This window comes from Pinus tabuliformis, chromosome 4_1 (genome assembly GCF_031772625.1).
Source record: "Pinus tabuliformis cultivar Carrire ecotype Pingquan chromosome 4_1, CPIR1, whole genome shotgun sequence".
NCBI lineage: Eukaryota > Viridiplantae > Streptophyta > Pinopsida > Pinales > Pinaceae > Pinus > Pinus tabuliformis.
The window spans coordinates 998,456,647-998,600,825 of NC_142303.1; the positions used below are offsets into that span (position 1 = coordinate 998,456,647).

The window sequence follows — 144,179 nt, forward strand, 5'->3', positions numbered from 1 at the left end:
CTTTCCAAGGCCCACTTTGGTAAGAGTGGTCTCACAAATGGGCTTTTCCCTTCTTATCTCAGGGTAGAAATAATGAAACACTTATTTTGGGATTTTGATTTGACCTTATCATGTTGGGAGCATGTTTAGATGACATATCTATTATACTTTAGCAACGATTACATTGCCACATAGTTTTTTTTGGTTACTTCGAATTGATGAACTACTCTTCTCTTAGTGGTATCAGGTGCTACTCGAGAATTTTCACCTTTTTTGTTCTTTATAAGTCAATGCAAATATGTTTTTGAGAACAAGGTTAACTTTTCATCTATCTTTTTTCTTTTATAGTGAGAATAGATACATATGTAGTTACTCATAGAAGAATTTTTGTTGATCAAGAATGCTAAATTATTAGACTTTTATGCAACCTTAAATTTTATTATTATTCTTATTTCTTTAAAGAAAATGATTTAAAAGACATTACATATGCTTTTCCACTTTTTATTCTCTTAATATAAATAATTTTTATAAATATATACAATAATAAAAAAAACATATATCTTAGAATTGTTTTTATGATATAAATATAGAACAAATCAATCTTCCAATAAAAAAACCTATTTTTATTACAAATTTGATAAAAAAATTGGCATAAAATTTAAGTCTATAATGTGCCTGGAAGATTGTCCTTTTTAAATCAACTCAAATTTTAAATTAATTAATAAACAAACTTATTATCCCTACCACAGGCAAAGGTATAACGTATCCAAAAATACGTTGACCCTTGCATTAGTTTACTGTTGACCATTTTTTTTAAACAATATCTAAAGTAAACATTAGAATGTTAGGTCCCTATACTACCAGTGTAACCCATATTGTTATTAGTGCAACCCCCTTATTATATTATTGGGCCCATATAGTCTCCATATTGTTATTATTGTGCCCCATAGAAGCCCACTATTGTTATTGTTGTTTCCTTATATTATTATTATTATGTCGGCTCTGATTATATTATGACCCCTTAGACTTCTATATATAGAAATGAGGTCTTGTCATTTGTATTATCCAAGAATTGTTCATTTGTGTAATGTAAAAGAGGTTTCCCCCTCGAAGAGGCTGAATTGTAAGGCGTTTATCTCTCTTTTCTATATTTTTGTGAGCTAGTTTCATAACATTTGGTATAAGAGCTTTGGATTCTAGGGTTTCGCTCCTTCAAACAGGTCATCATGGAATTTTCACTATAACTTTTTCGTTACGAAGTTTTAGAAGCAAAAAAAAAACCCCATTTGAGGAGAAATCGGTCTGAACCTCGGGTCCAAATTTCAGATTTTGTATCGCTATATTTTCGGAGATATGATCTGAGGAAGTTAGGGTTTTTGCAAGCTCCATAATTTCATCTCAAACAGGTCATTGTGAAATTTTCGCTATAATTTTTTTCTACGAAGGGTCAGACTCTGCAATTAAAACCCATTTGAGCCAAAATCATGGTGAAGCTCGGTTACGAATTTCAGATCTTGTGTCACTACATTTTTGAAGATATAATCTGAGGAAATTAGGGTTTTTGCAGAATCTCGAATTACATTCTAAACAGGTAACCTTGGGAAAATCATCATAACTTTCTCTCTGAGCATCAGATTGAAATTTCGTAAGAAGTTGCAGAAAGAGGACGGACTGTAGTTTTTTGTGTATATTTTTTAGATCCGAAGGTCGAAATAGTGACACGTGGCATGTCATACAAGTTCGCTCTACTGAAACATTATATAATCAGGTCATCTTAAGATATTGTGAATAACTCTTATTTGGAGAATCCAATTTTGATCAAACTGGTGGCATTGGAAAGAGGACTCAGAGGACTACCATAGGAAGTAATTTCAGATCCTGGAGAGTCGCAATTACAGAGATACAATGGATTCAATATTGACCTCTTACAAAGTGAAAAAAGAGGAAGAAATGCAACATGATATATCCAAATTATGAGACCAAGTGCAACAAAATTCACTCTCATAAAAAGTAACAGAAGCTAAGATGGATGGTTTAAAGAAAGACGTGGAAGATAAAATGGATGGTTTAAAGAAAGACATGGAAGCTAAGATGGAAGGCAAAATGGACTATTTGAAGACAAATTTGATAAAGTTGCTACAAGAAATGTTTACACACGGAGAAAAGGTAGTAAAGGAAACTCATGACGAGAACAAAATAAATGTTAATCATGATTTCATAAACTCTAATGTTGGATTGAAGACCCACCATGTTCCAAAGATCAATATGAGGAAGTTTGATAGCAAGGATCTTGGAACATGGATACTACAGATGGAGCATTTTTTCGATCTCCATAATGTGCAAAACACACAAAAGGTATGTATTGCAATTTTATATTTGGAACCAAATCAGTTTGTATGATGACTTTGCTCTCGTAAACAAATTGTCACTTGGGCAATTTTTACGGAAGAAATGATAATACATTATGAGGATACAAAAAACAACACCTTTTTTAGCCAATTGATAAATCTCAAACAAAAGGGTTAAATGATGGAGCACACTGGGGAATTCCAAAAATTGAACATAAGGGTAAAAGATATTCGAGAGGAGCATAGGATTGATGTGTTCATAGGAGCTTTAAAGGATAACATCCAACATGAGGTTTGCCTTTGGGAACCTGATTCATTGGAGAAGGCATTCAAGTTAGCAAGAAAAATGGAAAGCAAAATTATGGAAACAAGGAAGCCTACCACTCACAACTATGGAAGTGTTGTTGCCCCTAGCCTTCCACAACCTACAAGGTTGACACCACAAAAATTGGAAGAAAAAGGATAAAAATGGATTTGTTACAATTGTGATAGAAAATACACTAAAGGTCATAAGTGTGTTGAGAAGAAATTAATTTACATAAATTGTGAAGAGGAAGAAGAAAAGGAACAAGAAACGTCAAAAGAAGAGGATATACACTAGAAACAAACCCTAGATAAAGAAGAAATGAATCTAACCATATCTTGTAATGCATTGGCCAGAATTACCACTCCTCAAACTATCAAGATAGAAGGACATATCAAAAAGAAAAAGGTAATAGTGTTGATTGATTCAGGCAGTACCCATAATTTTATTCATTGTAAGATAGCCAAGGAATTGAATTGCTTCTTATATCCAACACCAGAGTGTCAAGTGATGGTTGCAAGTGGAGGAACCATAAATTGCTCTGGAAAGTGCCCTAATATCAAGCTATCCATAGGAGAATATGTATTGAATAACCCAATGCTTTCCATTCCAATGGGTGGTGCTAATGTTGTACTAGGAGTCCAATGGCTACAATCCTTGGGTACAATAGCTTTTAATTTTCATGAAATTTTTTTCAGAAGGAAAGGAAGTTGAATTAAGGGGTATCACAGGGAAACCGAGAAAGATAATCAGCTCTAATGGAATTACAAAGCTTCTAAAGAAAGAACAAAAAGACGTAATTGCACAATTATGTTCGCTAGAGGTTCCCACATCGAAATCATCTATTTCTCCAGATCTCCAGAAAGTCTTAAACAACCATTCCAAGGTATTTGAGACTCCTAGAGGCCTCCCACCTATTCGTGATCATGATCATGCTATTCATTTGATTCCAGGAAGTGTTCCTCCAAAAATTAGGCCTTATAGATATCCATATGTCCAAAGGAGTGAAATTGAACGTATGGTCGCAGAAATGCTAGAGGTTGGTATAATTATCCAACCAAATTCGATAAACGAAGCAAGGGATGAATGGAAGAATGACGAAGCATGGTAGGAAGTCATTCAAAAGTTGTAGAAGATCCCAGTTCAAACAATATTTTCAGAACTTGACAAGGAAGGAAAAATCATATTGGAACATGAAGCAATCACAGAACCGAGAAATCAACAACTACAAAATCGATCAATTTCAGAGTATCTTATCAAGTGGAAGAACTTACCCACTGAAGATTCCACATGGATGGATGATAACTTTCTACATAAGAATCTAGAACTACTCAAGCGTTGGGGACAACACTTTTTAAAGGAGAGGGGCATGTTAGGTCTCTATGCTACTAATGTAACCCCTATTGTTATTAGTGCAACCCCCTTATTATGTTGTTGTGCCCATGTAGTCTCCATATTGTTATTATTGTGCCCCATAGAAACCCACTATTGTTATTGTTGTGTCATTATATTATTATTATTATGTCGGCTCTGATTATATTATGACCCTTTAGACTCCTATATATAGAAAGGATGTCTTGTCATTTGTATCATCCAAGAATTGTTCATTTGTGTAATGTAAAGGAGGTTGCCCCCGCGAAGACGTTGAATTCTAAGGCGTTTATCTCTCTTTTCTATCTTTTTGTGAGCCGGTTTCATAACATAGAACATAATTTTATTTTATTTTTGAATTATTAAATTTTATTTATTTAACTTTTGATTGGTGCAGAGAAATTAGAGTCTTATTTGGTAATCATTATTATTACGAACTTGTCACATCCTCATAATTAAAGTACTTGGATCCTCTCTGTGTGATATTACATGCGTCCTTGTCAACTATCAATTATCCTTGAGTCTTATTTCGCCATCATAATTTCCCTGAAAGTTGTGAGACGGATGTCGTATTTATAAAGGTTCTGTCATGTCAAATGAATATCGTATTTATAGGGATTTTGTGGTAATCACAATCCACAGTCGGCCTGACATCGTAGAAAAATGAATGGAATGAGATTGGCAGCATTCGTTTCAGAATATGTCAGCTCTAATAATAACGTGAAATAAAATACACAAAGTTTCCAACACAAGCACATATTTTGTCCTCTGGTTCGTTTGGGTTTTTATTTTATTGTTCAGTCTTACTCTCATATAAATATTTATGGGTATGCTCTCATGGCGTAGAATTACTACCAGCGTCCTCCAATTCTGCTCAGAAGCCAACACCATCCAATTCTACTCAGAAGGGAGCACATAACGAAATGTGACTTTGGCCATATGTTGTGGGCTAGGGACGAGTCACGACATATGAGTTTGAATTTGGAATTTAGGAGTTAGTCAAAATAATAATGTTCTTTTTAAATAGAATTAAAAATAACTATTTGATATTTGATTGAGTGATAGAGTAGTTAAAGGTGAAGATCTTTCACAAATCCAGATTTTAATATTTATTGCTATACACAGATCTCAATTTTACTATTAAAATGGATATGAGGTTCTTTTACATAGTTTTTATTATAAACTAATAAAAACTAGATTAGTAAAAAAAAATTGTATACTAAATTTTAATGTTAGGTTTTTTTTTTATATAGCTATTATTAATAATAATAATAATATCCAGTTTTAAGGTCACATCCAAGCCAGACACCAAATTGGTGTATGAGACTTCCTTGTTTGTGTGACAAGGGACCCACCTATGCGTAGCGATTTGACTGCTAAGTCTATGAAGGCATACATACTCTACCCCCCTTTGGTTTTGAATTTGTGACCTCTTAGGAGGAAACACATGCTCTTAACCATTAGGCCCACTCAAGTTGTATTATAAACCAATAAAAACTAAATTTGTAAAAATAATTTATACACTAAATTATTATGATATAGAAAAAAATGATGGATACATAATATTTTAGTGAATGTTTTGGTCAAATTTCTTAAGTGATATTTTATTTTAATTAACTAATTTATATTCGAGTTGTTTTTAGTGCGACTTTTGGAAGCTTTTCTGGTGGGTTTTTCCGGTCTAATTTCTCTAAAATCCGGCACAAATTTATTGAAATCACAAGTGGATAACCCGTGCACAATGCAAGTGCCCTAGGGGTTTTTGAGGGTGCTGAATCCATATATACAATTAAAAAATCAGTTTAAGTAACACAAATCAAGATTTCACCTCAATTTTTTTCTGCCGGATTTCGGCACCGGAAAGTCCAAAAAGTCGCATTAAAGACAACTCCATTTATATTTGCAAATCGAAATTAAAATATTTATTAAATATTTTGCAACTTTTTAATGATTCCCATTTATTTCTTTAATTAATTCTTGAAACTCAAAAATAGTGTTTTACATTTTATAAAACTACAAGATTTTCAAATATAATATAAAGAATTTTAAATAAAACTTAAATTTTGAGATACTATGTTTTTTTTTTTACAGCAACGGGTATAGATTATATTAACTGATTGGTCTAAATGCTAGATTTCAGATTACAATGAGAGGGAGCAGAGCCCAAATAGTTTCGACAACTAAAAGTGCTATGGAGCTTGTGGTCAGCTTCCAGCTCTTTTTGGCTACAGCTATGGAATCGATTTCTGTGATTTGCCCAGGCTTAAAAGTACAAACGAACTGTTTCAATAGCAAGCAGTAAAACACATCAACTGACTGATTATGAAATTGGATCCCATGTTTCGTCCTCGTCTCTTATCATTGCCCTAGCAGAGAGAAGGGTAGCTTTATTAGCTTCAAGATCTGCTTCTTTGTTGTTGTCTCTCAATACGTGGAAGTATTTTAGGTTTTGGAACAATTTCTGCAAACTTCTGATTCTAGATATCAGTCTTGCCAATCTTAAGTCCTGAGGGGATGAGTTGGTCACCATGATTTTTATTATCACTTGAGAATCCCCAAAAATGTTTGCCTCCTTGATTTCCAAATTCAAGAGCAACTTAAGACCTTGGAAGAGGGCCAAAGCCTCAGCTTGAATGCTGGAGTTGATCCCAAAACCCCAAGCAAAGTTGTGGGTCGATATGCCTTCAGTGTTTTTTACAATTCCTCCTGCCCCAGCCTTCCTAGGATTTCCCTTTGATGCCCCGTCAAAGAAGAGAGAGTGCACCTTTTGATTGGAGATCCAGTCTTGAAAATCTTCATTATTTTTCCCCCTTATTTGCCAGTCTTTAGAAGGGGAGATATTTCTGGTAGCTTGATGAAATTGCAGGTTTAGGGAGGCACCCCAAACAGTATCTAACTGATTTAGATTTGAAGCGTCTTTTTGATCTCCCAAGCATTCTTTTAACTGGAATTTTAACTTAGCCGCTACCACCTTGACGTCATGCTGTGTGTTTTTAAAAATTTGTTGTTTTGTTCTAGCCATATCTGCTAGCAGCAGATTTTAGGAAGGGAAGACCAAGCCGCTTTAATCACTTTGTTTTTGGGAGGAGGGCCGGGATAACTGTTCTTCCAATTTGCAAAAAGATCAATTATGGAGATGGGAAGAACAAAATTGGGGTTCCAATAATCCATCAGCTCACTCCAAACCTGCACAGCGAATTTACAATTTAATATGAGATGTGTGGCACATTCCACATTCTCTTTGCACAGGGGACACCTGGACGGGCCATGAAATCCACGTTTCTGCAATTTATCATCAGTGAGCATTTTCCTGTGGCATAAAAGCCAACAGAACATGTCATGGTCCAGGTGGATGTTGGTGGCCACCCACCTATCCCATTTGGACCCCCACAACTATCTCTTTCAGTCTTTTCAGTTTCCTAAATTGTAGCACAATTTACTATTTTTAGCAGTTTTTCGGGTCCTAAACTTCTGGAGCCGTTTTGAGGCCCTAAACGACGTTTTTTGGGAAATATACTGCTGACAATTTTTTTGTCTAAAAATCTTTATTTTTGTCGTAGTCCTCGGAGAGATCTTTCCAACGGGCTATCATGCGCGTCAAACGGAGATAATACGACCAATTCACGACCTCGGGAAGTTGATGTACCAACTTACCCAAAGACGGGGCCCACAATTTGGCGTTTCATCTTCTAGGGTTAGGTTTTGGAATGTGAAGGGTTTTCCATTGTTTCTCAACAATAAATAGGCATTTGAGCCTCATTGTAACACAGTTCAGAGGCATGTAGCCACACATCTCTTCTCAGAGATAAGCTACCATCGCCCTAGCTGGTTTATTTCCATTTCTGGTTGTAAGCATATTTCAGTATTTCCCATTAATCAAATGAAGTATTATTTCCGCTGCATATCTGTCTTTATGATTATCTTTGTATTTTATTGCGTTCTTGTTTAAATCCAGATCATGTCAATTTTGGGCAGAAAGGAGAGGCGTCAGATCGCATTCCAAGGAGTAGGGTCAGGAGGGACATGCGGTCTCAAAGAGAGTTTTGCGTAGCCTTGAGCTACAGTATAACTCACTGACAGTGAACGCCAACCACGCGAGTCTCTTCTGCGCACATGCATGGGAGCAATACCGTTCAACATAGCACGAAGGCAGCTGCATTCCTGAAGAAGCTCCGGAGGCAAATCTATAAAATTCCAACCTGCCCAGCGCGTCCCAGCCCACGTGGATATATCCCACAAAGTGGATTTTCCTGAAGCGGTCAACCAGCAACACAACGCATTCAAGGAGGAGCATTCACCAATCGGATCTCAGTCCATGATGCGATCAATCCAAATATTTATATTCCTCCCATTTCTAGGAATCCAGTAAGCATTGGAGCGGATCAGGCGTGCGACTTTGGACTAGAGCCCTACAAAGGGAGAGACGCCTTGAGGGAGAGGCCCATCCAGGCATCTAACTCTCTTGCCTTTGAAATATTTCCTCCAAAGCACTAATTGGGCCCAGCCAGGCTTGGGCGCAATAATTTTCCAGAGAAGTTTGGCTCCCATGGCAATGTTCTGAAGGGAAAGGTTCTTGAAGTTTAAACCCCCCTCCATTAGAGGCTTGGAGACAGTCTCCCAGTTAACAAGAGGGATTTTCCTCTCATTTTGTTTGCCTCCCTTCCAAAAGAAATTGCATATGTGCTGGTCCATTTTCTGAAGAATGCCAATTGGAGCAAGGAGTACTGAGAACTGAAATAAGGGGAGACTGCAGAGCACAGCTTTGATGAGAACTAACTTGCCCACAATATTAAGCCAGGTGAATCCCCATGCCTGGAGTTTGTTCTTGAATTTTTCCACTTGGTGGAGCCAATCCCTACTGTAGGCCCGCTTGAGGAAGATAGGGAGCCCAAGATATTTAAAAGAAGTCCAAGCTGAATAGGTTGCGAATACAAAACATCTGACAATGGAACTAAGCAAGTTGGGCATAGTATTCCAACAGTAAATGTGGCATTTCCCCTTGTTGAGACTACTTCCCGACGCCATACAAAACTCATCAAGAGCTTCTTTAAATCTGTTGGCCGAGTGGATCGATGCAGCCCCCAACAACAAAGTATCATTTGCAAAAAGGGCATGATTGATGCTTTTGATTCCTCTTGCAATGCAAAGCCCTGAGATCTCCTGCTCTTGCATTTTATTGTTTAGATGGAAACTAAGAACGGAGGCTTGGAGGACAAACAGAAGAGGAGAAAGAGGACAACCCTGCCTTAGTCCTCTTGAGGCTTTGAAAAAACCAGCAGCTCTGCCATTTACAAGGGGAGCAATCCATGGCTCCGAGATGCAGGCCCGGATCCAGTTTATAAAATTCTCCCCAAATCCAAACTTTTGCAGAACATTCAAGAGAAAACTGTGCCTAACACAATCAAAAGAATTTGCTAAGTCCAGTTTGATAGCCATACCTTTTTCCTTGCGCTGCTGGCTTGAAAGGATTGCCTCTTGAACTAATATGAAGTTGTCCACTAGCTGTCTACCGTGAATAAAGCCCCCTTGATTCTCTGGAATGATTTTGGGAAGAAGATATTTCAGCGTGTTAGCTATTACTTTGGTGATCAATTTGTAACCAGTGTTGCAAAGAGAGATGGGACGAAATCTATTGAAGGAGCTGGCGCCTTTCTCCTTGAGGATGAGTGCAAGGAACGCAGAGTTTGTACTACCTCCAATTTTTTGACAGGCTTGGGATTTTTGGACCATTTTATAGAGATCTTTTTCCACAATATGCCAGCAGGATTGAAGAAATCTGGCGGAGAATCCATCCGGTCTTGGGGCCTTGCCTGGGTCCATGGCAAAGAGAGCATTCTTGACCTCAGCCTTGGTGACTTTAGCTTCTAGTTGGTGGTTCATCTCAGCAGAGATTGAAGGGGGAACCCAGTCTAGAAGACAAGTATTCTGAACCAGATTCACATCCTCACTATACAAATTTTTGAAATGTAGAAATGTTGCTCGTTTGATGCTTGCAAAGTCCTTGTGATTGGTAGTATCTCCCTTGATTTCAACAATGGAATTGAAGCATTTTCTGGCTTAAGCTTGCTTGTGAAAGAAAGAAGAATTTCTGTCTCCCGCTTTGAGCCAAAGGCATCGAGACTTAATCTTCCAAAATTCTTCTTCAGCCAGGCATGCTTTATGAAAGTGCTGTTGGAGTTGGACCTCCTTTTCGAGGATTTCTCTGGTTACATATGCCTCTTCCGAAAGAAAATGATGTGCATCTAGCTGATTTTGGAGATTTTTCCTTTCAGCTGTTGGATTAGGAAGGGTTTTGGCCCAACACTTTAGAGCAGATTTCGTTCTTCTGAGATTTTCTGCCCACACATAGAGTGGTGATCCATTGATTGGCTGAGACCAACTTTCCTTGACTATCTGCAAAAAATTGGGTTCCTTGACCCAGAGGGGGCTAAATCTGAAGGGGATGGGGCTAAATCTAAAGGAGAGGGGGCTAAATCTAAAGGAGTTGGTTGGCTGCCCTGTAACTTATCCTTGTACATTTCCTACTCTCTTTTCTCCCGATCTGTTTTACGGCTTCTTGTGGATCTCCTTACATAGGCTTGGGAGTCACCTATTTCTCCTTCCTCCTTCGAGTCTTCCGACTCTTGGTCCTCTTCCTCGACTTCGACAGGGATTCCTTTTGAGCTTTCTGCAACACTTGCATCCTTGGAAAAGATAGATAGGTTACCTTTATCTGGAGACACTGCCTTTTGGTCCACGACCTCCTGGGTGTCCTCTAGCTGCGAGCTTAGAGGATCAAACTTATTTTTTGGAACAGGCTTGGGCGGGATCTGCTGAGCAGAGGCCTGGTGAGGACCTTTTCCATTAGGGCCTCCCGGCTTTTGTGTCTTGTGAGAAGTTTTGGAGCGCTTGACTTGATTCCAGCCGTCCTCCTTCCCCTGCACAACCTCGTTGTTGGACGGGCAGCCTCTGGCGAAGTGGCCATAGACATGGCATTTCCGACATTTGAAGGGTAGCTGCTCATAGTCCAGTTTCTGCACATGCATCTAGCTTTCGACATTGATTTTGATGGCCTCTGGCAGCCCCACCTCCAGATATACTTCTACGCAGATTCTGGCGCAGTCATATTGGTCCTTATTGTTTGCTCGATCTATGAATTTCCAAGGGCATTTCCAATGTGCATCAAAGAGTCCCAATTCTAGCAATGAACTGGGAGATTTGGGAGCCTAATCCACACCGGGACTGCTTTGGGCACGTACACTGCTGGATCAAAGTCTGGAGTCCATTTATTTAGGTACAAACCCTGAGGGCCCATGAAGTAGGGGCCGTTTTGGAAGATTAGATCTTTACCATCCTTTGAAGAGAATTCGAAGAGGAAGAATCCTCTCCCTAGAAAATAAGAGGTAACACTTTCTTTGATCAATGATGCCCAGTTTTTGTTGACCCAACTCTCAGTGGTTTTGGGGGATGGCCATAGCCTAGTGAACTGGCTGATGAGAGCTCTCTCGGCCAAAGATAATGCAACCTGGATCGGGGTTTCTGGGGGAAGGGAGATCTCAGGTATATCATCCAAATTTTTGACGAATTTCGCAGCTTCTGAGTTCTTCTTCTTTGGAAGCCTTGCCAAGAGTCGATTAAAGGCCTCAACAGACGAGGGTGGCGGAGGAGGAGGGGGAGGCGCTTGGGGAGTGCCCAACACCTCCATAGGCGCGAGCCCTAGATTGGACGCGGACCTGTCACAAGCACAGACGCAGTAGCAGGCAGTCCCAGCGCGGCTCGCAAAAAAACTTGAAAAAAGTTGTTCAATTTTGAGATACTATGTTATCAATTAGGTAGTTTCAATTTATATTTTAAATAAAACTTATATTGATCATCAAATAAGAAATAAACTTATTCTTTATATTCCATCTTAAAATCATATATTCAATGTTAAATAACTATACTTGAGTTGTGCATGGAAAATAAAGTTGTATCCATAACTTAATTTTTGGAAATGTAATAGAATTGAGTTAATCATGATTTTAATTTGAGAGTTCCATGTGTACCAAAAAAAAAATAGCAGACACATAAAGGCTAATGTGATAGGAAACTTAGAAGTTCAAAACAAGATGTTTAATAGATTTAAGAAAATTAAACTCAACAACAATTTAAATGTGACAAATAGTTGATATATTTCAAAGTTTAATAATTAAACTAAGTGACAAAGTTCAATAATTAAACTAAACAACAGGGAAAGAACGCTAACTATACAACCTTATTTTATATTACTAAATTTCAACAAATTTAACTTATATTATTACATTCCATAACTAATAATCTATTAAAAAATTTAACAAGTCTCTAAAATTTTCCACATAACTCTCTAAAATTTTCCACACACTTAAAATATATTCACTTAAAAGTGGTTTGTCCGCTCAAAATTATATTATTACACTCCATAACTAATAATCTATTAGAAAATTTAACAACTCTCTAAAATGTTCCACGCACTTAAAATATATTCACTTAAAAGTGGTTTGTCCACTCAAAATTCTATTATGTAACACATGATAATAAAAGCATGCAGTCCAGGTAAAAGAAAATATAGCTTCCTCTTAATTTTTAAAGAATATCAAACCCTTAAAAAAGCAAGTAGGTACTTATCTTAATTTTTTCGTTTTTGTTTTTTTTAGAACTCCCTCTTAATTTTTTAAAATATTAAACGTTTTCGACATTCCCAAAATAATCGATAAACTAAACATTTTACGACATTCCCAAAAGAATTGCAGTCCATATGTAGTCATACTACATCGGTGCAAGTATACTTTAAGTGCCAAAGTCGCCAAATTCGAAATTGCAGTCCATATCCATACATAGGTGCCAAATTTGTAAGTACTTGAACTCATGTTTTCTGTGCACTCGAAAACCTAAAACCCGTCTTCCCAATTGATACTTGACGAGAAATAACCCTGAGATCAAGATCAGAGCACATTGTTGCACTGTTCATCCAGCCATTATTAATAGAATGAATGATCACCGGGACTACACAGGAGGTGGAGGAGCAATAGAAAATCCCAACTCAGATGGGTGCTCATTGAAAGGCAGGATCTTTGTTGGTGGGTTGGGAGCTTCAGTCACGCCCAATGATTTGGAGGCAACATTTTCCTCACTGGGTCGGGTGCATGGCGTGGAAATCATCCGATCAAATGATCGTAACTTCGGTTATATGGATTTTGAACCATTCTCAGACAAGGCTCTCAGCAAGCTTTTCAGCTCGGTAGGTTTTCATAACTGCTTTGTGGTTTTTGTGTTAGCGGGTTGTATGTACCGACTATCTGTCTATCGGTGTATACCTGCGAAATTGCATTTTTATAATTGATATTGAATTATTCTCAGAATTAAGTAGCAGAAGTTCGTTTTCTTGTAATTAATATTTTGCTCGCATCGTCTGGATAGAGCAGTTTAATAGTTTGAGGTGACATGGGGCTTTGACTCCCTTCACAGCAATATCAGCTGCGCCTAATCGTTTAGAAATATGAAAATTTGGGTTTTGGAATTCAAAATAATAAGCAGCAGGGGGCTGTACTGAATCACCCAATATTGAAAGTCCTGGGCTCCCCAAATTATTAGTTGCCATTTGCCGCACAGTTGGTTGCCCCGAAGGGTATAGAAATTTCTCATTTCCCACTTCGGTTTTCAGTTTCTCCTTATTTCTCCCATATAGTTAAATGCCCTTTCGCATAACCATACATTTAACAAGCTGGAAAAAATAAATTTGCTGAAAACACAAATTCTGGAAATTTTACAGAACGCTGGAAATTGCATAAATAAAAATCAACAGTAATAAATAACCATTAAAACACATTTAAACACTGAGATTTTTGGTCAATGTGACCCTGGAAAAACCCCCTACAACTCTTGGGGAAAACCAGTTTGAGAGCTCTTCTTTATTTCTGGAAAATGCCTTTTTACAGTAAGAGAAATATTCAGCAAAAATCAGCAAGCAAACTTTTACAACTTATCTCAACCTTGCTGAAACTCCGCCCTGCTGAAATTCCGTTGTACAGACTTGCTGAAACTCCGCCCTGCTGAAACTCCGCGCTGTTGAAACTCCGCTGCTGAAACTCCGCAACTCACTGTCCAGAAATCTCCCTTGCTCTCTTGCTCTCCTTCTCTCAATCTGCTCATGAAAGAATTAATGACCTTTTCCTCCTTTAATCTAACCCCAAGTGACTTTTGGGTGATCCCTAAATCCAATGGCTGAAATAGATTGAGATCTAAGGCTGAAATTAAATGCTCATTTAAATCTCACTTTTTATTTTTTAATTCACCCCATTTTAATAAAGACCACTTAATCATTTATTTCCAAAGTTACTTTTCTTTTCTAATTTTTCATTGACTTTATAAAAGTCACTTTAAAATTAGACTTAGTAACTTTATCACTTAAAGTCACTTTTAAATTAGATTTAACTTTATAAAATTATAAAGTCACTTTAAGAGAAAAATTAAATTCTTTTGGACACTTTTCCCTAGGCCAAAGATCAAAGCCTAAGGGAACCACCTGTCCTCCGGTACCAAATTTCAACACTCCCTCTTATCGAGGAAGGTGTTCCTCACCACATCCATCTTGTCTCTGAAGTAGACATGCTTGCCCCGTGGTAAGGCTTTGGTAAGAATATCTGCAACCTGCTCATCAGTGGAAATATACTCAAGCTTCACAGCTCCCTTCTGAATATAGTCCCTAATGAAATGATATCTGATCTCGATATGCTTTGACCTGTCATGAAATACTGGATTCTCCGTGAGTTTAATGCAACTCTGATTATCACAGTAAATCACTGAAGGTCTCAACGTCTGACCAAATAAGCCAAACAACATCTTGCGAAGCCAGATAGCCTCACAACTAGCTAGACTGGCTGCCATATACTCTGCTTCCGCTGAACTCAGTGCTACTGACTGCTGCTTCCGGCTGAACCATGACACTACTGCTGAACCCAACCCAAAACAACACCCTGAAGTGCTCTTCCTATCAGAAGCACAACCTGCTCAATCAGAATCAGTGTATCCTGCCAATCTCACTCCATCTCCCTGCCTGTAGTCCAGACCATAATCCACTGTCCCCTGCAAGTACCGCAAAATGTGTTTTGCAGCCACCCAGTGAACCTTCCTAGGCTCACACATAAACTGACTCATCGTGTTGACTGCAAAACAGATATCTGGTCTAGTGTTGACCAAATACATCAAGGAACCAATCAATTGCCTGTACAATGTGGGATCCACCAACTCGGAATCCGGAGCATGAAGCTTCTTCCAGTTGGTGATCATCGGTGTCGACATAGGTCTACAATCCTCCATGTGGAATCTGCTAAGGATGTCCACAATATACTTCCCCTGCCCCAGGAAGAAATGCCCCTCCTCCTGCCACACCTCCAAGCCCAAAAAGTAATGCATCAAGCCGATGTCCTTCATCTCAAACTCCGTCGCAAGATCTCTCTTGCAGTGCTCTATGAGTCTCTCTGCACCTGTAATGACTAAGTCATCCACATACAGCACCAGAATGAGAGGCTCCTCACCAATCACAATAAAGTAAAGGTTCGGATCTGCCTCACTCTTTGTGAAACCCATCCCCTGCAAATATGTATCTATCCTGGAGTACCAAGCTTTGGGAGCTTGCTTCAGGCCATAAAGGGCCTTCTCCAGTCTGCACACATGGGACTCTTTCCCATGCACCTCAAAGCCCTGTGGCTGCTCAATTTTCACCTCCTCCTGTATGAAGCCATTGAGAAATGCAGTCTTCACATCCATCTGGTGGATCTTCCAACCCATCTCTGCTGCTATCGATATAATGGAGCGGATCGAAGTATATCGAGCCACGGGAGCGAAGGTCTCCTCATAATCAACTCCCTCTACCTTGGGAGAACCCTCTAGCCACAAACCTTGCTTTGAATTTCTCAATGCTGCCATCTGCAGCATGCTTTACCTTGTAAAGCCATCTAGAAGTAACCACGGATTTGCCCTCAGGCCTCGGCACCACCTCCCAAACATCATTCTTCATGATAGAAGAATACTCCTCTTGCATGGCCTCTCTCCAGAACTGCTGGCTAGCTGCCTCCTCATAGCTAGAAGGCTTAGAGTCAAGGATGCTGGTAACCATCGCCATATAGCTACAAAACCTCTCAGGTGGTCTACTCTCTCTGACCGGCCTCTTCGGCTCAGCAACAGATGAGGCATCTCTCAAGGTGTCCTGAAGCCACTTGGGCTTCCTCTTCCCTGAGCGCACTTCTCCCACCGGAGAATGAAACTCCTCCTCATCATCATCAGGAGCCTGAACTCTTGACTGTCTGTCTGTTGTCCTCCTGCCTGCACCTGAACCTGTAGAAGCTGAGGTACCGTGTGAACTTTCCATCAGTGGACTCCCTAGTGAACTGCTCTGCATGCTGCCCGGAGCACTACCCCTCTGGCTCGGTGAGCCACTGCTCACTGGCGGACCCGACATCCTCATAGATGTACCTCCTGATCCTCCTAATCCCTGCCCACTGGATCCCTGCGACTGACTCAACTGTTGCTGAGGGTCTAGCTGATCCAGATACTCTAACTCCCGTGACCTCCTAAAGGCCCTGTCCTCCTCGAACTTCACATCCCGTCTGACAACAACTCTCCTCTGTGCAGGAATGTAAATCCGAAAGGCCTTTGAGGTCTCACTGTAGCCCACAAAGATACCCTTCTCTGCGGTGGGCTCTAGTTTGGTCCTCTTCTCTTTGGGTATATAGGAGTATGTAATGCATCCAAAGATATGAAGATGACCAATATCAGGCTTCTTCCCAGAGAAAGCCTCCTCCGGAGTCATGTGCCCCAAGGCATGATGCGGACTCCTGTTCTGCAAGTAAACAATTGTGTTGCAGGCCTCTGCCCACAAGAACAATGGCAACCCCTGATCATGTAACATGGCTTTGGCAGCCCCTATGATGGATCTGTTCTTCCTCTCTGCAACCCCGTTCTGCTGGGGGTTGTAAGGCACAGTGAACTCCCTCCTAATGCCTGCCTCCGCACAATAGTCAACAAACTCTCCAAGGGTGTACTCTCCTCTATTGTCCGACCTCAGGGACTTGATCTTTCGACCTGTCTGTGTCTCCACAAGAGCTCTGAACTCCTGAAACCGCTTGAAGACCTTAGTCTTGGTCTTCAAAAAATAAATCCAGGTCCTCCTGGAGTGATCATCAATGAATAAAACATAGTACTCATATCCATTCAAGGAAACATGAGACATCCGACCGCTCACATCGGAATGAATCAAATCAAGTATCCCAGTCGCTCTGCTGTCACTGCTGGGAAAAGGGGATTTGAAAAACTTGCCCATCGCACAACCTCTGCAAGTATCAAAGTGATCAGCACTGAAATCTGGCATACCTGTAGTGATCTCCCGCAATGTCCTCAAGGCTCCATGATACATATGTCCCATCCTGCGGTGCCAAATCTCACACAGCTCAGAACTGCTAGCTCTGCTGTCGGTACTACTGCTCAATGCCAAAAGGGGCTGGAATGCAAACTTGTACACCTTTGCATGGCGTACACCTATCACTCTAGCTGAATCAGCAGGAGCGCCCCTGGGATACATCAACACCTGTCCTCCCCTGAACAGTACCTCATATCCTCTGTCCTCCAAAGCTGAGACGGATATGAGGTTCCTCCTCATCCCTGACACATAAAGAACATCTGACACTTTCAAGGGAGGTTTGGACTCCCTCTGAAATGTCAGTGTCACCACCCCGACTGCTCTAACAACTCTGTCATCACCGAGTACTACCTTTATATCAGTGCCACTCTCTGAAAGCTCTGAGAAGTACTCACGGACTCCTGTCATGTGACGTGAAGCTCCACTGTCCACATACCAGATACCTGAAGATGCTCCGTTAATCGAGGGAAAAGCATGCTCCCTCTGAACCTGTGTGGTAGGTGATCTTGCACTAGAGGACTCACACGTAGTGAACGTAAACTCCCGGTCAAAACGACTTGTAAAGTCCTCAATCTCTACTGAAGCTGCCACGTCCTGGTTCTTCCCCTTTTTCTTCTTCTTCTCCGGACACACAACTGCATAGTGTCCCATCTTTTGACAATTCCAACACTTCACCTTGGAATAGTCCTTCTGTGTGTTCCCCTGTTTACCTTTACCTTTACCTTTGCCCCCACCACTGCTTGTGGAAGCCTGCTTCTTTCCTTTGCCTTTTTTGCCTCCTGCCACCAGTGCTACATCCTCATCCTGCTCAACTGGCTTGGCTGCCCCACGCTGACCTTTCCTGATCTCTGTCTGAATGCAATCATCCCAAAACCTCACCCATTCGGGAAGGGTCTCACGTGCACAAACCCCATCAGCAAAGTTCAACCATGAACGGGGGAGGCCATTCACTGCAATCCGCACCAACTCAGTGGGTGGAATGGCCTCTCCAATCGCTGCCAACTCATCTCTCACATTAGTAATATTTGTGAGATATTCAGCTGCACTATCATTACCCATCTTAATGTTCTTCAGCTTCTCCTTCAAGACCATCTTCCGGTTCTCATTAGTACTCTGGTAGAGATTGGACAATGCTCTCCACATCTCATGGGCATTGCTCTTTCCTCTCACATGAGGAATGCAATGGTCTTTGATTTCGTCTAGAATCAGCCTCTTACCCTTGTTGTTCTTTTTATTATAAGCTGTCAACTGAGTAGCATCAGTAGGCACAACAACATGGTTCTGTGTGGTATGCACCATGATATCCCAGACTTCTGCCTCCTCAAAGATACTCTGCATTCTCTCCTTCCAAACGCTGTAATTTGTATGCCCATCCAACTTATCCTCCACCCTCAATCCCAATGACATCCTGCTGTCCTAAAACTGAAAAATACACTGCTGTAGTAAAGATAAAACCGCTGTTTATGAAAAAATCAGCTTGTTGGAATTTTCTGAGTGAAAAATCAGCAGCTGTAATTTTTCCTTTTGCTGTCCCAAACTGTCCTTCAGCACTCAAGCTCCGATACCATGTAGAAATTTCTCATTTCCCACCCCGGTTTTCAGTTTCTTCTTATTTCTTCCATATAGTTAAATGTCCTTTCCCATAACCATACATTTAACAAGCTGGAAAAAATAAATTTGCTGAAAACACAAATTCTGGAAATTTTACAGAATGCTGGAAATTGCAGAAATAAAAATCAGCAGTAATAAACAGCTATTAAAACACATTTAAACACTGAGATTTTTGGTCAATGTGACCCTGGAAAAACCCCCTACAACTCTTGGGGAAAACCAGTTTGAGAGCTCTTCTTTATTTCTGGAAAATGCCTTTTTACAGTAAGAGAAATATTCAGCAAAAATCAGCAAGCAAACTTTTACAACTTATCTCAGCCTTGCTGAAACTCAGTCTTGCTGAAACTCCGCCCTGCTGAAACTCCGCCCTGTTGAAACTCCGCTGCTGAAACTCCGTTCCTGCTGAAACTCCGCAGCTCACTGTCCAGAAATCTCCCTTGCTCTCTTGCTCTCCTTCTCTCAATCTGCTCATGAAAGAATTAATGACCTTTTCCTCCTTTAATCTAACCCCAAGTGACTTTTGAGTGATCCTAGTGACTTTTGGGTGATCCCTAAATCCAATGGCTGAAATAGATTGAGATCTAAGGCTGAGATTAAATGCTCATTTAAATCTCACCTTTTATTTTTTAATTCATCCCACTTTAATAAAGACCCACTTAGTCATTTATTTCCAAAGTCACTTTTCATTTCTAATTTTTCATTGACTTTATAAAAGTCACTTTAAAATTAGACTTAGTAACTTTATCACTTAAAGTCACTTTTAAATTAGATTTAACTTTATAAATTTATAAAGTCACTTTAGGAGAAAAATTAAATTTTTTTGGACACTTTTCCCTAGACCAAAGATCAAAGCCTAAGGGAACCACCTGTCCTCCGGTACCAAATTTCAACAAAGGGCCTTAAATTTGAGTTATGATTCTGGACTTATGACATTTGGGCTTCAGTTCCATGTTTATATGATTTTTCCAAGGGTCAGCTTTGTGTTTAATGTTGACCTTACTCACTGCTAGTTTAGAATTTTGAGTATGAGACTTTCTCTTCAGTTTTGCAGACTTTGCATTTCTCCCTAACTCGGTCCGGGTTGAGGGAGATGATAAAGATTTTCCAAAATGCTAGCATTTTTGATTTTTGGAAGCATCACGATCAATAAAATAAAGAACAATAAGGGAATTTTGAATTGCGCAAATTTGTTCCGTTGAAAACTGTGTTGTACTGTCTCCTGTGAAGGCCAAAAGAAAATTATATTTGGGCATCCTTTGCTGTTGGAAACGTAGATCATTATTTAAAAAGTTAAGAGTTTGGCAGCAAAGATATGGGCAGACCTATTTATTCGAATGCCGGATACTAGAGTAAATTAAGCAACCTTTACTGGTTTAAACGGGATGGTGAGCTTCCTCAGCTTATTTGAAAGAGTGTCCACTGTCTGACATGCACCCAATGTAGACTCTGTAATTTGCTCTTTGGATGTTACGTAAAAGGTAACTGTAAAGGTAGAAATGATTTGGGCTGACATATCCTGTCGGGATAATCAGTAGAGGTGCTCGTGAAACTTACAAGAATTGTATTTCTGTAGACTTACCATGTACAAGTGCAATGTGTCAATACAGGAAAAGGGTAATAATTTGAGAGTTTTTTTCTTGAAATGCAGTATAATGGATGCGTGTGGAAAGGAGGGCGATTGAGACTGGAAAAGGCCAAAGAACATTATCTAGCTCGGTTGCATCAGGAATGGGCTGCAGAAGGTGCACAATCAGCAACCATCACCGCTGAAGCTGATGCAAGCACAACCTCCAATACACCCGATAAGAGAATACCAATGTTAGCAGAGAAAGGTGGATTAAAGATGTTTTTCCCAAGACTGAAGAAGGTAATACACAAAAGGAGTAGATTTTTGAGGAGATTTAAATGAAATTGATTTTAAAACTTGAATCAATTCAGTTCTGCTTGTGGTGTAATTTATTTGATCATTTTAATCTGATCTAGGCTGGTTTTAATCTCACTCAACTCTGTAGAATTCAAAACTCACAACTTACATATATATATATATTATTTTTATTAATTCTTATAAGCATTATATTATTTAAGCCATCACATGATGATGCAAGCATTACCCACATGACAACATATCTATCATCATAGGCTGTAGAAGTACCTTTTGGTGCAGTAATGTTTCCTGGGTCTTGTTGCCTGTCCCCATTAATCACAGGCTGTTAGTCTGTTTTTTTCTTTATGATTTATAAAATCAATTCTTTTGTTGCCAGGGAATTAACCATAGGTGTTTCTCTAATGAGTTTGATGGCAGAGTGCTTGATTTTTAGAGGGGATTGTTCTATAGTGTTAAACAATAGATCATTTCTTTCATTTCAAGTTTGCTAAAATGAGTTCTTGGAATTACATTCCAAATTTTACCTTGAGAAGAGTCTTTCTTTGAGGGAGACAGTGTAACCTTCAGTCCATCTGAAGAAAGTTTGATTCTAGGAAGGTCCTTGAAGGGAAGGAGTGCCGATAAGAAAAAACGAGTTGCCAAACTTCCATAGAGATTCTGTATCCTATAAAACTATGAGAAATGGACTCATCATTTTTCTTCCATAGAATGCACCATGCTAGGTCTCTGTTCCTTTTTTCAAGGTTTAAGATTACCCTTAGAGCTAACGTCCAAAATAAAAAATCAACTTTGATCATCGACTCTTTAACTCTAATTCTTCCTGGATGTCCTGCTGTAAGCCTTGCAGAGGAGTATAGTCCTTTGGTTTTGCCCTGCGAAACAATGTTAGTAGAGTGCTGGTTGAGGGGAGCAACCTCTTGGGGAGCTTCAGTTAAACATATCCAACTATCTTTCAGAGCACAGGGTATGTCTGGAGGGGGAGACTAACCCTACCAAGAGGGGCTGTGGTCCCTCCATGGGCAAATGTCAACTGGAAACCCACTTCTTTTCGAGGTTGACCATCTCTAAAGAGTCTGAACTTGGTAGATGCTCTTTAAGTTGAAGTGGGGCCGAGCCATGATAGGATCCTCCCAGTTTTAACTAGCTTCCTATTTATAGTGGACCAAAAAGTTCTTCATTGAAGGAAAGGCTTGAGCATTGAATTTCCATAATTGAGAACCTCGAAACAAAGGGGTCCAATCTCAGATTAATCTGTGGTGATCACATCTGTTACAGTATGTATTGAATAAAATTTCTTCTCGGCACATCAGTTCCCCCCTGATCAAGTTCTATAGAACTCTAGTTGCCATAGTTTGTGTTCATTAGACTAGGATCTTTAATTTCCAGACCACAAAATGTTGTAGAAAGCTTGACCTTATCCCAGGATACTAGAGGAAATTTGTTTGTTGGACTGCTTTCTTCATTTCCAAAGAAAGGATTTGATAAGTTTTTCGATCTCTGCCACGATTTCTGTGATGGCTGAAAGCATTGAGCACTGGTAAAGGCAGAAGGAAGATAAACCAAACAGAATTAATACTCCCTGAGCTTGGATTAATTAATCAACAGCCTGAGGCAGAAATTTTCCTCTTAAATTGATCCAGAACTGGCATCCAATCAGATTCTCCAAGCTTTTCAGGGGTAAGGGGATGTCCAAATTTTGGATTAACTTCCGAATTTCCTCTATAAAGAAGTCCAGAATATGAGAGATTCTGTCTAATGAAGGATGATCCACGTTTCAGCCAAAAAGCTTGCATTTTCTATCATTTAACTTGCCCCTAGGGCCCAGAGGCAAGTAGATAAAGATCCTGAGTTTTTAAAAATCTGTTTGCAGTGATTGAGAACGCTCCTTCCAAAAGTAGGGTGTCATATGCAAACTGAGAGTGGTTTATTGCTTTTAATCCGCTAATGATCTCAATACTAAAAGTTGTCCATTGACTCTGTTTGCTTCAGGGCCCAGCCCAGAACTTTTTCCATAATGATGTAAAGACACATAGAGAGAGAGCATCCCCAAAGAACTCTCATTGAAGCTCTAAAGAAGCTCGTGGGTCTTCCATTGACAAGGGGAGCAATCCAAGGGCATCAATGCATGCTTTGATCCAATTTACCACATGATCTAATTAACCAGTTTTTTTTAAAACTTCAAATAAAAGTAGATGGTTGGGATGGTCAATGGCATTTGCCATGTCAAGCTTTAGAATCATTTCTTTCCTTTGACTTTTCTTGCTTGAATGTAATACTTCCTGAACTGCTATAATGTTTTCAGAAATGGCTCGATTGGGCATAAAGCTTCCCTGCTCTTCAGAGATACTTTTATCAATTATAGATTTGAGTCTGTTAGCAATTATTTCCGAGCATATCTTGTAGGAAATGTTGTACAGAAAAACAGATCAGAACCTTGATTTTTTAAGGATTTGATTATTTTGGTATAATAAGGGTTAAGGAGGTAGAATTGAGTCCTCCCATCTTTCATAACATTGATACATCCTCCATATATTTGAGCAAAATTAAATTTAATATATGCAAAGCCTTCTTGTAGAAATTTGTTGTAAACTCATCTGGGCTTGGTGCCTTATCAGGGTTTAGAGAGAAGACTGCACATCTCAATTTTCTTTGGTGACAGGTTTCTTAAGATCAACATATTTGGGGGATTGCATTGTAACGTTGCATCAGGCTCTGTCATAATATCTCTATAGTACTTGTAAGTTCAAGCTGTAATCTCATTGAAGTTATGTAATATAGCAAGGGGATTTTACCATAGGTTCCCTTAAATGACTAGGGTTTCCAAATAACAATTTCTTATTTCTGTATACAATAGTTTGATCAAATACAAATCATTTCAATAAACAATGCTGGTGATTAATTTCATAAACCCCAAATAATTTGCAATAAAACAGTGCCAACAGTTAATATCATAAGCTCAGCCAATATAATCCAGCGATACCATAAACCCGTAAAATTCAAGTATAATCCAAATACAACTCTAACAAGTCCCATTAATATCATAAACGGAAATCTACAGACTGGTATGTAAATTCGACCTATTCATGTACCCGAGCTGGCCTCAGGACTATATTCATTCCATCTCTTAAACTATCAGACCTGTTTCTCACTTCTTCAGAATTTGGGCCTGTGGACTGACTTCAGAATCCTAGGATCCACGGTGTTATCCTTATCCTCAGATATATCCAGTCTGTTGCGTGACCAACAAAACGACTCAGGATATCCCACTCAGCCTCAGTAAACATGGATTTACCACCTAAATGGCTTTCTGAATTTTGGTCTGTCACTTCTGGATTTTGGCCTGCCCCAGGACACACATATGTCATGGAGCAAACTATAGAAATCTCGTTCTTCACTTGGCTGCCTCAGGAATAATACGTTCGCATAGCCTCAGATTTTTGTTCTGTCCAGACCACGCCTTAGGACGAGTTCTGTTATTTCGACTAGCTTCATTTTGCCCCGAATATATTTTGGAGAATTTGTCTGTCACAAGGGTTTTTGGCCTGTTTCACAGGGATCCAGCTGTCCATGCAATGAACTGCCCAAAGAAGGTGTAACAGAATAGAAACTTCGCTGCTCCTCCAGATAGTATTCCTGTGCCAAAACAAAAACGAAGAACCAACAGAACTTTGCTGCCTCTGTAATGATATTCTTGTTCCAGAACATAATGAATGGACAGATAGAGACGAGTCAACTAGGTAGGAATCTTTCACCACCGAAATTGATAGAGGAGAAGGGGTCTTAAAACCCCCAGAGCTAATGCTTAAAAGACAAATGAATTGTTCCACAAGATGATGCCTCATTTGATCTCAATCCTCTCCTATTTATAGATTGTCCATGGGCTCCAACAAGGTGAGGAGTTGTGTGTGCAACCCCTATTTTAGCCCCAGTCGACCCAATTTTTACCCAATATTGCCCCAACATAGGAAAAATTGGGTTTTTACCCCCTTTAACAAGACTATAGCCTATGGGGTTGGATAGGCTATTATGTCCTCCATAAGCCCTTAATTTGGAGAGGACATTACAGTCCCCCTTCCTGAAATTGCTTGCCCTCAAGCAATTGTAGACTTGGGTGCTGTAAAATTTGTTCTCCTTCCCAAGTGGCATCCTCCTTTGGTAAATTCTTCCATTTAATAAGGTATTCTGGAATTATTCGTCTTCTTAACTTCTTTTCTTGTACGACCATGATTGTTTTTGGAATCAATTCTAGTTTTCCTTCTTCGACTAATGGAGGCAATTCGATAGAGGTACTACCTACTGTCCCACAGCCTTCTTGAGACATGACACATGGAAGACGTTATGGATTCTGCTGTCGCTTGGCAATTCTAACTCATACGCTATTTCGCCAATCCTTCGGAGAACTTTGTAAGGTCCATAAAACCTTGGTTTCAACTTTTCTGCACCACTTTTCTTGAGTGTAGATTGTCTATAGGGCTGCAATCTCAAGAAAATGAGGTCTCCTACCTCAAAACTGTGTTCTGTTCGATGCTGGTCTGTGTACATATTTTGCCGATTTTGAGCAGCCTGCATGTTTTCCTTGAGTACCTTGAGAATGTCCTGACTCTCCTGTATCCAGTCTTTAGTAATCGTTGCCTTGTGTTGAAGAATCTAGAGCAATTAGGTGTAGTGTGATTCTTCTTGACTTGATAACAATTTGTGAAGCACTTTTACAATTATCTTAGCTTGATCTTCTTCTTCTTATTAGTGTGTGTGTTTCATCAAACTGCTACCAAAAAACATAAAGACAAGAATACAGATGTTGGCTCTCTGCCAGGGCCAAAACCTCTCTCTCTTGGAGAGGAAAACCCTTTGAATCTCTTCTTATAGATGTTTAGTGCATGAATACCAAGATCCTTGACAAATCTTTGACTAAAGATTACCATCAAGATGCTTGTCACTATCCCTTGCACTATCCAACCTTTGTTTCACAGTCTTTAGCCTTTAATGCACTCTTTCAGATTTCGGCCTCCTTATGCATTCATCTTCTTAACACAACTCTCTGCTTTTCGGCTACTACAATCCTTCACTTGACCTTGTGTGGAGACCTTTAGTATGCTGGTAATGACGGAACAAACTAGCACCTAGAGAGCACAGATCATATGTGAGACAGACGTCACTGAGAGACAGTCATTACAGTAAAGATTTCTTTGTTGCATTCACTGTGTTCAACCTTCCACCAAGAGACAGTCCTTACTATTCGAGCCTTTTTTGAGTTACTGCGGTTCTTCCTTTCTTCGTTGCTGCTTTAGAGATATGCGAAGTTCTGGGCTTGTAATGCCACATCATACGTTATATATATGAGTCAGCGTTGACATGATGATAGGCCGACGTGTGAGCCATGAGCTGGGCCGACATAAGGAGCTCACTGTTTTCATTTAGGCCGACTTGCAAGGGATAGTGACACTTATTCATTTGAAGCATAGATTTTTTTGACATGACTTCCATAATATTTATGTTAAGACACAAAATCCTAAAGACATCAAGAAGATGTTCTTGACCTATAGTATACACATCTTTCTCATGAAACCCATGATGCAAGGAATAATAAATATGATGCAAGGAATAATAAATATGATGCAAAGAATAATAAATGTTTCTTTTCATAATATTATATTTACAAGTCATAATGAAAACCGAACCTAGTTACGTTTTCTTCAACACCCTGCTGTCTCCAAAAATCTTGTCGATAAAGGATGGTGCATCATACCCATATAGCACTTTGAAAGGCATCATCCTAATGGATAAATGGTGAGTGGTATTGTAGCAATGCTCCCCAAGGTACAACCATTTGATCCATGCTTTTTGCTGACCCGTCACATAATTACGTAAGTATCCCTTAATCCATTTATTCATGATTTTTGTCTGCCCATCTGTTTGTGGGCGATAACTAGTGCTAGGGGTTAATTCTGTCCCCACTAGCCTGAAGAGCTCCTGCCAGAATGCACCCATAAACTTGTTGTCCTGCTCGCTGACTATATTTTTGGGTAGTGCATGGAGTCTAAAGACTTCTTTGAAGAAGAGTTCAGCTACTTGCTTGGCTGAATAGTTAGCTGAAATTGCAAAGAAGTGCGCGTATTCGTCAATGTATCCACCACGATATAGATACAATCTTTGCCTTGCATTTTAGGTAGCCCTGTGATGAAGTCCGTTGAGATGCTCTCCCATTTTTGTTTTGGAATTGGTAGAGGTTGGAGAAGACCTATTGGATGTGTATGCTTGACCTTATTCTGTTGGCATGTCATGCATTCCCTGATGTATTTCATCACATCGTCCTTGAAATTTGAGACCTTTCCATGAAACCCATGATGTAAGGAATAATAAATGTTTCTTTTCATAATATTGTATTTACAAGTCAAAATGAAAACAGAACCTAGTTACGTTTTCTTCAATACCCTACTATCTCCAAAAATCTTGTCGATAAAGGATGGTGCATCATACCCATATAATGCTCTGAAAGGCGTCATCCTAATGGATAAATGGTGAGTGGTAGTGTAGCAATGCTCCCTAAGGTGCAACAATTTGATCCATGCTTTTTGCTAACCCGTCACATAATTACGTAAGTATCCTTCAATCCATTTATTCATGATTTCTATTTGCCCATCTATTGGTGGGTGATAACTAGTGTTAGGGGTTAATTCTGTTCCCACTAGCCTGAAGAGCTCCTGCCAGAATGCACCCATAAACCTATTGTCCTGAATCTTGACTGCTGACTATATTTTTGGGTAGTGCATGGAGTCTAAAGACTTCTTTGAAGAAGAGTTCTGCTACTTGCTTGGTTGAATATTCAGCTGAAATTGCAAAAGAAGTGTGTGAATTTCATCAATCTATCCACCACGATATAGATACAATCTTTGCCTTGCGTTTTAGGTAACCCTGTGATGAAGTCCATTGAGATGCTCTCCCATTTTTGTTTTGGAATTGGTAGAGGTTGGAGAAGACTTGCTGGATGTGTATGCTTGACCTTATTCTGTTGGCATGTCATGCATTCCTTGATGTATTTCATCATATCGTCCTTGAAAGTTGAGACCTTTCCATGAAAACCGTTCCTAATTTGTCGACAAGGTTTGAAGAACCCCTGGTGTCTAGCTGATGGAATGTCATGTGTACCCTTCAAAATCTTCTCATTGAGTGTGGATTTAGGAACCAAGTATATTATGTCCTTATAATAAATAATATCATCGATTATTTTGTGCTTGTCATCTTGTATAAGTCTGTCGATCAGTGCATAGACAAACTGGTTTTTGGCGTATTCTGTTGAGAGGTGAGTCTTCTAGTCTTTTGCAAACTCCATGAGGGAACATGTTGTCGGTTTCCTAAAGAGTGCATCAGTCACGATATTCTTATTTCGCTTCAGATATTCAATACCAAAGTCATAAGCTTGGGCCTTACTTACCCATTTCTGCTGTCGTTCATTCAGGTCCTTTTTTCCAAGAAATGACGCAGGCTGTTGTGGTTTGTTCTGACTATGAACTTTTTTCCCACCAAATATTATTTGAACTTTGCCAAGACATGCATTATAGCCAACATCTCCTTATCATATATGGAGTAAAGTCTCTCCATATCCCAGAGCTTCCGACTTCAAATGCAATGGGGTGGCCTTTTTGCATTAAGATAACCCCTATTCCTTATCTCGATGCATTACATTCTAATACAAAGAGTTGACTAAAATCAGGGAAGGCCAAGATTGGAGATGATCTCATCACTTCTTTGAGCTTGTTGAATGTCTTGTTTGATTCTTCCGTCCACCTAAATGCTCCTTTATTTATTAAATCTATTAATGGTGCACTTAATTGACAAAACCCTTTGACAAATCACCGGTAATAGCTGCAAATCCCAAAAAATCCTTGTAACTTAGTCAAATTCTTAGATGTGGGCCAATCTAATATTGCCTAAATCTTCCCTTGATGCACCTGTACCCCTTTTGCACTAATTATATGTTTAAATAAATAATTTATGCCATTCCAAAACTCGCATTTTGATGCTTTGGCATATAGGGGTTGTTCTTGCATTATGCTCAAAATTTCGTCCAGATGCCCCAAGTGATCATCCCATGTCTTGCTATATATGAGAAGGTCATCAACAAATACTAGTAAGAATTTCCTCAACTGCTTGTTGAAAACGCTGTTCATGCAAGTTTGGAAAGTGGCAGGATCATGGTTAGTCCAAATGGCATGACTAGAAACTCAAAGTGTCCACAGTGGCAACTAAAAGCAATTTTTGGCACGTCTTTCTCTCAAACTCAAATTTGATTATATCTTGATCGTAGGTCAATCTTTGAAAAGTATACTGCTCCATATAGCTCATCTAGTAATTCATCAATAGGGAGCCTATTCTTGTTGGTTTTTTTTGTTGAGATCTCGATAATCAATACACATTCTCCACGTGCCATCCTTCTTTTTCACCAAAACCACCGATGAGGCGAACAGACTTGAGTTGGGTCTAATGTGTCCCATCGCTAATAATTCCTGTATGGTCTTTTCTATCTCGTCCTTAAATTTCTTTGGATGTCAATATGATGTGGTGATTACTGGCTTGGCCCCTTCTTCCAATTCTATAGTATGTTCAAATCCTCTTTTTGGAGGTAATCTTGGGGGAATATCACCAAATACCTCACCATGCTTGTTCAACACTCGATGAATACAGTGTTGCGAAAATCGTGATTTTTTCGTTGAAACGATTAAATCGGCCGATTAAATCGACGATTTTTCATTTTGAAAAAATCGCGATTTAATCTCGATTTTTTGGGGAAAAATCTTGATTTTTGTATTTTTAATTTTGTTGATTTTTACTGATTTTATCCCGATTTTTATGATTTTTTCCAATTTCAGACACTCGTCGATTTAATCCCAATCGCAATGTTCGCAACATTGGTTGAATGTCAGCTTTGTACTGTGGTTTGTCATTGTTGGGAGTCTTTTGACTCGTAATCCCGCATTCTGCAGCATATGCTACATCTTCGTGTCAAAATATGGTCCCAATCCTTCTAGCAGAAATGAGTTGTGGGTCCCCATTAGTCAATGTCCCTCAAAACTACCTTATTGCCATTAGGAGCTTGGTAGTTCATAATGTGCTTCCCCAACGAATACAACCATTGAACCCCTAATACCATATTAATATTTTCAAGGTCTATTACATAAAAGTCACTAGTGAAAGTATAGTTACCAAGTGTTACACTCAAACCTGGGATCATTCACGTGCAATCCAAGTTGTATCTATCTACTACCATCACATAAAGGCCCTCGAATTCTTTGGTGGGAAGTCCTCTCCTTGCTACTAATGCTGCATTAATGAAGTTTTGTGTAGCTCCCCCATCAATTAATGTTGTGATGTATTGTCCCTTGATGACTCCCCTGATCCTGAAGGTGTAATATCTAGGGGTTCTTGAAAGAGTAGCAATCTTAACTTGTGGTCGGGTCTTCTTCTCTCCGTTGGGCTTCTCCTCTTTTTTAGCTTCCTCTTGTGGTGGTTCTTCCTTTGGACTGCTAGGCTTGACATTAGGAGCGGGTTCTTTATCATTTGAAGTGGGTTCTTCTCCTTCATCCTTGTTGTCAGAGACCACTTCGATGTAGTGAATCTTTCCCTTGCCTAAGCAGCGATGTCCTGGTTCCCATGGTTCCTTGCAATTGAAGCATAGCTTCTTCCACCTTAGTTCGCTTCGAGTTTCCTCATCCAACCTGTCTCTTCTAGGCCAATCTCTTTGAAAGGGTTTCTTCTCCTTATCTTTTTGAGGGATGGGAGGCTTGGGCAGAGCCTTAGCTTTAGTTGCCGCATTTCCCATGTTTCGAGTCTTCTTGATGGCATCTTGAAGGGTTGCGGGATTGGATGCCTTGACCCAACCTTGTAGGGGCTCGACTAATGCCTCTGTAAAGAGCATGCCTAATTGTTCTTTCGATATGTCTGTCACAATGATTGTGATTCGTTCAAATTCTGCAATAAATTCTTTGTGCGATCTGGTTTGTTTGAGTTGTGCCAATTCTTTGAAGTGTATGTTTGGGTTATTTTGATAAAATCTCTCTATCAACCTTTGCGTAAATTCTACTTCAGAAGTGATGTTTACATGTACCAAAGTGACCAATCCATGATACCACCAATCATGTGCGTCTCTTCTAGGTGTAGTGCTGCGAATTGGATGTCATCCACTTCTAACATAGGGTTAAGTCTGAGGTAGGTGTCTAATTTTTGCACCCAAGCCCTTGTTGAGCATTTAGATGATCCATCAAATGAGGGAAGAGAAAGTTTGCTTACCTTGTGTATTAGATCAGAATTCCATTGTTCCTTAGGTCTATTTTGGATCTGATATTGCTATACTCTCGGAAAGTTAGGGCTACTTAGGTGTTTTCTTCTAGTGCTCCATACTCACGAAAATAGTCGTCAAAGAGTTCATTTGGCTCTACTGCTTTTGGGGCCTTCATTGCCTGATTATTTATAAATTGAGGAAGTAATGGTTTGGAATTTCCGCTGCTAGTTGCTCTAGTGTTAGTGTGTACATGAGAACCAAGATTATGGTTATCGTTACCTTTAGTGGTGGTCCTGTTGTTGCCAACAATGTTTTGGTTACCTAGAAGTTGGGCCATTAGTTGATTGAACTATTGCTGTCCTTGAGCTACTACTCGAGCTATTCCCTGCTGGCCTTGAATCAGTTGTTGCCCTTGCACTAATATGCCCGTCATTTGATGCTACCCCTGGAATATTGCATTTAACAAGATGCCAGGATCTTGTTCTCGTTGCCTTGCTCTTTCCCCCATGGTTGAACACTGCATGTTCCTTTTCTTTCTTACTATGACATGGCTGGTGTCTACTGGAAGCATACAAGGCTCATGAATTCACAAGCTGGCAAGATGCTTGCGCTCTGATACCACTTTAATATAGCAAGGGGATTTTACCCTAGGTTTCCTTAAATGACTTGGGTTTCCAAATAACATTTTTTTATTTTTGTATACAATAGTTTGATGAAGTAGGTGTCCAATTTTTTCACCCAAGCCCTTGCTGAACATTTATATGATCCATCAAATGAGGGAAGAGAAAGTTTGCATACCTTGTGCATTAGATCATAATTCCATTGCTCCCTGGGTCTATTCTGGAATCTGATATTGCTATACTCCCAGAAAGTTAGGGCTACTTGAGTGTTTTCTTCTAGTGCTGCATACTCTTGAAAATAGTCATCGAAGAGTCTATTTGGCTTTGCTGCTTCCGGGGCTGTCATTGCCTGGTTATTTATAAATTGAGGAAGTAACGATCTAGATTTTCTACTGCTGGTTGCTTTGGCAATAGTGTGTATCGGGGGACCAGGATTATGGTTATCGCTACCTTTAGTGGTGGTCGTGTTGTTGCCAACAATGTTTTGGTTACCTAGAAGTTGGGCCATTGGTTGAGTGAACTGTTGCTATCCTCGAGCTAATAGCCAAGCTATCTCATGGTGGCCTTGAATCAGTTGTTGTCCTTGCATTAATATGCCTATCATTTGCTGCCACCCCTGGAATATTGCATTTAGCAAGATGCCAAGACCTTGTTCTCCTTGCCTTGCTCTTTCCCCCATGGTTGAACGTTGCATGTTCCTTTTCTTTCTTACTGTGACATTATTGGTGTCTGCTCGAAGCATACAAGGCTCATGAACTCACAAGCTGGTAGGATGCTTGCGCTCTTATACCACTGTAATATAGCAAGGGGATTTTACCCTAGGTTTCCTTAAATGACTAGGGTTTCCAAATAACAATTTCTTAGTTTTGTATATAATAGTTTGATCAAATACAAGTAATTTCAATAAACAATGTTGGTGATTAATGTCATAAAACCCAAATAATTTCCAATAAAACAATGCCAACAATTAATATCATACAACTCAGCTAGTATAATCCAGCGATACCCAGTGTTTGTAAAACTGGAACCGGTGACTGGACCAGTCCACCTAATGAACCGGTTTACCAACCGGAACCGGTCTAACTGGGACTGGTTTGGTCTAAACGAACTGGTTTTAAAAAAATACATTAAATAATTAATTTTTAATGAAACAAAACTATTTTTAAGATTTAAACCATGATTCCAAGCCAATAGAGACAAAACATGCAAAGTTTGCTCATTTATATACCATGTAAAGGTGAATATATCAAAATGGTACCTAGTGCAATACATATCATCGATAAAATAGCAAAATACATAAGCAATGAGGCTCTAAATCGCCTATAAAGTCCAAAAACAATGCTGCAAGCTATGAGGCCATTGGCTTACTACAAATCTATAGTACACATGATCAATCATCAAGTTCATCACCACTACTAGCCACAGGATCATCATCAGGAGCTACATAGACATCATCTGGTTCAGAGTCTGAGGATGCCTCAGCCTGATCTGCAACCTCAGTATCAATGCCACCAATAACAATAGAAGTGGACCTAATGGAAGCACGAGTTTGTCGACCTGCACGACTAGTGCCTTCCATTGGTTCTTTGCCTTTCCTTGATGCCGCTACTGATCCTGGTTCTGATGCCGCCACATAATCTGCTTCATCCCCTGCTAAAGCCATGTCGATATCAAAATCAGCTTCAAACACAGGATCTTTAGTCTCCTCCACCCATTCTAATGTTGGATCAATATCGTCCAACACAATGGGATCTAGATCGGGTGTTTTGCTCATCATTTGGTTCCTCCTCAGTCGAAGGTTGTATTGCACGAAAACAAGGTCATATAACTGTTTTTGTTCCAAATGGTTTCTCTTCTTCGTGCGTATGTGCTCAAAAACAAACCAATTGCGCTCACAACCTGAAGCACTGCAAGTTTGACTGAGGACTCTAATTGCAAACCTTTGCAATTGAGGACACTAGCCACCAAATGACTCCCACCAATGGGCTGCAAAGAAAAAGACATTAATTAGTAACTTAGTTTATAATTTGAATTGTAAAGAACGTAAACAATTTTAACTTGAAAAGAAAAACAAATTGGAAATTGGAATTGCTTACTTGGTTGGTCCACATCTCTTGCCATCTTTGCCAAGTTTTAGCCAAAAGTACCCCCTGCCATAGTGAAAACAGTAAGTTGTCTATGTATTTCCAACTGGTCTGCATGGCTAGGGACCATGCGCTGCAAGCAATCAATCAATCCAGCTCTGACCTCCCCATCATGCAGATCTCTTAGCCGATTTTTATAATGATACTTTGGGTTCAAAAAATACCTAGCTGCATGTATAGGACGATGGAGTTGATTGTTCCATCTGTTATTAATGATCTCTCATATACGGCCATATTTAGCTAACATGTCCTTGTAAGTTGCCCGTATCTGCTCCTTTGCCTAATCCATAGCCTCATAAATGTAGCCCATGGCCAATTTTTTCCCATCCACCATCCTTAGCACCTTAACAAAGGGCTCGATAATTTTCACAAGCTCTAGAGACCTTTTCCAAAATAAGTGTCTAACACTTTCTTTTTGGTGTCTTTTCCATCTGGTCTACGAGCCCACCGAGATTCAAACCATTCTTCAGAGGAAAACATTTTCTGCAAGTTTTTATGTTAACCATTGAAACATTGCAACATGAGGAAGTGAGTTGCAAATCTCGTAATTGCAGGCCTAACAAGCTCTTTGCCCCCAGTGTTTTTCCTCATTAGGCTCAATACCCATGAGTGGTTGTAAATGTATTTTGTAATGCACTTGGCATGCTCTATAGTGTTTTTTACCCACTCCACTTTGCCTATATCCTCAAGCATGAGGTCTATGAAATGTGCAGCACATGGAGTCCAAAATATGGTCTTATATTTGGTCTCAAGCATCTTTCCGGCAAGAACATAGTTTGAGGCATTATTGGTGATGACTTGCACAACATGCTGCTCCCCAACTTCCTGAATAATGTTATCGAAAAGCTCAAATAGAAGGGCTGCATCCTTCACCTTATCAGATGCATCAACTGATTTCAAAAACATGGTTCCTTGAGGACAAGAAACAAGGAAATTAATGATATTGTGGTTCTTTCCATCGGTCCATCCATCTAACATGATGGAACAACCTGTTTTGAGCCATGAATTTTTAAACTCAACCAAATACTCATCAGTGGAAGATATCTCTTTTTGCAAAAGAGCTCCCCTCAAGTCATGCAGAATACCCTTTAAACAGGTGACTCTGTTTTGGGGGATTGTTAATGTTTGTAATCCTAATCTTTGCTCAGACAGAGAAAGACTTTCGACATGGATTGCTGGCAACTTAGAATGAAATCCATGGGTCATATGAGGGTATTTTAGTATGGTTGAAAATTTAACAGATAAATCAGAGGGCTTCTGTTTTATGTGGAAAGATAACAAAATTGCAGCCAGATGCAGATTTAAAAGGAAATTGGGAGTAATGGACCTTCTGGGTTCCCAGTCATGAGAAGCTGTTAAAGTTAAATACTATTTGTTTACCTGACATAATTAGTTAAAGGATGAAGACATAATTTTATGGAATAATTGATAAGTTTTTAGTCAATCTTAATAATAAAATGCAGAGACTGCTTTTTGGGGATTATACTTTTATTTTTGGTTCCTTTTGTGATTTGTTTTTGGATTTTTTGCTGAAAAGTGTGTCGTATGTTTTATTAATGCACATAAGAAATACATTATATGATTATACATCAGTGGGCCAAGGCATAAACATGCGGAGTACTCCTTCCTACACAGCAAGGAGTGCTAGCATATCCTCTTTGACAAGAGAATATATTTTTTAAATAACTGCAGGCATAAACATGTGGAGTACCCTTCCCTACTTAGGCAAGGAGCACCAGCATATTCCCTTTGATAGGAGAACCTCTTTTCCAAAGAACCCTATCCTTGACGAAAATTGTATTGCTAGATCAGATTTGAAGGCTTTGAAATTGCCCATGTTGAGCAGAGTGGATATACCCGGCACCCTCGGTCCACTGTTGAGAGTACAAGGTACTCTGGAAAACACATATTCTCGCTTGTTCACACTCAGATACCAAACTCTTTTCCTTAAACTTATTTATGACAATGAATTAATCCTGGATACTAGCTTGACTCATAGGTCGATGATTATAATTGACCTGTCAACTGTACACAAAAATCCGTTGCCCGTTGACCACCCATCGAATGTATAGTCAAGTCGAGACCATCCACCAGCTAAATACGTGGTCGACCATTGACCAAATGCATGGTTTACTACCTGTCAACTGTATAGTCAGGTTTACTGTGCATCAACGAAATATCTGGGACTGCTATTTGTCAACTGTATGTGATAATTATGCCTGCTTGGCATCAGTTCCACAGTATATCACCTGATTCTTCCAATCCGCACTCTGTTCGTCACTCTAGTCACCTTACCACATCTAATTTGGCTAGCTAGGTATCTCTGGTACCCTAACAACCTCTATTCATGCATGGAAAGATATGCAGCAATAGTTATAACTAAAAAACAATATAACCATGTGTAGCCACATAAAACAATATAACCATGCATAGCCACATAAATACATGAATAGTGTATATACATCGGAGAACACAACATTAAATAAATAAACAAGAATATAAAATTTATCTTTGTAAATATCCATTGATTGGCTGTAGACCTCAAATGTTCCATGCAGCAGTAGACCTCATTGCTCTAAATCTCTCAGCATTGGGTCACCCTTGAGCTGGGGCTATGACTCCACTAGGGAAATGGCTCACTTAGAGCCAACTATGGCCACATGGTTATCACTAAATAAGTACTAGGTCCAAACACCAACTCCATCAACCTCCCGAACTATAGTCCCACATCCCCCAGCCTGCACAACCCATAGTAGTGGACCCCGTTTTTTTGTCTGTACAGTCCTTAGGTTGTGTCATTACCCTTCCAAGGCTTCCAACGTAGGTCACCTAGGAAGTCTCAAAGTACTATAGCTCTGGGAGTTCCAACTGCCCTCAAGAGTCTTGCAGGAACCCCTGAAGCTTCACATTAGGCAATATTACCCAACCAATTCCCCCTCCAAGCTCCAGTCCTACCCAAGATGAGCAAAGAGAATTGACCATAGAATCCCACTGAGGAATTCACACTAGTTTATTAGGTCACGGGGCTCGGTGGCTATCCAAACTCACTTACCCTCAAGTTTGTAGCATGAATTGACAATCCACTAAGAATAAACCAAGGAGAATGATGAATGAATGATGGTCAAATAATATCTAGAATGATTAATTACCATGGAAAATAATGTTAGTTTCTGTAGCATCATATGTGTTCTAGCCACAAAATTTGGTGGAGAGGCTATAATACATGAGTTCTCCAAAACCCATAAATCGCTTTTGGAAATTCCACCTAGAAGTGTCTCAATTAGATTATTAGCAGTTTTTTAAATATTTCCTAAGTCTAAATTTAGGGAATATGGTTAATTAATCAGTATTAATTGAGATAAGGTGAGAATCATCTAGAAACTCACACGGATCGACTCCAAGATGATCCAAGCCATTGATTAAGTTTTAATCTTGGTTGTTGGTGCTCCAACAGTGGATTATAAGAGGAAGTCGATGGGCACTTAGAGAACACATTTTTGCGTTTTCGATTTTCTTGGCAGATTGATTTCTAGAGAGCAACAACAGTTGTTGGAGAGCCAAAGAACGAAGCAGGGTCAGTAAGGGGCAGAGATAGTGGTCTGGTGTAAATTTTTCCAGATCCAGAGAGGTAGCAACAAGGGGCCGAGTTATAGAGAGGCAACAGTTGCTTCAGAAGCAATTCGATTTTGTTGGAGAGAAATTCGTTTTTAGTTCCAGAGGTCGGGCAGAGGGTCCAGAGTGCTGGAGAAGCAATTTCCTCAGCAGAGATAGGTAGCACGACTTTATCAAAGGTTGTTCAGAGGCTAGACGTCATAGGGTCTGTGTAGAGCAGTGCAAAGGCTGATGTAGAGAGTCCAGAAGGCCGAGTTTTCGAAAGGGATTTGTGTTGGGATTGCTTGTGGAAGAAGCGTAATTCCCTTAAGATAATTTTTCCTAGATTTAATTGCTGTTTGGATCACTAGTTGGGCATCCATAGATTGTACTTAGATTTCACCGCTGCATGATAAATAAAACCCTCATTTGCTGCACCAGTTTTCCCACATTGGGATTTTCTGGGGACATTTATCCAAAAATAACTATGTTAATTTTTTATGTGTGTGGGCTAGTATTTTCTTAGTTCGAGTGCGCTTTTATTTCTGAAGGTTGCAGTTTGTTTATTTCGATGTTGTCGTAGCAATAAACTGAATAATTAATGTATCAGTTAGAAGAAATAATACCAACTGCTACAATAGGATTTCAGTTTTGGAATTTTCACATGGTATAAGAGCATGAGTGATCAGTCGGGAAGCTTAGAAGCAGAGGAAAGAATTTCGTTGTGCAGAAGAAGAGGAAGGAATTTCGCCGCTTAGAAGGAGCAGTAGGTCGAAATCCTTGATGCAATGCAATTCCTTGATAGGGAGGCCGAGTTGCTGGGCCAACAATTCGATTTTCAATTGCAGGGGTGTAGAAAATTCAATTTTCCCAGGGGAGTGATTCCAACAGTCAAAGGGAGACAGCTACAACTCAAATATTCGCTGAACAGATTCCTTGGTTGGATGCTGAAGGTTTTGCAGCAGCAGATTCAGCGTCGGGTGGAAGAGAAAAGCACACATATCAGAGGGAAAATTTCTCTCAAGGAACTTCGAGTCTCAGAAGTTCGATTTTTCCTTGCAGATTGGTAGTGGTTATGAGCATATCTTCTCACTCCAGAAGGGAGTGCGTGTAGCAGAGCAACAACCAAGCAGAAGGAAAAAGAGGATTTTCGGGAATTTTTTGAGATGGCCACTGCAGGGCTTAGAGATCAGGATAGGTTGGATGGATCATCCAACTATGTCATCTGGAAGGTCAGAATGTCTTTCCTTCTAGATGAATATGGCCTGAAAACCTACATTGATAATGTAGTGGCAGTTCCTCAGTGTGCAGATCAGCTCAAGGAATATAGGAAGGAGATGGCGCGGGCAAAGTGTTTGATCCTGGATGGAGTCCGGGACCATGTTGTCTCACATATAGAGGCCAAGGGAACGACCAAAGAGATGTGGGATGCTCTCTCCACGCTATACTAGGGTACTTCCAAGCAGCGAAAGATGTTTCAAGAGGAGACGCTGAGATGTATCAGGATGCAGAAGGGGGAAGGCATATATCCCTTCCTCATCAGGATTCAGTAAGTCGGAGACCAACTTTCCGCTGTTGGGACAGCACCTCAACCTTTAGAGCTAGTACGATTGGCACTCAACACTGTCTCGGAGGATTGGCAAGTCTTCATCCAAAGTATATTGGGCAGAGACACACTACTAGGATGGGACAAAATGTGTGCCGATTTGCATCAGGAGGAATTGAGACGAGCTCTGTTAAAGAGATCCATCAGTGGCAACAGTAGCAATAGACAAAAGATGGTGAAGGAGGAGGAGAATGTGGCCTTAGCATCTAAGGGTCCTAGTCAGGGGCAGGAGGAGCAGAGAAAGAAGAAGGACATGTCTAAGGTCAAGTGCTTCAAATGTGGTGAGCTTGGTCACTATAGCACGCAGTGTCCTTTTAAGGAGAAGGACAAGTCGGAGAAGCAGGACTAGTAGGCAGCGTCAGCTGAGATCGACAAGTTGTCCTCCAGGTTGGAGGAAGACTTTGCGATGTTGGCAACCATACCTCCAAGTGTGAGGTGGGGTGACTTGGAGTTGGAGCCCCACAAAGCTACAAAGATTGGGCAAGGTCCTTGAGGAGTGCACATCATGGATTGTTACCTAGCTACGAGGACCCACAATATTCAGTAGCAGGATGGTTGATGTAGTCAGATTCCAGAGTGATATTTGTAGACTAGTAGCAGTCAGATGCTGAGAAGCGTAGTGCAGTGTTGACAACAGAGTAGGTGGCTCAGTAGTAGAGTCAACAACAACGCAAATTCTTCAGTGACAGTGCAGATGCTAGTAGCAGTCAAAGACTCGGGAGACAGATGCATCAAACTGAACTTAGTTGATTCAGTATTTTGGATGCTTCTCAGTGGCAGTAGTTGTAATTGCAGTAGTAATAGATGAGAGGGAGTTGTAGTGCATATGCAGAGTTGGTAGTAGTATGGCAGTGTCAGCAACAACACAAAAGCAACATCAGAGTTGTGCAGTAGTTGGTGGGTAGCAGCAGCCAAAGTTCAATAACGTGACAAAGGTGATATAGAAACAGGGTGTTGTAGCAGCAGATTGCAACGAGTTGTTGAGCATTAGTTGGAGAGAACACAATCCTCAGTAAGAGGGAGTGTTAGTTTCTGTAGTATCGGATGTTGTGTTCTAGCCACAAAATTTGGTGGAGAGGCTAGAATACATGAGTTCTCCAAAACCCAAAAATCGTTTCTAGAAATTCCACCTAGAAGTGTCTCAATTAGATTATTAGCCGTTTTTTAAATATTTCCTCAGTCTAAACTTAGAGAATATGGTTAATTAATCAATATTAATTGAGATAAGCTGAGAATCATCTACAAACTCACACAGATCGACTTCAAGATGATCCTAGCCATTGATTAAGTTTTAATCTTGGACGTTGGTGCTCCAACAATGGATTATAAGAAGAAGTCGATGGGCACTTAGAGAACACATTTTTGCAGTTCGATTTTTTTCGCAGATCGGTTTCTAGTGAGCAAACAACAATGGTTGGAGAGCCAAAGATTGAAGCAGGGTCAGTGAGGGGCAAAGACAATGATCGGAGGAAATTTTTCCATATTCGGAGAGGCAATAGCAAGGGGCCGAGTTATTCCCAGTGAGGCAGCACAGAGGATTGTGCAATTGCTTCAAAGCAATTCGATTTTGCTGGAGATAAATTCTTTTTTAGTTCCAGAGGCCGGGCAGAGGGTCCAAAGTGTCGGAGAAGTGATTTACTCAGCAGAGACAGGCATAACAACTTCATCAAAGTTTGTTCAAAGGCTAGACGTCATAGGGTCTGCGTAGAGCAACACAGATGCTGATGTAGAGGGTTCGGAAGGCCGAGTTTTCTGAAGGGAGTTGTGTTGGGAATCGGGATTGCTTGTGGAAGAAGGGTAATTCCCTTAAGATAATTTTTCCCAGATTTACTTGCTGTTTAGATCGCTAGTGGGGCATCCGTAGATTGTACTCAGATTTCACTGCTGCACAATAAATAAAACCCTCTTTTGTTGAACCGGTTTTCCCGCATTGCGTTTTTCCGGGGACATTTGTCCAAAAATAACTGTGTTAATTTTTTATGTGTGCGCTAGTATTTTCTCAGTGCCAGTGCTTTTTATTTTCTGCAGTTTTATTTGTGAATTTATTTTGATGTTGCCATAGCAATAAATTGAATAATTAATTTATTAGTTACAAGAAATAATACCAGTTGCTGCAATAGGATTTCAGTTTTGGAATTTTCACAAATAAGGTTCATGTGTGCATATGGTCTTTGCCAGGGGACATCTTGAGAATTGGCCCCCACCACTTGGGAACTCGTTTAGACCATCTGTCCACTTACTTCTGGGCATGGATATAACATCCATTTATGAATTAGACTTATATCATGCCTTTTGACTCTGGGTTATATTCCATCAAGTCACTTTATGGATATTTTATTATTTACTTGTTTTAGGAACCATGTCTTGGTTCTGACACCTCAACTTTCCCTCTTGTGGAGTCCTAGCCCCCCATCTCTCGTCTCTAGCTTGGCTTGCAACAACAACATATTTTATTAACATTTTTGCTAAGTTACCAGGATTCAGATTTGGATACGGATACAAATCCGGATTCAGATACGGATCCGATAGTTTTTTGAAAAGCCAAGATCCAGATACGGCAAGGAAACAACAAGTATAAACAAATATAAATTATTTTAAAATTATTAAAATTAAAATTTATATAAAAATAAAAATAAGAACATATATTAATTTTTAAATATATAATTTTTATTTGTTATAAAAATAATTATTAGATGAATAATATCAGAATTAATGCAAGTAGTCTTTAAGTGCGACTTTTTGTCTAGAATTCGGCAGGGATTCATTGAAATCACAAGTTTGACCAGTGAACTCTTCACAATCGAAGTGCCCCATGGGTTTTTGAGGGCGCTGAATCCATATATGCAGTGAAAAACCCAGTTTAAACAAACACAAATCAAGATTTGGCCAGAAATCTCTTGGAAACCCCAGAAAGTCGCATTTAAAAGACTACTCTGAATTAATGTATCAATTATAAATATTAATTAAATTAATATAAAAAATATTTAAATTTTAAATATATAATTTCTATGTAATATTTAAAAAAAATATTTATTTAATAATATTAAAATTAATGCATCGTTATAAATATTTTAAACTTTAATTAATAGTTATTATATTTATATTAAATGGTTATGAGACTTATTTTATAAAACTTGCATTTTTACACTTCAAAATAAATTTAAAAATGAATTAAAATATTTAAATAGATGTTGGGTGGCTTACCATATATGCATTAAAGCTTATAATAAGGAAAAAGTAATTAGCAGCCAACTAGTTTATTATTCGCTCCCCTGATTTTTTTCATTTTCGTTGACGCTGAATTTTCCAGTTTCACTGACGCCGGTTGAATAATCCATTTGTTAACCCGATAGTAGTTTATTATTCGCTCGTCCGAATTTTCCAGTTTCGTTGATGCTGAATTTTCTTGTTTCGCTGACGCCGGTTGAATAATCCATTACTTAACACATATTATCGGGTTATTCATAACTTGTCTGCAGACTTTTTCGTTGTGAAGTTTGTGCTGACGTCTGCATCGGAATTTTTGTACTGACACTTGACAACTTTACCCACCGACCGATATTGGGGGCGGGTCTCCTTGGATCCTGATCCAAATCCGTCTCTGATCCGGGGATCCGCGGATCCAGCCATTGGGCCTGATGGATCCAGTAACATAGCATTTTTTTGATTACATATTACATTGCTAGGCTTGCTACCCTTCTAGCACATATGCACACAGGCCCTAAAACAAATATATACACATGGGCATGCAAGCCCAACACATCTTGGCTCATCAGCCTAATAAAATATGTACAGATACATACAAGCGATCATGTTGGGGGTGTTACAAAAGTAGCATGTCATCACCTTTCTCACAAGAAGGATATGCTAGTTAACCTTAGGGCATTTGAGATATTTTATATGTTTATCTAATCATCTATCTATCTCCAAAACTACCCCCTTTTAAATGGAGGGTAATGAACATAATGAGATAGTTAGCAAAAACCCAGTCCTAGAAGGTTCAAGTTGTTTTGCATTTCACAAAAACTGCTTGACTATCTCTACTTTTTGACAGATCAGGATACAATCATACAACCATTCAATAGTCTCGTGTGGTGAAGTCTAATATTTTTTTTGTTTTTGTTGCCCTTTTGTTATGTTAAAATGTGATTTCACAGACATGGATATAGATATAATAACTTATTTTGACATATCTCTAGACAGGCTGACACGTACTTCTTTAGGTTAATATGAATACAAAATTTTCACAGAAGGTAATTATATTTCTTTGCCCTTGCCCATGATCCATGCTCTGTCCATTCAATTTGGTGAGAGTACCGTTGCCTCCTATGACATAGGAAAGGAGTTTTCCTTGCTGCTAGGAGAAGCGAGTTGGTTTGGGCCCCTACTACCTTTTGGTGTGTCGTCCCATTGACAGGCTCAATAGGTTCAAGTGCCTAATTAGAACTTCCTCCCTTAAGGTTAGCTCTTAGGTTTTGAGCACTGCTTGCTGTAAGTTGGGTTTTTACAAGTTTAAGTGAATTGTAACTAATATGCAATGCAAGAATGCAGTGTGAGATGCAGTGAACTAAATCCTAGATTAAGGAATAAAGAACAAAATCTAGAGATGTAATTGATAGTAGGGAGAATAGTCCACCACTGTCATTAGAAATCAACCTGAATTAGACCTTCCCAACTCGCTCTTGAAGTGACACGTTACTGCTAAGAGCAGTTCCTTGTCACAGCACTAGTTAGTAACCAGGCTGAAATGAAATGCAATTAAACATATAGCAATAGGGAGAATAGTCCACCAGCAAAAGCATATACAAAACCAGAGGCTTGGAGTAACCAAAAGTAGTCTAGAAGCTATTGAGAGACTACATATGCTTCTTATCGATTGTTAGCTACTAATAGATAAGTGAAAATACAGACCATTAATGAGAGAATAATCCACATATTAACCAGGAAATGAGAGAATAGCCCACAACTAATCTCAATTTTGCAAGAGTATAAGTGCAATACACAACAACCGTTTCTTTATTGACATATGAAAATAGCTTACAATGAAGATATCTTATAATTAACATTTATGTTATACCTAATTATAAATTAGGTGACCTGTTTCTAACAAGATTATGTTATTCTTGTTAGGAACAGGTCACCTATTATATATATATATAGGACACCATCTTATGTAATCGATGATACATCAATATAATGCATCTCTCTATTTATTCATATTCTCTCACTCGTCTCTCATATTTTCCATAGCTTAATATGGTATCAGAGCAACAATAACTCTGACCCAGGGCATTTCGAAGTCCATGTCAAGACGAAGTTTGGCACCACTCGCTTGGAGAAAGAGACTTGCATGGATGTGTACAATAGAGTAAATCCCATACAACAGTTGAATTTATTTTGTATGGCATAGTAATTGATGATGGTAAATGAGCAGTTGATTGTACGACAATTGGTACAACAATCGATGGTGGTGACAGCAAGCAATTGATTGCATGGTAATCGAATAAATTTTGTACGACAGTAATTCCAGAATTAATTGCACATAGAGGCAACAGGCAAAATCAGATGGCTCACTAATTAATTGCATAGTGAACCAATCTTGCGGCTGCAAAAATTAATACTGACTGCTCATATTGTACAACCATTTCAGAATTTGTACAGTGGTGGATTAGTTTTAGTGGCAGTACGATGGTTGAAAATTGAAATATCATAGGGCTGATGTTAGTTTCCCTTAAAACCCAATAATTGATTTGCAATTTTCTAAGTGTGCAACCAGAAATACAAACAACTGCTGTTCTATAAACTTAAATTACAAATACACCGAGTTTTCTAACTTAGCATGCACAACGGAAATAAGAAAATCAGAAGACCAACACATTCAACACATAGAACACAAGATACACCCAGGAAACCCAAACTTTGGGGAAAACTTGCAAACTTTGTGTGTTTTTTATTATCTTCAGCAAAAGGGTAATCTTCAGAAATTTACAGCAAGGGAAAACTTCCCTTTCACCACAGGAAAAAAAATGATTAACTTCCAAGATAAATTGATCTCCCCTCTACGCACTTGCTCTGCCATACAGTCGTGCAGTTCGGCCTATCTGCGCCCAATGCAAGCTGTACAGATGCGCAACTCTATGTCTCTGCGCACATGTGCGAGCTGAAAGACGACGCTAATGCTGTATGAGTTAGAGGAACTCGACCCTCATTCGATCTCTCCTTGGACACTAAAACTCTGTGATCTGTTGAAACCCTAGCTTCTCGCTTCGCTGAACTGACACACACTGCTCGTGCTCTTTGAACTGAGCAGCTCTTTGCTCTATATCCTCGTATAATTTCGACCTAAGCCCCACAATCACTCTCAACCACTGAGATTAAATCTTGATGAAGGGCCGAGCTTAAATCATAAGTTAACTTAGGATTTTAAACTTTTCCTAAGTCTAACTTTAGGAAATAGTTAAATAAATTAATATTCTGCGAAGTAGTTGTCACATGGGTCCCTCTGCTAGCCTTAGCACCTAGGCAAGCAGAACCCTTACTGCTCTACTCCAATCATCACTCCCTCTTAGAGAGGAAGGTGTTTTGCACTACTCCCAACTTCTCTTTGAGGTAAACAAATTTGCTCCCTGGAAAAGCCTTGGTCAGAATATCTACTGTCTGCTCCTCTGTTGGTATGTACTGGAGTGTAACTATACCTCTCTAAACAATGTCCCTGATGCGGTGATAACATATGTCGATGTGCTTTGAGCAATTGTGAAACACTGGATTCAAAAGAGAGTTTGATGCAACTTTGATTGTCACAGTGTATCATAGTGGGCTCTAGCTCCTGTCCAAATGAGTCCACGAGCAACTTCCTTAACCAAATAGCTTCGCACCCTGTCAAACTGGCAGCCATGTACTCGGCCTTAGCTGTGCTCAATTGTTAAGTTTTGGTATGTTCTATGCTAGAGCAATTTATTTAAATTTTCACAGTTAGCAATGACATCAGCATTATGATAAACTGCAGATAGAACATAAATATAAAACGCAGAAGACAAGCCAAGACAAGAGGACACAAGATGTGGCGCGAGCCAGGGACAAACCCCACAATGTGTGGGGAAACCCTTGATCAATTCTTCTTTTATCTTCAAAGTTCAGCAGAGAAAGAGAGAGAGAGTACATTTACAACAGAAGTCAACACTTTGACTTGTCTAGATCTGAGCATAGATCATCTTCTATAACGATGAGATCAGTTGAAGACATTCTGCTTCAACTGATCCTCCAAGGTGACGACTTCACCTATCGTAGTGCTGCATCTAGGTCCACTTGCTGCACCACTGTGTATGACACCATTTTGCACCAATCATGATTATCATCATGCTGCCCATGTCCATGTTCTTTATCATTCTGCTCTTCATGTTCATGATCTTGTAATGTTGTCTATGTTTATCATGCTGCCCATGTATCTCATGATGCTGTCCATGTTCTACAAGCTCATGAATATGCTGACACAATTCTACTGAAGATTGTTACAGTCATACCATTGACTGCTATATCAACATTGCTGCCCTTCAAAGATGACAGCGTATATGTTCTGGCACCTTTATATTTGACTGTAGCTCCCATCAACATTGCTGCCCCTGACTCCATGAACAACGAATATGATCCATAAAGATCAGCGTATATACCCAGCATGTATCTGCACAACGTGTATTCTTATATGCGTATACTATATGCATTCTGGACTGCGTCTTTGTTCCAGCATAGGTTTTCACTGCGGCTTTGTTATCATGCTGTGCTATGGACTGCGTCTTTGTTCTAGCGTATAATTGACTGCACATAGGTTTTCACTGCGGCTTCATTAACTGAGATCAGCGCATAACGTTATCATGCTGTGCATGTATATATATATGACTGTGTATAACGTGAACAATATATATAACATGAATAGCGTATCATCATATCTGAATCTGCGTATATATATATGACTGCGTATAACGTGAACAATATATATAACATGAATAGCGTATCATCATATCTGAATCTGCGTATATATATATGACTGCGTATAACGTGAACAATATATATAACATGAACAGCATATCATCATATCTGGATCTGCGTATATATATGACTGCGTATAACGTGAACAATATATATAACATGAACAGCGTATCATCATATCTGGATTTGCGTATATATGTTTAATTCATAGGTATGCCGAGAGTGAATTCAGCCCAGAACTTTGGTCAATACTGCGTCCTCCGAGATGTGTTCATAACTGCACCTCTGTCATGCGAGATCAACCTATCATTGTAATACCGAGACTGCAATAGACATGCCGAGAATGTACAAAACTCAAATCACTACTGCGTCCTTACACAAGGTCATTCCTCTCCATTTATCCAAGATCGTGGCTGCACCTAGAACCCAGACGAGGTGCAGTCAAACCCTTATTGCAGCTTTGCGCCTGCGGCTAGGGCATCAACGACTTAGCCCAACATACTCTTAGTTTCTCTCTCCTTCACCAAAAACCCAGACGTGGAGAGGAGATCACCTAAAGAGTGTGAGTAAATGATATCAAATCCTCATCTATTTATACCAAAACAAGGATGATGAATAGACACGACGGTTGGGCTTCTAGAGCCTACATAGGAGCTGGTCGGCTTGACTATAATTACATAAACAAAATAAATTCATATGTCCATAAATACTTATCGGAATCGGATGATCTTTGGATCAATCCTACACCTCTCGACGAGAGGGATCCAATAAAAATATTAGCTGCCATAAATAAGCCGACCCACATGGAGTTTGGCCCTAGTTGCCAATTTAACATCAATGCAACAGATCTCTGCTTCAAGATGAACTAAGAAACAACTGTCGATCTGACACTAAACATGCAGCTTGATGTGCTCTTCTTGTCTGTGGAACTCCTTGCCCAATCTGTTTTAGTGAAGCCCTCAAGCTTCACCCCATCAACCTGTCTATACCACAATCCGTACTCTACTGTCCCCTTGCGATATCTCAGTACGTGCCTGGCAGCAACCCATTGTGCTCTGGTAGGCTCGACCATAACTAGCTCAAAGAGTTAACTGCAAAACATATGTCATGTTTACCAAATACATAAGTGACCCTATCAATCGCCAATAAAGTGTGTAGTCTACTCACTCCATCCTAGATGTGTTAACCTTCCTCTAGTTTGTGACTAGAGGCGTGGTCATGCACTTGCAATCCTGCATGTGAAATCTCCTTAGGCCCTCCAGGGAGTACTTTCCTTGCCCTAAGAAGATCTCTCCATCTCCCTTCCAAACCTCCAGCCCAAGGAAATAGTGCATCAACGTCATATCCTTCCTCTCAAACTCACTTGCAAGATCTCTCTTACACTCCTGAATGAGCTTATTTGCGCCTATCAAACTCAGATCATCCACATATAACACAAGAATAAGCGACTCGCCTCCAACAATAATGTAGTAGAGGTTAGGGTTTGCTTCACTCTTAATGAAGCCCAATCCATGAAGGTAATTGTCAATCCGAGCATACCATGCTTGTGGAGCCTGTTTGAGCCCATATAAGGCTCTCTTGAGTCTGGATTCTGCATACATGTGTATCTCTACTGCATGTCTCAAATGCCTTCGGCTGCTCAAGATAAATCTCCTCAAAACAACCCCATTCAGGAATGTTATTTTAACGTCCATCTGGTGGATCTTCCACCCATCTGAGCTGCAATCGCTATGATAGTCTTGACAAACGTATATCTGGCCACTAGGGCAAAGGTCTTGTTGTATCTGTTTCTTGAAGGCAGTTCTTGGCTACGAAACTACGCCGAGAAACCAACTCGACCAAACTTTAGGTTCAAGCTGGCCCTTGAACCAGAGGGGCTCCCTCAATTGTTATGAGGTTGTTTTTTTTGTTTTTGTTTTTGTTTTTAAACGTTGTTCACTGTCACTGGACAACATCCTATGAAGCACAACAACTAGATCTATGATTTGTATAAGTGGTTGTTGATGAGTATCCAATCTCTGCCCAAAAATAAAATCCTCTCTTGCTGAGGTTTTATCAAAGTGCCAACGTCCAGTTCCGATAGAATGATATAGCTATAAAGAGTTTGGTAGAGGAATGAAAGAGAAATTAGAGAATTAAGTATCCATACTGAATACTCAATCAATCAGATTTAGTAGATGTGTATAGAAGACTTCTATAACTAAACACATATAAATTCAAGAGATGACAAAAGACAACAATTGAATGATGCAGAGGAGCTACCTTAAACAGACTGTTCAATTATCTAGTCTCCATAATGATGATAAATTTGCATTGAGTTGTCAGGGAGGTTGATACTCAAACCTAGCTTTGCCTTAACTCCTATGTTACCTTGAACATATGTAGAAACATATTATGAAATCACAGGGAAAGACATACATGAGAAACAAATTATGTCATGAAACTAAAGCCAGAATACTTCAATTAAAAATTCTGCAATAGAAGTCTTTACGAAAATGGCAAGTTTGAACATCCTCTGCCTTCAATTATGGAAATTGGTTCATTGATACTGGTTTCTCTGCTTGAAATATGTATCCAATTGATGCCTTGATTCTAGAACAAGGCTTGTGACAAGAGGAATTGTTTTAAGAGATATTGGATTAGTAGGAATCTGAACTCAGAAGGAGCTCACAGATCATCTAGATTGAGGTATGCCTTGATGACTTTCAAAGAATGAATGGATGGCAAACTCAAAGTAGCACAAAGCTAAGGATTACTTTAGTAAGAGGGAGAAGAAACATCTTGTCAAGTACACTTTTGTTAAGAGGCTATTATCCTTATGGTCTTGCCTTTACTTCAAATGGATGTAGAAATTGTCTTCTTGATGAAAAGAGAAGTGTATGTAAGAGCTACCTCAAGCCTATAAGGTTTATGAAGAAATCTTATGCCTATAAGCGAAAAAAGGCTTTGTACAAGCTTCTCATAGTTGGTACAAGATGGATCCTATATGATTTATTTTCTGACGAAAGCAGGAAAGCTCATGTGTCAGAGATTGTTGCAGTGATTGGAAGATTTTCTCTAGAGGAAGAATTTTCATGTTTTGGATTTGTAACAAAGAATTTTGATGTTTTTATATAGCATCAATAGTGAAGGGAGCAAATCAGATTTGTTTAAGACATAACACTTTGTTAGGATGACCAAAAATAAAGCCGTGATGATGGGGATCCATGAGGAAATCAGATCTATGTATGGTTGAGCGAAAATGTGAGGCTCATCTTGTGTTAAAGTACCAACTTGGTACAATTGTTCATGGCATAATCAATTATGGCTTGAGAGTTGTCTCAAACAAAGAAGTATAGCTACAGGAATTCACTTTGGGCAAGGAGTGCTAGAGACAAAAATAGTTTATATATTGCTTTAGTTTGGGGTCTATTATGATTATTTGATGAGCAGGAAGTTGACATCTATTGCACTCAATATATTGTAGCTTGGTTAGCCAGATGAGAAGTAGTGTGGCTCCAACTTGCAGGGTTGTTTGATCAAGTGCAAATGACAGCTTGATGATAGGTTGAGGCACCTTGAGATCTAGTACCAAAACGTGGTATAGGAACTTGGAAGAGAGAGTTAATAATTGATATTCTGGCAAAGCGTCTATCCTGGATGAAGTTTGTATACTTTAGGGACAAGCTTGGACTTTTGGAGATTCCCTCTCTCGTTGAGAGTGAGTGTTGATTTGATAATAGCACGGATGGAAACTCTTAATGCAGGGGAGAGTGGGTCTAGAGGCACCAAATTACTCATAGAGTGTGTACCTCTAGGGATTGAGACCCAGATTACTCCAGGAAGGAATGTGGTCTCATAGTGTCAAAGACATAGATTACTCCAAGTTGGAGTGTGTTCTTGGAACATCATGGCTCATATTACTCATCCATGAAAGATTGAGTGTGGCTAACTAGTACTTCTTGTAGGGAAGTCACATCTTATCACATGGACTAGATTACTCATAGAGTGTGTCTTGAGGGTGTCACCACGAGTCAGATGAATTGACATGGATGATGGTGAACCCTACTAGTCTGTATGCCATGTGCCAGCGGGACCAAAATATGGCGACTAGTTGATTCTGATGTAGTGCCATGGGTTTGGTACCACCCGAGGTATGGCAACTAATGGATGTTGGTGATTTGATGATGATGCTGATAGTTGATCTACTTAGATCTTGTTATTCTTCGTATGTTACATTGACCTGTATAGGGTTGTAGTCCTTGTGTCAATGTGACTTGTATAGGAAGAATGGTTTGATGGATTAGACAACATCTTGGACAAACATTCTCCTTGTGTCTTGTACTATGACCTGTATAAGGATATTATCTTTGTGTCTTGTACCTTGACCTTATTAGGGAGAATGATCCTATGAGCATCTTCCTTTGTCTTGTACTTTGATCTGTATAGGGTTGTAGTCCCTATGTCTAGTTCGTTGACTTGTATAAGAAGATGGACATTTTCATGTGCCTTGTACTGTGACCTGTATAGGGCTGAAGTCTTTGTGTCAAGTAGGGTGACCTGTATAGGAAAATGGGTTTAGAGGCTACCTGATTGGAGAGAAGCCTCCCAGCATCTAGCTCGGATCTCGTTTTAGAGAGAGCTTGTTGTTATCATGAATGGATATGCCAGTACTCTAGTTTTGAATTACTCGCTGATTGATTTATGTCTCTTTGGTAGATGATGTATGGATATGATGGTACTGTGGTTACGGGACACTGATTAGTGTCTCTTTGGGGAGACCGTGCATGGATAGTACCATGGTGATTTGGTACTGGTTGTTTGATGTAGGTGGTGATGAACTATTGTTGATGTTGATCTAAATCTTGAGCTTTTCTTAGAAAACCTTTTCAACTTGTATGACATATTGACTATGATTATGAATACCTCCCTAGCTAAGAGGGAGTGTTGAATAATATAACTAGTTTTGGTCTTCATAATTGTACTTGAGTCATGATGTAGTATATTTGTCAAAAGATTTATTATTGTTATTATTAAATTGACTTATTAAAGCATGGGTTTCATGCTTGGGTCAATAGTCAATAGGTCAAAGCACCCATTGAGTACATGTATATAGAGGTACATGGAAGATCTCGAAATGAACTACGAAGAGTTCTAGGACACTCAGTGTTGCGGACAAGATACCTGACTAGGGTAATCTATCCAGGTGGGATTAAGATGGACTCGAGCTTTCAACTAGTTTAGGTACCATCAGACTTACTCACTAAACATCAACCCAAGGGTCAAGGTGCGTATCCAAGGTCAGAGGTCCAAGACCAACGCCACCCTCCCTCTTCAGGATCTACACATCAATACACAGGTCGGCCAGATGTCCTCCCAAGCATCCACCATTAGATTCTTCATCTCTCCCTATTAAACTTAGACATATTCATTTGTCCAAGCATGCTCCCAGAGTGTTCAACCTTCTTATGGAGAGATTTACCTGTACAAACACAAAACCCAATCAATAATAAACTTTCAAGCATACAAACAAGTAAACACAAACCTTCGGGGTCCTCAATCATCCTGATGCTATTTATATCAATTTATTCATATACAACTAGTCGGAAGCTTTTCTTCTTTCATTTATTCAACATTACCAAGACATCCTCAATACATTGTATTACTTTCATTTATTCTCTGATTTCTTCTTCAAGGTATCCATCATGACTATCATAATATGCCCTCCCTCTCAACTAGGGAGATATATCCTTTCTTCTATCTAGGCTCCCTCTCAACTTAGGGAGATAAACTACTTCCTTCTTCTATAGCATCGAAGATTCTTTCATGGCTCCATTCCTTCTTATGGTATCAAGGTCATCTTGATCATCATCATCCTTATAGCTTCCTTTATCATGCTCATATGGACATCTTCATTATCTTGAAGATTATGTACCTACAAAACTTTAATAGCAAGTACAACCAAATACATATACAAAAGCATGAAGTTATGTCAATATTATGGAAGCATCAAATCAAATACTTTAGTCATCAAATACCTAAACCTAGTTAGGTTCATAATTTGGAAGAGACACATACTAGACTTCAACTTCTTGCTAAGGTTTTGTCATGAACCCTAGACTCCCTCCTTGAGACACAAAGCCTTAGATATCATCAATTCAATAACAATCCAATCACAGTACTATACGTCTAAGGTTTCAACAATTTTCAGAATTTACATGTTTGACTCTACTAGGGTTTGTTGCAAACCCTAGATCACATCGAGAAATAATGTCATATCCTAGAATATCAATCTTCTACTACGACTTTGTTACAAACCCTAGATTTCATGAGCATCAACAACTAAGTTAGCATATTTGCATATACATATCTAGGATACTTTTTACATCAATATCAAGACACAAACATCAATACCTCGAAGTTAAATATTCAACAATTTCATTCAGACTAGGGTTTTGAGCATACAGATGAATACATACCTAGGGTTTTGATCTTAGGACCTCATTTTGTTTATAAACCCAGATTTTTCCAAACCCTAAAGATCCAAGGTTTCAATACATATTAACAACAAACCCTAAAGCACTGGGGTTTCTATCATAACAATATCAAAACCTAAACATAAAATGAATAGGTTTTCTAGATTTCAACAATAACCATAAGTTGACTAGGGTTTCATAAACATTGACATACCCTTAGCTTAGGGTTTTACAGTTAACCTTTTTAGGGTTCCACAAGAATGATAATTTAATGAGGGTAGATTCAATCTAATGATTAATCACCCTAACAAGAATATTTATGATTCAAAACCTAGACATGAGAGTTAGTAACACCAAGCAAAGATTATGAAATAATCATAAATTTAATTGAGAAGACTTTTTACATACCTTGTGTTACTCTTTTACAAACCTTGTAGGGCTTCGTTGAAGTTCTCCCTCTGAATTTAGCTATAATTTTTATACCTACAATACTAATTAACAAATACAACCAAGCAAGATGTTCAATACCAAAAACATGATGTCAATTTGATAATCCTGGGGTTTCCAAGTACAATCTTTAGATCAAATTATCATCCTCATCAATCATCACTAGGGTTTACTATATACCCTAGACTACTTACAAACCCTAGAAGTCAATAGTAATGAGTGATTAGGGTTAGGATTTCTATATGAGGGAACAAGCAAGTTAAGGTTAGGGTCTGATATCAATAACTTTTGATAATGAAGACAACTATCCCTAGAACCATATAAGTAGCTAACCTTAAACATTCCTTTATCAAGTAAATATATTATACATACCTTATGATTACGTACCTTTATCTTTCATAACTATGAAGGTTGCTTCAAGGTCTGCTACTAGAAGCCATGATCTTCTTATCGCCTTCAAGACTGTCAAATGCTTTCTTTTCATAGCAGACATGTATGATTCTTATAAGTGACAACTACAGGACCTCACAATGATCTTCTATTGCTTGCTTTCTTCTTCAATTTAAGCTTGATGTCCTTTCCATCACTATAGATATGCATGTATAAATTTGCTTTCGTTTCTCCTTTAGATGGATATCAAATTTAATTTGTTTCTAGGTCTGTAAAATGTCTCAGTCCCTTTGAGATGATAGTGAGTATATTTAAGCCCAGGTAGGAGGCTCAACTCCTTTTTCAAATGACTGAAGCTTCTTTACAATAGGAGTTTCGGCTTTCTTTAAATACTTATGCCCAAAACTTTTGATTCCTCTCTTAGGGTGATTGTAGTGAGCTTAAGGATAGATGACAATTTGTTTTTCAATGGCCCTTTCACAAGATGATTGTAGCTCATGCCCAGATCTAAGGAGACTCGTCTTCTTTTCATATAGTGATAAGGTGAATCTTCCAACCAGTCATATAAACACTTTGCACTAGCTTGCTTGATCATAAAGGTTATTCCTTGATTGCAGAAAGTACCCAGAAATTCGGATCTTTGAGATAGCACCAAATTTCAGACTTCTTTAAATGATGATTTCAGTCCTTGTAGAATGTGCCCAGGACTTCGATCCTAGGCTTGATGGACTCAACCTGCTTTGGGCTGATTAATTATCCTTTTCAGTCCTCTTTAAACAAATCTTTTAGGCCTTTACTTTTCATATATATGTTTGTGATCCTATTACAATGGTTAGGGCTTATTTATAGTGCCCAAATTTCTGCTATACTTCTTTTAGTAGCTCGGTAGCCCTACCAGACTTCTTTGTCATGATTAGTAGCCTTTGTGATCTCCTTCCTGCCCTTTATGCAAATGAACCTCGCTCTGATACCATGTTGAGAAATCTAGGGCAATACTGATAGGGCTTCTTATTAATATGATTTCTCTATTACTTGACAATTTCTTGTAATTAAGTATTTCTTCTTCTTCTTTTGTTATTACATTATTATCATCAAGACAATCGCCAAAGCACAAAAACACAAGAAAACACAAGATATAGGCGCTCAGCCTGGGCAAAACCCCTAGGTAGGGGAAAACCCAACCAAGAACTCTTCCTTCAGTAGATTCAAATCAAAGTGAGATAGACCAGGACCTACCACGACACAAAATTTCCTTCATGTTAAAATTGGCAACTAGGGCCAAATTCCACCTTGGGACAACTCATTTGAAGGAGATGATGATTGCATTAAATTCCTCTTTTTGAGAGGACCAAAATTGATATAAAGATCATCCTATTTAGACAAGCAGAAGTGTGTTTTTGAATTTATCCCCACACGTGCAAATTGTTCAGGTCGACCACATCATCATGTAGGTTCATGAAGCCCAATGGATGTGACTTTTCACCCTCAACGACTTGTATAAATAAAAGTGCCCTCTCACCTCATTTGGCATCATCATCACACACATTTCTTCTCTCCCCTTCTCTCTTTGGTTCGTACAACTATTGGGCAGATCTTCTCTCTCTCACACGTGTGGCAGAAAGACGAGATTTCTGGGCAAATTGTAGGGCCGAATTTCAAGATTGTTGTAGGAGTTTGACCAACGTTGACCAAGAACTTTGACTCATCCTTTGACTGTGATTTTTGTGGGAAATTTTGTTTTTGGCAGGCCGTACAGTTTGGCACAGGAACCGAGAATTTTGGGGCACTTTGACCTAGGGTTGACTGCTGGGTTGACCGCAGAGTTGACCAAGTTTGGTTGTTGTTTTCAGGACTATTTTTGTCCCACTTTGACCACCTTATCAGGCCGAGTTTGACTGGGTATGATCGAGCTCCAAAAAGGAAGATTTGCTGCTGCGTTGACCATCTTTGACTTTCTGGTTAGGGTTGAATTTGACTGCAGTTGACTGCAAATTTGACAAGGTTGTTTTGGTTGTGATTTGGAAAGTCACATTTTCACTTTTGTACTATCTCTCTCTCTTGAAGATTTGATATAATAATAAGAAGAATTTATCAAAGGGTTTTCCCCACATTGGGGTTATTCCCTGGCATTCGCCAAATCTGGTGTCCTCTTGTCTTGGCTTGTCTTTTGCATTTTGTTTCATGTTCTATCTACTTGTACTGTCAATGTGATTAATGTGTTTTCTATTGAAAACTTAATTGTAAATTGTCATTGGGCTGCTAAAGGAACATTGAAGTAATTGTGCTAAGCATAGAACATGCCATTGTTAACTAAAATTAACATGGTATCAGAGAGAAAAGCAATCACTAAGGGAGAGCTGTTAGACAAGATTATTGGACTAGCTTCAATGGCTACTACATCTTACTTCAAATCTAAGGATAAGTTCAAGGAAAAATTTGACTATCATGCATGGATGATGACTTTGGATTTGACTTTAGAAGAGCATGATGCCATGGACTATGTGCAGGAGAGAGTGGTAGAGCCACCTTCAAGTGCACTTGTTGCTGTAAAGATGAAGTACAAGAAAGGTGAGGTCAAAGCTAAAAGAATTATCATAGACTCCATTCAAAAGCATTTGGTTGCCTATATTTTTGATTTGGGAACATCTAAGGAGATGTATGATAAGTTGATTCATATGTTCAATGTAAACAATGCAAATCAAATACTCTTTCTCAAGAACAAGTTGAAGGACATCAAGATGAATAAAGGGGAGTCTATCCAATCCTACTTCATGAGGATCACACAAATCAAGAATGACCTTCTATCCATTGGAGAAGTTATTGCTGACAAGGAGCTCACTCTTATTGCACTTGGAGGTCTTTCAAGAGCATGGGATGTGTTTATGACAATCATTCTCAACAATAATGGGATTCCTAGTTTCGATGAATTATTGGCTAAATGCACTCAAGAAGAGACGAGGATGATGGAGAGAGACAAGCCCTGAAATGGAAATGAACCTATTGCCTTCTCCACTCATGCTAAGAGGAAGAATAATGTTGGTGCAAGGAGACAGGGTCAAGGGTTGAAGCAGGGATTCAAAGAAGGAAGGAAAGGAAGGTTTTACAATTGTAACAGGTTTGACTGTTATGCTAGAGAATGCCTTCACAAGAAGAATTCTCTAAGGGATGACGACAACAACAACCACAACAATTTCAAAGACAATGGCAATCAAAGGAACAAAAGGTTCAATAATAAAGGAAAGAGGAATGCTCCTGCTGCTTGATATGGAAATGGTCGACCTCCCAAAGGACGAGAAATTCCAGCTATGAGAAAAGTAATGTTGTAGAAAAACAAAAGGAACTTTATCTTATTGATAGTGGAGCCTCAAGGCACTTCACTGAGTACAAGGATGCCCTCTCAAATTTGGTTCAAAAGAAGACTAATTTGGAGATCATACTTGGAGATAATGTCACCTTTACCGTGAAAGGAATAGGTATTGTGACTCTTCACTTAAATCAAGGTCAAATCATTCATCTACAAGAAGTATTGTATGTACTCGATTTGAAGAAGAACCTAGTGTCTATTTCTGCAATGGAAGATAAAGGCTTCAAGGTAGCATTCATTGATGGAAAAGTATGTATTTGGCAAAGAAACCCTAAAGATGCATTTACACTTGGATTTAGGATTGAAGGCCTCTATCAAGTTGGAGGAAGTCTTTTGGGAGCTTTGACTTGCGATACTTCTCTTCAATCTGAATTATGGCACCGAAGATTTGCTCACCTTCATTACAAAGCCTTACCTGGGGTAAGGAAGATGGTCACAGGTATGCCTGAGTTCAACATGAATCATGAAGGAGTTTGTCAGGGTTGTGCAGTTGGGAAACTTACAAGGGGACCATTCCCTTCAAGTGAAAGCCAAACTACTGATATTCTTCAATTGGTCCATTCTAACCTATTTGGAATGTTGCCTGTAACATCATTGGGAGGATACTTATACTATGCAATTTTTGTGGATGACTTCTCTTGCAAAACATGGATCTATTTCTTGAAGAAGAAGGATGAAGTGTTCAACTAGTTCTGTTCTTTCAAAGCCTAGGTGGAAAATCAAACAGGGAAGAAGATCAAAATATTGAGGATCGACAATGGAACTGAATATGAATCAAATGAATTCAATGACTTTTGTAGAGAGGTTGGCATTAAGAGGGAGACAACCGTTCCATACACTCCTGAGCAAAATGGAGTCGCTGAAAGGAAGAATCGAACAATCATAGAAGCCACTGGTCCCATGCTCCATGATAAGGTTTGCCGAAGTTCTTATGGGGAGAAGCTGCAAACACTGTTGTATATGTTCAAAATAGGAGCCCGAATCAAGCACTGGATTTCAAGACACCCGAAGAAGTTTTCACTGGTAAGAAACCTGGTGTTCCTCATTTTAGAATATTTGGTTGCCTGTTTATTTTCATGTGCCTAAAGAGAAAAGAAACAAGCTAGAAGCATCTGGGAAGACAGATATATTTGTGGGCTACAATGAAAATTCAAAGGCATATAGAATCTATGTGCCTGGACAAAGAGATGTGGAAGTTAGCCATGATGTCACCTTCGATGAAGACAGTGCACTTGGGAAGGCCATATATCTCCCCATTCCATGGAAGGATAATTATGATGTTGCAGAAAAACAGGATGAACCTTCGACAAATGAGCTTATGCCCGATGTTGAAGGTTTGGTGGATCCCATTGGTCCCCCTCCTGGTGATCCCTCTACCTCATGAAAGAGACCTTTGTGGTTCAAAGATAGTCTCGAAGACGCTGAAAGACATATTTCTCCAAGAGGGACATTCCGTGAAAGCAAGAAGTTGAACATGTATCAAGGGTACTTAGTTGCTATGAGTACTATTTTTCAATCTGAGCCATGTACGTTCGAAGAAGCCGTAAAACACTAAGTCTGGAAGGATGCAATGAATGAGGAATATGAATCTATCATAAAAAATGATGTCCGGGATGTGGTCCCTAGACCGAAGTACAAGTCCGTAGTCACCTCAAAATGGCTATACAAAATTAAACATGGAGCTAATGGGAGTGTTGAAAAATATAAGGCTAGGTTCTTTACTTGAGGCTTCTCTCAAAAGGACTATGATGAGATATTTACATCGGTTGTCCGATATACCACTATCCGATCGATTATTGCTCTCGCTGCCTCTCAAGGATGGAGCCTACATCAAATGGACGTTAAGCCTGCTTTCTTGAATGGCTCGCTTAAGGAAGAAGTCTACTTGGAACAACCTCAGGGGTTCCAAGTACAAGATCGAAGGACACACGTATGTAGGTTGAAGAAAGCCCTCCATGGGTTGAAGCAAGCCCTTAGGGCTTGGTATGAGAGCATTGATAGCTATCTGATGAAGCTGAGATTTACAAGGAGCGATGTTGATCCTAACCTATACTTCAAGGTTGAAAAGGACATGCCTCTCATTTTGGTCCTTTATGTAGATGATCTCTTTCTCACAGGTGCAGACCCTCTCATTTATCAATGCAAGAGGGAGTTGGCTTTCGAATTCAGAATGAAGGACCTAGGTCTGACGCATTACTTCCTAGGCCTGGAGGTTTGGAAAAAACCAAGTGAGATTTTCCTTTCTTAAGGAAAATACATTGTGAAGCTGCTCAAGAGATGTGGGACGGTGGATTGCAAGTCTGTGTCTAGTCTGATGGAACTCAACTTCAAGAAACTATGTGGAAGTGTTGCTGGGCTCGAATTGGCAAATCCTTCTGAGTATCGACTACTTGTGGGGGGCCCTAATGTTCTTGGTAAACTCCTGACCGGATATATGCTTCGTTGTGAATATGTTGAGTCAATTTATGGTCGACCCTCATCACGTACATTGGATTGCTGCTAAGAATATCTTGAGATATCTCCGTGGCACAATCAACTATGGACTAAGATACATTGTCGGAAATTTGAGGCTACATGGATATATTGATGCTGACTGGGCTGGCAGTGTGGTGGATCGTAAGAGCATGTCTGGATGTTGCTTCTCATTGGGGTTTGCTCAATTTCTTGGATCAGCAGGAAGTAGAAATCGATTGGTCTAAGCATCACCGAGGCCAAATACATTGCTAGTATGGTCTGTTGTGAAGCTATTTGGTTGAGGAAGCTCTTTAGTGAGCTATTTGAGCATGTGTTGGATACCACCATGATCCACAACAACGACCAGAGTGGGATTCGCCTTTCAAAGAATCCTGTGTTCCACGACCGCTCCAATCACATTGATATCAGGTACCACTTTATCTAGGATATGGTACAACGGGGAGCAATAAGGCTCCAACACATCAGGACTGATGAGTAGGTCGTAGACATCCTCACGAAGCCCTTAGGAAAGCTCAAATTCTTAGCCTTTCGAGAGAGACTTGGAGTCATGGAAAGTCCCTCCCATGAGGGTCCCGCTTGAGTTGGACATTGAGCTTTGGGAGCTCCTGGGGGCTTGGGGTATTTCTTGGAGCTAATAGCGACTATAGGGTGAGTGGTTCACCTTCCCCTGTGATACCCCATGATGATTGACATGTGTGTAGGGTGAATGGTTCACCTTCCCCTATGATACATGTGTGTAGGGTGAGTGGTTCACCTTCCCCTATGATTGACATATGCATAGGATGAGTGGTTCATCTTCTCCTATGGCATATGAGCAGGATGAGTGGCTCACCTTCTCCTGTTGATCCCCCAACATATATCCTACCCATGTAGTCTGGGACTCATGGGAAGTACCTCTCATCTAACTAATGAGTTGGGAAAAGTGGATAGGGACCATAGCACTACCGATGGACACATCGTGTACTGTCGTACTCCCTATGTCTAGGATGTATGGTGTTCAACAACTTGATCTGGGATCAAGTTTGGTTAAGGTTCTACCTCTGGATTGACTTTTGTCAGTGGAGAGTGGTAAGGTCTTGTGACTCACTCTTGATCGATTCTTCATTATTCACATCAGTGTTCAGTAGAGCAGATATGAGATGAGATACAGAGATGGCACATGACAACAGGATGGCATGATGATTGATGATGGATGGATTGGTAGGTGGAATTCCCCTTGTTTGAGAGGGAGTGTTAAAATTGGCAACTAGGGCCAAATTCCACCTTGGGACAACTCGTTTGATGGAGATGATGATTGCATTAAATTCCTTTTTTTGAGAGGACTAAAATTGATATAAAAATCATCCAATTTGGACAAGCGGAAGTATGTTTTTGAATTTATGCCCACACGTGCAAATTGTTCAGGTCGGCCACATCATCATGTAGGTTCATGAAGCCCAATGGACGTGACTCTTCACCCTCAACAACTTGTATAATTACAAGTGCCCTCTCACCTCGTTTGGCATCATCATCACACTCATTTCTTCTCTCACCTTCTCTCATTGGTTCGTATAGCTATTGGGCAAATCTTCTCTCTCTCACACATGTGGTAGAAAGATGATTTTTCTGGGAAAATTGCAGGGTCGAATTACAGGATTGTTGCAGGAGTTTTACCAATGTTGACCGAGCACTTTGACTCATCCTTTGACTGTGATTTTTGTGGGAAAATTTTGTTTATGGCGATTCGTATAGTTTGGCACAAGATCTGAGAATTTTTGGGCACTTTGACTGCATGGCTAACTGCAGAGTTGACCAAGTTTTACTGCAGTTTTCAGGACTATTTTGGGCTGTCTTTGACCACCTTATTAGACCGAGTTTGATTGGGTATGACCGAGCTCCAAAAAAGAAGCTTTGCTGCTGCGTTGATCATCTTTGACTTTCTGGTGAGGGCTGAATTTGATTGCATATTTGACAGGCCATTTTGACTGTGATTTGGCAAAGTCAAATATTCACATTTGTACTCTCTCTGCTGAACATTTGATATAATAATAAGAAGAAATGATCAACGGGTTTTCCCCGCATTGGGGTTATTCCCTAGCATCCACCAAATCTAGTGTCCTCGTCTTGGCTTGTCTTCATTTTGTTTCATATTCTATCTACTTTTACTATCAATGTGACTAATATGTTTGTTATTGAAAACTAAATTGGAAATTGTCATTGGGCCGCTGAAAGAACATTGAAGTAATTGTGCTAAGCATAGAACATAACATTGTTAACTGAAATTAACACTTCACCTGTCAAGTCAGCCTCCCATGATGACAAATGCTATCTCAAGTTTCGGTTTCCTTATCTTTTTGCAAACTTTCTCTTCCTTACTTTTGCAATTTCGACTCTCTATGCTTCTGCAACTTTAGATCATCTTTACTCTTGTAATTTTCGGCCTACTTTGCTCCTACAACTCTCGGCCTACTGTAATTATCATTTTGCAACTATTTTCTGCCTGTAGCTAGCATTTGATAGTCCTCCCTCTTTAGATTACCTTCTTGTTTTGAACAAACCACAGATCAATCCTTCTCTTTACTTTTCTGCTTTGAAATCTATCCGAATTCATCTCTGCTTCAGGTCGAGTTCACCTTGGTATTTATAGTAGTTTTTCCCTTTAATTGAGCCAACACGTATAATAGGAGTAGCCGACTTGTTAATTTTGTTGGAGGTCGACTTGATGGGGGAGGAATAATAAAATAAATTTTCTTTCTTGACTTTAAAGAGCCCAAGAAGGGTCTCTTACAAAAAAAAATAACTTTGACTTTGACTCAACAAAAATCCTAGAGCACTCAATGTGTGCTTTGACCTATTGACTATTGACCCAAGCATGAAACCCATGTTTTAATAAGTCAATCTAATAATAATAAAATAAATATTTTGACAAATATATTACATCATGACTCAAGTACCGTTATGAAGACCGAAACTAGTTACATTCTTCAACACTTCATGCTTTTGATTTGGTTAAAATGTATTTTTGGAAAGAAAAAAATTACTATTTTATTTATATTTTCAAGTGGCTCCATAAGTGCCAAGTTGGATCACATGATGGCTAGAAACTCACTAAGTCTGATCACATGATGGCTAGTTGGCTTGCCTAGAAACTCACTCATTTGGATCACTTGATGGTTAGTTGGTGTTAAGATTTGTAGCTTGGGAGGTACTCCAAACCCTAGGCTAGTGGGTTTTGGAGGAATGGGCACACAAGTATGGCTCGTGGGCTTAGAACCCAAGCCTATGGGCTTTGCACCCAAGCATATGGGTGTGAATTCGTGATGAGTTTTGATGGTTTGAGTGATGGAGATGATAGAGAACTTTGAGAGCAACCGTAGGCAACAAAAATACTCAAATCCGAGGCCTACAAAGTGAGATATGAATTTTTGAAGTTATTGGTTGGGTTTGCACAACAAGAGTTAAGGTCGACTAGCCTTAGAGAGGCTTTATGACAGGTTGGCAAGCCTATAAAAGGTTGTTCGTTGGAGCCCTTGTGTTTAGTATAAATACAAGGTGAGATGGAGGCATTTTACACATCCATTTGTGCTACATGAGCAAGCAAGTGTGAGGAGGAAGGCTATTCGCATAAGGAGAAAGACATATTTTTTTGAGGTCGCAGATTAGAAGCTACTTCAGTGAAGGAAAGAGGAGGCATTAGGGCTTTTGACTGTTTGAAGGCCATATCAGTTTGCAGGAAGGCCGAGTAGAGAGGTAGTTGTTTTGAGCTTATTTTGGCGTAATTTCTCTTCCCTAAACAGGCCAAGAGGGTGCTTGTTCTGTGGTGACTGGGTCATAGTTCTGTAGTAGTTGTTTGGAGGGCTAAACAAGGCTATTACAAGGTGTTGAAGTAGTCATATTAGGCAACGAGTTTCTAGACTTGTAGAAGGGAGAGGACTGCAGTGTTTTGTGGGAGAATTGGTCACAGTTGGAGGGCTGGTGTAGGCTACAGGTGTGCCCTAACCAGTGATCGGTATTTAGTTCATGAACAATAGTTTATAAGGTATGTCATTTCTCCGTTGTTACTAGGTGTTGGATCTAGTTTTGGATCAGATTGGATGGAGGTCCTAGTTGGAAAATGATGGAGATATCCTAAGTGTAACAATCCATCAAGTTAGCTCTGAAAAAGGTAGCAGATCTAACACAACAAGGAGGACGAGTATGTGGAGGAGTTTGTTGACTGGGCTGTAGATGTCCAAGGTTTGTAACAACCAGAGAGGAGGCTTAGAGGGTAACCTTTGGATAGTTTATGGGTGCGGATTCCTTGCAGGACCGAGCCGTAGATCAGAGTTAAGGTTGAGGGTGATTCTATGCTTGTTATGTTGTGTATTGAACTTCTATTTTGGGCCGTAGGTGGTTTGTAGCTACAACAACATATATGGAGGCTTGTTGAAGGGTCAAGAGGCCTAGTGAGGGCCCTCTCCCCTAGCCGCAACCTCTAAGAAGCCACCACAACCTAAACAAAGGATGTTAACCCTTGAATAGTGGGAAAACTCTTTGTTGTTGCAAGACGGAGTACTGTAGGGTGTCTTAATGAGGTTCTTTAGGCCCAAATTTGTGCTTTGGAGGCCTATATAGGACAACAAATTAGGGCAACCAGTTGGAAGGGAAAACACAGTGATTGGAGCAGTTCTTAGGTGCTATAGTAGTGTGACTTCAACCCTAACCAGAGCTCAGGTAGCACAGATCCCAAGAACAAGAGCAGACAACAAAGTATTGGAGTTTGTACTCTCTTGTTGATATGACTTATAGGTGGATGGGGTCCTAGAACAGGACAGTTTGAGGAAGACTGTTAGCAACCAAGAGGAAGGGTATTCATAGTGGTTGGATGCCCTAACCAGTAACAAAATTTTATAGCATTGTATTGGACGCTCATGATCTGTTGGAGGGCAGTGTGAGAGTGGACCAAGTGTGGGCCTAGATAAGGCAAAGTTGGAGCAGCCTAAAGAACAACTTGGAGGATTGTAGAGGCTTGCTTCAAGCCTGAAGAAAGAAGTCTCTTGATGGACTAGGAAATTGTTAGATGTGGCAACAAGGAGAGCTCATAGGTCTGATAAGCCAAGAGCAGTTTGAGTAGCCCTAGACTTGCCTTGTGGAGAAGGACATATACGACAGAAGAAGGGTAGTCCTCCTAGCTCGTGTTCATTATTGGAGAAGGACTTCTAACAATGATAGGTGGCAGAGCTCGGTGCCCTATGTTAGTCTTGATTGGAGCAGCGCATGAAGACTATAGTGGGTTGAAGTCCCTGAGTAGCTGAGGAGCAACAATGGGCAGTTGAGAGTTGTTCACAAATGGAGTTGTGAACAATTGACAGGAGTTTCAAGGTGTTGATGCATTGAAGGATGAACAATCGACTAGAGAGTAGATTGGAGTCGAGATTCAGTGGCCAGATTGACTTGGTGCATTGATAAGGCAAATGCTGCAGATCGGGAGCCGAAGGCCTGGGCAGGTGTGTACAGGGTATGACCAAGGCAATTGTGAGGAGCTCTACGTCAGCTAGACGGTCAGAGTGTCTTGTATTGGGTAGATTGGTGGTCATCTCGACAGACACCAAGCCCTAGTTGTTGTTGTCTTGTACTAGTGGATATTTGAGGGCCATTATCCCTGGTACGGAAGCCCTAGACTATTGTATTATTCAGTTAGATTAATATAACGAAGTTGGGTTGTTGTACATATTTTGTGTAAAAAGTTGTGTATGTTTTGTGCACTAGTAGATTTAGGGTTGTTTATATTTTGCTGTGTGAAGTAGACTTGTTGTGATACTTGGTTTGGTAACGTTAGTGATTTAAGATTCTATCTTAGACTCAGTATTGTGGAAGAACATGTTTTCATAGCTACTTTGAAGGGCCAGTGAATCAGAGTGTGCACTGCAAAGCAACTTAGAGGGAGTTGTGGATGTCTAGATCATGGAGCAGAGGGTTCAACCAAGGACATGGAGATGTGGTCTTGACAGGCTACATGGCGAGATGGCTGGGAGTTTTGGTGGATCGCTGATGAACTTGGTGCACTACTGTATGTTGTGTGGCGGTTTGTAGGTCGTGGACTTCCTATGCCTTGTCATGGATGGTTGGGACAACTTGAGGATTGCTTTGGCATGGAAGAGATCAACATGATTGAGATTGCTTCATGTGATGGACTGCAAATTGGCAGGCTAAAGTCTCCATCAGATTGTGATGTTGCATATCCGAGATTGGAGGGATTTGCACGAGTTGTGTTTGATCCGGGAGGATAAGTGCTTGTAGGATTGGTTGCAGGGATGATGTTTCGTGTTCAACTGCAACTTTGACTGACCTTGTAGGACAAGAGATCAGTGACAGGTTGAGCAAGTGGAGATCATGTAGACTCAAAGGGACTCTAGCTTCAGAGGGAGCAACCCCATGGAAGTGTTGAGGTCTTCAAGTTCGAATGAGATAAGGTAAAGGCACTATCGAAATTGTAGGGTTCATTCTACAGAGTATGTTGCAGTGATGGACGCTAGATGTGCTAGTGTCATCGGTGATGATGTTGATGGAGACTTCCTAGTGTTGGAAATACCTCACTTGCTAAGAGGGAGTGTTGAGATTTGTATCTTGGGAGGTACTCCAAACCCTAGGCTAGTGGGTTTTGGAGGAATGGGAACACACGTATGGCTTGTGGGCTTAGAACCTAAGCCTGTGGGCTTTGCACCCAAGCATGTGGGTGTGAATCCGTGATGAGTTTTGATGGTTTGAGTGATGGAGATGATATAGAACTTCGAGAGCAACCAGAGGCAACGAAAATCACTAGGGAACATTGGAGGCCTACCTTATGGAACACACATTCAAATTGATTTGAGTTGGATCATTATATTGTTTGTCATCCATCTTGATGCTTTTAGGGTGGAAAAAACAAAGAAATCAACTTAAAGAAGTAGGTTTAGTGGTCGGATCCATTTGGGAGAATTGGGGTCAAAAACCTTTTAGGCCAGTTTGCCTTAAATGACGTCTTTTTTGGGTAAAAATTTGTTGCTTAAACACAACATCCCTTGATGTTATTCTACATAGAGACACCTTTCCAATGGTCCAAGAAAGATGTCAATCTTGAAGTTGACCTGTTGTGATTGACTACCATAATTCGAGAGGATGCCATGTCAGCCCCCATTACTCATGGAAAATGTACTAGCCACGTGGGGACTATGAAGAAAACTCTAGAAGGGTTGAATTGTAACCCATGTTGAGGGGTGAATGGGTCAAATTTGACCACTAATTAGCTATCGAGTTGTGTTATAACCAGACCATTATGAGGAAAAGGGGTTTTATTCGATTTGCTTGCATTTTGTTCCATAGTAGAATATAGTAGCTAAGTGTGGATAGAAAGTTGGTGTTCATGGTGTGTGTTTATATCACTGTTCTTTATTTTCCACATTTTATTGCATGCATAAACAGAACAAAAATAATTTAATAAATCCAGAAATCTAAGGAAAAATAAACCCTCATAGTGCAAATTTCAGATTTCAGTCTATTTTTATCAGATTTGTTGTTACAAATTGTCCAATGGAATATCCCCAATAGTTTACAAATCATATCGGTATCAGACCAAGTTTCTTTGGGTATTTTGTGGGAAGTTGCAGGGGATTAAATCAGTTTAAGTTGAAAGTCATAAAACTCCATATCCATGGTTGATGAATTAGTTCATGATGACCCTTGTGATTTGATAGAGGAGAGGCTTGTACGGTTAGAAGTGCAAGTCATAGATATAAACTGTGGTGTGAGCCTCCTTATTGTGGCCTTGACTAATAAGCTTGGGTTGTTTGGAGGAAGATGGAGGTTCCAGTGTAGAGGTCAGATTGGAGGGGAAATGGGGGGATCAAGAAGAACCAAAGGAGTCCTAAATACCCAAAAAAGGAGCAATTGAGTTCGAGTGCCATGAACCATTCACAATATCTCTTCAAGATGGAAGCAAAGGTGGATATCAAGCCATGCCAAGGTGAGATTGATGCTTTGAAATTAAATCACTTGTTGCAACAACTAGAGGTTTATTTTAGTGTCCATCATATAGAGGAGAAATAGAAAATTTCATTTGCTTGTTTGAAATTAGAGGGCCATGCATTGACCTGGTGGGAAAGTCACACACAAACCTTGAAGTTAGAGGGAGATCCTCTAGTAACTAAGTGGAGGATTTTAAAACTCTCTTAAAGTCCCAATTCTACCCTATCAGGTATGTAAAGGACTTGTGGATCTGGTGGCATTACTTCAGGTAGAGATTGGGGAAAAATGTACAAGAGTACACAAAATTCAGGAAGATGGCAATAATGTTGGATATCTCTCCCAAGAACCTAGACATACTCCTGAAGTACTTGGGGGGTCTACACATCCATCTACGAAAGCAAGTGATGTTGCTTAAACATAGAACGATGGATGAGGCTTATGTATAGGCATAGTGTTGGAAAATGTAACTAGTTTCAGTCTTCATAATTGTCATTGTTCTCATGTCACTATGTATATCTTATATATCAAGAAAAAGAAGAAAAGAATATTATTTTCAGGCATGGGTTTGATGCTCTATTTGATTTGTCAACTAGGTCAAACATGTTCTTCATGCTTCTAGGAGTTGTCAAGTCAAAAGAATATTTGTCATGGGTCAAGAGAGTCATTATTATTTGTATAAGACCCATTTGGGCATTTTGTAACAAGAAAAACAATTTACTTATGAGTATAGATAGTCAAAGTGACCTCCAAGACCAAGTCGGCCTTGCCAGTGAAAAGTCGGCCTAGGAGAGGCTATTCGACCTCATGAGAAGCATATATATAGAAGGAGCTTCGACTTCATTAGCACATACTTCTGCAATTTGATCTCAAGCAAGAAGGAAGAAGAAAAATAAGTGAAGGTCTAGGAGAAAGAAGCATCTCTAGAAGAAACTGAAAATCTGAAATTTGTGATCATTTTCTCTCACATGTGCAAATATTCTATGGTTTCTACAACTGTTGTAGGGTCTAGAGTTGCAGATTGAAGTTGCAAATCTGAAGTGAGGGCTAAAACTTCGTTTGAAGAAGACTTTGAAGAGGTTGACATTTGTTGACTTTGGTTGACCTTGTCGTGTCTTGAAGGAGATCTTTTGGAGGGTTGTCTTGGTGCTTGGAGGAGGTCTTGGTCTTGAAGTTTGGGTCTTGGTTTTCTCATTTGATCTGATTCTATAAAAAGAGGAGATTCTTATTGGGTTTTCCCCTTAGAGGGGTTTTTCCTTGGCTTGGAGGCTACATTTGATGTCTATTGTCTCTATTGTTAATGCTCTTGATAATTGTTTGATGATATAATCTAATAAAGAACAATAAGAAGCTAACTAAAGTTCACAAGCAATTATTAAGGACAAGGAGAATTGTTTAATTAGCTACCCTACTAGATTCTCCACACATAGTACTTGGAAAACATAGGTGAGAAGAAAGGGCAGTCAAATGGTTCAAATCAGAAGGAACACTGGGGAGCTTCCAAGGAGGGGAAGATGAAGTGGAAAGGGGGCAAGGACAAGAATACAACCTCTGCACATCAATGCAAAGATCGTAAGAACCACTGTAACATTGATGGTCACACTGAGGAGAAGTGCTAGAAATTACACCCAGAACTCAACCCAAAGAACCAAAGGATGGGAGGAAAAAAATATGATGGCAGTAGATTCGAGCAATTAGGTGGAAAGCTACTTGGATGTGGACGAGAAGATTGTTTGCACATTAGTGCAGAAGGGGATGAATCTGAGTAAGCTTTAGCAACAATAGGAGAAGGAGATGACTAAATCTTCCATATAAAGATTCAGGTCAAGAAGACAAAAAATGATGCTTTATTCGACTCAGGAACACAAGCGAATCTTATTGCAGCAGAGTTAGTCAACAAACTGGAATTGGAGGTTTGAGATCATCTTAGCCCATATCCATTGGGATAGGTAAATAAGGATGTAGAAATCAATGTAACAAAGTAGCATAAAATAAAAGTTGCTCTAAACGCTGATTTTATTGATGAAGTAGAATTGGGTGTAGTTCCACTTGATGTATGTGGGGTTGTGTTTGGGAGTCCCTATATGTACATGTAGGATGTAATCTTCATGCAGAGAGCCAACCAATGTTGTCTCATCAAGGCAGGAAAATTCCTCACTATCAACGTCCACAAGGGTAAGTCTAAAATTTCGTTGGTAAACTGCCAACCAAGCCAAGAAATTGATCAGTGATAGCAAGAAGTATGTTTTATTGTTTTTAAGAGAAACTCAATCTGTAGAAGAGTTAATGAGAGCAAAGGCGTCTTTGGAGGGGGTTCACTAAGGAACAAAGACAACAATTGGAAGAGTTGCTGCAGGGGTATAGGGTAGTGTTCTAGGAGCCTAAAGGGTTTCCATCCAAGAGGGAAATGGAGCTCGAGATCCAACTTTCGTTGGACTCTCCATTGCCAAACATTGGGGGTACATGCAATTTGCTATAAAAGAAAATAAGGTGAAGGCTACAACTGTTGGAATAGGTTGGTATTCAACCATGTACCTCACCATGTGGGTCACCCATCATAATTGTGCCAAAGAAGGATGGGACTTGGTGAATGTGCATTAATTACAGGGCATTAAACAAAATTACGCTCAAGAATACGTACCCTCTGCCTATGATTGATGACCTGGTTGACTAGCTGCAACAAGCAAAATACTTCACCAAATTGGATTTAAAATCAGAGTATCACTAGGAGCGAGTCAGAGAAGAAGATATTTGGAAGGTCACCTTCAAAACTAGACAAGGTTTGTATGAGTGGTTAGTCATGCCATTTGGTTTATGCAATGCAGTAACTACTTTCATGAGATTGATGAATGATATACTGCACCCATATTTAGATTCACTTGTTATTGTGTATTTGGGTGATATATAGTGCTATTTGGAGGAGCATAGTTCACATTTCATGCAAGTGCAAGAGACATTAAAGAAGCACTACCTATTGGCAAATCTCAACAACAATAGTCTTTAATGTATTTAGGTTATGTGATTGTTGGAGGGGAGCTCAAGGTAGACCCTGCCAAGATGGAGGCCATCACGAAGTGGTTGGTGCCTACCAATGTTTTCGAGATTAGTAGTTTCGTTGGGGCAACATAGTACCTGAGGAAATTCATAGTCTCATTTTCAGTAGTAGCCACACAACTCCATGCCATAACATTGAGTGGCAAGAGTTTCTAATGGGGGAAGGGTCAACAAAAGGCCTTTGAAGAGTTGGAAGAAAATCAATCAAGCATTAGTTTTTGCATAACCAAACTTGCAACAACCCTTCGAGGTGGAGATGGATGCGAGTGGGTATGCTGTGTGAACAATCTTGGTGTAGGGAGGAAGGCCTGTGTGCTACCATTTTGAAGTGTTTCACAGGGCACTTCTCAACTACTGTACATATGACAAGGAGCTCTATGCCTTGGTGAAATTGTCAAAAAGTAGAAACACTATATGATGGGGAAGGAGTCAATCATCTACACTAATCAATAGTCGTTGTAGTACCTACATGCCTAAGGGAAGTTACAATAGACCTGACATACAACTAGATGGGGTTTTTACAACAATTTCATTTAATAATCAAGTGCAAGAAGGCTAACACAAACATGTTGACCAACATGCTTTCAAGGCCCACCCACATAAAAAATTATAGCTTTGGGAACTTTGATGCACATGGAGCCTTTTACCCATGATGCATACAGAAAGGCATATACAAAGGATGAGTATTTCAAAGAGGTGTTTGAACAGTTGCAGATTCAGAGTCATGCAAATAATGGAGATAACACAATTGACCATCATTTCCATAATGGGTTACTCTATAGGATGGACAAGTTATGTGTTTCTAAAGGTGAGCAACTGCAGTTAATTAGAGAGGCTCATACCTCCAAGGTTGTGTTGTACTACGAAACAACCCCCCCATTTTTATCCAACAATTGTTAGCATTCGAGTTATAAATGGAGACCCTTTTAAATTTTTAAGCCTAGGACAATAATCCCTAACTCTAAAGAAAAACTTAGCAAAACCTTGCAAAATGAGATAAGGAGGAAACTTATATCGCACATCGCATATTGCACTTTTTCACATCACTATTTTATAAATCCTTTACAAAATTGCGATATGCAAAAAGGTCTCCTGCTGCGATAACCTCATCTCGTCACTACGCAATCGCTTCTCGCAATTCACAAAAAACTTGAACATGCCTTATGACAAACATTAACGATTTGCGAAATGTGATATTGCAAATTTCGCAATCGCATTTCGCTCGATATCTTATAAGCACTACACAGTACCCCTTTAAAGACCATGCTCTGCGATTAAGGAAGTAAAGCGTGCGGAATAAATATGTTTTAAATAATAAGAACAAACGAGTTGACAGGTTATTAAATGTTTAGCGGCCCGAGGGAGGATAATCATTCTCCAGGTTATGGGTAGTTATAATCGAGTATCCCATAAAAACCTTTCTCACGATCCAAAGTCATTTCACAGAGGATTTTAATTTTAATTACTTGATATCGTTTGCGCTGATATTTCTTGTCTGGTTCAGGCAAGCGACAAAAGACCTGTCCTTAAGAAAGGTGATGCAGAAGCAAACTAAGAAGACCATTGTTGAGATAGAGAATACAGAGATGACTCCTATCTTTACTGATACAGTTTGCGATGCAGCTGGAGGCGCAACAATTTGGGAAGTAATTTACAACAGACTGGAGGACAAGCGTCCTAAAATTACTGTTACGAGAGCAACAGCGGGGTCGACAAAGCCTTTAGGATCTCAATGCAAGGATGCCTCCTGTTCTTTCCTTCATAGGATAGGAGTAAGAACCAAAATCCTTCCCTACACAGACATGATCAGATGGGTGGTCGAAAACCTTATCATCGAAGATAGGCAATTCAAGAATTCAAGGATGGAGCTCGTAGGATCGTTCAGGGCAGAAGACCTAGGGGCTATGTATCACATACATGACCCGCAGGAAATCTACGACAACACATTTGTGGCTAACTTCACAAAAAGTAATCCAGACCCCTTCAAGTTAATTCAGACTTGGAGAATGTTAGACAACAAATTCAAGTATGACAAATCGAGTATGTATGCAATAGCCTCTTTGGCAAACACCTACAATTATGCAGCAACAATGTTATGTAGACTGTATGGATTGCCAAATAACACTAAGTTTTCAATAGAATGGATTCCCTTGATAAAAGCTTGTGTTATTCCTATATCATCAATTGGCCTTCTATCCTATCTGACAACTTAGCCACCTCCATTACTGAATATCGACAAAAGAAAGCCTCTTCAGATAACCTCCTCCCTTCTATTTTTGTGCTTATATTATGGTTGCTATTTGCTTTTGCATGACATTTCCAACCATGGGTTGGAAATGGACCGTACAAGATCCTTACCCAATCCATGTCAGTCATAAGCAAATATGGGAATCACATTATATACCTCACTTCTACAAGATATCTCATTCTATCGTGTTGGCCCTACACCAAATGATTTTCAATAAGAAAGCCCCTAGGTTTTCCCAAGAAGCTGCAACAAACTTGCTTGCTGTAGGCAAGTATTTCATTGAGGAATGGTTCACCTACATTAGGGTTTTTGGTAGCACTGCTGATCCACACGTCCTTCCCTTATATGTTTTTGATAAGCTATTAGCAAGGGAGATTGCCTACCAGACTGTGGGAAAGGGCCTGACCAAAGTTCTTAAAGATGGCAAGAAGTCATTATGGCCTACTTTCCCTATCAAATGCGGCTCTTTTACTTTAGCTAATTTTGTTCATGCTACTAAGGAATCAACACAAATGGAAGCCCTTGGGCTTCATACATTGCCTACAAGGCAATTCAATCCAAACAATGTGGCATACAATGTCACTACAGGACTAAAGCTCAAGGCATACAATCATGGAGATAATTACTTTGAGGATTTGTTGCAGTCAACAGTTTCTTTCGAGCAAGCACTTGAATGGGCAAAGGCTAACCTGAAACCTGAAGATTTTCAAAGATTTCAGGAATTTAGGAATGAGAGGCTTCGGGTCATTCCAATGCATCTATTAAAGCCCAAAGATAAGCCTATCCCGAGTACACTGTCAATGGCGCAACCCCTAGGTCTCAAAAGGACTCTCAGGTAAACACTGAGAATACAATAGACATAGGGAAAGTTCAGGATGTAGACAATACAGCTGAGTCCAACAGGAAACTAGCCGAAAAACAGGTAATGGACACTCCAGCCATAGAGACAAGTTCAGAAGCCCAAGGCACTAGTTTAGAGCAGGAATGGAATCAATTCAATCAGAAATTGCAAGTCACCCCCAAAGCTCCAAATACTCAAGAAATAGAGGAATTCAGGACTCCTCCGAAAATTCATCAAGATACAGAGCCCAAGTCTGTTGGTGAACGGTCTACACCTCTGGATCAAGAAACAACAAAATCCTAGCATGCTGAAATCATCCCTGCTTTGCCCACATCAGAAATTGTTCTGAAAGTGATGGAGATACCTCCACTTGATGTATTCTATAGCCCTCTCCACAAGGCTGTAGTCCAAAGCAGAGGAAAAGAAGAAGGGTAGATGCACCCGAATTCTCACTTGGAGATGAGCCAATGGACGTTGTTTGGAAGGACATGCCTTTTAATCTGGCCGAGAACTTGACTAGACTGTCACAGTTCACAGGAGCATATGCGTCGGCCACTATGGATAAGGCCACTGAGGTGTCTACTCTGCTAAAGGAAAGGGAGGAAAGAATTGCGCAACTCGAACAAGAGCTCGAGATAGAAAAAGCAAGCGCAAACAAGCAGGCAGCCCAGCAGCTTGCACAATTGTAGCAGGACATGGAAGTCTTGAAAATAAGCCATGAAGTCGACTTATCGGCCAAAAATGTCCAGCTCCAAGAATTACAACAATCCTTGGATAGGTACAAGGATGTTCCTACCGCTGAAGAATTCATCAAAGAGGCTTTAGAACCAAATTCTCTTCTAGTCAAGCAACAAGAGTATTTCTGCCAGATGCTGTCACACATCATTCCCTACCTGATTACCAACGACCAGCTCACAGACAGAGCCATTGACCAGAGAACGAAGTTTAATGATTTAAACACCAAGATCTCCGAATTCATTGAATGGCAGGAATCAGAAGAAGGAAAGAAGGCCAATCTACCTGAGATTGAGGAAACTCACAAAGACATCCTCTTTACTGATTGGGATGTTAGGATAAAACAGGCCGAGTTGGCATTGGCGAGGGCAGCTGGAGTATCAAAGAACATCATTAAGGCAGTAAATCATACCCTGTTTGCTACCAATCTCATGAAGGAGGGTAATTCGAAAGAAATGCCTGACTTAACTGCCCTGAGTAAAGACTGGCAAGAAAAAGCGGGGAAACAGAGAGATGCAATTACGAAACTGACTACGACCAACTGGGAGTCGTATTGGCAGTATTTGGTCAAGCCACATAGCCAGATCATGACCCTCAATTGTTCCCTCCATGCGACTCAAAGGATGTTGCCACCTTTTGTCGACGCAATCTTTACAGGACAACTCAAATCTCATTTCAGGCCACCTCCTCAAATTCAACCGATGATCAATATTTGCGATTTAAAGGACAAGCTGACAGACAACAAGTCATCCTCTTAGTTCTGTTTAGTTGATCTTTGTTTATTTTTGGAGTTAGTTACCTATGAATGAGGAAGGTTGTTTGAAACCTCCTCAAATTTTGTATAATCTATTTTTGCATACTTAGTTAGAATAGTATTTATACCCTTCTCATGCATTTAGAGAAGGGTCTAGAATTTTATCAAAAACATTTGCAAAGAATGCACTATTGTAAGTTTGTGAATGCTTTGGTGAAATGATGGAACATGATCTTTTCTTTTAGATATCAGACTACTTTCCTTTGTTGATGCACTTCTGTATTCTTGGGAGATAATTTGATTTGAAGGAAGAATTTGGTCTATGTCATTCGTCAAATGAGCAGGACTTCATACATCTGGTACTATTATCGTGTATGCATAATTCTGTTAACATTTAATTAGTGGCAAAACTTTCTTTTCATGAATTATATGTGAGATTTATTGTTTCTGTGAAGCATTAATTGCACTTCTGTATTGATGCCATAACTAAGGTTTTAATTTTCATATATAACTCATTAGACATGCGATATATTTTATAAATTCCTTTGACTAACTATTTAGTCAAAGGAATTATCTTTTACGTTATCATCTCCATTTAATTGTGTTCAATCTTTATTATCACATGTTAAAAGGATATCTTTGTAGATCGCATACCATGCAAGAACACCCGGGTTTATATTAGAATAAGTTAAGTTAAAGAAATCACATGGTAGAATAAGTCACTTAGATTATCATTATTCTATTGCAAAAACATTCATAAACCACCCATTCTCATCTTAAAACCCATATTGGGAAACTAGTTCCATTATCCTCAGTCGGAGCCACCACTTCAAACGGAAAAGGAGATGTCTTAAGGTCCGGACTAGGTGGTCATTTCCCATTTTTTTGCAGCAGAATTCTGAAGCCGCAACAGGTTGCAAGGCATTTTGGAGTAGGGAAAACAAAGACATGTGAAATGGCCCAAAATGCAAAAATATGTAGCTAGGTTCATAAGAGGATGTATGTCTTGTTGTTCTAGCAAGCCTAGTAATAAGAAACTAGGTATATACCATTCCTTACTTGTACCCACTCATCCTTGGAAAAGCATTTCCATGGACTTGTGGGAGATTTACCAACAACCAACAAGGGAGATGACTACTTGCTCATGGTAGTTGGTAGCTTTAGCAAGGTCTGTGTTTTTATGCCTTGCAAATAGAGTCAAGAAGTAGCAAACTTGTTCTTTTGACAAGTTTGGGTGCTCTTTGGGATATCAAGGAGCATTGTTTTAGACAAGGACACTAGATTTCTCGGTGCATTTTGGACTACATTGTGGGAAGATGGACACAGAGTTAAAGAGGTATACAACATTCCATCCATAGACATATGGGCAAACTGAAGTAGTCAATAGGACATTGGTACAACTTTTGAGAAGTTACAATTAGAAGCATTCGAAGACTTGGGATGAAAATCTGGTCTATATACAACACTTTTATAACAGAGCAATCCACACTTCTACTAGTAAGCCACCATTTGAAACTTGTTTTGATATTTACCACCTTCACCTTTAGATATTGTGTATGGATAACAAGGAGTGAGGGGGAATCTCACAGGGGATGCTTTAAGGGCAGAGAAATTTGTTGAGAAGATCAAAGGATCAAACAAATCCATTTTCAAGTATAGTAGACACCAAAGAAGTTATAGGAAAAGTACAAGGCTAGGCATGACCAACATATAACAAAGAAGTTATTTGGAGTGGGAGATAGAGTGTGGTTACAAGTGAATATGGAGAGACTACAAGGCCTTGGTAAGAAAATCAAAGTGCGTTATCGTCCTTTCGAGATACTGGAAAAGGTGGGAGCTAATGCCTAATAAATCAGTTTACCCCCATGCATGCACAATTACTTGGTGGTGAATGTGGAAAATCTAAAACTCTATGAGCCATCCATGTTGGATTAGGAAGAGGAGTAAGTCCTACCTCCCTTAGAGGACTTAGCTCCATATGCTTAGGTGGAGTTGGCAAAGGACACGGTTTTGTAGAAAGGTTTAGAGCTACAAGACAAGGGAATCATAAGCTTTGGTTGATTAGATTGAAAGGACAACTTCTAGGCAAGGCTAAATGGTGCTCCAAGGAGAAGGTAGAGGAAAAATTTCCTCACCTTATTCAGTAAAAGATTTTAGGGAACAAAAGCCTCCCAAAATGTGGAGGTATGATCTAGATTGGATCATTATATTATTTTTCATCCATATTGATGCTTTTAGGGTGGAAAAAACAAAGTAATCAAATTATAGGAGCAGTTTTAGTAGTGGGACCTAGTTTGGAGAATTGGGGTCAGAAACCTTTCGAGGTCAGTTTGAGATCTTAAATGATTTTTTTGGGGTAATGCTTTGCTGCTTAAGTGCAACACCACTTAATTCTATTCTACATACAAATACCTTTCCAATCATCGAAGAAAGATGTCAATCAAATTTCGAATGCAAAAGTTATGCTTCCCAAATGATTGACAACCATAAATCGAGAGGATGCCACGTAAACCCTTGTTACTTAGAAAAGGGACTAGTCACGTGGAGACTATGAGGATGACTAGAATGGTCAAATTGTAACTCATGTTGAGGGTTGAATGAGTCAAATTTAAACCCTAGAGTAAGTCCTACCTCCCATAGAGGACTTAGTTCCAGATGCTTAGGTAAAGTTGGCAAACGACATGACTTTGCAGAAAAGGTTCGAAGCTACAAGACAAGGGAAACATAAGCTTTGGTTGATTAGGTTGAAAAGACAACTTTCAGGTAAGGCTAAATGGCACTCCAAGGAGAAGGTAGAAGAAAAATTTCCTCACCTTATTCAGTAAAGGATTTTAGGGACCAAAAGCCTCCCAAAATGGGAGGTATGATCTAGATTGGATCATTATATTGTTTGTCATCCATATCAATGCTTTTAGTGTGGAAAAAATAGAGAAATCAACTTACATGAATAATTTTAGCGGTGGGACCTAGTTTGGAGAATTGGGGTCAGAAACCTTTTCGAGGTCAGTTTGAGGTCTTAAATTTTTTTTTTGGGGGGTAATGCTTCGTTGCTTAAGTGCAACACCACTTAATGCTATTCTACATACAATGACCTTTCTAGTGGTCGAAGAAAGATGTCAGTCAGATTTCGGATGCAAAAGTCATGCTTCCCTGGAGTTGATCTATCATGATTGACCACCATAAATCGAGAGTATGCCATGCAAGCCCCTGTTACTTAGAAAAGGGGCTAGCCACATGGAGACCATGAGGATGACTCTAGAATGGTTGAATTGTAACTCATATTGAGGGTTGAATGAGTCAAATTTAAACCCTAGTTGGCTGTCGGGTTGTGTTATAACTGGGCCATTAGGAGGAAAAGGGGTTCCATTCTATTTGCTTGCATTTTGTTCCATAGTAGAGCAGAGTAGTCAAGTGTGGATAGAGAGAGAGCATAAGACAAGGTTTTTGTGTTTTGTAGCAATCCACAGGCCACAAGTCTTAGGAAACTCCATAGAGTGCTTTATGTTGAAGAATCTAGGGCAAAGTAGTGTAGTGTGATTCTTCATTACTTGATACCAATTTGTGGAGTATTTTTACTTTTCCTTATTAGCTTCTTCTTCTTCTTCTTCTTCTCATTAGTGTATATGTGTGTACTTCATCAAACTGCTACCAAAACATAAAAACAAGAACACAAGATGTTGGCTCTTTGCCAGGGCCAAAACCTCTCTTCTCTTGAGAGGAAAACCCTTCAGTGAATTTCTCTTATTGAAGCTTCTATTGATCAATGCCAAACCCTAGACCCCTGACAAGTTTATCCTCCAAGCACAAGTCAAGTCCTTTCAAGATCACTTCCTCTTACAGCGCTTCGTCCTCTTCTTTCCAGCACTTCGTCTTCTGTTCTTCGGTACTTCTTCCGGCAATTGTAGAGACCTTAGATTGTGTGTTCTAGGATGATCCTTGACCTCTTCTTCCTTTGCTTGAGATGTAGTCTTTCTACCTTAGGATGATGACCTTCTATCCTTCCAGCTGAACCTTTTTTCTTGACAACTATTCCAGATTTAGGGCAGCAACAATGCAGCCCTAATTCTTCACACGTGTGGAGGATTCTCTTCACTAAACCATGTTAGACTTGTCTTCTACCCTTCGCGTGCATACCCTTCTTCAACAGTTGAGAGAGAGGCCTTGTAGGCCTAGTTTGCTCCCAAAACAATGAGATATGGTGAACTGTAATTTTTTTGCTGCTATGGCCGCAAGTAGACCCTTCCCCTTTCGCATGTGTGGCTGTGAGTTTACCCTAGAGCCGGTCCTTAATCTTCGGCTTCTTTCTCCCTTCCTTCGCTGGCCTAGAAGACTTATTTTCGTCCTTTTGTTGTCCTCTTTTGTGTGTTGATTTCAGAGTGAAGTGAGTGCGTTATATTGGAGTGGACAACCTCTATAAATAGAGGATTATCCCTCCTCTTAGGCCAACTTGTAGGCCGACTTGAAGAGTAGACTTCGGATGGTCCTTTGGTGAAGTTGCATGCTTGAAGGAGCTTCTTTAGCATAGGAGGAGACTTGACTTTGCTTGGAGGTTCTCTCTTTGACTTTAGTACATATTTATACAAGGTGTAACATGCCCTTAAGGTCTTCAACCTTTTTCTTTTGACTATTTGATTCACCTATAGCACTTTAAATAGTGCTAGACCTTTTTCAATGAGCAAGAAACTCATTGACATATATTATAAAATAATATTTCTTTTTCTTGAATAAATACAAATATCAAAAGTACATTTATGAAGACTGAACCCAGTTACATTCCCTTGAACACTCCCTCTTAACTAGGGAGGTATTCATACAACATTACAAGGTGTTTGGCTATTATCAATCTTGAAGAATTCACATAAGAGAAACCGGATTAGCAATCCATCTGTTATAGCATCATATCCATCAACATTGTCATAGTGCAAGGCCTTGACTAACAACTCCATCTCTCTACGAGACCATGAGCTACAATGCTAGTGAGACCCCTGATTTATAGACACCTTCATCATTGTCTCTCAAGGTACATACCCATCCAGGTGTTCTCCGAGTATGACCTTCTAGGACTATTTTTATCTTGGGTTCCCAACCCTCAAAGAATATTGGTCCTCTTGCCTACTCTTGTCTGTGATGGCCTACACATCCTGAAAGAGTATCAGATGCCAGATGATTACCCAATCCTCTCATTATTTCTTCCCAAGTGAAGACAAGAATGTTGTGTCTATCTTGTGTCTACATTTCCATTCATGGCCTTCATCTAGACTTACGGTTGTTAGTCCTGGTCTAGTGCATGACCCATGAAATGGAAAACACAATTGTCACTCCTTTGTAATCAGGGGTGATCCAAAACTCCCTCTTGATCAGGGACCTGTCAGAGCTCCCTCTTAACTAGGGACTCTTTCCTTCATCAACAACTTCTTCTTTGTGGGTCCTTCAGCTGCTTGATCTCCTTCCTTTCTTGATGTCATGAAGTCTTTGTTCAAACTTCTTCTAGGTAGGGCACCATCCATCGATCACTTTCCTCCTTGGTTTTTCATGTCATTGCTTCCTTCGAGGAAAGTGGCTTTCATGTCATATATCAGGTTTTCTTGTCATCTTGGCTACTCCTTTGTCATCTTGTCCATGCTTCGGAATATTCTTCTCATGGATGCTTCGTTGTACTTGCTTGTTTACATGTTCTGACCTAGTAGCCCATCATGACTTCATCCTGATATTGCTTCAACATTGCTTTTCCTTTTGTTGGATGGCTTCTTTATCATGAAGTCTTTATAGAGTAGAATCAGTTATCTGTACCTTTTATATCTCCAAGCCCTTCATAGGTGTCAAGGGTCCTTTCTTCCTTTATCAGAGTTGTTGTGCCTTCTTTGGGAGATATCTTCAAAGCATTTTTTCAGATAGTGATTCTTGGTGATCATGGTGTTATTCTCATGCTTGATCTCTTTCTTCATTTGCTTCTTCTCGGAGGGATAGGTCAACCATCTAATGCTTCTTGTCAGAGCATTCCTTCATTGCTTGCTTTCTGGATTTGTCAGCATTTCTTCTTGCTTCTTAGTCAGCAATCTTATGCTCCTTAGGTGAGCATATTCTTTTGTTGACCTTCATTGCATTGTGGTACATGCCTTCGAGCATGTTCTTGGTGAAATAGCTTCTTTCATGCTTGATCATGTTATAGAACTATCCCATGACTCAATAATATACAAATGATAACATGACTAAACTTTGATGCATACATACCTCATCTTGATTCTCCTTTGATCATCCTTTGGTGTGGCCCTTCTTGCTTCATCTTAGCTTGCGTGCATATCATCCCTTTCTTGAATCCCATGAATGGGATTCTCAATGAGACATCTGCTTTGGTCCATGAACCTTGTTTTGAATTTCATCATAGGATTTTGAAGATTTCATCATAGATTTCTTCTTCCTTGCCTTGCAAATGTTTCCTTTCTTTGATGATGGAGGTCTTCTAAGATTCTTAATCATGATCAATTTTTCTTTCATTGTGGATGAGGTCCTATACTAGTTATGCTTCTTCTTCATGAATATCTTGAGCTATATCTACCATGCTCCTATATTCTAGAAGATATATCTACTCATGCATTTTTGTTCTTATCATAAATGCTACATCTTCATGAGTATCTAGAACTCTATGTACATTATGCTTTTAGATTCTAGAGGATGTTTCTAGCCATGCAATTTTATTCTATTCCTACAGGCTCCTATACTACTCAAAACTTTGAAAGAAGTCTAGAACTAAAGAGTTTGACCTAGTCATAGTAGAGATCCGGAGGATCTTCCTTCTTTTGCTTCTTTCCTCCTCCTTTCATCTCTTGAGTTATGTGAGCTTCTTCCTGCTTTCTTTTGTTGTTGTCCTTCTTAAGCTTAAGACAATTCCTTTTGTAATGTCCATATTCTTGGCATCGAAAGGATTGGATCTTGGACATGTCTTTGTTGTTTGTTCTTCGTGGACCAAATTTGCCAAATTACCCTTTCTCTTGGCCATGGTAGCAAATGCTTGCTCCTTTGATCCCACATATTCCTTTGCCTTTAAGTCTGGTTTCCTTTGTTCTGCATAGAGACCACATTTCACTGAGAGTGGTTGCTTCCTTCTTGGCATATATGCTTGATGTGAAGTTTCCCCACTCCTTAGGTAGAGCATTGAGTACTACAGTTGTCATCTCTTTGTCATACATGACTTCCCCAAGCTCTTGAAGTTGATCTCTCATTTTAGAGATTTTCATGAAGTAGGGAGCTATTCCTTCCTTTGTTATCTTCATCTTGTATAATTCATTCCCTAGAGATATTACTTTTCCGGTTGTGGACACTGAGAATAGCTCTACTAGCTTATCATAAATTTCTTCTGATGTCTCAAACTTGGAGACATAGGGAATGAGAGAGTCTTTGATTGATTCTATCAGAATCCTTTGAGCTCTCGTCTCATCCTTATTGTACTTGGCTAAGGCTTGAGTTTGTTCCTTAGCAGGGATAGTGATGTTCCCTTTGACATGCTCTAGGAGTTCATTCTCCTTGAGTAGTAGATCAATCCTCTTCTTCCATGCAAGAAAGTTATTGTTACCTACCAATTTATTGCTTTCATTGCAAAAAGACATTGATATATATTCAGAAGGGGACATGTACTTACTTGATAGATTTTGAGATGTAATGGATTTGCTTCCTCCTTGAAGGCTTGATGGCTTGTCTTCCCTGGATCTTGATGTTCTTCAAGTTGCCTTCTTCAAGTGGACTTGCTTGATGACTTGGAGCTTGATGTAGGTCTTGCTTCAATCTGCTCTTCTTTGTAGGTACCTTTATGTAAGGTTCTTCTTCTAGCTTTGTAGACCTCCTTGATGAATGATGGATTGTAGACCCTTCTTGTTCTTGAAGTGATTGAGACTTCTAGGCTTGATGCTTCTACTTAGTAAATGCTTCTCCTTGATGAGTGTTCTTGAGTTGCCCTTTCCTTGATGTGTCACCTTAGCTCTGATACCATGTTGAAGAATCTAGGGCAAAGTAGTGTAGTGTGATTCTTCGTTACATGATAACAATTTGTGGAGTATTTTTACTTTTCCTTATTAACTTATTCTTCTTCTCCTTCTTATTAGTGCATATGTGTGTACTTCATCAAACTGCTACCAAAACATGAAAACAAGAACACAAAATGTTTTCTCTCTGCCATGGCCAAAACCTCTCTTCTCTTGAGAGGAAAACCCTTTTGTGAATTTCTCTTATTGAAGCTTCTATCGATCAATGCCAAACCCTAGACCCCTGACAAGAGTATCCTCCAAGCACAAGTCAAGTCCTTTCAAGATCACTTCCTCTTGCAGCACTTCGTCCTCTTCCTTCCAGCACTTTGTCTTCCTCTCTTCGGTATTTCTTCCGGCAACTGTAGAGACCTTAGATTGTGTGTTCTAGGATGATCCTTGACCTCTTCTTCCTTCGCTTGAGATGTAGTCTTTCTACCTTAGGATGATGACCTTCTATCCTTCCAACTGAACCTTTTTCTCTTGACAACTATTGCAGATTTAGGGGAGCAGCAATGCAGCCCTAATTCTTCACGCGTGTGGAGGATTCTCTTCACTAAACCATGTTAGACTTGTCTTCTACCCTTCACTTGCATACCCTTCTTCCACGCTTGAGAGAGAGGCCTTGTAGGCCTAGTTTGCACCCAAAACAATGAGATATTGTCAACTGTAATTTTTCTGCTGCTATGGCCGCAGGCAGACCCTTCCCCTTTCGCACGTGTGGCTGTGAGTTTACCCTAGAGACAGTCCTTAATTTTCGGCTTCTTTCTCCCTTCCTTCGCCTGCCCTAGAAGACTTCTTTTCGTCCTTTTGTTGTCCTCATTTCTGTGCTGATTTCAGAGTGAAGTGAGTGCATTCTATTGGAGTGGACAGCCTCTATAAATAGAGGACTATCCCTCCTCTTAGGCCGACTTGTAGGCCAACTTGAAGAGTAGACTTCGGATGGTTCTTTGGTGGAGTTGCATGCTTGAAGGAGCTTCTTTAGCATAGGTGGAGACTTGACTTTGCTTGGAGGTTCTCTCTTTGACTTTAGTACATATTTATACAAGTGTAACATGCCCTTAAGGTCTTCAACCTTTTTCTTTTGACTATTTGACTCACCTATAGCACTTTAAATAGTGCTAGACCTATTTCAATGAGCAAGAAACTCATTGACATGTATTATAAAATAATATTTTTTTTTCTTGGATAAATACAAATATCAAAAGTACATTTATGAAGACTGAACCTAGTTACATTTCCTTCAACACTTTCTCCTTTGTATTTGCATCATTTTCATTCTAGACAAAAGAGAGCAGGGCAACCTCACCTTCAAGATGGCTTTTCTCCCAAAAGGGCTTCCCGGATCATATCTTGGTGTTCATGGTGTTTGCATTTCACTGCTTTTTTGCATTCTATTGCATGCATGAGTAGAACAACAGTAATTTAATAAATCCAGAAATCTGGGAAAAAATTATCCCTCATAAAGAAGGTGTTTGTGTTCTGTAGCAGCCCACAGGCCACAAGTCTTAGGCAACTCCATAGAGACTGCCTTTTCCTTTGTATTTTCATCGTTTCCATTCTAGACAAAAGAGAGCAGAGCAGCCTTGCCTTAAAAATGGGTTTTCTCCCAAAAGGGCTTCCTAGTTCATATCTTGGTGTTCATGATGTTTGCATTTCACTGTTTTTTTGCATTTTATTGCATGCATAAGTAGAACAATAGAAGTTTAATAAATCCAGAAATCCAAGGAAAAATTAACCCTCATAGTATAGATTTCATTTCTGTCTATTTTTATTATATCTATTGTGACAAACTGTCCAGTGGAATATCCATGGCAGTTTATAGATCACAGATGATGGTTGTTTTCTATGTCAGGCTTTTTATTTCTATCATTTTGTGCATAGATGACATAGTCCTTGTAGCTTCCTCCCCCACTATTCACAGAGGCAGCTTGACACCTTTTTTAACATTTGTGACTGCACTCAATGGTTGGTGAATCTTAGCAAAGGTAGGCCATGGCCTTCAATATGTCTAAAATGCTGTATCAGATTTTCATTCCCTTTTCAGGGGTTAGTGAGATTGAGATCAACACAACTTACACTTATCTGGGGTTCCAATTCACTAGTCCTAGATTCAGTTTGACAGTGGTGGTACAGCCCAACTAGATTTCTTTTGTTGTCTTTGAATGGTAAGAGCTTCTCTACTTGTGGCACTAGGGCCCATCCTAGGATCATCTAGCTAGGACCTCCCATCCTTGGACCTTCTCCCGCCTAGTGACAACATTGGACAATGTATTGCTGTCTTCTTAATGGTGGACACGGCAATAGAGAGTCCTCACTTTCTACAGCCTCATCCCGATCTAATGACATATCTTAAAGCATTCTTTATTTCTCTCTCTCGTTCTTTTTTTTAGTGTTGGTCCTTTTTTGCAGATTCTATATTTTATCTATTTATATATTGCATTTGGAGTAGCCTAGTGCATTCCCATGGACTCTCATCACTGATTTTACTTTAAGTCCCATATGGACCTACTTTTTTGGTCATCTTGGGACATCAATAAAATTGTCATCTTATACTACATTATATTTTGACACTGATATGGTTATGGGCTTATAATGGATGCAGATCAAGATTTTGCCAAGCAAGGGAACGGGTAAACATAAGTACAGTTTTCAGCGTGTTGAAAGTCTGCCACTGCATCAACTTCAGGTTTGTAGCTACAATGAGCACAGCATGAATCCTGAAAGTGATGGAAGTAATCATAACGTTCTAAATGTGGGTAATGATACGCTTTACGATGGAGGCATATGTGAAAAAGAGGTTAATATCATGAATAGAGTTATGCAAAGACTGTTTGAAAATGAAGACCAAATACAGATGGAAACAGAACAGTCTGACAAGACTCAGCCTGTACATGTTTATAAATATGCAAAGAAAAGACCAGGCAGTGCCAGAATAGACATGGAAAAGTTTAATGACTCAGATGATACTGAAGGGTCCAATAATAGTGAAGCTGCTGTTGAAAATTTAGATGAGCTTCCTATGGTTAAAACTGTTGCACAAGATTTGATAAAGGGATCAGATAATATAGAGACAGTAAGCCCTGAGTCAGATCAAGTTGTCAAGGTATCTTATTCTTTTCCCCCTTTGCTCTTCTCTCCTGCAAATTGCTTGGAATTCTTTTTCTATCGAGGATATATTTTCTTCTCTTGAGGTTATGTGCATGTGTGTGTTGCAAAACAGGAAGAAAGCTTCTAGGTGTAAGCTCTCCATTAAAAATTTAGAATATTGCTGGCTTCCATGGAAAACTGTATTTCCTTCAATCTGTAATTGTCTCTTTCTACTGCAAATCCAATGTGAGGGCTATTTTTGTAAAATTCACATTCTTCTGCTAATCTGTTTGCCTATGTGTGCGTCAGGAGCTGTCCTTTAAATTTTAAGTTCTATGTTCTTAATCAAATGGCATTGTTTTACTACAGAAAAACCTGTAGCTATTTAACCTTTATTCCAGTTCTTGTTTGTCATTAGTTTGTATTTGCATAGCAAACAATTGTATTCATTGAAGAGCTCGTGGTTACACAGGTATGTTTTTTTGATAGACTATCTTTTCGTCAACCATTGGTTGGGACTGGAAAATTTCCTGTATTATCATATTGTGAACTTTTATGGAAAAATCTCATAGCAAACAATTGTATTCATTGCAGAGCTTGTGGTTACACAGGTATGTTTTTTTGATAGACTATCTTTTCGTCAACCATTGGTTGGGGCTGTAGAATTTTTCCTGTCTAATCATATTGTGAAGTTTTATGAAAAGAGTTCTCTCTAAACGTCCTGCTTTAACTGTCTTGTTTTTGATCTAATCATATTGTGAAGTTTTATGAAAAGAGTTCTCTCTAAACATCCTGCTTTAACTGTCTTGTTTTTGAAATTCTGAAACGGCTGAGTCTCTGTGTTCAGTAGACTATATTTAACTTTCCTTTGCGGTTGGAATACCCTGACTGGAGACCTCAATGCGTCAAATTCACAATAATGATTTGAAGGTGGATTTTTTTGCTCAATGAGAAATATTTATGGGGTATTTATTTTAGCTTCATTTAAGATGTGTTATCAAAAGATTTTATGTGTGCACTTAAAGAACCTAATATTTTTATGTCAATGAAGCTGCAAAGCTCGATATTTCTTTCTGTTTTTTCTGTTGGCTTGAGATTTTTCAATGCTTCTGTTTACTGCATTAAATTCAACATTCTATTTGGAAATTTGGAAAGAATCAGAATACTTTTTCAGTGTGTGGCTACAATCTTAAACCATTTTGCTTGTCCCATTTTCCTACACACACAGAGTCACAGACACACACAGTTCGGGTAACTTTGTGTTCAAATATGACAGCATTCGATTTTTAGTATCTGGACCTGTTGACAGAACTTAGTACAATATTACAGATAGTTAGATCTGTTAACATCGCTACAAAGAAGACTAACTAAAAAACAGTGATATGCAGGATTTTTAAAACAAGTAAATTTGATGTCACTACTATATTTTAACCTCTTTTGTATTTTGCAGGAATTGCAGGATGATGCGAATTGTTCTAGGGGAATCATAAAAAAAATTGCAAGAAAAAAGTCACATGAGTCAACATTCATGAAAGATAAATTCTTCAACGTGAAATCAGGGGAGAATGATTTTAGAATGAATGTTCAGAAGAGAATTACCCCAAAAAATACAAATTTTCAACCTGTGGAAGGGGATGCTGAATACCAACCTGAAGTTCATGAACCAGAGGTGAAAAAAAGGGTTAGGGTCAGGGACACCATCAGTGGTCCAATCCAGCATGAGAAGGCTAGGGGCAACTCAAACATTAACATTGGATTAGAGGTGAAATCTAACAATGACTTCAAAGTTCAGAGGGATCCTGAATACCAACCTGAAGTGCACAAACCAGATGTGAGGAAAAGGGTTAGAGTTGGAGACACCGGCTGTGGTCCAATCCAGCACGAGGAGGCCCGGGGCAACTCAAACATCGACATTGGAGTAGAGGTGAAGTCTAACACTGATTTCAAAGTGCAGGACAGTGATAGAGTATCACAATTACAAGGTGATACTCACTCCTGGGTACAGAAGGCTTCTTGGAAAGATCTGGTTGGTGAAACAGGGAGATTTTCCTTTTCACTTTCTAGCATTATAGGAGGCATCTCTAATTCTTCATCTGCTGTAAAATCCAACGCGAGTGAAACTGATCAAACAGCCAATAACGACTCTCTAGAGGATGGTACTTTGGAAGTAAACAGAAAAATGTCAAAGAGGAGTGGAAATAATGGGATTCAAGAGGGGCTTCAGTGCTCAAATGAAGTTTCACAATTATTCAGAAGGCAAGCCATTAAGCCTCCATGTTTTGAGCCAGAGGACAAGTCTGAACATGTTGGTGAGATGAAAATTATGTCTGATGCAGTAGAAGGACCCAAGGAGAAAACAACAGAAATCCAAAGGCAGGATAAAAGATGCAAAGCAGATAAAGATTTACAACTGTCTACACCAAACAAAATTTCTTCTTCAACCTGTACATTTATGAGATCTGAAGATGCAGAAGATGAATGGCTCAAGTCCAAGGAAGTTGTTCGGGGTTATGCTAAGGCTCGTAGGAAAATGGCCCTAAAAAATATAAAGATGTTAGGAGTAGATCCTGCAAGAAGGCATTGATATCTGGAGCTGTATGTGTAGTACTCTCTTATTGACATAGCCCTTGGAATTTGAAAAATTGTACAAGCAGATTTCTCTTGTATTCCAATTTGAGCTGCCAAATTGTCTTCCTTAGTGTTGTTCCTCCTGTTATTTGAGAAAGGAATCGTTTATTTTCATTATTGTTTGTTTTATTTTATTAAACGAAATATGTGGTTGAAAGGCAATGTTTTTGGGAAGCAACTTTCTTAGTGCTGTTTGAAATTGGTTCTTTTCATATAGAACATTTTCCCTTTTCAATTAATCACCTTTGTAATGTCCTGGAATAAGGTGCTTGGTCATGAAAATGGTCTTATTTTGATAATTTACAACCAATGTTCAGTTATATATTGTATTTACCAAGTAATAATTCTACATATCAAGCCTTGGGGTTATGTTTAATCCAACAAAGGTTAGTTTGAATAAAAAAATTTACTGGTTGCTATCATAATGAATTATTATATAACAGATTAAGTAGGGTAGTGGGTACACACTATAAATATCTCATAGTGCCCACAGATGTACAACGATGTAAGCTTAATGGAATTTCATCAAGTTTTTCTTTGTGTAGGTGAATAAAGTTTTGTATTAAACAAGAAATACAAATTGTACAAAATGGAATGTTTCACACTCATGGCTGCTTGGGAGTAGGAGCAGGGAGCAACATTTTCAAAAGCCTCCTGGGTCGGAGCGATTTTGGGAGCGAATTTTATATAATATATATTTTTATATATTTTGATGCATATATGTCAACAAAAGTATGTAGAATGATGAATTAATGATAAAAAACATAAAAACATGGATTAAACCATATAACATCATTCATCTAGTAGTTATAATCTTCATCAACCACAGGTCCACAAGTTACAAGTTCCCATTTATATAGCATGTAAGGGTGCACATAACCAATATAGCATCGAGTGCAATCCATCTCTGAACCAAAAAACATCAACAAATAGGCTCTAGATGGCCTCTAGCGTCCAAAAGAATCATGCTACAACAAATACTTACATATCATCAAACTCATTGCATATCTTGGGATCTTTGTCATTAATATCCAATGTTCCACCAAGACTCCGGGACGGGGAGACGCGAGTGCGAGGAGACGCACAAAGGGGACATGTGGGAGTACCTCAAAATTTTAGGGAAATTTAGGGGGGACAGGGGGACGTTGGGGTATATAATTTTTTTCCTTTTTAATATATATATATATATATATATATATATAATTCATATTCTATAATGAAAACATAAATACAATAATACATACATATTTGAATTAAATAATGAAATACATTGATCCATACTCAACATCCTTACTAATACATACATGATTCATCCATAGACCACGAGATTCAATAATGGAATACTCTGATCCATATTCATTATTCATTATTCACCATCCTAGAATCTACATTGATTTAAAAATTAAATTCATCATTCTAGATTCTAAATTGATTTAAAATTTAAATTTGTCATTCATCATTCTAGAAAAATAGACTATAATAGACATTGAAATCTAAAGCCTGGAATAGTAAATTGATATATCTAGAATTCAAAAACAGTGGAGTGATGAGTCTAAAAGTCACTCTAAAATACATAGAGGGCTTGTTGCTCTTGATTAAATACTAATTCCATACCCTTGTACATGACAAAATGCAATGGAAACATTGCAATCCATCGAATCCTGAATTTCTGAAAAATTGTTAAGTCTGCTGGATTTTGAGTGAGATCTAAAATTCTACTTTCTCCATATGAAATCTAATGAGGTCGAAACCACTCTCAAACATCCCGAGTCATTTCATGGTAATGTTAAAAATTTAAGTAAAATGATGAAAATGAAAAATAAAGGAGAACGTCACTACCATGAATTGCATAACATTAGTAGGGAAATATGGTCAAATACTACATTTTCCCTGTCATAAATCATTGTTTACAAGCAAATTTAAGGGGGGACACATAGCCCATTTTGAGGGGAACGCCCAGGCATCCCCCACACTGGGGAAATGTCCCCCCTTGCGTTTCCCCGCGTCTCCCCAAAAGGGGGACGTGGGGAAACGTTTCCCAAGACATCCTCCCGTCCCAAGTGCGTGGGGTGCGAGGGGTATGCACTTGTCCCTGGAGGACGCATCCCCGTGGAACACTGTTAATATTGCCCTCTAAGCATTAACATGAGATAGAAAAAACATAGCATGTCAAGTCAAGATTTTGTTCGAGTGATGGGTACATTTTTAATAGGGTCATGATAGAAGAGTTCGACAACCAATGTCACTAATATCAAGGTACATAGAGGGCTTGGTGCTCTGATTAAATATGAGTTTCATACCCTAGTACATGACAAAATCCAATGGAAACATTGCAATCCCCGCAATCCTGAAATTTTGAAAAACTAATAAGTCTTGGATTTTCAGTGAGATCTAAAATTCTACTATCTCCATATGAAATCCAATGAGGTTGGAACTACTCTCAAACATCCTGAGTCGTTTCATGGTAATATTAAAAATTTAAGTAAAATGATGAAAATGAAAGATAAAGGATAATGTTAAAAATTTAAGTAAAAAGATGAAAAAAAAAGATAAAGGAGAATGTCACTTTTACTTAAAGAATTTAACATTACCATGAATTGCATATCAATAGTAGGGCCATAGGTTTGAATATTAAGCTGTCTTATTAAAAATTTCTTGTTTCTTTGAAAAAAATTTGCATTTAAAATGTTTTTCCGAATTTTTTTTGTGAAGAAAGCTAGAGAGCGAATTTTCTTCTGCCGGAGCGCGCAGCCCTGTTCACACTGATTAAATTTCTGATCCTGGCCAATGCTCTTTTTTTGTAAGCTGAAAATCTTAATATTATTTTGGCACAAAAATTAGTACAAGCAGCATTGTCTGTTGCCTGCCACCTGGGAAACCAGGACCAGAGCAGTGTTGGGTTGCCACTGTTTTCTTTTTAAATCAGATTTTAAAATTAACCCAAAATATCTAGTTCCATCTTGTATCTGCACAACACCCCGGAAGAAGCAGACATCCCCATGAGGAAACCACAGGGAGACCACCCTCAAAGACAATTCCTAAACTCATATAAGCTCCCTTTGCCAGGTCCTCCACAGGTTTATGCATGACAGTGACTAGAACCAGCACCAGACCGACCACAATTATATGAATAGGAGGAAGAAAAGACAGGGAGGCAGTTTGTGAAAGGCACCTGAGGAACTCCCCAGACCTTGTCTTTAACTTCTAAAGAACCCAAACTGTCCACAGACAAACCACCGTTCAAATACAACCACCACAATGAGGCAAAACCAACAAACTTAGAAAACCAAAGCATGATACTAGGATTGCCACCGTCCATTGCCAATAGCCAATCCCTGGCTTGAGTTTAACAATAGGAGAGCTGTCTAGAGCTGTTGCTTCCTCCATCGTGGTTGCCTGCTGACCATTAACCTTGGCTATAAGTTCTGTGAACCCTTCTCCCGTCATGATATCTCCTCCAACAATCATTCTCGGAACTGCTTACTGGATGACATGATCTAACTATAAAAACAACTGTGCCAGCCCTGTGAGCACCGTAAACCAGGACTTCATTGCATGGTGTGACTGTTCATGACCTGCCCCGGTCATGTGGGAACAGTCCCCATCTCATGTGATGACACTCCATTTGGGAAAATCCTAAGCCAATATTGTGTAACAGTGAGGACATATTTGTTTTCCATGGACTAGAGTCTAGTATTACCTTGGCTAATTAGCATAGTTTTCTAATAGAGTTGGCAACGGTATACATATATTTTATTTTCCTTGCTAGCGATACGATGTTGATTAACAAACCTATGTATTGACACAAAAGGCAAAAAGTTTACTTGATATTCGAATCTCGTGAGTTTTATTTTTTTGTTTATTATGAGGTAATACATCCATATATCATGAGTTACATCAAGGAATTCCATTTGTTGCTGCAACTTCCCTATCTGCTACTGCAGTCATTTCATGCTATCCATATGCCCACCTTGTCTTAAAAACCCCTCAACCTTCTAGTATGCCATTTTCATCTTTTCCTTCATTGTATTTTGTCTGTGCTGTTGGAGTTTAGGTACATCAGAAAGTGTCCAGCAGATTGCCATTAATGACAGCAGCAAACAGAGATCTGGGGGTCACATCTATCCACCTGGTTATGCAGCATTCAACGCTGTGGCAAGTGGTATACAGGCTGTCCAATGGCCTGTATACCACCTGCCGCAACATTGAATGCTACTTAGCTGTGTGGATTGACACAGCTGGATCTGGGTGCATACAGAAAACGTATGGTGGCATGTACTCCAGCAGAAATTCTGTACAGTGGTCTGTACAACAGCCTTAAAAGTTAATGACAATAGCAGTAGTATGCCCTCCTTGAACAGTTCCATACGTTGGTAATGATGTTACAGGGGCATTTATGGAGAAGAAAGAGATGGAGAGTTCCTCACTTCAGTTCCAGTTTAGATTCATTTTATATATAGCGTTTCAGTTCTATTTTTGAGTTTGCTCGAACTAGTGGTTGTATGCACAATTAATTAGGGTGCTTCGCACATGGAAAGTTTCCAATATTAGATGGGGTGCAAATCCCTAGAAGATAGAGGTGGATGCATGCATATTTTCACTCGCTTTTAATGGTGCATCTTCCTAGGAGTAGTTCTTTGATGCAAGTTTAAGATGCTAATCCCAAGGCTCTAATAGATCTAGGTTTTAAGGTTATTTTATGTTAAAATTGGAAACTAGGGCCAAACTCCATGTGGGTCATCTTATTTATGGCAGCGGATATTTTTTTTGGATTCCTCTCGTTGAGAGGTGTAAGATTGATCTAATGATCAGCCGATTCCGACATTTATTCATGGAGATATGAATTTATTTGTATTTCTTGACAATTTGTCAAGGTCGGCCAACATGTAAAATAATGTTGCACACCCTCAGCTAAATCTCAACATGGGATATAAATAGAGGAGACCTTGAGGCATTAGATCACTCATCTCATCCTCACATCTCTTCTCTCTCCTTGTCTCTTGGGTATACAAAGGAAAGAGGATGCAACTCTCACGTGGTAAAGAGGACGCAACTAGGGCATCATTGTGAGAGGACGTAGTTAGGGCAGCAAGAACGCAGGAAGGTACAACAATCTTATTTGGGGTGATTTAGGCCTGCGTTGACCAGCGTATTGCCTCCATTGACTGCGGCTTTATGTGGGCAACCTCTCCTAGGCTAGGGACAGCGTGCATTGACTTGTTGGAGAGCTCATTTGGGACAACGTTGACTGGTTAGGGCTGGCTGTAGTATGCTGTAGCATTAACTGCTATTTTGACCATATTACATTAACTGTTTTGGGTTGCTATCACTGTTGTTGGAGACCGAGTTCTCCTAGGTTGTCTTGGGGACATTTGGGAGTTGATTGATCACCCTTGCTATTGTTGTTCAAGGGTTTCATTACCACAATCGTAAATCACAGATTTGTGATATTGTATTATCTCTCTCTCTCTCTGCTGAATTATTGAAGAATATAGAAGAATTGATCAAAGGGTTTCCCTGCATTGGGGTTTGTCCTTGGCCAGCGCCACATCTTGTGTCTCTTGTTTTGGCTTGTCTTCTATTAATTTCATTTATGTTCTATCAACATTTTACTTTTATTTTAATGTGATTTCTATATTGAGAATTGACATTGGGCTAATAAAGAGAATTGAAGTAAATTTCTCTAAGCATGGAACATACCATAATTTAACATGGTATCAGAGCTGAGGTGAAGACAAAGCCCAAGCAAGAGTAAGAGCAATCACCCAAGACAGTTGGAAAAAGCCAAAAGGCTTCATGGGTTCCTCATCACCTAAGTTGCAAGAAACGGGGAAACGAGTACGAGTTTCTGAAACGGGCACGGGTACGAAACGTGACCCCCCTAAATTTTGGAAACGGGGAAACACAATATATATATATATATATATATATATATATATTAGGACATTTAAGAAATATGTGCAATCGTAAAGCATATATGATACATTCTAATTTATTACATTATGATTAAATTGTCAATTGTCAATGCATAAACTATAAGTCTCTAAATTTACATCACATTTACTTATGAATGTTCACATAATGAAAATAACGATATCCAAAATAAGCCACGAGAAATTTCTAATTTCTTGTGTCGTGCTTGATTGGGAGTCTCCTCCTACATAGTCGAATGACCTTAGTGCTCTTGATTAAATACAAGTTCCATACCCTAGTACCCTACGTGCTCTTGATTATTGGGAGTCTCCCCTACATAGAGGGCTTGGTTCTCTTGATTAAATACAAGTTCCATACCCTGGTACATGACAAAATTCAATGGAAACATTGCAATCACCCCAATCCTGAAATCCTGAAAAACAAATAAGTCTGCTGGATTTTGAGTGAGATCTAAAATTCTACTTTCTCCATATGAAATCCAATGAGGGCGAACCACTCTCAAACATCCTAAGTCATCTCACTTTTACTTTAAGAATTTAACATTACCATGAACTGCATATTAGGGCCATAGGCTTGAACATTAGGCTTCCCCACTCAAAAAAATCCTCTTTTTTTATAACTTGAGAGGCATCTAGAAGCATCTAGAAGATATTTTAGTCGCGCAATAAAAAAATAGAAGCGAAAAAATAAAAAAATAAAAATACAAGAAAAAAAGTCAACTTAAAAGAGGAAACTCCACCATACAGCCTGGAAACTCGTTTCTGGTCGTACTGGCAATGTTTCCTCCTCGAGAAATGGGCTAGTACGGCTAGAAACGAGTTTCCTCGTTTCCGTTTTGTTTCCGGCCGGAAACAGACCCTTCTCCAACGTTTCCTGCAACTTAGCTCATCACACTTCCCCGCCAAAGACAAGCTCCGTGAGAAGTCTGACTAACACAGATGGAAGATGTCTCTTGATCTGACATTGGAAGAGCAGGGAGTGTTAGACTGTGTGAGAGGTAGAATTATAGAGCCTCCATCAAATGCACCGGCTGCTACAAGAAACAAGTACACTAAGGGTGAAGTCAAAGCAAAGAAGATCACCCGGGACTCAATTGACAAGCGTTTGGTGGCCTATGTTTTCGTGCTGAACACCTCCAAGGAGATCTACGATACACTGGTAAGCTTGTTTAAAGTTAGTGATGCAAATCAAGTTTTGTTCCTAAAAAATAAGCTAAAAAATATTAAGAAGGGCAAGGAAGAGGATATTCAATCATACTTCTTAAGGATCACTGAGATCAAGAATGATCTCCTATTGATTGGAGAAGTCATTGGTGACATGGAACTAACTATCACTACTCTTGGAGGGATCCCATCGAATTCCAGGATTTGAGGAATTGATGGCAAGATGCATTCATGTTAAAATTGACAACTAGGGCCAAACTCCATGTGGGTCATCTTATTTATGGCAGCTGATATTTTTTCTAGATTCCTTTGGTTGAGAGGTGTAGGATTGATCTAAAGATCATTTGATTCCGACAAGTATTTATGGAGATATGAATTTATTTGTATTTACTTGACAAATTGTCAAGGTCGGCCAATAGCTAAATGTGTGGCACATATGCCAAACAGCTAAATGTGTGGCACATATGCCCAACAAATCATATAAGTACAAGTGAGGTTGATTCATTATCAACTCATCTCATCTCACTCATTCTTTTCTCTTTCTCCTTAGCTTTGCGTTACACAAGGAGCAGCTAACACGTGGGAGGAAGGAAGATGCAGTAGGGCAAGGAAGACGCAGAAGCTGCAGGTCATCTATTTGACCAGCGTTGACCATTCAAAAGTGTGGTTTTAGTGTGGCTGCCTCTCTTAGGCAGGCCGCAGATTTTGGGACGCAAGCCAAGGCAATCTAACCTCTGGTTTGACCAGTGTTGACAGCCCTAGTTTGGGGCAGCAGGTTGACTTCAATCAACAACAATTTGACTGAGTTTTGGTGTTGTTTATGCACTGCTTCTTCAGGCTATTCGAGGACTAGATGACCAGGAAATTGACCAAGCATATTGGAGGTCAATTTGATCTCGTTTGACTAAGTTTGACTTTGTTGATCTAGGGTTTGCTGTTGCTGATATAAAATTACAAATTTCTGATTTTGTACTATTTCTCCTTGCTGAACTATTGAAGATAAAAGAAGATTTGATCAAAAGGTTTCCCCGTATTGGGGTTTGTCCCTGGCTAGCTGCCACATCTTGTGTCTCTTGTCTTGGCTTGTTTTTTGTCGATCGTTTAGTGTTCTATCTACACTTTACTTAATGTATATGTGATTGCTAATCAGTGGCTAATAAGAAAAAAAAAAGTAAACTGCTCTAAGCATAGAACATACCATAGTTTAACATGGTATCAGAGGTGAGGTGAAGACAAAGCCCAAGCAAGAGCAAGAGCAATCACTGAAGGTTGGCAAGTTTATCCTAAAAAATTCATGGGGTCTTCAACACTCTTCCCTGCCGAAGACAAGTTCCGTGAGAAGTCTGACTATCACGGATGGAAGATGTCTCTTGATCTGACTTTAGAAGATCAGGAAGTGTTGGACCATGTGAGAGGCAATATTGTTGCGCCTCCATCAAATGCATTCGCTGCTGCCAGAAGCAAGTGGACCAAGGGAGAAGTCAAAGCAAAGAAGATCATCCGAGACTCTATCGACAAGCGCCTCATGGCCTATGTTTTCGAGCTGACCACCTCCAAGGAAATCTACGATAGACTGGTGGGTTTATTTAAAGTTAATGATGCAAATCAAGTTTTGTTCCTTAGAAATAAGCTGAAGGAAATTAAGAAGGGCAAAGATGAGAGTATGCAAGCATATTTCTTAAGGATCATCGAGATCAAGAATTATCTCCTATCTATTGGGGAGGTAGTTCCTGACAGGGAAATTACCATCACAACTCTTGGAGGATTGCCACCTGAATGGTATATATTCAGGACTACTCTTCTCAACAATAGTGTCATCCCAGGATTTGAGGAATTGATGGCTAGATGTATTCAAGAAGAAACAAGGATGGAAGAGCAAGAAATGCCCACACTTAAAGGCAATCCTTCTGCCTTTTCTTCTCATACTAAAAGAAGAAACAATTATGGGGCTAAATCCAAAGGAAAGGCTAGACCAAAGGGTGGAAGAAAAGGACGATGTTACAATTGCAACAAAATGGGCCACTATGCGAGGGAGCGCTCTGATAAAAGGGACTCACACCATGACGATGACCAAAATCACTCTCAAGGCAATCAAAGGAATAGCAGGTCCAACGACAGAGGTAAAAGAAATGCCGAAAATCAAGGAAGAGGACAACCCTTCGAAAAGGCAAGAAACTCCATGTATGAATCTAACGTTGTTAACAATAAGCAAGATGAATATTGTCTACCTGTGGCCCACTCTACTACTACTCCCCCGGATTTGCTGGGAAATTGGCTTATTGATAGTGGTGCCTCAAGGCACTTCATTGGTTACAAAGAAGCTCTCTCTAATCTGATAAAGAAGGAGACCAACCTGGAAATTGTTCTTGGGGACAACGCAAAATATCTCGTGAAAGGCGTAGGGAATGTCACTCTTCAATTGAATCAGGGTAATACAATTCATTTGCAAGAAGTCCTATATGTACCTGATCTCAAAAAGAACCTGGTGTCCGTTTCGGCAATGGAAGACAAAGGCTACAAGGTGACCTTCATCGATGGCAAGGTACGTGTATGGAAAAATAATTTTAAAGAAGCTTTCACTCTTGGGTTTTGAGTCGATTCATTATATCAGGTCGGAGGAAGTCCGCTGGGTGTCATGTCTTGTGACACATCACTTCAGTCTGAACTATGGCATCGAAGGTTTTCTCACCTTCATTATAAAGCTCTACCCAATGCAAGACAAATGGTGACAGGGATGCCCGAGTTCTAAGTAGAACAAGGTGTATGTCTTGGATGTGCCGAAGGGAAGCTCAAAAGGGGACCATTCCCCTCGAGCCAAAGCAAGACCTCCGATATATTGCAGTTGGTTCACTCAGACATATCTAGTATGATGCTTGTGAACTCCTTGGGAGGATATTTATATTACCTCACTTCTATAGATGATTATTCTCGCAAGACTTGGATATACCTCTTGAAAAATAAGGATGAAGTGTTCACTTGGTTTCATCACTTCAAAGCCTTGATCAATAATCAAACCGAAAAGAAGATCAAGATCTTAAGGACTGATAATGGGACTGAGTATGAATCCAATGAGTTCCATGACTTTTGCAAAGAGGTTGGCATTAAGAGGGAGACAACAACACCATATACTGCTGAGCAAAATGGTGTGGCAGAAAGGAAGAATCATACGATTGTGGAAGCTGTCCATGCTATGCTCCATGATCAAAGACTTCCAAAGTTTCTATGGGCCGAAGTTGCGAATATCGCTGTATATGTGCAAAACCGATGCCCTCATCAAGCATTGGGTTCCAAGACTCTTGAAGAGATGTTCACTGGTAAGAAACTGACGTATCTCATTTTAGAATTTTTGGAAGTCCTGTATATTTTCATGTGCCGAAGGAGAAAATGAATAAATTGATTGCATCTGGAAAGAAAGAAATTTTTGTGGGCTATAGCGAAAATACTAAGGGCTACAGAATCTATGTGGTTGGTCAAAGGGAAATCGAGATTAGCCATGATGTCACCTTTGACGAAGATATGGCTCTTAGCAAAGTTGACAATCTTCCTACTCAAAGGGGATCTAAAGAAGCTGACACCAGGGAAATGAAGGAAAAGGAAGATGAGACGATGCCCGATGTGGAAGAACCTATGCATCCTATTGATCCCCCTCCACAAGTGCCTTCCTCTTCTAGGAAAAGGCCTTCTTGGTTTAGGGGGACACTTGATGATGCTGAAGGACACATTGCACCCAAAGGGACTTTTCGGGAAAGTAAGAAGCCGACCAGGTATCAAGGATATTTGACCATCATGAGCACGACCATCCAAAATGAACCTTCATCATTTGCAGAAGTTGTCAAGCATCAAGTATGGAAGGATGCTATGACTGAGGAATATGAGTCCATCATGAAAAACGTTGTCTAGGATGTCGTCCCCAGACCCTAGGACAAAGCAGTTGTCACTTCGAAATGGATTTACAAGATAAAGCATGTAGTTGATGGAAGTGTTGAAAAGTATAAGGCTTGTTTTGTCGCTCGTGGCTTCTCTCAGAAGGAAGGTATAGACTATGCCGTGATATTTGCACCTGTTGCCCGATATATCACCATCCGCTCGATCATAGCCCTTGCTTCTTTGCAAGGATGGAACCTACATCAAATGGATGTCAAGACCGCATTCTTGCATGGTTCGATCAAAAAGGAAGTCTATGTGGAACAACTCAAAGGATTTGAGATTCATGATCGGGAATCTCACATGTGAAGGTTGAAAAAAGCCCTCTATGGGTTGAAGCAGGCACCCCGAGCGTGGTATGAGAGGATCGATAGCTACCCGATGAAGTTTTGATTCACTAGGAGTGAAGCCGACTCTAACCTTTACTTTAAGGTTGAAGATTACAAACCTCTCATATTGGTGTTGTACGTTGACGACCTCTTTCTAACAGGTGCAGACCCTCTCATTCACAAATGTAAGAGGGAGTTGGCTTCTGAGTTTGAGATGAAGGACCTACGACTGATGCACTATTTCCTAGGATTGGAAGTCTCGCAGAAACCAGGGGAGATTTTCCTATCTCAAGGAAAATATGTGGTGAAGATATTGGAAAGGTTTGGTATGGTGGACTGCAAGCCCGTGACTACCCCGATGGAGCTTGACTTCAAGAAGTTAAGTGGTAGTGCTGTCGAACCTGTTTTACGAAATGCTACCAAGTATCGTCAACTCATCGGAGCATTGATGTTCTTGGTGAACTCCTGTCCAGATATATGCTTTGCAGTCAAAACGTTGAGTCAACATATAGTTGAGCCTCACCACACACATTGGATTGGTGACAAGAATCTGTTGAGATATCTTTGTGGCATTCACACATGGTTTGAGATACATTGCCGGAGATGTGAGACTACATGGATATACCAATGTTGATTGGGCAGGCAGTGTAGTGGACCGAAAGAGCACTGCCAGGTGTTGTTTCTCTTTGGGATCTGCCTTGATATCTTGGATGAGCAGGAAGCAGAAGTCAGTGGCTTTGAGCACCGTCGAGGTGGAATACATTGCTGCTAGTATGGCCTCTTGTGAGGCAGTGTGGTTGCGGAAGCTCTTCAGTGAGCTGTTTGGATTCACATTGGATACTACCGTGATCCTGTGTGACAACCAGAGCGGGATTCGTTTATCAGAGAATCCCGTATTTCATGATCGCTCCAAGCACATCGATATCAGGTACCACTATATCTGGGATATGGTACAACAGGGAGCAATAAGGCTCCAACATATCGTTATAGATGACTAGGTCGCTGACATTTTGACGAAGCCCCTGGGAAAGGTCAAATTCTTGACTTTCCGAGAACAACTTGGTTTCGTTGAGAGACCTCTTATGAGGGTTGTGTATGATCTATATATTGAGCTCTAGGAGCTCCATGGGGTGCGGGGTACTTCTTGGAGCGACATGCGACCACAGGGCGACTCACCATCCCTTGGTGGTGCGCTATGTACAGGATGAAAGATTCAACCTTCCCCTGTGACACCTCGTGGCGATTGTGGGACAGGATGATTAGTTCTCCTGTGGGACAGGATGATTAGTTCTCATGTGGGCCAAGATGATTAGTTCTCCCATGGTGGCTGCAGGACAGGATGATTAGTTCTCCTGTGGGCTAGGATGATTAGTTCTCCTGTGGCGACTGTTGGACAAGATGATTCGTTCTCCTATGGACAAGATGATTAGTTCTCCTGTTGAGGCATCCTACCCATGCAGTCTGGGACTCATGGGAAGTACCTCTCATCTGATCAATGAGTAGGGAAATGGGGTTAGGAACCATTAGTAGTACTATCGATGGACGCATTGTTGTATCTATCATACTCCCTATGCTAGGATGACCTCCATTGATCTGGGATCAATGATACTGATCTGGGATCAGTGAGAGTGGTTGACACACTCTGAGACTGACTTCGGGTCAGTGGAGGATGGTATGATACATCCTCGATCATCTCTTCTTCTTCATAGTTTAACAGAGCAGAGCCAAGCAGTGCAAGGCAGTGCATTTGATGGTTGGGACAGTGCCGACGGTCATACGAACTAGCAAATGGAGTTCTCCCTAGTTGAAAGGGAGTATTAAAATTGGAAACTAGAGCCAAACTCCGTGTGGGTCATCTTATTTATGGCAGCTGATATTTTTCCTAGATTCCTCTTGTCAAGAGGTGTAGGATTGATCGAAAGATCATCCGATTCCAACAAGTATTTATGGAGATATGAATTTATTTGTATTTACTTGACAAAGTGTCAAGGTCGGCCAGTAGCTAAATGTGTGGCACACATTCCCAACAAATCATATAAGTACAAGTGAGGTTGATTCATTATCAACTCATCTCATCTCACTCATTCTTCTCTCTCTCTCTCCTTAGCTTTGGGTTACACAAGGAGCAGCTCACACGTGGGAAGAAGGAAGACACAATAGGGCAAGGAAGACGCAGAAAGAAGGATGCAGAAGCTGCAGGTCATCTCTTTGACCAACGTTGACCCAACGTTGACCATTCAGAAGTGCGGTTTTGGTGTGGCTGCCTCTCCTAAGCAGGCCGCAGATTTTGGCACACAAACTAAGGCAATATGACCTCTGTTTTCACCAGCATTCACTGCCCTAGTTTGGGGCAGCAAGTTAACTTCAGTCAACAACATTTTGACTAGGTTTTGAGGTTGTCTATGGGCTGCTTCTTCAGGCTGTTCAAAGACTAGATGACCGGGAATTTGGCTAAGCATATTGGAGGTCAATTTCATCTCGTTTGACTAAGTTTGACTTTGTTGATTTAGGGTTTGCTGTTGCTGATATAAAATTACAGAATTATGATTTTGTACTATTTCTCTATGCTGAACTATTGAAGATAAAAGAAGATTTGATCAAAGGGTTTCCCCGCATTGGGGTTTGTCCCTCGCTAGCCACCACATATTATGTCTCTTGTCTTGGCTTGTTTTCTGTCGATTGTTTAATGTTCTATCTGTACTTTACTTAATGTATATGTGATTGCTAATCAGTGGCTAATAAGAATATAAGAAATAAACTTCTCTAAGCATAGAACATACCATAATTTAACAATTCAATAAGAGACAAGGATGGTGGAGCAAGAAATGCCTTCAAGCAAAGGCAATCCCATTGCGTTCTCCTCTCATACCAAAAGGAGAAATAATCCTGGGTCTAAAGGTCACTTTAAAGGAAAGACCGGATCGAAAGGTGGAAGGAGGGAAGATGTTTTGTTTGCAATAAATTTGGCCACTATGAGAGGGAGTGTCCAAATAGAAAGGACTCATCACATGACGATGATCAAAATCACTCCTGGGGCAACTCCAACCAAAATCAAAGGAATGGCAGGTTCAATGGCAAAGGAAAGAGAAATGTGGGAAATCAAGGAAGTGGTCAACCCTCCACAAAAGCAAGGAACTCCAGGTATGAATCAAATTTTGTTAACAATAAGCAAGATGAATATTATCTGATATTGGCCCTCTCCACTACCTCTCCTCCGGACTCGTTGGGAAATTGGCTTATTGATAGTGGTGCCTCAAGGTACTTCACTGGTTACAAGGAAGCTCTCACTAATCTGATAGAGAAGGAGATAAACTTGGAGACAATTCCACCTATTCTGTAAAGCGTGTAGGGAATGTTACTCTTCAATTAAATCAGGGTAACACAATTCATTTGAAAAATCCTTATATGTACTTGATCTTAAGAAGAACCTGGTGTCCATTTTGGCAATGGAAGACAAAGGCTACAAGGTGGCCTTCATCGATGGCAAGGTACGTGTGTGGAAAAATAATTTTAAATATTATTTCACTCTTGGGTTTCGAGTTGACTCTTTATATCAAGTTGGAGGAAGTCCGTTGGGAGTCATGTCTTGAGACACATCTCTTCAGTCTGAACTATGGCACCAGAGGTTTCCCCACCTTCATTATAAGGCTCTACCTGATTTGATACAAATGGTGACTTGGATGCCCGAGTTCAAAATAGAGCATGAAGTGTATGTTCGTGATGTGCCGAAGGAAAGCTCAAAAGGGGACCATTCCCCTCTAGCCATAGCAAGACCTCTGACATTTTGCAGTTGGTTCACTCCAACATATCTGGTGTGATGCCTGTGAACTCTTTGGGAGGATATCTATATTATCTCACTTTTACAGATGATTATTCTCACAAGACTTGGATATACTTCTTGAAAAAGAAGGATGAAGTGTTCTCCTGGTTCCATCACTTCAAAGCCTTGATCGAGAATCAAACCGAGAAAATGATCAAGATCTTAATCACTGATAATGGGACCGATTATGAATCTAATGAGTTTCATGACTTTTGCAAAGAAGCTGGCATTAAGAGGGAGACTACAACACCATACACTCCTGAGTAGAATGGTGTGGCAGAAAGAAAAAATTGTACGATTGTGGAAGCTGTTTGTGCCATGCTCCATGATCAAAGGCTTCCAAAGTTTCTATGGGACGAAGCTGTGAGTATTGTCGTATATGTTCAAAACCAATGCCCTCATCAAGCATTGGATTCCAAGGCTCCCAAAGAAATGTTCATTGGTAAGAAACCTAATGTCTCTCACTTCAAAATTTTTGGAAGTCCCGTATATTTTCATGTGCCGAAAGAGAAAAGAAGCAAGTTGGGTGCATTCGGAAAGAAGGGAATCTTCGTGGGCTATAGCGAAAATTCTAAGGGCTATAGAATCTATCTGGCTGGTCAAAGGGAAGTCAAGATAAGTCATGATGTCACCTTTTGACGAAGATATGACTCTTAGAAAGGTTGAAAATATTCCTATTGTAAGGAAAGATAAAGAAGCTGACACCAGGAAGTCGGATGAGAAGAAAGATGAAATGACGCCCGATGTGGAAGAACCTATGGTTCCTATTGGTCCCCCTCTGCAAGAGCCTTCCTCTTCTAGGAAGAGGCCCTCATGGCTTAGGGGGACTCTTGAAGATTTTGAGAGACATATTGCACCAAGGGGGACTTTCTGTGAAAGTAAGAAGCCGACCAAGTATAAGGGATATTTGACCATTATGAGCACCATCATTCAAAATGAGCCTTCATCGTTCAAAGAAGCCTTGAAGCATCAAGTATGGAAGGATGTTATGAATGAGGAATACGATTCCATCATGAAGAATGATGTGTGGGATGTGGTCCCTATACCCAAGGACAAAACAGTTGTCACCTCGGAATGGCTTTACAAAATCAAGCATGGAGCTGATGGGAGTGTTGAAAAGTACAAGGCTCGCTTTGTTGCTCGAGGCTTCTCTCAAAAGGAAGGTGTAGATTATGATGAGATATTTGCACCTGTTTCCCGATACACAACCATCCGCTCGATCATAGCCCTTGCCGCTTCGCAAGGATGGAACCTACATCAGATGGATGTCAAGACCGTGTTCTTGCATGGTTCGATTAAAGAGGAAGTCTATGTGGAACAACCCGAGGGGTTTGAGATTCATAATAGGGAATCTCATGTATGCAGGTTGAAGAAAGCCCTTTATTGGTTGAAGCAAGCAGCCCGAGCTTGGTATGAGAGGATCCATGACTACTTGATGAAGCTGGGATTCACTAGGAGTGAAGCTGATCCAAACCTTTACTTTAAGGTTGGAGATGATAAGCCTCTCATACTGGTGTTGTATGTTGACGACCTCTTTCTGACAGGTGCAAACCCTCTCATTCGCAAATGTAAGAGGGAGTTGGCTTTCGAAATTGAGATGAAGGACCTTGGACTGATGCACTATTTCCTAGGGCTGGAGGTTTGGCAAAAGCCAGGTGAAATTTTCCTATCTCAAGGAAAATACGTGGTGAAGATATTAGAGAGATTTGGTATGGTGGACTGCGAGCCCGTGACTACCCCGATGGAGCTTAAATTCAAGAAGTTATGCAGTAGTGCTGCTAGACCTGTATTGGGTAATGCTTTTGAGTATCGTCAACTCATAGGAGAATTGATGTTCTTGGTGAACTCCCGTCCGGATATATGTTTTGCAGTCAACACATTGAGCCAATATATGGTTGAGCCTCATCACTCACATTGGATTGGTGCCAAGAATCTTTTAAGATATCTTCGGGGCACAATCACTCATGGGTTGAGATACACTGACGGCAATGTGAGGCTACATGGATATTCTGATGCTGATTGGGCATGCAGTGTGGTGGACTAAAAGAGCACTTCCGGGGGTTGTTTCTCTTTGGGTTCTGCCTCGATATCCTGGATGAGCAGGAAGTAGAAGTTGGTGGCTTTGAGCACCACTGAGGCAGAGTACATTGCTGTGAGTATGGCCTCCTGTGAGGCTGTTTGGTTGAGGAAGCTCTTCAGTGCGCTATTTGGACATACATTGGATACTACCTTGATCCTCTGCAACAACTAGAGTGGGATTCGTTTATCCAAAAATATCGTATTTCATGATCGCTCCAAGCACATCGATATCAAGTACCACTTTATCCGAGATATGGTACAACAAGGAGAAATAAGGCTCCATCATATTGGGACTGATGAGCAGGTCACTGACATTCTGACAAAGCCCCTGAGAAAGGTCAAATTCTTGACTTTCCGAGAACGACTAGGAGTCGTGGAGAGACCCTCTTATGGGGGTCATGTATGATGCATACATTGAGCTCTAGGAGCTCCGGGGGGCTTGGGGTACTTCTTGGAGCGACAAGTGACCATAGGGTGACTCACTCTCCCCTAGTGGTGCGTTATGTACAGAGTGAATGATTCAACCTTCCCTGCTGATACCCTGTGGTGACATGTAGGCAGAATGAGTGGTTCATCCTTCTCCTACCGAGACATCCTACCCATGCAGTTTGGGAATTATGGGAAGTACTTCTCATCTGGCCAATGAGTAGGGAAATGAGGATAGGGACCATAGTAGTACTGATGTACACATTGTGTATCTACCGTACTCCTATGCTAGGATGAAATTGATCTGAGATCAATTGGAACTGACTTCGGGTTAGTAGGAGTGATATAACTCATTCTCTTTTGGAACTGAATTCGAGTTAGTAAGAGTGGTATGACACACTCTCTTCATTGGGACTGACTTCGGGTCAGTGGAGGATGGTATGATACATTCTCGGTCATTTCTTCTTCTTCATAGTTCAATAGAGTAGAGCAGAGCATAATCACGCAGTGTAGGGCAGTGCATTTGATGGTTGAGATAATAACGACAGACATATGGATTAGCAGATGGAGTTCTCCCTATTTGAGAGGGAGTGTTAAAATTGGAAACTAGGGAAAAACTCCATGTGGGTGTTGTGGCCACAACCACCACCCTATTAAAACATGCTCTGGTAGCAAGTTTGAATGGGTCCCCTAGAAGTTTGATCTTTCACTTCTCTGAATGATCTGTTTTTATCGCAGGGATTTTAACTCTTTGCTGAGTCAAATTTGCAATTCTTAATGGTCAAGACCCCCCTTTAATAAATCTCTGCTGCATAATTCATCCACAACCTAGTCTAGCCCTTCATTCATATCCTTCATCGAGACTCTTTCAAATCCTCATAAACGTTCATGGTGCCCTATGCCCGCACATATAATCACCCCTCTCGTTACCCCTCGAAACCTTCCATCGCATCTTTATTCCCATTATAACCCTTCTCGCTTCACAAAGCATCCTTAACTTACCCTTTCCACGCTTTTTTCAGTCTTTATACATGTCTCAATGCCTGCCTCTATTGCTATCACAATTTCTCCATTTCCGTGGTTATACTATGCCTTCCTCTTTCGCATCCACTAAGCGAGAGCCTTCCGGACTTCAAATGCAATTAACAACAACACATATGATGTCGGGTCCATTCCCCAATCACAAATCGCAATCGGCGGAACCCAAGGCCCATACATAAAGCGTTCCGCGATATGGCGGACCCACTGCAATTATTAAACATAACACATACTTTTATCAAGTCCGCTTCCCCCAATTGCAAATCGTAATCAGAAGAGTTCAAGGGCTTATGCATAAGCACGATGCGATATGGCGGACCCGTCTGTGTTATTAATCGCAACGCATATATATATATCAGGTCCGCTCCCCCAATCGCAAGTCACAATCAGCGGAGCCCGAGGTTTATACATAAAGCGCACTGCGATGTACCGGACCCGCTAGGACTATTAAACACAACATATATATTTATCGGGTCCGGCGTATCGCTAATCGCAATCGACAAAGTTTAGGGCTTATGCATAACGCGATATGCGATATGGTGGACCTGCCGAGATTATTAAGTGCAACATAATATGATTTTGGGTCCGCTTCTGCCATCGCAATATCGGAGTTCGACAATTCAATAAGCCCGGTTCCTCTCCACTGAAATGATGCGACGCGATATTGTTTCGCGAACTCGATAGGGTATGGATTCCCGTATATAATATTTCAAGTCCGGATTTCAGATCCGGTTCTATGTTATGCAATGATTTCAATGTAAATCGAGTTTATGCTTGTAGGACTTAATCAATGCGTGAATTAAAAAACAGGGGCCGATTCTTTCACATTTGTTCCTTTTGATGTTATAAATGTTTAATGAAGGCAAGAATTATGTTTTTTAAGCATTTCTATCATATTTTCATAAGCATAGCTGATGTTTGTTATCTCTGCAGGCAAGGACCGAGAGAAGGCAAGCAAGTTCGAAGAACGAATGTATAAGCATTAAGTATGGCTCCAGATAAAAGATGCATGAGCAGATTCGAAGAGTTTATCTATGCGGATATGTTTTATTTAAAGATTTGGCTTTAGGCGTTGGCGGTCATGTTTCTAGGTGTTACCTGTGTGTCCTGAAGGTTATGCCGTCTCAGGCCTTATCATGAAAAAATGACACGCATACCTCCTGCTTTCAATCGGCATCTATTCATTTCCCCAGGAAATGAAACGCTCCAGCAGATGTGGCCTTTACGTGTCAGCGGTTACACTGACTGTTCTACGATTGTATATTCTAATTTGTAAATTGAAAAGAAGAGGGAGGTGAAAGGTTAAGGGAAGACAGAGGGTCAGTTCCTTCTGCATAAATATTACCTCCAGAGATGAAGGGAAGGATTTTTTGGGTAGAACAACTTTTGATTTATTGTGAATAAAGAAGATTGTTTGGGTCAAGAAGGAGCCTTTTGTTTCAAATTTATTTTTCTTTGCTTTCATGTGTTTAGAATCAGAGTGTTGTTGCTGGCATAAAGATAAATGTGTTTTGCTTTGTGCATATTGATAACATATAGTTCATGGTTATTCTTGGTTATTCGAATATAATTCAATAGCATGTTTAACTCATGAAAGGTTGCTGATTCTAAACTTTGTTAAACATCAGTTGCAAGTGTTATTTGTATGGAAAGGAATGTGTATTCCTGTATAAGTAATTGGATTGCAATTAGGATTTAATACAACCTTGTTCTTATGTGAACCAATAATTGATTCATTTGGACTTGGAATCTATATATGATGTTTAACCTCTTTTTTTTATGCTCCTGCAGGATAGATTAGGATAGTTAGGACTAGCTTAAGTAGTGAGAAGTAGTGTAGATAGGATTTGATACATATAGGTTAGTTGTTTCTTTTGTTGATTTAATTGAAGTCTTCCTCCAGGAAGCAATCTCTCAACACCTTTAACAGTTTACGGGATCCTTTAAAACCCGTTGGAGCTAGCCACCCCAAACGAAAGAAGATCTAATTGGGGTCTGTGATCGGGTTAGTTCCCCTTGTTGGTATAGCGAAAATTCGCCGCGTCAACAAATTGGCGCTAGAAGGAGGGCCTGAACTGCCGTCCATAGCTTTTTATGATTTCATCTATAAATTTTGCGCATGGATTCGAAAAGATTAATGCATGGATCGTAAAGGTCGAAAATATCCCTCCTCCCATTTGGAAAAGCCTCATTTCGAAGAAGCAGAGGAAGGAAATCTAAGTTCTGTGTTTGGGTCACCCAAGGAAGAGAGACTGTGGGAGTACCCTGTCACTCAAGAACAACCAGTCAGAGTACTTACTTGTGCTTATGCTCGTTCCCTATCACAGCTCCCTATATTTTAGTCTTTACCTCCGACAGCTAAAAGAAAGCCAAGGATCTATCACATAAACGAAGAGACATCTACAACCCCTTCTCTTGAAGATATTGTGCTAGAGTCTTTGTAAAGTATTGTCTCCCCTTGGGAAGAAATTCCTGAGGATTTCCCAATTTGGGAAATCCTAATAAAGAACACCTCAAAGAAACCTTCAAGCAGAACCTCCCTATCCATAATATGGCTAACGTTCCTCTTCCAAGTGGGAATTCGCTTCAACTAGTTGGGAACCAACTCCCACCTCCTCCGGGAGCACTCCCTCCTTGGCTCGCTCAGGACGTTGTAGCGGTACCTGGGCAGCAACATCCCTTACCCAAGAATGCAGAAAGAGTACTGCCTAAATTCGACCCTGAGCGGGGAGACACCGCTGATAACCATATTCACTCTTTCTTCCTGGTCGTGCGCATGTTGGGGGTAGCTGATGAAGATATAGTATGTCGCCTATTCCCTTTTACTCTGATTGGTGTAGCCTCCACATGGTACTTTAGCTTGAGAATAAGATCGATCACCTCATGGGCTGCCTTTCAATAGGCCTTTTTAGACAAGTATGGCGATGACAAAACACCTGCGGCCTTAGTTTTAGAACTATCCCGTTTGAAAATGGAAACCAAAGAAAAGGTCAAGGATTTTAACATCTGGTTCAACACTTTGTTCAATAAAATCTCGGCTAACGCTAGACCTACTGAGGAGGTGCTCATGGAATTCTACATCACTGCTCTTCTTGTCCCCACTGCGGTGTGGGTCAAAAGGAGTAACGCACAAACCTTACAGGGTGCTATCGATGAAGCAGTAAAAGTCAAGAATGAAATGATCAGTCTCACAGCATGCCATCATACAACCGGAGAAAAGAAAGCCTCTCAAGCATCCAAGAAGAATAATGGGAGTGATAACAAAGGGGCTGAAACCAAAGAAAAGGATACCACAAATGTGGAAGGTTTGCATCGGATCATTAAGAAGTTGACAAACACAGTGATCGATATGAAAAGGAATTCTGGATAGAAAACAAGTGGGAATGGAGGAGATTATAACAACAGAAAACCTTTCAAACCTTTCTATCGTAAGCAGACAAAAGGTGGTAATAGTCCACTTTCATTGCCTGCTCCACCCAATGAAGGGAATTTAAATATGGAAGAGTTGGCTCTTATCGGATTTCTCCTTAACAATGAAGAACCTATAGTGGAGTTGGAGCCAGAACAAGAAAATTGTTGTGTGTGGAGCATGATTGTTCAGAGGTCTTTGTTTCAGCCGGATGTATACCCCAGGAAGTTTGTACACCCCTCCATGCGGGGGGGACTTGTCCCCCCCGCGGGGGTCCGGGGGCCAGCGGTCCCTCGGCGGGGGCTCGGGGGCAGCGCCCCCGAAGCTAAAAACAAATGTAAAATTGCCTTGTAAAAGTATAGTAATTTCTAGTCAATCTGGGCCGTTCATTAGGCAGATGATCTGACGGTAGAACTTATGTTTAGTTTAGGGTTTTTTGCCCTAGAAGGCAACCCATCTCTTTGTATGAGGGCATTGTATCAGAGGCTGAGATATAGATGTGTATTTTGTGAGCGAGAAACAAAGAGGTGAGACTGTGAGAGAAAACAGAGGATATTACAGCGTATTTGCTGTAGGTTGTGTCTCTTCATTTTGCTGGATAATAGAAAGGAAGGACTGGCTGTTCGGGGTGGACGTAGCCCAAACTGGGTGAACCACGTATATCTGTGTCTCTCTTGTTTTATGCGTTCTCTGTGTTTATATTTCTGCAATACTTTATGTGTTCCATTGCTCCGTAATATATAATTTTCTAACAACTGGTATCAGAGCCGAAGGTCTATTTGGCTGATAAACTCGCAGGAAAGAAGGGTTCCTGGTTCGAGTGGGAGCAATGGCGGAAGATGGTACGTTTAGGGTCGAGAAATTTAACGGCCAAAACTTCTCGCTGTGGAAGATGCAGATGGAAGATTATCTGTATCAAAAAGATCTATACCTACCATTGGGTGGAAAAACAAAGATGCCAACGGGTATGAAAGACAAAGAATGGAACCTTCTCGATAGAAAGGCACTCGGAACAATACGGTTGTGCCTTGCTGCGTCAGTCGCCTTCAACATTTCGAAGGAAACCACGACAGAGGGTTTGATGCAGACGTTGTCGAAACTATATGAAAAACCCTCGGCCTCAAACAAGGTATTTCTTATGAAACGGTTATTTAATATGAATATGTCGGAAGGTGGATCTGTTGCAAACCATTTAAATGATTTTAATACAGTTACAAGTCAGTTAAGTTCTGTAGGGGTAAACTTTGATGATGAAGTTAGAGCTCTGTTATTCTTGTGCTCATTACCAGAAAGTTGGAATGGTTTGGTAATGGCCATTAGTAACTCCGTTTCTGGATCTAGTACTTTAAAGTTTGATGATGTTTTCGGTGCTATCCTTAGTGAGGAAATGCGACGGAAAAGCTCCGGTGAGACATCGAGAAATGCTTTGAGTGCAGAGTCTAGAGGAAGAAAAATGGAAAGAGGAAAGAGCTCAGGATATCGCAGTAAATCAAGGAAAGGCAGATCCAAGACCAGATCGGGGATAGTGTGCTGGAAATGTGGAAAGAAAGGACACCTAAAGAAAGACTGTAGATCTCGGAAGGGAAAAGAAGGAGATGCACAACAAGAAAACAATCATGAAGCAAATGTGACAGGTGAGGTGTTACAAGATGCTTTGATTCTTTCTTTCGAAAATATTACTGATTCCTGGGTGGTAGATTCAGGGGCTTCATTCCATGCCACACCTGATAAGAAATACTTTCATGACTATGTTCAAGGAGATTTTGGACAAGTTCGTCTGGGTGATGATAAACCCTGTAAAATCGTTGGAATGGGTAAGGTTCTTGTAAAACAGCAGAATGGAAACCAATGGCTATTAAAGGAGGTAAGGCATGTTCCAGATCTAAAGAAAAATCTAATTTCAACAGGGCAGTTAGGCGGTGAAGGTTGTGTGACAACTTTCACAGATAAAGCTTGGAAGGTCACCAAAGGAGCCCTGGTAATAGCAAAAGGCGAAAAGGTTGGTACATTGTATTTATGCAATGGTATTTCTAACTCTGTTAATGCTTTAACTTCCAAAGGAGCAGATGCAACATTATGGCATCATAGGCTCGGACACATGAGTGAAAAGGGGATGAAGATTATTCACTCAAGGAATTTGTTGCCGGGTTTGAAGAATGTTGATTTGGACTTCTGTGAGAATTGCATTTATGGAAAACAGAAGAGAGTCAGATTTCTCAGAGTTGGGAAAGAAAAGAAGAATGAAAAATTAGAGCTTGTGCATACAGATGTATGGGGACCTGCCCAGGTATCATCTCTCAGTGGCTCTCGTTATTATGTTACTTTTATTGATGATGCAACTAGAAAAACTTGGATTTATTGTATTAAGAATAAATCTGATGTATTTGATACTTTCAAGAAATGGAAAGCTTTGGTTGAGATTGATACAGGAAAGAAATTGAAGTGTCTTAGATCAGACAATGGAGGTGAATATTGCATCAAAGAGTTTGATAGGTACTGTTCAGAACATGGAATTCGCAGAGAGAAGACAGTTCCAAGAACACCACAAGAAAATGGTGTGTCAGAAAGGATGAACAGAACAATCATGGAGCGTGCAAGGTGCATGAGATTGCATGCAAGATTGCCTTTACAGTTTTGGGCAGATGCTGTAGATACTGCTGTTTATCTAATAAACAGAGGGCCTTCAAGTTCCTTGGATGGTGGTGTTCCGGAGGAAGCATGGACAGGTAAAAAGGTAAACTACTCTGTTTTAAAGCCTTTTGGTTGTGAGGCCTTTGTCCATATTGATAAAGAAAATAGAACAAAACTTGAGGCAAAGTCAAAGAAATGTACCTTTATTGGATATGGTGTTAATGATTTTGGTTATTGCTTATATGATTACGAAAATCACAAAATCATTAGGAGCAGAGATGTAATATTCAATGAAAAGGTCTTGTATAAGAATCAGTTGCAGGAAAAAGAAAACAAGGAATACACAGTTCTTGATGAAATCACTGAAAAGGTAAAGGTGTCTGAAAATAATAATAATCAACAACAACAACCACCACAACAGCAACAGGCACCCCAAACACCTGAAAGTGGTGTTAGAAGATCTACCAGGATAAGTAGACCCCCTGAACGATACTCTCCTTCATTATATTATTTATTGTTGACTGATTCTGGTGAACCCGAATGTTATGAAGAAGCAACACAGGTTGAAAGCAGGAAGAAGTGGGAGGTAGCCATGGAAGAAGAGATGGACTCCTTAATGCATAACCAGACTTGGGATTTAGTCAGGTTTCCTGCAGGAAAAACTACATTGAAGAATAAATGGGTTTACAGGCTGAAGGAAGAAGATGGAGGAAAACAGAGGTACAAAGCTAGACTTGTGGTGAAGGGGTTTGCACAGAAGAAAGGTATTGATTTTGATGAAATATTTTCTCCTGTTGTTAAAATGACTTCAATAAGAACTATTTTAAGTCTTGTAGCAGCTGAAGATTTGCATCTTGAGCAGTTAGATGTAAAGACAACCTTTCTCCATGGGGATTTGGAGGAAGAGATATATATGCAGCAACCACAAGGATATGAGGTGAAAGGGAAGGAGAAACTAGTGTGCAGGTTGAAGAAGAGCTTGTATGGCTTAAAACAGGCTCCAAGGCAGTGGTATCTAAAATTTGACAAGTTCATGTCTGAACAAGGTTATATTAGATGTCACTCTGATCATTGTGTTTATCTGAAAAAGCAAAATGATGGCAGCTATATTATATTGTTATTGTATGTGGATGACATGCTTGTTGCAGGATCTAACATGCAGGAAATAAATGTACTCAAAAGAAAATTGGTAAATTCATTTGCAATGAAGGATTTGGGAGCTGCAAAACAAATCCTTGGTATGAGAATCACTAGAGACAGGAAAAATAACAAATTAACATTGTCTCAGAATGAGTACATACAAAAGGTGTTGAAAAGATTTAATATGCACAACGCAAAACCAGTTAGTACACCTTTTGCTAGCCATTTCAAACTTAGCAAGGAAATGTGCCCAAAGACCCAAGAAGACATGGATTATATGTCTAAAGTTCCATATGCATCAGCAGTTGGAAGCTTAATGTATGCAATGGTCTACACAAGGCCTGATATTGCACATGCAGTGGGAGTTGTAAGCAGGTACATGAACAATCCTGGAAAGGAACATTGGATGGCAGTGAAATGGATTCTCAGATATTTGAAAGGTACCACAAATCAAGCATTATGCTTTGGTGGTGCAAACATTTCTCTACAGGGATATGTTGATGCAGATATGGTAGGTGACAGGGATAACATGAGGAGCACTACAGGATATGTATTTACTATTGGTGGAACAGCTGTCAGTTGGATTTCAAAAATCCCAAGTGTTGTTGCACTTTCAACAACAGAAGCAGAGTATGTTGCTGCTACAGAGGCTAGTAAAGAAATGATTTGGTTACAAAGGTTTATGGGTGAATTGGGTAAGGAGCATGATATGGGCACGTTATACAGTGACAGCCAAAGTGCCATTCATCTTGCAAAGAACTCAGCATTTCATTCTAGGACTAAACACATACAACTCAAGTACCATTTCATACGATCAGTGTTGGAAGATGGAGAGTTGAAGCTAGAAAAGATACACACTAGCCAGAATCCTGCAGATATGCTAACAAAAGTTGTAACGAGGGAGAAACTGAGAATATGCTCAGTTTCAATTGGCCTTCAAGGATGACGATGAAGATGAGAAACAACCAGGTCCAAAGAGGAGTCATTGTCCAGCAAATGAAGCAGCGGTGGAGTTTCTACAATCATTCTCCAAGTGGGAGATTGTTGTGTGTGGAGCATGATTGTTCAGAGGTCTTTGTTTCAGCCGGATGTATACCCTAGGAAGTTTGTACACCCCTCCACGTGGGGGGGGTGCGGGGGGGGACTTGTCCCTCCCGCGGGGATCCGGGGGGGCCGATCCCCCCCGACTAGGGGGTCTAGGGGCGAGCGGTCCCCTGGCGGGCGCTCGGGAGCAGCGCCCCCGAAGCTAAAAACAAATGTAAAATTGCCTTGTAAAAGTATAGTAATTTCTAGTCAATCTGGGCCGTTCATTAGGTAGATGATCTGACGGTAGAACTTATGTTTAGTTTAGGGTTTTTTGCCCTAGAAGGCAACCCCTCTCTTTGTATGAGGGCATTGTATCAAAGGCTGAGATATAGATGTGTATTCTGTGAGCGAGAAACAAAGAGGTGAGACTGTGAGAGAAAACAAAGGATATTACAACGGATTTACTGTAGGTTGTGTCTCTTTATTTTGCTGGATAATAGAAAGGAAGGACTGGCTGTTCGGGGTGGACGTAGCCCAAACTGGGTGAACCACATATATCTGTGTCTCTCTTGTTTTATGTGTTCTCTGTGTTTATATTTCTGCAATACTTTATGTGTTCCATTGCTCCGTAATATATAATTTTCTAACAAAAATGAGGAAGAATACCAAGTAGAAGAGCCCTCGGATGAAGAATCTCAAATCAATGTACTGTGGGATTTCTATACAAATGAGAACGATGACGATGAAGGATCTAGTACGACAAAAATCCACACTAATGAAATCCACACACGAAGTAAGGGGCACTTGCGGGCATGATGAAGCCTGTAGACTAGACAAAGAAAGATGTTCGCCCTTTGAAGCCATCCGCTCCCAAAGTTCTTGTTGAGAAGGGTAGACCTAGTGGTGAGTCCAAGAGTAGTCCAGTTGTGAACTGTCCACAGAAAGATAATACATCTCCGACTGCAACAAACGTGACTCAAAATGGTAAACTCCCACTTAAGAATGGAAAAACAGGTATGTTTACTCTGCCCTACCCTGTTTATAACATTGATTACAATATTGTGGATGATCTTAGGAAATCTCGAGCTAATATCAAATATTTTGATTTGCTAAAATTAACACAGCAAAGAGATCTACTCTTGAAAGCTATGAATGAATGGAATTGCAAATATCCCACCAATCCAAGTAGTCAAACCAAAAATTCGGTGTCCAAACCCATTAGTACCTCCAGTACATCCCAAAAGTCACCAGCCATGGAAGCCACTTTGTCAAAAATGAATCGAACGCCCCAAGATGTCAATGCAGCGTTGATAGGAAGGAAATCAAAATCCATGACTCCACCTTTCCTTATCACATTTTAAATATTCAACATGAACGTACACAATTGCTTAGTAGATTCCGGTGCCTCGTCCACTGTTATGCCTTACGCTGTTGCTAAAAGACTTCGCGCGATACCCAAGAAAAATGGAACTCAAATCATGCAATTGGACAAAACGAATGTGAAAGTAATTGGGGAATTGAAAGATGTGTTAGTTTGGATGGCTACCAAACCATGGTACACACAAGTCATTGACACAGTGGTAGTCGACATACTCGAGGCTTATGGAATGTTGCTTAGTAGGGACTGGTCAACAAAACTGAATGGATATTTCTCAACTGATTGGTCCCATCTCTTTCTGCCTTAGAAGGGAAAAGGTGATATGTTGAGGGTTGATCGAGAAAGATACACGAAGTATTTGGTGACGGAACTAAATGGCCCCAATGAACCTGTATTGTTTACCAACTCTATCCTTGGGAATTATAGTTTCAACGTTTGTGCCATTGAAACCTGTTTCAGAGAATTTCATGTAGATACAGTTGAAGAAACTGTGACAAACACATATTTGGAAGCTCCCCCCTGCAATCCGACTGATGAATTATCCTGTATTATAGTAGATGATAGGACTAATTTCGTAGAAAGCAGTTCAATTGATGTAACATTAGATTCTATATTTTGGACACTCTATTTTGATGGCTCTAATTGCCTTGAAGGTGCAGGTTCTGGGAGCATTGTCATTGACCCGCAAGGGAACCAAAAAATCTTAAAGTTTTTGGTGACTCACAGATAGTTGTGGACCAGGTAAGGAAAAAGATACACTGCAATTCTCTACACCTGGTAAGGTACCAACATGAGGTATGGAGCTTAATCGACAATTTTGATTATTTTAATATCACATACATACCTCGAGGGAAAAACAAAGATGCCGATCTGATGGCTAGTATGGCTGCAAAAATTTTGCTTGATTTTAGATTAAAGAAGAATAAATGTTATGTTGAATTGATTTTCAGACCATCTGTGCCTGATAACATCTCAAATTGGCAGGTGTTCGAAGATGACGAGCAAATCCTTGAGTTCTTGCACTGCGAGAAGACATTCAAGAATGCAGTCATTGATGAAAAGGAGCATGACAGGCTTATGAATGAGAGGGAAGATGAGGAAAAAGATCAGTGCAATATGATTCCCAAGTCAATTGTCAAGATAGAGAGCTTGTATGACCTGCATGATAAATTCAAGAAGTTGACTAATTGCAAAACGCATAGCTCATCCATGAAGTATGAATCGATCAACCTTGGAACCAAAGAAGACCCAAAAAATGTCAATTTGGGCTTGGGGTTCTCTCCACGAGAGAAGACTGCATTTGTTAAGCTATTTAAAGAGCACAAGGAAGTCTTTGCATGGACATATGGTGACTTAAAAACCTTTGATACTAGCGTTATGCCGCATGTAATTCCTCTGGAAAAGGAGGCTAAGCCCTACCAACAAAAGCTTCGCAAGATGCATCCCAGCCTAGAACCGTTGGTGAAGAAAGAATTAAACAAAATGCTAGATGCTAAAATCATTTTTCTGGTTAGACACACCCGTTGGGTATCCAATCTCATGCCAGTAAGGAAGAAAAATGGAGACATCACGTTGTGTATTGATTTTAGAAACCTGAACAAAGCATCGCAAAAGGATAACTATCTTGTCCCTTCTATGGAACACATTCTCCAACGTGTTTTTGGGTCTAAAATGTTGTCCTTATTAGATGGGTTTTTAGGATATAACCAAATGTTGGTGTCTAATGGGGATCAGCTTAAGACAACCTTCAACACTAAATGGGGCACTTACGCATATCGTAAAATGCCTTTTGGACTTATTAATGCGGGCACCACATTCCAGAGAGCTATGGACATAGCTTTCCGAGGGTTGATTAACAGATCAATAGTGGTTTACATGGATGACATCACTGTGTATTCATATCACAAAAGGGATCATATTTGTCACCTGAAACAGATTTTCGAAAGATGCTGAAGATACAGAATATCGTTGAATCCCAAGAAAAGCATATTCGCAGTTACAAAAGGGGAATTACTGGGTCATATCCTATCTAAAGAAGGGATTGTTATTGATCTTGAAATAATAGAGACCATCATGAGAATACAACCCTTTGCAAATAAAAGGGAAATGCAATCTTTCTTCGGGAAGATCAATTCATTAGGAAATTTGTCTTAGGTTTCACAGAAATAGTGCGTCCCATGCAGCTAATGATGAAGAAATACGTTGTGTATAGGTGGAGCGATGAAGCTAAGAAATCGTTTCAGTGAATTAAGGAGGCCATCGCAGAAGCTCCTGCGTTGGTCAGCCCCGATTTCGACAAGGAATTCTTATTGTACACTTTCTCCTCTGATGTTTCAAATTCCGCAATCCTCACCCAAAAAAAATGATGATGGCAATGAAGTCCCTATCTCTTATATGAGCTCTAATCTTTAGGGAACATAACTGAACTATCAAGACGTGGAGAAACAAGGCTTTGCAGTTTTTAAAGCCATAAAACACTTCCGCCCTTATTTATTAAAGGCCAGGACTAAAGTAATCATTCCCCATCCTGTCGTAAGAGCCCTCTTCGTGCAGAAAGAAATGGGTGAACGGAGAGGGAATTGGATAACCACACTTCAAGAATTCGACCTCGAGATTAAGCCGGCGAAGATAGTTCGAGGGCAGGGATTGTGTAGGCTAGCAGCAGAAGCCTTGGCAAATAAAGAAAGGGCATCCAAAGAACCAGAAGAGTAGAGCATGCAAAATGCATAAGTAGAATTCAAGGAGGAGCCCCTATGGATTAATGAGACGCTGATGTATGAGCGCGAAACGTCAGAAGCCCTTTTGGATCCTGAGTCGTGGTATTATGACATACACTTTTATCTAACATGGGGAGCATGTCTTGAACACATGGATGCATCACGAAGGAGAGCGCTCAGATTGAAATCTAATCAGTATCACTTGGCCAATGACACATTATACAGAAAAAATTATGATGGAATATGGCTAAGGTGTTTGGAAAAGGATGATGCCGATCATGTCTTGAAAGAAATGCACGACGGCCCAGCAGGTGGTCACTATGGCGGAGAGACCACTACTCACAAAATATTAAGAGCTGGATATTATTAGCGCATAGTGTTTAGAGACTCGCATACCTATGCTAAAAAATGCAAGGTATGTCAAACTGTTGTAGGACGAGAAAGAAACCCAGTTGTTCCCCTCAGGCCCGTTATGATTCATCGCCCGTTCCAGCAATGGGGCCTAGATGTCATAGGCGAGATCACTCCAAACTCTTCACAACACCATAAGTATATACTCATGGCGACTGACTACTTCACCAAATGGACCGAAGCCATCCTAATTCGGAAGGTAAACGAAGATGAGGTAATATCATTTATTGAGAAATTTATTATTAATAGGTTTGGCATCCCTGACGCTGTCATATTTGAAAATGCTTCTTACTTTTCATCACTGAAGTTGACTGAATTTGCTATTGATAAATCAATTCACATAAGGTATGCATCAAACTATTACCCCCAGGGAAATGGAGTTGCAGAGTCCTCAAATAAAAACCTCATCTGCATAATCCGTAAATTTGTTGCCGACAACCAGAGGAATTGGCACAACGCTCTAACAAATGCCCTTTGGGCCGATAGAGTCACCCCAAAAGTGGCATTAGGAAACTCCCCATACTTCCTCATCTATGGATAGGAAGTCATCCTACCTCCCAACGTTACCCTTCCCTCTTTACAGCTCTCCCAAGCTTTAAGAGGGACCCCTTCAACTTTACTTCAAAAAGGGATCAACCAACTGGTGAGGTTGGAGGAATTGAGAGATAAAGCTAGAAATAAATTCAGAAATCACCAAATGATTGTGAAGAGATGGTTTGATCGCCATCTGGCAGGAGATAAAGATTACCAGGTAGGAGAGCTAGTCTTAAAATGGGACAAGTTGAATGAGCCGAAAGGTAAACACACAAAATTCAAACACTTATGGCTGGGCCCGTTCCAAATTGAGGAGAAAATTGGTTAGGGGACTTACAGATTGAAAACTTTACAAGGAGACACTGAAAAATTCCCTGTTAATGGCCAACATCTTAAGAGATACTTCTAGTAACCACCACATGGAGGTTACTTCCTGAGTAGGTTAGGATTCATTTTTATTTTTTCTATTAGCTTAGTTATGTTTTCATCCCTTCCGTTCTTGTTATTTCTGTAGAGTTTATTTTCCTTTGAATTTCAGTTCTTTTCAGCCAATGGATTTCGATCCTCCACTCTCGTTTTTTCTTCTATAACTTTCTTTAGATTGCCTTCATTCTTCACCTTCAACTTTGGCCTCCCTCGTTAATCTGTTGATGAGTTTGTCAGTCCTAAATTCATCGTTTCCTTGCAAATCAAACAAACTTTCAATGAGCCTACGAGAACTTGAAAATCAGCTGTGGAATTCAAATCGAAGCCACTCATTAGAATTTGTTGGGAACTAGGTAAGATCTATTGATAACCTAGATACTTGGAGCATGTAGGGGCGTCTTTATAAAATGAAAAAATGTATAACCACAGCTGGACTGGCATGGTGGAACGCTGCATTTTTAAAATATCCCGCTCAGATCTAGCCTATACTTGCCTGTAAGGTTTGCAGTTATTCTCCATTGGTCCCATCCAACACACTAAGTTTTCCAATACTTGTCATCTACAAGTAAACCTCCTTTCATGGGCTAAGCTCACTATCATATACCTTGTGGAAAATCCAATTGGGGTCTATTCCTTGTGCTTGAAACTGGAAGGACTTATGTAAAAGAAAATGAAATGTTGAGCCCTTGTGCCAATCTGGAAGGACAGGTTGTTTGGGAAGCCAGTTAGAGTAGGGACTATTGCTGGGCTCAGAGTACCAGTTGACACAGCAAGCCCAAACTTGCTTAAGTATTTTAAAAATATGGCATGATCCATGATTGCGCCCCATTCAATCATACAAAAATATAGCACTGAAATTCTTACATAAAGTGAAGATAAACATATCTACATCAAGTTTGATGAGCGATAAAGAGCTAAGGTACACACTTAAACAGGGATTGATAGACCAGTGATGGCCCCAAAAGGATTTTTGAAAGTAGAAAACAGGTAAAGGAAGGTCAATAAATCCCATAATACTACCATTGGAGAATGCCTGTCAAAACCCTATCAGTAAGTTGAAGCTATTTGTCTTTATTCCTCCTGAAGCAATTAATGTTGAAGTGGAACCCATGCCTGTCCATCTATACAGTTTGCATTTCAAGTTTATCTTAACAACCTGATGTTATATTGATCTAAGGTTTATTTGGAAACAAAGGTAACTGGTTCGCCCAACGATTCGCCATTTTTTGTGGCCACAACCACCACCCTATTAAAACATGCTCTGGTAGCAAGTTTGAATGGGTCCCCTAGAAGTTTGATCTTTCACTTCTCCGAATGATCTGTTTTTATCGCAGGGATTTTAACTCTTTGCCAAGTCAAATCTGCAATTCTTAATGGTCAAGACCCCCCCTTTAATAAATCTCTGCTGCATAATTCATCCACAACCTAGTCTAGCCCTTCATTCATATCCTTCATTGGGACTCTTTCAAATCCTCGTAAACGTTCATGGTGCTCTATGCACGCACATATAATCACCCCTCTCGTTACCCCTCGAAACCTTCCATTGCATCTTTATTTCCGTTATAACCCTTCTCGCTTCGCAAAGCATCCTTAACTTACCCTTTCCATTCTTTTTTTAGTCTTTATACATGTCTCGCTGCCTACCTCTATTGCTATCGCAATTTCACCATTTCTGCGGTTATACTACGCCTTCCTCTTTCGCATCCACTAAGCGAGAGCCTTCCGGACTTCAAATGCAATTAACAACAACACATATGATGTCGGGTCCATTCCCTAATCAAAAATTGCAATTGGCGGAACCCAAGGCCCATACATAAAGCGTTCCCTAATATGGCAGACCCACCACAATTATTAAACATAACACATACTTTTATCGGGTCCGCTTCCCCCAATCGCAAATCGCAATCGGAAGAGTTCAGGGGCTTATGCATAAGCACGATGCGATATGGCGGACCCGTCGGTGTTATTAACTGCAACGCATATATATATCGGGTCTGCTCCCCAATCGCAAGTCGTAATCGGTGGACCCTGGGGCTTATAAATAAAGTGCACTGCGATATACCAAACCCGCCAGGACTATTAAACACAACATATATATTTATTGGGTCTGGCGTATAACTAATCACAACTGGCGGAGTTCAGGGCTTATGCATAAGGCGATATGCGATATGGCAGACCCATCGAGATTATTAAGCGCATCATAATATGATTTCGGGTCCACTTCTTCCATCGCAATATCAAAGTTCGACAGTTCAATAAGCACAGTTCCTCTCCACTGAAATGATGCAATTCGATAGTGTTTCGCAGACCCGATAGGGTATGGATTCCCGTCTGTAATATTTCAAGTCCGGATTTCAGATCCGGTTTTGTGTTATGAGATGATTTTCAATGTAAATCAAGTTTACACTTGTGGGACTTAATCAATGCGTGAATTAAAAAACAGGGGTCGATTCTTTCACATTTGTTCCTTTTGATGTTATAAACGTTTAATGAAGGCAAGACTTATGTTTTTAAAGCATTTCTATCATATTTTCATAAGCATAGCTGATGTCTGTTATCTCTGCAGGCAAGGACCGAGAGAAGGCAAGTGAGTTCGAAGAACGGATGTATAAGCATCAAGTATGGCTCCAGATAAAAGATGCATGAGCGGATCTGAAGAGTTTATCTATGCGGATATGTTTTATTTAAAGATTTGGCTTTAGGCATTGGCGGTCATGTTTCTAGGTGTTACCTGTGTGTTCCAAAGGTTATGCGGTCTCGGGCCTTATCATGAAAAAATGACATGCATACCTCCTCCTTTCAATTGGCATCTATTCATTTCCCCAGGAAATGAAACGCTCCAACAAATGTGGCCTTTACGTGTCAGCAGTTACACTGACTGTTCTACGATTGCATATTCTAATTTGTAAATTGAAAAGAAGAGGGATGTGAAAGGTTAAGGGAAGACGGAGGGTCAGTTCCTTTTGCATAAATATTACCTCCGGAGATGAAGGGAAGGCTTTTTTGGGCAGAACAACTTTTGATTTATTGTGAATAAAGAAGACTGTTTGGGTCAAGAAGGAGCCTTTTGTTTCAGATTTATTTTTCTCTGCTTTCATGTGTTTAGAATCAGAGTGTTGTTGCTGGCATAAAGATAAATGTGTTTTGCTTTGTGCATATTGATAACATACAGTTCATGGTTATTCCTGGTTATTCGAATATAATTCAATAGCATGTTTAACTCATGAAAGGTTGTTGATTCTAAACTTTGTTAAACATCAATTGCAAGTGTTATTTGTATGGAAAGGAATGTGTATTCATGTATTAGTAATTGGATTGAAATTAGGATTTAATACAACCTTTTTCTTATGTGAACTAGTAATTGATTCATTTGGACTTGGAATCTATATATGATGTTTAACCTCTTTTGTTATGCTCCTGCAGGATAGATTAGGATAGTTAGGACTAGCTTAAGTATTGAGAAGTAGTGTAGATAAGATTTGATACATATAGGTTAGCTGTTTTTTTTGTTGATTTAATTGAAGGTCTTCCTCCAGGAAGTAATCTCTCAACACCTTTAACAGTTTACGGGATCCTTTAAAACCCATTGGAGCTAGCCACCCCAAACGAAAGCAGATCTAATTGGGGTCTGTGATCGGGTTAGTTCCCCTTGTTGGTATAGCGAAAATTCGTCGCGTCAACAGTGGGTCATCTTATTTATGGTAGTTGATATTTTTCTTGGATTCCTCTCGTCGAGAGGTGTAGGATTGATCTAACAATCATCTGATTCCGACATATACTCATGGAGATATGAATTTATTTATATTTCTTGACAATTTGTCAAGGTCAGCCAACATGTAAAAGAGTGTTTCGCACCCCTAGCTAAACCTCAATGTGGGATATAAATAGAGGAGACTTTGAGGCATTAGATCACCCATCTCATCCTCACATCTCTTCTCTCTCCTTGTCTCTTGGGTATACACAGGAAAGAGGACGCAACTCTCACGTGGGAAAGAGGACGCGACTAGGGCATCATTGTGAGAGGACGCAGTTAGGGAAACAAGGATGCAGGAAGGTATGACAATCTTGTTTGGGGTGATTTAGGCTTGCGTTGACCAGCATATTGCCTCCATTGACTGCAACTTTGTGTGGGTAACCTCTCCTAGGCTAGGGAAAACCTGCGTTGACTTGTTGGAGAGCTCATTTGGGACACCGTTGACTGGTTAGGATGGCTACAATATGTTGTAGCATTCACTGTTGTTTTGACCATATTACATTGACTGTTTTGGGCTGCTATCACCGTTGTTGGAGACTGAGTTCTCCTAGGTTTCCTTGGGCACATTTGGGAGCTAATTGATCACCCTTGCTATTGTTGTTCAAGGGTTCCATTACTGTTGTTGTAAATCACAGATTTGTGATATTGTTCTATCTCTCTCTCTCTCTCTGTTGAATTATTGAAGAATATAGAAGAATTGATCAAAGGGTTTCCCCGCATTGGGGGTTTGTCCCTGGCTAGCGCCACATCTTGTGTCTCTTGGCTTGGCTTGTCTTTTGTTGATTTCATTTATGTTCTATCAACATTTTACTTTTATGTTAATGTGATTGCTATACTGAGAATTGAAATTGGGTTAATAAAAAGAATTGAGGTAAATTGCTCTAAGCATAGAACATACCATAATTTAACATTTTAGTTAAGGTGTTGTGCATTTCTCTATATTCATTGTACCTCCTACTCTATAAAGGAGAAGGCAAGGGTATATGTTTAATTAATTTAGTTTTTAGAGTAGTAGTGGGTGAATGGTAGAATTTGAAGCTTTTAGTGTATTTGTTATTTTAAAAAATAATAAACAATGTTGTGATTTGAGTTTGAGTATTGTTTACTTATTGCTACTTTCTTCACCTTGATGTGTGTTTTAGTTCCTAGTAATGTTAGATTTGTTTAAAACCGGGTAAATTGATTCACAATATTTTAAGTATAAAAACTCGGAAACATAAACCACTGATATTCTGGAAACTTAAATAAAAAATACACTGAGTTTTCTAACTTAATATACACAACGAAAAATAAATAAGAAGACAAACACATCAAACCATAGAACACTAGATATACCTAGGAAACCCAAACTCTGGGGAAAACCTGCAACACTATGTATTTTATTATTCCTCTGCATCAACGGATTTTTTTTTAAGAATTACAAGAAGGGAGAAGCTTCCCTTTTGTCACAAAAATTCAACTGATCAATTGATTTTATTTGATTCGAATTGGATCCTCAAACAATTCCATGATTGTTAAGAATGAATGACAGACTTTAAGAAATCTTATAGCTATCAGAAATAACCTCTGAATAATGGCAATATGCAGCCAGCACGGAGCAACGAGGACCTTCGGTCAAAGCACGTTGAGCGTTGGCCCATGGAGACCGTGCATGGCGCAAAAATGGCAATTTGGAAGTTCAGATCCAGAAATGGAGGCTGTTTCTGGGCAAAACCCCTCGAGAAGGAAAGACCCCGAGTGCTCGGTCACAAGGAAAATCAGAAAACCGTGGGAAAGCGCTAAAACCGACAAGGCGGGTCCAGCGCTCAAAATCGGTGGAATATCGGAGGCATTTCGGGCGGTAAGTGGGTTTGGCCGAGGACCCAATGATTCCATACATTGAGTGATGCGTGTCCAGTAGGGAGAGAGAGAAACCGCTTACATCACAAACTAACGGTCGAGCAACTCAACTGCGTGATATAAGCGAAGACCGTAGGATCTGGGGCTCCAGATCAACGACGGAGGTTCAACCCGATGGATGACCGGACCCGGGGAAGAAATAAACTATGACGCATAAGATTTGAAGTCCGATTTGATCAATGAATTGACAGAAGGATCTGTTTCATAGGCATTTGGGAAATAACGGAAAAAACGATTGTTCAGGAAGAATTGACACTCAATTCACAAAGAGACAGGTGGCCACCTCTCTGCGAAGCGTTACACAACAATGATGACGTAGGGCAGAGGAGTCCCAGTGGTAGAGGCAGGCGATCTAGAAAGCCAAGAAGCCGAAACGAACAGTCGAAGGAACAAACTGGATTTAAAGCCGCAAGCTGACAGGAAGCAAGGGGACAGTGAGGCAGAGAAGCAGTGAAGAAGTCGAAGGCCGAGAGACACAGAAAGAGAGGCAAAGTTGCAAAGGGCAGAGAAGCCGAGCTGAACATCAGAGTAAGGGTAGCATCGAGCAGGCAGAGACCAATTGAGGTCCAAATTCGGTAAGGGGAGTCTGTGAACTCTAAGGACTTGGGAATTCCAAGTGCCATCCTACTGATCATCCTCTGTCAAGTGAGACTCGGATTGAGCTCCTTATTGTAAGACTCTGCTTAAAAACATAATAAAAAGGCCACCACTGAAGGCTAGACCAGGAGACGTAGCCCAGGAGGATTGGGTGAACTCCTTATTAAATTTTGTTGTGTTTATGTTTGCTTACTGTGATCTCTTACTATTTCAAGTGTCTGTGTATTTCGCAATCTTATCGATCCGTTGCACAAGATAACATAGACACACACATACACACCATCACATGAGTCTGTAGTACTTTCATTAATTTCCTGAGGTCACCTAGGGGTGATTTTAGATCAAGTGGTATCAGAGCTAAAGGTTGTTAAGGTTAGACAAGCTTGCGCTGGATTTAGCTGTTGAATGCTAACTAGATCGAAGCTCAAATTAGGAGAAGGAGAGTTGGTCGAAACTAATCCTGAAATTGGAAGAGTCTATCCTTAGAAGACAATGTCGGAGGAAGGTTCTGTGGGCCTAGACCCTCAATATATAGATAGTTTCTTGGCCATGAGATCCATGGTAGAGGAAATGTATAAGGACTTTAGAAAACATAAATATAAGGAATCATTCGGCTCCAAACAAGATAAAGGAGAAGAAGAGTCTCTCCTCCATGACCACTCAAAAGGCAAAGGGAAAGAAGAAAACTTTCTCACACCTCCTAATAGCCCTAAAAATAAAAACAAGACATCTTTCATTAAACTAGATGTTAAATTTGATTTACCAATATATGATGGAGAGTTGAATGCAGAAAAGCTGGACAATTGGATCAGACAAATTGATGTTTATTGCAGAGTGCAGAGTATCGACTCAGACAAGAGCAAGATTCAGCTGGCCAGCCTACGCCTTGGGGGCACTGCCTTGGTTTGGTGGGAAGGCAGGACCCAAGCTGACATGAAGAGACATGGTAAGACTCTTTCTATCTGGAGTGAATTTGTTTCTGCAATCAAAAAGCAGTTCTATCCATTGGCCTACATGCAGCAAGCCATGATGAGCTGGCAAACTCTTCGCCAATTGAAAGGGCAAAGTGTACAAGGTTACACCCAAGAATTTAGGAAGAGAGCTTTGATTCTAGGAATCTCATTAGACTCACCTGAGACTCAGTTGAATTACATCGGTGATCTACACAGCTACATGAGGCACACTAATCTCATGTTTAATCCCACTAGTATAGATGAGGTATCTGTTCAAGCTACGCATCTAGAAGCTATAGGAAAGAATGGGAACCCAGAGGTTGGAGGATCATCCAAGCCCATTGCAACCAAGAATAAGGAGAAAAGAAAACAAAAATGGAAAGAGATGAAGGCCAACACTGCACAGAAAGCAAGTCTTCATGCACTCATTGTAAGAAGGATGGGCATGAGGATGAGCACTGTTGGATTCTGCATCTGGAGCTGAGACCTAAGAATTTTGAGGGAAAGAAGAAGAAGATTGTTGTAGCTATTCATAAAGATTTGGGGTCGGACTCAGGAGATGAAACAACCATTGCAGCCACAGGTATAAAAGGTAAGAATTCTGAAGCATCTACTAGTAATTCTGCACAATCTACTATTGATGAAGAAAATGAGAGAAAAAGACATGAGATTTTCCATATTTGAGTTATTTCCAAACATCAAAAGATTGATACTCTGTTTGATAGTGGCTCACAAGTAAATTTAATTTCTGAAGCAATTGTAAAGAAGTTGGGATTACTGACTACACCTCACAAGAAACCATACCCATTAGGTTGGTTAAGTGATAAAACACAACTACAAGTGACTAGACAATGCAAACTCAAGTTTTCTTTTGGGTCAACATTTGTAGATGAGGTTGAGTTAGATATAATTCCTTTGGATATATGTGGAATTATTTTAGGAAGTCCTTACTTGTATGACAGAAAAACTATTTTCTATAAAGCTGAGAACAAGTATCTACTCGTTAAAGATGGAATCAAATACTTTGTAAGAGCTCATAAGCTCAAGAATAATTATACTCTCATAAAATCAAGGCAGATGAAACGAATTGTAAATTCATGCAAACAATTTTTACTGATGGTTGTAAAGGAAAAGAAACCTGATAAAACCAATGTATTTGAGGGTTGTGATGCTAAACATCAAGCTTATTTAGAAAAAGTTGTTTCAGAGTATGATATCTTGTTTCAAGAACCTAAAGGTCTGCCACCCAAAAAGGAAATAGTGCATGATATTAATTTGCAGCAAGATGCTCCATTTCCTAACATTGGGATGTACAGGTTGTCTGCTTTAGAGAATGCAAAAATCAAGAAGCAGGTGCAGGAGTTGCTCGAGAAGGGGTTCATCAGACCTAGCACATCACCATGTGGGTCACCAATAGTTTTGGTGAGAAAGAAAGGTGGCTTGTGGAGAATGTGCATTGATTTCTGAGCACTAAATAAAATAACAATAAAAAATCGTTATCCTCTTCCTCGCATAGATGATCTATTAGATCAGTTAAAGGAAGTTGTTTATTTTTCCAAGTTAGACTTGCATAGTGGATATCATCAGGTCAGAGTTGCAAAACAAGATGCATGGAAGACTTCTTTCAAAACAAAGCAGGGATTGTATGAGTGGCTGGTTATGCCTTTTGGCTTAACTAATGCTCCTGCTACTTTCATGAGAATAATGAATGATGTGCTTAGACCTTTTCTTGGTGATTTTTTTATTGTATATCTGGATGACATTCTTATATTTAGCAAAACATGGGAAGAACATTTAAAGCATGTTAAGCAGACACTAGATGTTTTGAAAAGAGAAAAACTTTATGTTAAACTCTCAAAATGTGAATTTGGCAAAACATCTTTGAATTATTTAGGATATATAGTAGGGGGTGGTGAATTGAAGATAGATCCCTCTAAGGTGGCAGTCATTGTAAAATGGCCTAAACCCAAATCTGTTACAGAAGTTAGAAGATTCTCAGGAGCAGCACAATATTGGAGAAAGTTCATTTCTAACTTTTCCTTAATTGCAGCTCCCTTACATGCTTTAACAGGATTGAACAAAGTGTTTCGGTGGGGAGGCAAATAGCAAAAAGCCTTCGACACCTTGAAAGAAAAGATTAGTATAACACCAGTACTAGCACTTCCAGATCTTCAAAGACCGTTTGAGATCCAAACAGATGCCAGTGACTATGCCATGGGAGCAGTGTTGATACAACACGGTAAACCCATATGTTATCGTTCTGAGACGTTTAACTCTACAGTAGTTAACTATCCCACATATGATAAGGAATTGTATGCATTAGTATAGAGTGTGAAAACGTGGAAACATTACTTAATGGGAAAAGAAATAGTTATCCATACTGATCTTCAACCACTTCAATATCTACACTCCCAAACTAAGTTGCAACAATCGAGACACTACAGGTGGATGGGGTTCCTACAACAGTTTCATTTAGTCATCAGATATAAAAAGGGCATACATAATAAAGTTGAAAATATGTTATCTAGACCCATTATGAATGCATCTACTATACTTAAGCATAATTCTGTATTACATGCAAGTTAAATTGAACAATATGCTCAAGATATAAACTTTAAAGATGTATATGCAACTTTAAGTCAAGGCAAACGAGTAGAAGAATTGGATTATCATATTAAGGACCAACTCTTGTATCATTGTGGGAAGCTATGCATTCCACAAACTAAAAGAGTAAAGATGATTCAAGAAGCACACACTTCTCTAATATCAAGTCACTTTGGGGTAAGCAAAACAGTTGCACAACTGCAAATATTTTTTTATTGGCCAAAAATGAACGAGATAGTTTCTAGATATGTAAGAGGGTGTACTATGTGTGCTAAAAGCAAGTCTAACAATAGGAAACTAGGCTTGTACACTCCATTGCCAGTTCCTTCTCATCCTTGGTAAAGTGTTTCCATGGAATTTGTTGGAGGACTACCTAAATCTAGGAAGGGTCATGATTATCTGTATGTTGTTGTGGATAGGTTCAGCAAAATGTGTATCTTGATACTTTGTAATAAACATATTACATTTGAACAAATTGTAAAATTGTTCTTTCAACATGTATGGGTTCATTTTGGATTACCCACTTCCATTATATCTGATCGAGACACCAGATTTGTGGGGAAGTTTTGGTCAAGTCTGTGGGAATTGATGGACACCAAACTAAAGAAAAGCACAACTTTCCATCCACAAACCGATGGCCAGACAGAAGTAGTCAATAGGACAGTGATCCAGTTGCTCAGGGATATTGCATCAAACATCCCAAGCTTTGGGATGAACATTTGTGTTATGTGCAACATGCTTACAACCGAGCCAAACATTCTTCCACATAGAGATCTCCTTTTGAGACCTGTTTTGGTTTCACACCAAGGTCTCCCTTGGATTTTGTCTTTGGTAAGGACACAATAGTTGAGGGACAACGATTTGGACAAGGCAACTAGGTTCATTGAACAAATCCAAGAGATCCATCAGGCAGTACAAGGACAACTGGAAAAGAGCCAGGCCAAATACAAGGCAAGGCATGACAAGCATTAGATGGAGCATAGTTTCCAAGTTGGCGATCAAGTCTGGTTGTATATTAGCAAGGACAGGATGCAAGGTGAGGGTAAAAAGCTAAAACCAATAAGTTATGGACCTTTCAGGATCCTTGAGAAAATTGGTGAGAATGCTTTTCGCCTTGATTTTCCAGCTTATATGCACATCTACTCAGTCGTCAATGCAGACAGCTTGAGACTATTTGAACCTTCGTTAATTGAAGATCCTGAAGAGCAGAGTCAATTGCATTCTATTGATGACCTGTTACCTGAATATCTTAATGAATTGCAGGAAGACACAGTTCTGGATAGGAAGGTGAGAATGATGCACAAGGGAGATGTTGAGTACCCCAGAATTGGGCTCAGGGGTTCAAAGCCAAGCAGTGCAAAATGGATAGAGATTGGACAGGTGAGAAAGTTGTATCCTCACTTAGTCGATGCTTGAAAACCAACTTTTGGTGGTCCAATTTTTTTTTTAGTGGGAAGGCCATGATTCGAATTGGATCCTCAAACAATTCCATGATTGTTAAGAATGAATGACAGACTTCAAGAAATCTCATAGCTATCAGAAATCTTATAGCCATCATGGAGCAACGGGGACCTTCGGTCAAAGCGCGCTGACCATTGGCCCATGGAGACCATCCATGGTGCAAAAATGGTAATTGGGAAGCTCAGATCCGGAAATGGAGGCTATTTCTGATTCACAAAGCGCTAATCGCGTATCGCTGGGCAAAACCCCTCGAGAAGGAAAGACCCTGAGCGCTTGGTCACAAGGAAAACTGGAAAACCGTGGCAAAGTGCTAAAACCAGCAAGGCGGGTCTCGTGCTCAAAACTGATGGAATATCAGAGGCATTTCTGGAGATAAGTGGGTTTGGCCGAGGACCCAGTGATTCCATACACTGAGTGACGTGTGTCTGGCGAGGAGAGAGAGAAACTGCTTACATCGCGGACTAACGGTCAAGCAACTCAACCGCGCGATATAAGCGAAGACTGTAGGATTTGGGGCTCCAGATCAATGACGGATGTTCAACCCGATGGATGACTAGACCTGGGGGAGAAATAAAGTATGGCACATAAAATTTGAAGTCCAATTTGACCAACGAATCGACAGAAGGATCTGTTTCATAGGCATCTGGGAAATAACAGAAAAATGACTGTTCAGGAAGAACTGACTCTCAGTTCGCAAAGAGACAGGTGGCCACCTCTCTGCGAAGCGTTACACAGCGATGATGACACAGGGCAGAGGAGTCCCAGCGGGCAGAGGCAGGTGATCCAGAAAGCTGAGAAGCTGAAACAAACAGTCGAAGGAATGAACTGGCTTTAAAACCACAAGCTAACAGGAAGTAGGGGGACAGTGAGGCAGAGAAGCAGCGAAGAATTCGAAGGCCAAGAGACACAGAAAGAGAGGCCAATTTTCAAAGGGAAGAGAATTTGAGCTAACCGTTAGAGTAAGGGCAGCATTGAGCAGACAAAGACCAATTGAGGTCCAAATTTGGTAAGGGGAGTCTGTGAACTCTAAGGACTTGGGAATTCCAAGTGCCATCCTACTGATCATCCTCTGTCAAGTGAGACTCAGATTGAGCTCCTCATTGTAAGACTCTGCTTAAAAAAGTAATAAAAAGGCCACCACTGAAGGCTGGAGCAGGAAATGTAGCCCAAGAGGATTGGGTGAACTCCTTATTAAATTTTGTTGTGTTTATGTTTGCTTATCGTGATCTCTTACTGTTTCAAGTGTTTGTGTATTTTGCAATCTTATCGATCCGTTGCACAAGATAACATAGACACACACACCAGCACACGAGTTTGTAATACCTTCATTAATTTCCTGAGGTCACCTAGGCGTGATTTCAGATCATGATCACTGCCTTCTCTATCTGTCAAAATATCACACAAATTTGCCTGTTCGTGCACGTGTGCAAGTGAAAATTCTCTCCTCCAACAAACATGTGTGAATTGGAGTTGTGAAATTGATCTCAGGCCTATGATAATTCAACTTCTACTTGATCTGAATCTCTCCTGCAAGTTGAACCTCTGTGAATTGTTGAACTATTTTCTCTTCCTTCATTTATTCATACCTGCTTTTGCTCAATTTACTTACCACCAACTCGCTCTGTCTCTTATAATTTCGACCTCAACCCTAATATGCTTCTCAACGATTGAGATTGAATTATGATCAATGGCTAATATGAATTATAATTTAACTTAGTAACTTTTATTTTTTTCCTAATTCTAACTTTAGGAAATAGTTAAATAAATTAATATTTTGCTAACGTGGTATTATTTTGTGTTCTTCTACTAGTCTGAGCACTTAGACAAGCATAACACTTCTTCTCTACTCCAATCAACACTCCCTCTTCGAGAGGAAGGTGTTTTACGCTACACCCATCTTCTCTATGAGGTAAACAAATCTGGTCCCTGGAAAAGCTTGTTGAGAAATATATATGGTATCACTTACGTTGATTTCTCTTACTTGATTATTGCTTGTGATATTATATTAACTTATTCTTGTTGTTCTTATTATGTTATATTTCATCAAAAAATTACCAAAACCATAAAACAATGAAGATCACAAAAACAATGAACACAAGATGTAGGCTCTCCACCAAGGTAAAACCCCTCTCTTAGGGGAAAACCCAGTCAAATTTCTTTTCTTATAGAAACAAATTCAAATGATAAATCCAAGACCAAAAACCCTAGTCAAAGACCTCCTTCAAGCACCAAGTCAACCTTCCAACAAAAGCCCTTCCAACTAGTCAAAGTCAAACAAAGTCAGCAAGGGTCAAACCCTTCTAGAATTGTTGCAAAGTTAGATTTTCGGCCACCAACATATAAATTTTGGACTTGCAGTAGGTCTGCAACTTTAGTCCCCTGCATCATCTCATAATTTCGTACGTGTGAGAGAAAATGGTCCATAAACTAGGTCAAAACTTTGATTTTCCTTCCTCCTTGCTTCAACTTCTCTCTCCTTTGAGTTTCTTGGCTTCTTCCTTGAATTTTGCACTCATATATTGTAGATCAAACTTCTTGTGATAAGGTGAGAGAATAAGGTCAAAATCACTTGTATTTATACCCTTTTCAAGGGGTTGAATAACCTCTTCTAGGCCGATTAGGATTGGCAGGGCCGATTTGCTATTGCAGGTCAATATTGACAATTTTGATTAAAAAATAATTATTCTTTCTTATTACAAATTTCTCAATAGGGTCTTATACATAGGAAAAAAACTCTCTTGACTCATGACACATCTCTTATTGACTTGACAAACCCTAGGAACATGAAATGCATGCTTGACCTAGATGACCACTTAAATGGAGCATGAAACCCATGCTTGAAAAATAATAATTTTCTTTCTTCTTTTGATAGATACATAAGATATACATAATGACATGAGTACAATGAAAATTATGAAGACCAAACATAGTTACATTTTCAACACTCCCTCTTAACTAGAGAGGTATTCATAATTGTATAGTCGATACAAGGATTTTCTAAAGAGTTCTCATAAGAAGAGTTTCATAACAACATGCACAATGCTAGGGATATAAATACCATCTAGGTTCACTGCCAAGGTATCGACCCATCTAGGTACCATCTAGGCTACTTGCTAAGGTACCATCCCAACAAGGATCCAATGTCACTTAGGCTACCTGCTAAGACACCAGGTGTCATCTAGGCTACCTGTCAAGACATCAACCCTAGCAAGGTTCTAGGTATCATTTAGGCTACCAACCAAGATACCAACTCAACAAGGATCCAGGTGTCATCTAGGCTACTTGCCAAGACACCAACCTAACAGGGTTCTAGGTATCATCTAGGCTACTTTCCAAGATACCAACTCAACAAGGATCCAGGTGTCATCTAGGCTACCTGCCAAGACATCAACCCTAACAGGGTTCTAGGTATCATTTGGGCTACCTGCCCAGATACCAATAGGGATCTAGGTACCATCTAGGCTACTTACCAATGTACTAACCCAACCAAGGATCTAGGTATCATCTAGGCTACTTGCCAAGATACCAACCCTAACAGTACCATCATACATGCTATTCAATCTAAGGTACAACTTGTCACCATGATCTGGTCAGTGCTCCAAGGTAAAACTTTTTTTAGCTGCTTACCCAATCCTTCAGACCTCATTCTCTCCTCATGGCCTTCATTAGTCGTATGAATGCTATTCCTAGCCTAGTGCATGACACATGAAGCATGTCCATCATGATTCCCTCTCAATAAGGGAGGATATACACAAAAGGGATTATATCCAAGCTCCCTCTCAACTAGGAAGATATGTCCAACATCAGCTACTTTGTTCTTCCAGTGGAGATCATAGTAGTAGTAGCTACATAGGCTCCTTCTTTAGCATCATCATGTGATCGGAGAACATCAACCTTCCTGAACATCATGGAGCCATCCTTTAACACTTGTGACAACATTCCGGTCATCAATATTGCACATCACTTTCTTCTTGTCATCATCAATGAAGGAATTATTGATCCTTTTCAAACTTCAAGTTGATCATAGTGATCTCCTTGTTGTATGAACTTGACCTTAAGGTTATCTTCTCACATTGCTACCGTTTAATCTTGGGATGAACACATCTTGTCTTTATAGTTACCAAGTATGTTGAGCTTGCCTCAACATCTTTTATATATTCCTCATCATGATGACCTTTCCATCAAAGCATCAACATTATTATGATCCATCTCCACACTAATATTTTGTTGAAGAATGTAACTAGTGTAAATCTTCATAATTGTATGCGTCATAGAAAAACATATTTATAAAAGAAAATTTTATTGACTTATTAAAGCATGGATTTCATGCTTGGGTTAATAGTTAATAGGTCAAAGCACCCATTGTGTGCTCTAGGATTTTCGTACTGAGTAAAAGTCAAAATTATTATGTAAAATACCCCTTTTGGGCTCATTGTATCAAAGAAAGAAATTTATACATGCCATGTGAACTCCTCCACCATCAAATCTGCCTCAAGCCCTTCAAAGTCGGCTCCAACTCCATTTTCTATAAGTCGGCCTACGTATTGTTCCTTTTGGCTCAAATGTACAGTGACAAACCACTATAAATAAAAAGTGAAGTCAACTTATTTAGGAGTTTGGATCTGTAGCAAGAAAAGGTAGCATGGTATGCGAATATCAAAAGGAATTTGTCCCATAACTAACAAGAGAAGGAAATACCCAACGAAGAAGAGAGAACCCTGAAAATTTATCTGTTATGTCACACCTGTTGTGGGATTGAATATCTGTAGGATGAACGTACAAAATTATGATTATAGGAGTTATAGAAGAACTGAATCCATAATTAACTAGTTGGATGGATGGTTTGAGGTCTAACTTGATGGATGGAGGTAAGGTCTTTTTCTTAGGTCAAGGTTGTTTCAATTTGATTTTTCTAATGGAAGAGTTTGACTGGGTTTTCCCCTCCTTAGGGGTTTTCCCTCATCAAGTGCCTACATCTTGTGTTCTCTCTCTTTTGTGTTTGTGATCTAACATTGTTTGGCATTTGTCGTAATGGAGAACCTAATAATTAAAAGAAAGAAAAATAAACTGCACAAGAAAATGTCAAGGTAAGATAAATCATCATAATAAAATCTTATCTTTGTTTCCCTAAAGGATTTCTCAACATGGTATCAGAGCTAAGGTCAACATTCTAGGCAACAAGAAGATCACTAGAAATGAAGAAAAGGAACTGTGTATGCTTGTCTTGATTGAATTGATTAAGGTACAACTAAGAAAAATATCATCTTTTGAAGTGTTCTATCAAAAATCAGTCCTTCGTAAAAAGGTCGAAGCCCTGTAGAAGGCCAAAGAGTTCTCAGACATGTAATAAGGCCTCTAAAAGGTTTAGATCTATGCTAGAAGAATATTGCATGCCTTGACTTGCTCACTAGAAGAAGGAATCACTTCACTGTGAAAAGGAAATACGGTTGGGACCTCTGTAACAATAAACACATTTATAGACCATTGTTTTGATCATGTCAAGCAAAAAGGGGTTAGATGCATCACTCACTAGGACCGAAAGTCTAGATCTTGAGTATAGTTAAGACCGAACCTTCTGTGAGAGAAATCAAGCTCCTGTGAATGAGTATCAAAGTCTAAAATCATCTCTAAGATCTGAACTTTATATCTCTTCTGGATTCCAAATTCAAAAATCCTAAACATCTTTAATAAGTGACCAAATCTGACTTGAAGCATCTCTCTTGTAGTCCTAATAGCCAGTGTTAGATTTACTTGTGTAAGTCCAAAGACCAAATCATTTAGAATATCTATAAGCCTACTCTAAAGGACCTGTTACTTAGTTACTATCACCTAAATAGAGGTCGAGATTCCTGTGGTAAAAGGTCGCAAATCTAAACATATATAAAAGGTCGAGTCATCTTAATCCATCAATGTTTGCTTGTTCTAAGGTAGCTTGTAGCATATTTTCTTTAATTATTAAGAAGAATCATAATCTTTTTAGAAGTCTGTAGCAACCTATCCATTATATAAGTTATGCCTAACCTAGTTTAATAATCAAGGGAAGACTACAAGGATCTTGAAAGAAGGTTCATTATGAAGCAATGAAATTATTCATCTTCAGTTTGTGGAAGAAGCCCTGAAATCCTCACCCAATACAAATGCTAACATTACTTTTTATGTTATCTAACAATTTGTCTTTAGTTTTCTAAGGGAATCAAGTTCAATGGAAGATAGAGGTATGTAATTCTCGAGGTACGTATATCATGGTTCATTTGTTAAAAGGTTATTATCTTAGGGTTTAGTTGTTTGCAATATATTATATATAGCGAATGAAAATAATACACTTGAAAAACCTCATTCAGAAATCCTATCTTATAATGTCTAGGATTTATAATTAGTTCAAGTTATAAGTCAATTCATGGCAACAATGAAATAGAATAATGTCTAGGTTTTCTAGGAACCCATATCATAGTATTGTACTTGCATACTTTTGATAGTGTTTGTCAAGAACTTATTGCAGGAAAACTTGCAACAATTGGATTTAGAAAGAGTGTCCAAAAGAAGACTTATAAGAAATTTGAGAGAGAGTCCTTCAATAACCATGCAAGGTTTGTAAGAACAACTCTAGGTACGCATAAAGATTTGCATTAAAAGGATATGATCATTCTTCATTTAAAATTTGTTTTACATCACTAACATATTTATGTCTAGGGTTTTGAATCATAAAGATTCTTTTTAGGGTGATTAATCATTAGATTGAATCTACCCTCGTTATACTTTTTTTCCCCTGGAAAAAAGTTGTAATTTTCATTAATGAGGAAAATTACATTTTGTAGATGCCCATGGCATATACTGTACTTTGGGCTAGAAAGTCTATCCTGTTTGAGAAATCAAATTTTGAGGTGTACTCCATGTAGGGAGACACTACTCTGATACTGAGATTTGCAATATAAGATATGTACTTACTCTACGCAGAGAGTATCAAAAAATAATTGTCATGTAAGTCTGCTTGATGATGCATATATATAAGATTATATAAACATATAAACAAAAATGTATTTCAAGCTCCTTTAGAGATAGCTATTCTAATATGTCTATAAAAGGTCGATGATAGTACTGATGGAAGGTTCCATCCTTTTGCTCCGGTATGCTTCGTGTTCCTATAGGCATGTGTGTTGCTTCCTTGGATAGTAGATCGCAGCTGTGTTTCGCTCCCTATATATATGTTGAAAGTTAAATGTGTCAAATAAGTTTATGAGTCTATGGATTTCTTCCATGATGTGTTTCAGAGAATAAGCATGACAATTTGCATTTTTGTTTATCCAATTGCATATTGTTTTTGAATATCCAAAAAGTTGTAAGTTTCTGCATTGTTTTTCCAGTGCAAAATGTATGGTGTATTTTGTTGTTGAAAGCTCAAGAAAATTGTTCGTCCCTCTGCCTAGGCCCATTTGAATTTTGTAATAATGAGTTGATGTAATATTTAGGACAACGCCCCCCCCCCCCACATCCTATGTCTTGTGCTGAGCCATCAAAATATGCCCAGGGATGTGATTGGTTTATGTTCTCTGGTATGATATGCCTGGGATTGGAACTAGGTTCCTCTTCTGGGATAAGTTGATAGTCAGCTATTATTTGAGCAGTAATGGTTGGCCAGTGGGGGAGGGAGTTCTGAAATATATATCTATTCCGGACAATCCATAGGGCCCAACAAGTAGTAAGGGGAAGTTCCTAGCTTTCGCTGAGGGTATAGTAGACCACCATCCCTCCCAGGCTTCCCAAACAGTCATGCCTTGCCAAAGAGGGAGCGAGGGTATATGTAAGTGAATAGTAGTCCATAGCTCTTTTATGAATGGGCATATAAGGAAGAGATGGTCCACTGTTTCATTTTTGGATTTGCAAAGGCCGCACCAAAAGGGTCCATGAAAGGATATTTTGATAAGATTTTCTCCTGTTGGGATTTTATATCTTATAATGGTCCACATGAGGAGCCTCGTTCTAGGAGGTGATTTTAGTTTCCATACACTCTGCAACCAAAGTTTGCACAGTGGAGGTTTCAATGGGTTCATAAGAGTTATATAACCTACTTTTGGTTTATATTTCCCATACTTCGCATGTGCCCAGATTAACTCATACTCCCCTTCCTGTATCCTGATGTGAGATTTCGTGAGGGCCTCCGTGAATTCTTTCTAGTGCTCTTGCCATGGTTGATGGATCTGCAATACCCTCCCAGATTTCCAGGCTTGTTGCAAAAAAGTAGAGCGTTCATTGTCCGCTATATGACTAAGATGTGTGATCCCTCTGGCTGTAAGGTGTGTTCTAAGCTCCTATGGGAGCCTATGGGAATTCCTGCATCCAATCTAGGGATCAATCCCTATTCCGACATCATCTCCCGACCTTATTCTCCAAGTGAGACCTTCCCTGATAAGGGGCATTTCTTGTATGACTGCTTTCCATATGTTTGATTTCCGGCTTGTATCCACTAGGGTTGTCGAAGCCAATCCATGAGGTTTGTAGGAGCTATGTATTTAGAGATAGCCACCTTAGCCCACATGCTGTGTGATGTGATTAGCTTCCACCCTAGTTTTTCCACCAGGGTTGTGGAGAAAGTGCCAAAGCTTTTGATTCCCCATCCTCCCCATTTCTTTGGGAGATCCAGGGATTCACATTTGGTCCAAGCAAATATCCTTCCCGACTGCTTCCCTTTCCACAAAAATCTGCAACATAGGTTTTTAATTCTGGCCAGGATTCCCCTTGGTATCCATGCTAAAGACATCCAGTATACTATGGTAGCTTCCAGAACTTCTTTTATGAGGATCAACCTTTCTACTCTTGATAAGTATTTGTGGAACCAGATGTTTAGCCTTTTTTCCATTTTGGTTATAAGCCAGATCCAATCAGCGTTCTTATATCCAAGGGGCTTTAATCTATAGCCCAAGTATTTAAGTCCCTCATCCAGGTGCTGGAGGGTATATGGGAATCTTCTCAGGGCATACTAAATCTTGTATGGTGAGCACCCTATAGCCATTATAGTGGACTTTGTATCATTTACCAACATTCCAGTAGCTGCTAGAAAGATAGTGAAAGAGTTGAGAAGAGCAGTCACGTCACCAATACTCCCATTTAGGAAGAGCAACACATCGTCAACAAAGAGCAAGTGTGTCAATGTGCATCCTTTTGTGATTCAGATCCCCCTTAGCCTACCTCGTCGATGTTCCTCCTTTAATATACGGCTGAGACCTTCCATGATGAGTAAGAAAAGTAGCGGGGATAGTGGGCATCCTTGCCTGAGACCTCTTTCGGAGTGGAAGAAAGGAGAGGCCGCACCATTTATAAGAACACTGAATGTTACAATAGTAATACAACACATAATCCATCTTATGAATTCATATGGAAATCCCAAGTGTGTTAATATCATTCTAATGTATAGCCAATTTACTCTGTCAAAGGCTTTCGAAAGATCAACTTTTAGGACCATACCTTTGAGCTTCTGGGTCTGAATAGAATGTAGAATTTCTTGAGTAGTACCGACCACTTCATGGATTTGTCTATTCTAAAGGAAGGCAAATTTTTCAGCTGAGATGTGGTTTGATAAGATCGGCCGAAGGTGATTGGCTATGATCTTGGAGATGATCTTGTAGATACAATTACACAAGGAAATGGGCCGGAAGTCATTGAAAGAGGTGGGGTTGTCCAATTTGGGTATGAAGGCGATAAAGGTTGTGGTGTAGGCCTCATACATTCTTCCACTATATCTGCATTCTTCTATAACTTGTAGGAGGTCCCCTCCTAGAGTATCAAAGAAGGCCAGATAGAATTCCACATTCTAGTCATCCGGGCCTGGGCTCTTGTCTCTCTTAAACCATTTTATGGTGGGTTCCAGTTCTCCCAGGGTGACCTCCTTTGCCAATTCCAAGGCTTCCTCTTGGTCAACAAACCTTGGAAATAATTGATTTGTCCTCATGATTTCAGCCAGGGTGGCATTTGGGGGAGTCTTATAGATGTTCCTGAAGTGGGTTGTGGCCATAGTTGCTAATGGGGTGAAGGTGTTCACCGGTTCTCCTCATTCATCTGATAGCTGCCAAATAGTATTTATGGCTTTGTGCCCATTCAAAAATTTATGGTAGAACTTGGTATTATCATCCCCTTCCTTGAGCCAAATGGCTCTGCTTCTCAGTCTCCAGCTCTCCTCCCTATCCTTAAGAATCTGGCTTCTCTTAGCCAGAAGAGAGGTTATATGTTCTTTGTGTTCTGGGGAAGAGAAGATCCCCCCAAATTCATTCTCATAATCCTCTATGGCTTCTTCAGTCATTTTGAGGATATGGTCTTCCTGGGTTCTCTTCTTATGTGCCCATTTTTTGGAGAGATTTTTTAGTTCTCTTAGGTTTTTTGCAAATCCTTCTGAGATAGTCCTATCTGCCGCAGGGGATGAGCCTTCCAGAAATCGGTTACTAGATTTAATTTGAAGGGGCCTTTTGGTTTGTTCATACTGCCTCTGATTTCCAGATAGATTAGCCTATTGTCTGATAATCCCCTTGAGCGTCTAAATCCTTGCCCCAAGTTTAGCAATTGCTCCTTGATGAGAAATCTATCTAGTCTTCTAGAGAGACTGTAGACCCCTGATCTGTTATTTCTTCAAGTAGGTAGGATTTTTGAGGAGGGGATATCAATGAGATTATGTTCCTCCAGTATGGTCTCAAAAAAATCTGAGAGGTTATCTCTTTGTGCATTGTGCCCCCAGGATTCTGCAAAACCCATGGAGAAATTTAGGTGCCCCCCCCCAAAAAAAGAGCTTGTCCTTTTGAAGGATGTGTGAGTCTAACAGTCTGTTCCAATATTATTCCCTATTATGATAGGGGCCATATATGTTGATAATCCCTGAGCTCAAAGGAATATATGTCTACTCCTAGATGATCTGAGCTCCCCCAAGTATTACAAATTCTGATGGAATGGTTGTTTACAC

General features: G+C 39.8%; 1 protein-coding gene across 1 annotated transcript; it reads left to right on the forward strand.

Annotated features, from left to right (window-relative positions):
• Positions 1–12,726: 12,726 nt before the first annotated feature.
• On the forward strand, positions 12,727–89,698 carry ROS3 (RNA-binding (RRM/RBD/RNP motifs) family protein). The gene is made up of 4 exons (XM_089420684.1): positions 12,727–13,237; positions 20,673–20,891; positions 86,472–86,972; positions 88,407–89,698. The coding sequence occupies exons 1-4, from the start codon at positions 12,986–12,988 to the stop codon at positions 89,538–89,540; spliced, it is 2,106 nt and encodes a 701-aa protein (XP_089276810.1). The 5' UTR covers positions 12,727–12,985; the 3' UTR covers positions 89,541–89,698.
• The last annotated feature ends 54,481 nt before the right edge of the window (positions 89,699–144,179 follow it).

Excerpts from the sequence above, each read along its gene's own strand:
- ROS3 (XM_089420684.1), top strand. The coding sequence starts at position 12,986 with ATGAATGATCACCGGGACTACACAGGAGGTGGAGGAGCAATAGAAAAT. Across the intron at positions 20,892-86,471 it reads TTTTCCCAAGACTGAAGAAG|ATCAAGATTTTGCCAAGCAA; the intron begins GTAATACACAAA and ends TAATGGATGCAG. Across the intron at positions 86,973-88,406 it reads AGTCAGATCAAGTTGTCAAG|GAATTGCAGGATGATGCGAA; the intron begins GTATCTTATTCT and ends TGTATTTTGCAG.